General features: G+C 30.2%; 5 protein-coding genes across 12 annotated transcripts; 3 read left to right on the forward strand and 2 right to left on the reverse strand.

Moving 5' to 3' along the window:
* Positions 1-3,086: 3,086 nt before the first annotated feature.
* Positions 3,087-13,073, forward strand: LOC109808019 (Protein phosphatase 2C family protein). Of its 2 annotated transcripts, none has more exons than XM_020370828.3 (9): positions 3,087-3,233; positions 3,862-4,122; positions 5,228-5,355; positions 5,484-5,582; positions 5,828-5,986; positions 6,342-6,428; positions 10,569-10,660; positions 11,811-11,885; positions 12,605-13,073. In XM_020370828.3, the coding sequence occupies exons 2-9, from the start codon at positions 3,875-3,877 to the stop codon at positions 12,794-12,796; spliced, it is 1,080 nt and encodes a 359-aa protein (XP_020226417.1). In that variant the 5' UTR covers positions 3,087-3,233; positions 3,862-3,874; the 3' UTR covers positions 12,797-13,073. The 2 variants fall into 2 exon arrangements, with proteins under 2 accessions (XP_020226417.1, XP_020226408.1); XM_020370819.3 differs by lacking the exon at positions 3,087-3,233 and adding an exon at positions 3,240-3,575.
* A 10,511-nt stretch (positions 13,074-23,584) lies between these two features.
* On the forward strand, positions 23,585-33,400 carry LOC109791144 (DnaJ heat shock amino-terminal domain protein). 5 transcript variants are annotated; one of them, XM_083063298.1, is made up of 3 exons: positions 23,586-23,833; positions 30,325-30,396; positions 30,579-33,400. In XM_083063298.1, the coding sequence occupies exon 3, from the start codon at positions 30,624-30,626 to the stop codon at positions 33,093-33,095; it is 2,472 nt and encodes an 823-aa protein (XP_082919424.1). In that variant the 5' UTR covers positions 23,586-23,833; positions 30,325-30,396; positions 30,579-30,623; the 3' UTR covers positions 33,096-33,400. The 5 variants fall into 5 exon arrangements, with proteins under 5 accessions (XP_082919425.1, XP_082919424.1, XP_082919423.1 ...); XM_083063297.1 differs by lacking the exon at positions 23,586-23,833 and adding an exon at positions 27,674-28,569 and having other exon boundaries at positions 30,248-30,396; XM_020350417.3 differs by lacking the exon at positions 23,586-23,833 and adding an exon at positions 27,674-28,569.
* Positions 33,401-47,871: 14,471 nt separating this feature from the next.
* RCAR3 (regulatory components of ABA receptor 3) lies at positions 47,872-51,073 on the forward strand. Its single transcript, XM_020349950.3, has 3 exons — positions 47,872-48,225; positions 49,434-49,649; positions 50,421-51,073. The coding sequence occupies exons 1-3, from the start codon at positions 48,100-48,102 to the stop codon at positions 50,637-50,639; spliced, it is 561 nt and encodes a 186-aa protein (XP_020205539.1). The 5' UTR covers positions 47,872-48,099; the 3' UTR covers positions 50,640-51,073.
* Positions 51,074-58,190: 7,117 nt separating this feature from the next.
* Positions 58,191-73,194, reverse strand: FTSH11 (FTSH protease 11). Of its 3 annotated transcripts, none has more exons than XR_014429413.1 (18): positions 72,461-73,194; positions 71,678-71,831; positions 69,516-69,608; positions 69,287-69,372; positions 69,065-69,188; positions 68,505-68,624; positions 68,010-68,060; positions 67,639-67,700; positions 65,633-65,690; positions 65,384-65,509; positions 65,226-65,306; positions 62,521-62,650; positions 62,265-62,413; positions 61,012-61,293; positions 60,702-60,791; positions 60,511-60,564; positions 59,427-59,659; positions 58,191-58,906 (listed from the first exon to the last, which is right to left on the reverse strand). XR_014429413.1 is itself a non-coding variant. In XM_020380798.3 (17 exons), the coding sequence occupies exons 1-17, from the start codon at positions 73,018-73,020 to the stop codon at positions 59,504-59,506; spliced, it is 2,376 nt and encodes a 791-aa protein (XP_020236387.1). In that variant the 5' UTR covers positions 73,021-73,193; the 3' UTR covers positions 59,426-59,503. The 3 variants fall into 3 exon arrangements, 1 of the variants encoding a protein (XP_020236387.1); XR_003805262.2 differs by lacking the exon at positions 58,191-58,906 and adding an exon at positions 58,997-59,355; XM_020380798.3 differs by lacking the exon at positions 58,191-58,906 and having other exon boundaries at positions 59,426-59,659; positions 72,461-73,193.
* A 35,706-nt stretch (positions 73,195-108,900) lies between these two features.
* On the reverse strand, positions 108,901-111,190 carry SWEET3 (Nodulin MtN3 family protein). Its single transcript, XM_020350624.3, has 6 exons — positions 111,036-111,190; positions 110,900-110,936; positions 110,579-110,801; positions 110,061-110,222; positions 109,446-109,565; positions 108,901-109,328 (listed from the first exon to the last, which is right to left on the reverse strand). Exons 1-6 carry the CDS (start codon positions 111,070-111,072, stop codon positions 109,161-109,163), a joined length of 747 nt encoding a protein of 248 aa, XP_020206213.1. The 5' UTR covers positions 111,073-111,190; the 3' UTR covers positions 108,901-109,160.
* Positions 111,191-144,179: the final 32,989 nt, after the last annotated feature.

Consider the following 144,179-nt stretch of genomic DNA (forward strand, 5'->3'; position numbering starts at 1 on the left):
ATCTTTCTTCCTTGTGTATAAATGTGTTTGATGGAGTACTTAAATCAATTATTTAATGTATTTCACCAAATGGTCATATCTTATCTGATCAATGATGCTTAGGGTATAAAAGGTAAGGAATTGTAGTGTGTAATACCCCCCACACTAAAACTTTTGTACTTTAGGGAAAAACTCAATTATTAGCCCAATACTAAAAATCTAAGTATGAACAAAACTCTAACACTTTTCAATGATCTACAAATGTATAGAAATAGAAAGACTATAAACATTTCAAACACCAAATTTACAAACAATTTATGAACACATTTATGACATTTAAAACAAGTAAGATGTCAAGTTAAATTAGAATATGATCCAAAAATGATAGAACCCTCTCAAGATAATGTTTACACTTTTAACATTCATGTGTTCATGTTTGTATTTACATATAAGTACCTCATGCAAACTAGCACTACTAAACTTTGACTAGCCTTTTAATTTCAACTACTTAAAACACATGCAACTAAAGATTAGCAGGACTTATGAAGCTTGAAATGTGGCCAAGGTAAAAGTAAGATACGAGATAGGATTTTAGGTAATAAATCCAAAGAGAAAACGTGAGTAATGATGAATAAGCTAAATAAGCATAAAGGCAACCCTATTTTCTTCCCTTTTGTTTCCCATTTTATATATACCACAACTTTTTTTTTTACTTCATTGCATTTATTTGTAATTTTTTTTATTCATGTCTTTTTCTTTCTTGCTTTCTTTCTTTTGAAACTAATGTCAAATAACTCAACAAACATCAAAATACACCACAATATTTACAAAACTTTGGGATTACACCCCCACACTTATTTAGAACTCCAATATTTGCAATGGTGGGAGACACCTACAAAGACACTTCAATGCTCAAATTAGAGGAGAGTTCAAGTTAAGAATGAGATTATGGTAGAATAATGCATGGCGTCCCATATATAAGTTGATTGATCTTATCTCAAAGTTTAGAGATAATATTGTGTGATATCTTGAAGATATATTACGGTGATTGCATGGAGATACTGTTCTTGATAACTGAATATAATGTGTTTGATTATGATATTTTAGAAGATATTCATGCCAAGTTATCCTACTGGTCATTAGGAGTTAACTACCTAGGGTTTCAATTTATAATGATGGGTTGGAGGATTAGTGTGGGTGAGTAGGAGAAAGACAACTCAACTTAGTTGAGTTTGACGGTACAAGGATGATTACAAGAGAATAGAAATTAGGTTGATTTTTTTATTGAACAAACCAGATTGCATGAAGTTCGTTCCTAGTTATATAGACCAAAAAGGTAATTAAATTAAAAAGTTTTATTTGATTAATATTAGCCTAAATTACACTTTTGGTCACCTTATAATATCAAATATGCAATTTTAGTTCTTTTATTTTTAATTTTATAATATTCACTTTGTTCACTCGTTGAATCTTGTAGATACATAAAATTGTAATGTTGATTTACAATCAAAATTTAATAATATTTTGACTAAATTTTACTTTTAATTTTTATTTTCATCTCACAAAAATAATAAAATGAGATAAAAATAAAAATTAAAAGTGTAATTTAATCTAAATATTATAAAATATTAATAATTATATTATTTACTTAATATCATATCATTACCGATGTTACAATTTTTTGAATTAATAAATGAACATTTAATGAGAAGATCAAAGTTATAAATTTTACTAAAATTGAAGAACTAAAATTACAAAATAAAAAAAGTCAAAAATTGCAAATCATATTATAGGAGGATTAATTGAATACAAGATTTTGAATGAAAAATAGGAGTAATATTAGGTACATAAAAGTATATCTTTATGATATAAGAGTAAGGATGAGAATAAGTTAGGAGTCTATGACCAAACTTGTTTAAAATTTGGCCTACTCTAACCTATTTAACGAAAAAGTGAGGCTTGTATTTATAAAAAAAATTAGTTAAACCTAATAGGTCAATCTATTTATCTATGCTATAATAAAAATAATATATATATATATATATATATATATATATATATATATATATATATATATGAGGAGGGTTCAAATGACACCGGTGTAACTTTTACTAAGTGTTACACCGCTCAATAACTTTATATTAAATATGAATTTTGAAAATCCAACCGTTAGATTGGAAGTTCATATCTCTTAGATCATATATATTAAATTTTATATTAATCTAAGATGATTTGATACTTCATTCTCGTAAAACAAAATTGATGGAATATATATATTTCAATATATACTAAAATATTAACACTTTGATTACCTTGAAGTTGTTGTTCAAATTTAACAAAATTTGATATATATGATCTAAGAGATATGAACTTTCAATCTAACGGTTGAATTTTCAAAATTCATATTTAATATAAAGTTATTGAGCGGTGTAACACTTAGTAAAAGTTACACCGGTGTCATTTGAACCCTCCTCTATATATATATATATAACTATTAACAATATAATTAAAAGAAATAAATTTATGATACAAAAATTTAAATTATCAATATTTTTTACATTTATATTAGGCTTAAACGCTTTTATATTACTTATTTGTATGAAATCAAGTTATCGAAAATATAAAATCGAGTTGCTACATTTTCGCTTATTTTTTTCTTTCATCATCATAATTGATTATTTATAATACTTCAAATGTGGTATAAGAAATATTTAGAAGGTTTTCTTTTGTAATAAAATTATCTTCTTTATTATAGTCTATGCATAAGTATATACTAATATACATGAATATGTATGAATTGTCTCTTAAGTAATTTTTTATTTAAAACTCTAAATTTTAATAATAGAATAAATTAATTTTTATCATACAAATTAAATAAAGTCTTGTATATATATTTAAAAATAAATTATTAATTTATTTAAAATTAAATTTATTAACTTATTTAACATTATTAATCCAAAATAAGTTTTTAAATAAAATAATACATGATATTGACTTTAAAAAATAAAATAAAATAATTAATTTATTTTTAACGTTATTAATATAAAATAAAATTTTAAATACACGATATACATATCAAGTTAAAAAATTTGGCTTCACATGTTCTATTGTATTCTCACACATCTATATAAGAATAAGAGTAATGTATGAGTACAATAATCATGCAACAGTGGGTGTCAGTGAGTAATTTCATGGGAAAGAGAAGTATCGTATGAGTACTTGTTAGACTTCCACGTTGCTATCTACTTTTTCAGGTTTTTTCCCCTATTTCCCTGCTCACCTCTCCTTTTTCCTGTCGCTTTTGCCAAATCTCGCTATGCTTCTCCTTGAAGCTCCAATTTCTCTCTCCCTCTAGGGTTTACCTCTCATTCTAGATTCCAAATAGATACTATCTCTACATGATTTGATTCTTCTCCCAACCTTTACTTGATCCCGATTCCGATTCCTGGAACGTTTTTAATTGGATCCGCTTCATATCGGATCCGGATTCGACGAACATTCAACCCTTGATTCCGCAATTCTCTCCGAATTTTGCCTTGAATTTGCTTTTCGAATCGATGATTATTGTAGTTTAGAGAGTTCAATATTAAAAAAAGGTTTTGATCCTCGTGCTTTCGTTTTTATTTTTATTTTATATTTTTTAATTTCACGAGTATATGTTGATTGGATAGTTATATTGATTTATGATGTTGATGATTATGATTATGATTATTCAATGTGGTTTGTAAATTTGTGAACTTGCCATTTTCTTTTTCTTTCCCTTTTAGTATCTCTCTCTGTTTTTTTTTTTTTTTTTTTTTTTTTTTTGTAGTTTGTTTTACGTTGTTGGGTTCAATTATTGTTGGGATTTGAGAGTATTTGTGTTTTTGTGTAATTTGCTAGGTACATCGGATAGATGGTATGCAGCAGTTGTGTAAGGTCTTTGTTTGTTCAAGCTGGAATCTTCGCCAACAGAGTGAAAATCAACGGCATTGGGAGGAGTTTGCGAGCAGCTCGTGGTTTTTCTTATTGGCCAATTCGTGAATACAAGACAAGCATAGGGATGATGGTTGATACGGGTTCTATGTCTAGGGCCGGACCTCTGGTTGATATGATGCCAGAGAAAGATGATGATGGTCGGTTTGCCAGTGGAGGGTGGAAAAGGTAAATATGATTCTCGCAACTTGCTTTCAACTTGTGGTGACATGTTGATAATTGTATATCTGTTCTGATGACCATAGATGGAAACGTTACTTTGTTGCCTTGGTACTATGGTTTAACATCCCTATTGGCAGTTGGAGTTGAGCATTTATAAGGATAGGAGTTCCAACAGCCTCTAACTTGTGTTGTTGTTAGATTTTAGATTTTAGATTCGAGGAAAAATATGACTTGAAAGAATCAGTTTTATGTTTAGGGCTGTCATCTGGAAGCGCTTGTTGGAATTGTTTGGCCTTTTAAGGAAAATTATTCTTGACTATATCGACTTAATAAAAGATTTGATTGACGTATATTTTAGTTTATAAAAGATGATGGGGAAATTTTGAGAACAAAGAGAGGATGTTAAGGTGATATCACTGCCAAAATAACCTTTGGCTGTTGAAAGCATGATTTACAAAGGCCTAATGGAATTTTTGAAGACCCAATATATCAAAGAAAAGTAGTATTTTACTATTTTATTTCTAAGGAAGTAATTTTAGGGAGGTGTAGTGCTATCTAAAACAGTACGTCATGGGTGGTCATTTTTAAGGGTTCTTTAAATCAGTTGGTTCATGTGCTGGCTTATCTTTTGTTTATTGAACTGTGTTTCGTTTTGGTCAATAAAAGCAACAACAAAAGTCCTTTTTCCTACAAGGTGGATACTGGGGAACAAAACACATGACAACGATGAAAATAAAAAGAAAACATAATTAGAGCTAAACTACCCATTACTCAATATATCTGTTAGAGAAACCTCCCTAAAAAGGTCAAATTCTTCTTGCTGAAGGTAATACTATTATTGTGGTGGAAGCATGAATTTTTAATAACTTGTACTTGAAAGTGAAGTCAAGGAGTTAAATTCATGATATTTCTTTCTAATCCTTGTAATTTTTTTAGCTGAATTCATCTACACAGATCGATGTAAAATTTTATTTAGGGCTTGCATTGGAAAAATGGGATTAATGCATAATTTAATTTGCTTGATTAGCTGGATTTAGTGTTGTACTTTATACTTTTGTTGATCTATATATTGATCAAATGGTACTTATTTCATCGAATTTTTATTTGGCAGTGAAGATGGAGGACTTAGCTGTGGTTATTCAAGTTTTAGGGGGAAGAGAGTGACAATGGAGGATTTTTATGATATTAAGACATTGAAGATTGGTGGCCAATCAATATGCTTATTTGGAATATTTGATGGTAAGATTTTCTCCTATCATCACTTGCATGGGAGAAAATTAGTTCTTTAATCTCAGTGATTGCACACATGTTCATATGTTATGCAGTTGTGGTAATATGCCTTGATAAATTTTTTATATTCCATACAGGTCATGGTGGTTCTCGTGCTGCTGAGTATTTAAAGGAGCATCTCTTTGATAACCTCGTGAAGCATCCCAAATTTTTGACAGATGCCAAATTGGCAATAAGTGTGTTCACTGTTCACTTTCTCTCATTTAATTTCATGAATGTCTTGTCATATAATCTGCTGTTTATTATTTGTTGATTTTTTCTTGCTTGTTCCTACTTTGGATATTGTTGAAAGCATTTAATGTACATCCCTGAAATGTTTGTTGTATTTACTTATCGGGTCTGCGGTGGGATACCTGCATGGGACGCTTTTGATCTTCCATCAACAGATTTTGTAATTATAGTAACCTCAGGAAGCTTGCAGGTGAAACATATCAACAGACTGATGCGGATTTTCTGGATTCCGAAAAGGAAACCTTCAGGGATGATGGATCTACAGCTTCAACAGCGGTTTTGATTGATAACCATCTTTATGTAGCTAATGTCGGAGATTCCAGGACTATAATATCAAAAGCTGGTAAAGGTAATGTTTTTATGACCAACTATTTTATGATGTCTAAAATTTAGTCACTATTAATTAGCTCATAATATTGAGAGAGTTTAAGTTATCATATCCTTTATAAATTCTGGTGTAGTATTTGGTATTATATTAGTACAATTTATTTATTTTTTTAATGGTAAAAAGTTTTTATATCTTAATGATGTGATGTTGGGGGTAAAGCTGCCTGATAATTAAATACAAAGATCCTTTGGAAAATACAGCATTTCAGACAAGTTCTGTCTGATCATATGATAAATTTTCTTATAGTTCCATTGATATAAATTTTGGAAATAAGAGTGATATCAACATCTTGAACTAATTGTTTATCTTTTGGCAGCAATTGCTCTCTCTGAGGATCATAAGCCAAATAGAAGTGATGAGCGAAAGAGAATTGAGAATGCTGGTGGTGTTGTCATGTGGGCAGGTTAGATATGATATTTGAGTCATATAAATAGCTTCATTAAATAGTTCCACTGTTGATATTCTGCTTCTGGCACATTTAGTGCAACATACAATTGGGATTGGTTGGTTTTTGATGGGGATTTCCCATGCTATTTTTGGCCAGAGTTGAGATTCAAAGTAATTTAATGGTGACATAGGAAGCTTGAGATGACTCTATCATTGGATCATTTTGATCAGGTGTTATGTTGGCAACTTGGCATAATAATATGCATGCAATTATGTTCTGGTTCTGGATGATGGATATGCCAAGTATTTCCCCAATTTTTATCTGTAAATGTTAGGATGTAGATGATGATAACTATACAGATGAATATTATATGGATATATCTAACTATATCTATATCGCACATTGAATCCAAATCTGTCGAGTGCATGGATATTTATAGAAGGTCATTGATTCAGTCCTTTTATTAAATTTTCTTTTACAAATCTTGAACAAAATATAAGCCATTAATCACATCAGTACATGGTAGCCAAAAGATTTTACCTAGGATCAGATTGGAAAGGGAGAGGGAGCACTTAAGTTGTATAACATGGACTGTATATTCCTGCCTAAAGTACAAAATATATCCATACATATTTTTATGCATATAAAATAACATAAATAAGATAAACAGCTTTTAAATTGAAAAGGCCTAAGGTCACATATGACTTATAAGTCACAAATTCACAACATATGCTGAAGTTACAATTTTGCTCCAAATATAGAGGACATACACCAAACGAAACTCAAACCACCAAAAGATAACAGTTCAACCAGCACCAATGCAGAGAAGCAGGAAGGAGAGAAAACAAATGCAGTATCCAAATGGCCAAGAGTTAATTAAACCAAAAACCCTGCTGAACCTGAACCAGAGAGTACCAGATCAATGAGATCAGAGACTTTGCTGGGAACAAGCACTTAGGAAGCCTCCTAGCGGAACAAAATAAAAAAACAGCAGAAAAGACATCAAATTGCCATCACCAACTCTTGTTTGTAGCAGGTCATCACAAGAGAAGAGGCTGCAGGTTTGAGTGCAAAGGGGCAAGTCAAAATGAGAGGAAGAAATAGGACTTGAAGGGTCTTTAAAATTTGGTTGGTTCTTTTTGACTTTTCTCACAAATGGGCTTTCTAGTCAGCATAGTGGGATTATTTGGTAACACGTCAATCCCACATGATCTATCGAGTGAGTTTCTAGACATGATAGGATTGTTGCACCTTCAAAATTATGTGATCTCATGAATAAGATTGCATTTTTGACTATCATGCATAGTTGAAAGAGATATTAATTTTTGTCAGGCTAATTACATTCTTATCTTATCCAAATATAGAGATACATTTGTCTCTAAATAAGGTAACTATGAAAATAAACAAAAATAAAGGAAATAAGAAAGATTACAAAATCAAATCAAATCTCCTAAAATACTCTTTTTACAGCACCCCCCTTAAAGTTGGTAAATGAATATCAATCATTCCCAACTTTCCTATTAGCTCTTGAAATCTACTAGCAGGAAGTCCTTTAGTAAGTACATCTTCCATTTGTAGGAATGTGAGCTAAAATAATAAGACCACTGTCTAACTTCTCTATGATGAAATCTCTATCTATCTCAATATATTTGATTTTGTCATGTTGAACTAGATTGTGAGCAATGTTGATGGTTGACTTATAGTCACAAAACAACTTCATAGGTAGCTCTTTTAATTTTGAGGTCATCAAGAATAATCCTCATCCATAGCCCTTCACATATGCCCTATGCCAAGGCTCGAAGTTTAGCATCTACACTAGACTATGTTCTGTTTCTTACTCCTCAAAGCCATCAAGTTCCCCCCAACAAAAGAACATACAATATTCGAAAGTAGATTTCCTATCTGTGACTGACCTTGCATAATCTACATCAGTATAATCTCCATAGTCTTCTGAATAGTAGTCCTTTTCCCTAGACTTGACTTCAAGTACTAAAGCATCTTGTCAACTACCTGCATATGCCTTTCTTGGGGGCATGCATGAATTGAATAACTGCACTCACAACATAAGCAATGTTTGGTCTAGTTTGTGATAGGAAAATTAGCTTTCCTACCAATTTCTGATTTTGAGACTTTTCCACTTGAGGACTTTCTTCACTTCTAATTTTGTGACTTTGTTCAATTTGATCTCTTGAGTTCTTGCATCCCAACTTTCCTATTTATTTAAGAACATCAAGGACACACTTTCTTTGAGAGATAAATATTCCCGTCTTGGAATATGCAACTTTAGTTCCCGAAAAATACTTCAGCTTCCCCAACTCTTTCATCTCAAATTGTGTTGCCATCTTCATCAGGGTTAATTTTTCTTCTTCATTATCACCTGCAATGATCATGTCATCTACATATACTAAAAGTATTGTGATATTGCCATCAGGGGAGTATTAACACATATAAGTTCATGAACAATGCCATTATCAATGATACATTTAGATAAATCATGATTCACATATTCAATACCATTATCAAATATGATTCTTTTTATGGACTTACCAAATTGATTTTGAACAAGATGAAAGAAATTGACAAATATTTGACCAACCTCAGGTTTATTTTTCATAAGGTATGTCATGCTACTCGTGTATAGTCATTAATAAATGTCACTAACCCTTTAGCATCATAGATTCCACAACGGGTCCCCAAACATTAGATTGTATCAAGTCAAAAGGGAAAGAACTTTTATTACCACTGATTAGAAAAGAAGAATGATGGTGTTTAAACAATCGACAAACATCACAATTAAACGAACCAACAAAAACTTTTGTAAATAAATGTGAAAACAAATATTGAATAAGATTTAATGGAGGGTGTCTGAGTCTCTTATGTTGAAGCCATATTTTGAAAGATGGCCCAAGTATTAGTCTTTGCATGTTGGCTTGAGGTTGACTCCATGTTCTTGTCACTATTCCTTTTTTGCTTTGGCAAGTATAACTCACCCTGTTCTTTAGTAATTAAAATTGTCTTCCCTGTGGCCAGGTTCTAAAAGGAACAATGAGAGTGGAAAAATGTTACTAAACAATTCAAGTTTGTAGTGAGCTGTAGTATAGAAATAAGACAGTCAGTTTTGAGACGTGTAAGACACTATGTAAGAAAATAGAGGTCTCAAGTTGAATGTTTCTAGATCCAACAAAGGGCATATTATCTCCATTAGTAATTGTAATGAATTGTTTAACGTTTGTTTTGGAATATGATGCAAAGAGTGAAGGGTCATGTGAGTTGTTGCTCCAGAATCAAGAATTTAAACTCCTTGAGAAACATAGCCAAAAGTATTGAAATAACTCTTACCCTTCATGGACAGTGTACATAAGCCAAAGGGCTTACTCATAGATTCAATCATCATTCTCAGACAATCAATCTCTTCCTTACAAGCTTTAATATTTGTTTCGGTTGAGATTGGGTTGGTGGATTTGTCTCCTTGTGTTCTAAAGAAAAAGGGAGGTTTCCGACTACACAACTCACAATGTTGTGATTGTTGGTGAAGGGTGCTCCTTTCTAACTCAACCGACTTTAACAACGGTGGTGCCGGTAGCAATGGAGAGGGCGACAACAATTCTAATTTTAGGCCAAGGCAACACAAACAAAGCTCCAAAGATCAAGAGCTCTGATACCAAGTTGAGAGAGATGATTTCATTAATTTGTGTCACACTAATTACATGCTTATCTTACCTTATTATAGGGATACATTTGTCCCTAAATAAGTTAACTATGAAAATATACAAAAATAAAGGAAATAAGGAAAGATTACAGAATAATATCAAATCTCCTAAAATACTCCTTTTTACAACATGCATCAATATATTTGTTATGGGCTCATGGACAGTAATAAAGTGGATGAAACCTGCCGGGCTTCAAGATAAATAAATGTAAACATATGTATTGCATGTTCCATGTTTTAGGACACAAATTAATAGTTCAAGTAGGTATTGACTTATTTAGTATGGACATTAGATTGATTTGTGCAATTAGTATCTATGTTCTAAACTTATACTTAATTGGAATAAGATGCTTTATATCTTCACCTCAAAACCAGGCCAACCATCCAAAGTATGGAATGATTAGTTTGGGCAGGTGATGTTTACATTTGTTTATTTTTCTGGTCAGGTACATGGAGGGTAGGAGGGGTTCTTGCAATGTCTCGTGCCTTTGGTAACCGTATGTTGAAGCAGTTTGTTGTAGCAGAACCTGAGATCCAGGTGATCCTTTATTAGCATGTGCAATCTGAAAATTAATAGTCTTTAATAGCTAGGAATGATTCACTCTAATAATATTTTCACTGCAGATAATTAGTAACTTTCTAGTATTATTAGGGAATAATTTGGTACAATAAAGTTTAATAATAGTACAAATCTAGCTTTGAACATTTGTTAAGAGGATTGGTGGGTCTTGATCTAAATTATGAAGGGGCCAAATTAAGTACTCAATTTATATATTAGTTAGTATAATATAAGCATAACCATATTACAAAAATATGTATCGAAGTTTTAACACCTTTTATTAATGGAGAAGTTACTTATTAGGCAGTTACTTGTGATTATGAACTTTTGTGTTTTTTTTATCATGTTGATTATTGACAAAAGTAATGAAGTACACAAAATCATGGGAAATATAGTAACAATTAGGGAGGGAGAAATATTATTCAAAGTTTTTCTTTTCTCAAATTCTTCGTTGAATACCTAAAACCTTGCAAGGAAACAAATTTTGAAACATAATGAAATAAGGAAGAAATTCTTTAGGATTGTTTCCTCAATTGAATATCTAATGGATTCCACAATATCTTCTGGAGATTAACTGAGATATTCTAGCATAACACAAACATTAAAGTGCCTAAAGACCACCAATATGTAAAGTTAATAGTCTTCCCTTTCTGGTTAGTGGTCTGAAGTTAATAGGCTGTTGAAAAAATCACTAAAATCATACGTACAGGGTAATATCTTTAACCTAGTTGTCTTAATAGGTTTAGTCTGGGCTAGTAATGTTAGCTTGTGCACATATGTTGTTGGAACCATGTTTAGGCATATTTTGTTGGAGAAGAATAATAATATTTCATCTAAGTATCAAAAGTTTCATAAAATATTTTTAGGGGTCATGTCCCCTGAAGATTGTCATCTGCTGAAATCGCAGGATATGCTGTATATATCAACTTATGGCTGTTTCCTATAGTAGTAAGAAAGCGTTTAGACTATCTATTTTCTGCTCTTAAGTACCATATATACGTGCCTTAATAGGCCTTTTGGCTGAACCACGTCCGAATGTACATTATCTCACCCTTGATGCGAATGATCATGTTGAAGTGATGAGAGATATTGGTTTGACAACGTAATTTATCTTTTTATATGCTTTCAGGACCAGAAGATAGATGAACAAATTGAACTGCTTATTCTTGCTAGTGATGGACTCTGGGATGTAGTACAGAATGACGTAAGCTTTGTCTTCCCTTAGTCATGCATTTTATTTGTATGTGCATTTTCTATGCCTCCTATATTCATTTTTAGTAAGGCAGCAGTGGCTTATCCTGATAGTCAATGTTTTATCCAGTGGAATAATCCCACCCTTTCCCATGACTTATCATCAAATCGCGTCTTCAAAAGTAGTGTTCAGTGACCTTGAAAGGATTCACTATCATAAAATAGCATGAGTCTGGGAAGGGAATGAAAAAAGAAAGTGTCTGCTTGGGTTTGGGGGATCCGGTGAGGGATCGTCTATTTGTGAGTTGTGACTTCTTTCCTGGACATGCTATGCTCCATGGAAAGTAGCTCAATATGGACCGTAGGTATTTTAGTAGAGTTTATTTATTTATTTTTATTTCCATCCTTGTCTGTATTAGTATAACTGTTTTGGTGTCACCTAGGCTATTCTGATTTATGATCACAAATGAAATTAAATAATTTTATTCCCGGTCCTATGATTTTATTTTATGTTTGCAAGGCTTGTTATATGCACTAAAGAAAATGTAGTTATGTTCGCATAGAACTAGGAGTTGTAGTTGGAATGGAATGAACCTGTGACATTATGTAATATACTTTCTTATTTTCCAGGGTGCCTAATGATGTGTTTGATATGAAATATTTACTCGTCACCTGTTATACTTGTTTCAAGTGTTCTGTTTGATATTCGACATCTATTCTCTGTATGTTCAGGATGCTGTTTCTCTTGCCCGCGCAGAAGAGGAGCCTGAGGCAGCTGCTCGAAAGTTGACAGAAGCAGCATTTTCTCGTGGTAGTGCAGATAACATTACATGCATTGTGGTTCGCTTCCATCAAGACAAAACAGACCTAGCTAATCCTGACAAAGCAGAATCAGCTGGTGCTCAACACGAGCAGACCAAGTGAAAGCACAAATGCACGTGTTAAGTCTTTTCGCGTCAAACATGGATGAACTGTGAGGTCAGCACATGCATGATAGCTCAATATGCATGTCAACAGGTGATTTGTTTATTCATTAGTTTTCCTTCTGTAAGTCACTATTGAATTGGGATTTTTGAGTCGTGTTCTTCTTCCGATAACTGAATTCAGCAGCGTGTATGCGTATATATTTCAAGTTTTCCTGTTTGTAGAGGCAAATTGGTAATTTTGTTTTGATCCAATAAATGCAATGTGCATTTTATCATGTTGATTGGAGTCCCTTGAAATGAAATGCATGATTCAAATTTCCTAGGAAATTTCTCCCGTCCTGAAAGGAGAATTATTGTTTATTGTATGAGTATATCAAATGAGAATTACTTTCTCGTTACAGTATATAAGACTTAATTATTTAATTTATTAAGACTAAAAAAAGTTGTTATTTAGTTGATAACAATAATTTTTTTCTTATTTTATAATTTTACTTTTGAAATTACTCTTATATTATTTTCTGTTCTTAATTAATACTCATATTTTATTATAAATTAGAGTACATCTCATACTATTTCGTTCTCTCAATTAATATTAATTGTTTTCCTAACTGATCAGAATATATGTTCTTTATAGAGGTTGTAAGCAATGTACTTTATTAAATTAAGGCAATACACTTTAATTAAGAATATTTTATTCTGAAAATAATTAATATACGAAACAATATAAATTGAGTTTTATATAAAAAATAAATAATTATTCTAAATTGGGTCTTGTAAATAAAAATCAGGGTAATATTGTTTATTGTGAGAAATAATAATTATTTAGAAATCATATAATTATACACCAAGATTAATGGTTAATTAGCAATCACTTAATTACAATCCTATACATTTATCTTTTAATTTTTATCATTCGAATATGATCTAATGACTAATGGTTTAAATTTATACACCCTATGGTCATTATTATAAAGCATATTTAGTTGAATTAGACCGGTCAATATAAATAGTTATATTATTTAGTTTTATTGGATTAATATATCAAAGATCATGATGTACCAATTTTATTTTTTTTACTTAACATTGAATTTCTATGAAAGGTGAAAGACAAATACATGTCCCGCACCATAGTTGTTAACAATGAGGATGGGAATGTATATTAATGGAGACGGCTAGGAGACAAATATTTATTTGATAGAGTGGGTAAGGGGAAGTTATTACTCGTACATGTTTCATGCTCATTGACATCCCTATTTATCACTTTTTTTTCCGCAAAATGAGAGGAGTTGTTGCGTCATTGCGTGTGTTTTGCACACTTCAAAATGAAAAAATAATATTAGGGGGGTGTATTGGATTAGGATTTTAAAGGACTTTTTTAGTTAAAAAAAATCCTGCGGATTTTAAAAGACTTTGCAGGATTTTCATGACTTTTAAGATTTTGCAAGATTCTACAAGACTTAAAATCAAGATTTTAATGGATTCTGCAAGACTTTTAAATTAGGATTTTAATGGATTCTGTGGGATTTTGTGGAGTTTTGACATTTGATAAGATTTAAAAAAAATTATACATTCAAATTTAAAAAGAGTCAAAGATAAAAATAATAAATAAAAAAAATAATGTCTAGATAAATAATAATAATAATTCTCTATAATATTCTATCATCTTTTTATAGCATCCACTATCAATTGTAACAATTCATCGGAATCATCCTTAATCCAAGCTTCATAGTTTTCTTTCTCTTTTCATTTTTCTTTATTATTTCCTTGTGAATCTCCCATTTGAATTACTAAAACAATATATGTTAAAAAATAGTTATATAAATAATTACGGATAATAGACAAAATCAATAAAATTATATTATTATTTTTAGAAGCACACCATCATACAAGATCGAATATATTTTTGCTATCCAAATGGATCAAATACCTCAGTTATTATAAAAAAAAATGTAAAAACGAAAATATAGAAACATAAGATAATTTTTTATATAAAAAAATTAGTATATTCGATACTGAAAAAATATTTAGATATATAATTTTTTTTATATAAACAGAAGTATTTAGATATAGAGAATATATATATATATATATATATATATATATATGATAATTTTTAACGATATTTATAAATATAAATTATTCTAACAAATATTTTAACAATATTTTCTTTTTTAAAAAATAAGTTAATGAAGGCATAAATCCTAAACCCTAAAAAATTAGATATTGCAATGTCTTATGTTAATTTTCTTTTTTTAAAATATAAAAAATCTTAATTTCATAATATAAAAATAAAAAAGAAAAATTCATAGTAAAAAAAATAAAATAATTGTTGAGTCATAAAAAGAGGAGGGATAAGAGTAACAAATTCAAGGGAAAGAGAGAATTCGCAATTTTTATGCTAAGAGGGTTCTTCCCCTACTAAGATCCATTTTTATCTCATTCTACTCACAAAAACCCTAACAAATTCATCTTTTATATATATATATATATATTGTTGAGATTATGATATCAATTTCATCTTTCACCTTTTTCTTTTCTTAACGTGTGTCATAAAAAAAATTACCACTTAAAAGTTAAAATTTCAAGTATTTTTTTGTGTTATATAAAGGAACAAATTCAACTACATAGAATAAAATAAAGTAAGTCAATTAAAGAGAACGAACAGAAAAATAAAACAAGTCAATGACACTATCATTTACATATTAGAGTTTCACAAAATAGGAGAATGGTATGAGAATAGTATTATATATGAGCAATGAACAATAGTGTAGTATTATTAGTAGAGAAAAAATGGAGAAGACAGGAGCATAGAAAAAAAAGATGAAAAACTCACTTGAAAATTCTTAAAACACTTGAAAAATCATTTCAAACAATCCTTCAAAATCCGATGGGTTTGGATGGGATTGTTTTATGAATCTGGTATTTATAGATAACACTAGAAAGTCTTTCAAAATCCCTCTCACACAACAATCCTTTAAAATCCTTAAATTTTTGAATACCAATGGATTGTTTTTAAGTTGTAAAAAATCTCAAATGAATACCAGTGGATTTTAATGGACTCTTTAAAAAATCCTGAAAATCCAGATTGAATACCACTGGATTGTTTTTAAGTGACATAAAATCCTGATTGAATACCAATGGACTTTTTTACTCAAAAAAAGTCTTTTAAAATCCTACGAAATCCTAAACCAATACACCCCCCTTAATTTCTTTTTGAAGTTCAAATATTAAAGAAACTTTTATTTATTTGGTCTGTTAAGAAATAATATAAGAATAAATAATATGGTTATTAAACATAATAAGTGAAATGTTTAATTTATTTGTTTTAGAAAGATGAAGTGTTTCATTTAAGATTTGTCAAAAGAGTAATCAATTGTCTTTTGCTATCATCTTTATAGTATGATCTTAAAAACAATTCTTTATAAAAAAAAAATTTGAGTTTGTTAATGAGATCAAACTAAAGGACAAACATTGAACAATTTTTAAAATTTAGCTGACCAAATTAAATTATTTAAAAATTGTGGGACCAAATTGAATCTTAAAAATAAATAGTAGAATTAAATTGAATAATAATTTATGAAATAAATTTTTTTTTCTCATAAGTAATATTAAAATAAGTATTTTTTTTATTTATCTTAAATAATTTTAGATTAAATTCAAATCATAAGTAAATAAAAATATTTTTTAAAATTTCTTTTGTATTTTATGGTTTTAGATTGGTTTGACAAATTGTTCCCAATTTTATTATGAGCAATATTTTTTAAAAAACTATGGACTAATCGGTTCTTGAGGAATTAAAATGGGTGTTTTAAATTCAATTTTTAAAATAATGATTGAGTAAGATTCATGAAAATAAACTTAATTATTTCAATAAGATTATGAATGACAGTAAATTAAGTAATTTAAATAAAAAATAATCGCAAAATGAAGAAGAAATTATATAATAAAAGGAAATATGAAGTTGATAAAAGAAAATTTAAATTTATCTTGACAAAAACAATAACTTAGTCAAATAAATTATTATTTAATTTGTTTTCTCTGTTTTTGAAATGTTCAATTTGGTCGAAATTTTAAAATAATTTAATTTAATTCTCTAATTTTTTAGAAATATGTTTAATGTTGTCATTTTATTTGATTTCATTAACTCTATTGTTAAGTTAAAAGATGATCTTGAATTTTCCAAGTTTTAATGATAACAAACAAGAGATTTTTTTTTAAGCAAAGTCAAATATCTACAAAAATATATTATATCAAACGAAATGTGAAAAAAGTTAATTTCAAAAGGTTAATTTACTAAAAGAATATTTTGAATTTAAATTCAAAATTATTATTTTATTAATTATAATTAAAACCTAATTAATATTGATTGTAATTAATTTGATTGTTGTAGTTTTAATTAATCTTAATTATTACATATTTTAAAATTAATTGTTTTAATTTTTATAATTAATTATAACTACAATGATCGATATCTCTCTTCTATAAATATTAAAAATCAATAGAAGTTAAAATATGTTCTCTTTTTTAGATTAAGAACTTATTATTTTTACATCACCAATCTAGTGCTGAAAATCCTATTGTATCTTAAAGATTAGCATAAAAATCTGGAAACAGGACAATACTTTACACACCTAAAAAATTTAGATTAATTTGTGTTTTCAACACAACAAGAGTTGCATTCTCAAATACTACTGCGTTTTTGGATTAAAAAAATACCCATGTCCTTATGCCGAATTTCTCAAAACGAATTCGTTATTTATTAAAGAAAAAAATAAAAACACTTTATAAATCCTCGCATTTCATTTAATATTTATTTATGTAAAGTAGCTATAGGGGATTTTGTAATTCGAATCTTTTTTTCTTTCTTGCAAAATCTTGTTTTCGAAGAAAGAAATGTATTACATTTTTTTTAATCATTAATGTTATCATATCAATTTTATGTATCATTTTTATTTCTCGCTTTAACTATATTATGATAATAAAATTGAATAGAGACATGTAATGTTACACAGTAAAAATATCTTTCTTTGAAGTATTTAAAGTATATGAATATTTTTATTCTTAAAACAATACTAAGAAATATTAAGGTTATGCATTAAATCAAATTAATATGATGTAATGTAAACTAAATAACAATACTAAGAAATATTAAGGTTATGCATTAAATCAAATTAATATGAAGCAATCTAAACAAAATTAATTAAGTTAGTTTATATTAATTAAGTTGATTTATTCTTTTCACTTCAAAACGCACTAAACATATTATTTTTTCGATTGTCGAATTTGACTGTGATATCAAGTGTAACACCCTAATTTTTTAATTAAATTATATTTTTGGGTAAACCAATATATTTTCTAGTTGAAAGTTAAAAGATTGATTCTTTAAAGTTCTAAAATTTATTTAAGGGAGTTGGCCTTTCCCTACAATTAAAATGAAAATTTTTAATTAAATGAATATATTTAAGAAAATTATTGGTTGTCTTAAATGAGTTTTTATTTAAATAAAGAGATTTAGAAAATTAAGAAAAGACTTTTAGGAAATAAAACTTGACTTTTATTAAATACACCTCTATTGATTAATAATAGACATCTCATATCCTTTTTTTATTTCCTAAATACCCTTTTCTAAAAAATCATTTTTCGAAAAAAATATAATTTTGGAATGTATTTTCTGAAAGACAAAAAATACAATTATGGAAAATGTTTTCTAGAAGATAAATAAATAAATTTATTATTTCAAAAATAATTTTCAAAAGTATATTTCTTTGGGAAAGAACTTTTCAAAAATATGTTTTACCATCCTTCAAATTCTTAGAGTAAAGATATATACTTCCTTTAAGTACTTTCTTAGGAAAAAATATACTTCTAGAAAGTACTTTTTGAAAGGTAAAAAAATACACTTTCAAAAAGTTCTTTCTAAAATATAAATAAATTTACTCTTTCATAAGTATGTTTTAGCACCCCTAAACTCTCAAAGTAAAAATATCATAGTTTTAAAAACCGGATCGGTTATCGAACTGGTTAAGGTACTGGGTCAGTGGGTCAAAGGTTAAACCAGTGGATCACTAGTTGAATCGCATGACTCGATTTTTATTTATTTTTATTAAAAAATATTCATATTAAATATATTTGATACTTATAAATTTTAATAAATTCATAACTTATTTTAAATTTTAATTTTTCTATCTTATTTAAAATTATTTTTATTTTTATTTTGTAAAAAAATATATACAAAATTACATGTTAAACTGTATATTAATACAAATTAAAAATATAAATAATATGTACTTATATAATATGCTTGCAATTGATATCACAAAATAATATATGTAATAACTACATAGATATTATATTATTAAATATATAATTTAAAATTAATAATAACTATAAAAGTTATTTAAGTTGTATATATTATAAACAAATACATTAGAACAAGTAGTCATTGTTATATATAATAAGAATCTTTGTTCTTCCATTAAGAGATTCAATTTTCATTATTATTTTTGTGATTTATGGTCCCTTAAAAAAATTTAAAAAGAAAAAAGAAAAAAAAAGTGGTTGAACCGGTTTGACCCACCGGTTTACCGGTTGAACCGAAAAATTGACCGATTCGATCCGGTTTGAAACGGATCGACTGCATAACCGATCTAGCTTAAGATTTGGACCGACTGGACCACCGGTTCCCAGTTCAACCGGCCCAACCGGCCGGTTTGATCCGGGTTTTTAAAACACTGAAAAATATACTTTTGAAAAATACTTTTTGGAAGAGAAAAATATATACTTCTTGAAAGTACTTTTTGAAAGGCAAAAATATATTTTCGGAAAGATCTTTTTGGAAAAGAAAAATCTTTACTATTTTAAAAGTATATTTTAAGAAAAAAAATAATTTTAGAATAGTAATAATAAAAAATTATATTATTTATAATAAATAATTCATCATAAAATCAATAAGTCATACCATGAAGTTAATTTTTATAAAATTCACAATCTTGTATACAATGTATGTAATATTGAAGATAGAGTGAAAAATTAGGACTTAAAAAATGTTAAAACTAAGATTGAAAAAAATAGAGTTTAAAAATAATAAAGATAATTTGATGGGTGTGTTATTGTTGGAGAGAAAGAAAATTAAGAAATAAAAACTAATAAAGAATAAGAGAGTCATATGAGGAGTGATTAGAAAGGGATATAGTAACAGAAAAAAATGAATAGAGAAGAGGGGACAAATGAAGAAGATGATTTTAAGAAATAAAATTTATTTTAAAAAAGAAATAAATTAAAAAATTATTTAAGGAATTTTTTTTAAAAAAAATTGAGAAGGGAGTGTATTTATTAAAAATGGAGTTATATATAACATTTTCCTTAAAATTATTTTTAGCTTTTGGGCTTTGATCCTTACCAGTACAAAAAGTCTTTCAGTCAGTTAAAAGAGTCTGTTAGGTCTAAACTAATGTCCTTTTATCTTTTGGTTGCTTCTTAAAACCTGAGTGCCGTAAAAAGCGCAGCTTGTGAAGGAATAAAGATCTGAAGGAGAGGATCATCCTATTGCAACTTTACTTTTGCAAGAGTTTTTATCTAGGTAAGAGGAAAGTGAATTATCTCGTTCATGGGTGTTAATCAAATATTGGGTAATGAAGTTATCCTTCAACCTTTTAGATTTTATATCTCTTTTAGATGGATTATGGATGAATTGTTGAGTATTTTATGCTACCTGTGATTTTCTTAATGTTTAGGATTTTATTGACATACATCGTGTACATAAAACTTGAGTTTTTGAGGTGTTGCTATGGAATCCTATGCTAGGGAAGTCACATTAACGGTCTTTGGATATAGATCTTGGGGTTCAGTTGGGTTTAGGAAATCCAGTTACACTCTATGGCGAGGATGAATGAACCTGTGCAACCTTGTAACCTTAGTTAACCATCAATGGATTTTCCTCCTAGTGAAAGTGTTTAGTGTTAGACACTTAGCTTGGTGGCTCAGTCTACTTGCATATACTCTTATGGCATGTTTGGATGAGAGATTTTACAAATTTAAAGAATTTTAAATTCTTGATATTTGAATTACTTTCATTTCAATTTCTATCATTTTTAAAATATTTTGTTTGAATAAGTCAATTCAAATTTTTCAAATTTTAAATTGTTGGGTTGGATATGATAATTTGATTCTATCATGATAAAATTGATTTTAAAAATATATTTATATGTTAAAATTTTTAAATTAAATTTTATAAAAATAAATATTAGCTAATTTTTAAATATTTAATAATTTTAAAAATTAATATTAGATAATATTTAATAATTTTAAAATATTTTTGAATATTCAATAATTTAAAATATAAAGAGATAAGAGATAAGATAAAATATATAAGTAAAAATAAGAGAGAAAAAAATATGAGAAATTTCAAATTCTAACTTTTTTGGGAGAATTTGAAATTGTACTATTTCAAGAAATTTCACAAATGTTTGAATTTCAAATTTTTTATAAATTCTCCATTCAAACAAGGTATTACACTTTAAAGAATTTAAAATTCTTCAAATAAATGAATTAGTCCATTTAAATTCTCCATCCAAACACACTATTAGGCTATATACCATTTGAGATGTGATTTTGAACTTAATACCAAATGCATAATTGCACTGTAAGATGAGAACATTGCATAAACATAGACCTCATGAATGTGATTGAAATATATAATGTGTTGTATCATTGTCAAGCTGTGATTGTTTGTCCTTTATTTCACACTAAAAGCATGGGTGAGATGTATTTCACCCCTTTCTTGTTTGTTTTATTATTGTATTTGTGTTAAATGTCATTTGTATATAAAAGGGACCGTTAATTGTTTATGACTTTTAGATGACTTAAGATGAAATTGTTTTAGTTGTTTTTTTTTATTTTAATTATTTTGATTTTAAACTTACGTATACCTTTTGGAGTGCCAACTTCTTTATTAAGGTTTTTATTTACTGTTTACTTTTATACTGTTTACACAACTGCTTGTTAATGTAATTTTTATTTAACTTTACAAATTGTTTTGTAAAATTTAAGAAATTCCGCTTTTCCTTTTAATTATAAAATTTATTAATTATATTATATTAATTTAGAAAGATAGAAAGTGTCACATCAAAAATCTTAATTTAGTCATATTTGTCATGAAATTATTTTATACCATATTTTAGGCAAAGAATTTAATGAGATATGTAAATTGATAATTATATAAAATAAATATTACAGAAAATAATTAATTCTTATAGAATAAAAATTATTTTCACCTTATATTAATTAAAAATAAAATTTGAATTAGATAAAAAAAATAAAATATAAACTAAATGACACAATTAAATATAATCAATTTAAATATAACGTTGGCTTAAACTTGAAGTAATCCAACTCATAACCACAGTTGATACATATTTTTGAGTATATATTTCACACGAGAGAAATACAGTCCAATGTTAAGATAGTTTAAATAAGAAAAGTATAAAAAAAAAATGGATAGATTATATATGATTTGAAGTTTTGTTTGAATCTGATTTTTCTAAAGTAAATCAATTGTTTGAATTAAAAAAAAATAAGAATGTAAATAAATTTGATTTATAATAATTAATTACACATAGTATTTTCACTAAACTAGGATATGCAATTTATAAATTAGATTTGAATTTTTTTGTGTAAAGTAAAAAAAATAATTAAAATATGCATTTATGATTAATTTAAAGTGAATTAAGTCAACGCAAATAAATGGTAGATATAACATAACTTTCTTATTTTACATAAATTCTTACATAAAAATATTTAATTCTTAATTAATTGATAATCACTAGTTTTAAATATTTATTATAAAATAGAAATTAACTAAATGTTGTGTTTGTAAATTGAAGTTATTATTATTATTATTATTTAACTTTCTTAGTTTACAATTGTTAAAAAAAACCTTCTAATTTTACATAAATTTATTATATAAATTGAAGTTATTATAACTTTCTCATTTTACATAAATTCTTACTTTAAAAGATTTAACTCTTAATAATTGATAATCACATGTTTTATATATTTATTATAACATTTTCCTTAAAAATGAAGGTATATATAACATTTTCCTTAAAATTATTTTTAGCTTTTTGGGCTTTGGTCCTTACCCGTACAAAAAGTCTTTTAGTCAGTTAAAAGAGTCTGTTAGGTCTAAACTATGTCTTTTTATCTTTTGGTTGCTTCTTAAAACTTGAGTGTCGTAAAAAGTGTCTGTTAGGTTTAAACTATGTTCTTTTATCTTTTGGTTGCTTCTTAAAACCTGAGTGTCGTAAAAAGCGTTGCTTGTGAAGGAATAAGGATTTCAAGGAGAGGATCACTCTATTGCAACTTTACTTTTGCAAGAGTTTTTATCTAGGTAAGAGGAAAGTGAATTATCTCGTTTATGGGTGTTAATCAAATATTGGGTAACGAGGTTATCTTTCAACTTTTTAGATTTTATATCTCTTTTAGATGAATTATGTATGGATTGTTGAGTATTTTGTGCTAGGTGTGATTTTCTTATTGTTCACTTCAAAAGTTAAAAAAGATAGAATAGTTTAAGTATGTGTTTGAAATCAAATTCAAAACATAAATGATCACTTTCCCGATACATCCAATAGAAATAACAACAACAAAAAAAAAAATTCTCCATTAATTTAATGTAATTCTTGTTTAAATGTAAATCTTGAATGTGAATCAAAAGGTGTCCTAAAAAAAAATATACACAAAAAATATATTTCAGTTTCATTAATGACATGGATTAATAAAATAGATTCAAACTATGGTCTAATGATCATGAGTTAAAAATTAACCCTAATTAAGGTTTAGTTTCCTAGTTCATCATAAAAAAGGTGTGTTGGGTTAAGAACAAAAGAGGAAAATGAAAGAGTAGAAAACTTGTGATTTTAACAAGTATTATTTTGGGGGAAAATAGATTCTTGGCGGTGTTTTGACATGTAGGTTATTTTGTGCTGTGCATGGTGATGGTCTTCTCTGATTCAAATTCCACACACTCTCCAATTTGGTAATTTCACTTCTTCATTCCATTTCTTTACTTTACTTCACTCTACTTTCCCTCTCCGTTACTGCACAAAATCTACCTCTTAAATCCCCATGAGGATTCGCGTGGATTCGGTCTAGGGTTTCGGCTCAACGTGCATTCAATCCGATTGCAGAATTTCCAACTCTGAATTTCGACAGTTACCTTTTTTTGAAAAATGCACGTCCCTTTGGATCTATGGCGGGCTTCTTGACTCATTGAAATGGCCACTTCCCGCTTTTTTATTCTCTTATCATTTCTTCATGATAAGCTTCGTTTTCGCCGTGGACTGAACTGTGTTAATTTGAGCATTTGTGAACTTCATCGACACGTTCAATTCTGTGGTTTTATTTATTTTAAATATATTAGAGATAGTTCCTTTTTGCTGCTGAATGTTCAAAGCTGGTACCTTTGAGTCCGTGGTGTAGTTTTGATGTTATGATATTGTCCCCAAACGGAAAAGTAATGGTTCACTTTAGTGAGCTGAGTTTTAAAATGCTAATGGAAGGGGTGTTAGGCTTTACGTATTCTAGCAGTAGTGGGACTGGGAATGGTGCTCCTAATTGAATCTTTATTGGGTGAATGAATAATGCTTCATATGTTCATGTCATTTTGTAGTTCATTTTATTGTAGACTTGTCCTCTGTCTTTTAAAGTGTTGGGGGTTCCACATTGTCTAGTGATATGGATAAAATAGTGTTAAGTGTGGGACAATCCCCATCTGATTAGCTAAGCTCAAACCCAAATCTTAAAATGACACCAGAGTCCATCTTAATGGTTATTATTGAGTCTATTAAGTCACCTGTTACTGCCTTATTGGGCTGTTATTGGACAAGCTGTAAATGTTTATTCTTGCAAACTCTATGCTTGAGATGTTGAGTCCTTAGTAAGAGAGTGGGGGATGTTGGAAATTCCACATTGTCTAGTAATAAAACTAAAATAATGTGTCTAAGTGTAGAATAACAGTCACTCTGTGAGCTAGCTTTTAGTTAGGGTTGAATTAAACTTAAATGAAATATAATGCTATTAAGATATATATGAGGAATCCTACACTTTTCAACCCATTCTTTATTATTAATTAAAAAGTTTATGTAGGATCCACCCACTAAATAGGATGTGGGCCCCACCTCATTTTGTAAGTCCGGCATGAATTTCAATTGAAAGTAAATAAAGATTGTGCTGGAAAGAGTATGTTAGCATTTCTCATTTATAGATAACGCTAGCTTATGAGTTTGTTAAACTCAGTTTAACTTGGTGATGGTCAGCATCTAAAAAGTGTAATTGTAGTCATTTTTTTTTCCCATTGGATATGTGAATAGATTCCTTAAAAGTATGTCATTAATTTATGACTAGAATTTTCTTGAACAAGTGACTTGTGTAGTTGCTCAGCCTTGTAAAAATATATATTGACAGATGGCGGCACTTAAAAATGCTTCTAGCCGTTGCAATATTCAGTTTGCCTTTAATTTTATTGTACCGGAGAAAGAAAAGAGATGCTTAGGAATGGTATTTTCTTTAATCAGACAAAACTTTCAGAATAAGTCTCAATTTTTACTCCTTAGATTTGACATTTTTAAGTTTCATTTTGTCTAAATGTCAGAAATGGGATGTAGGATTTCTAACATAATGTGTTTCAATTTTGGTCACTTTCATTTTACTTGTGACAGCAAGTTCAATAAATTTTTGAAAACTTACCTTTTCTCTTTGGTTTTGATGACTATTGACTGGGGATTGGCTTGCCAAGATATTTAGACATATAAATTTTTAAGTTAAAAGAGTCTGTTAAGTCTAAACTAATATCCTTTTGTCTTTTGGTTGCTTCTTACTTGAGTACCGTAAAAAGTGCCGCTTGTGAAGGAATAAGGGTCTGAAGGAGAGGATCACCCTATTGCAACTTTACTTTTGCAAGAGTTTTTATCTAGGTAATAGGAAAGTGAATTATCTCGTTCATAGGTGTTAATCAAATATTGGGTAATGAAGTTATCATTCAACCTCTTAGATTTTATATCTCTTTTAGATGGATTATAGATGAATTGTTGAGTATTTTATGCTACCTGTGATTTTCTTAATGTTTAGAGTTTTATTGACATACATCGTGGACATAAAACTTGAGTTTTTGAGGTGCTGCTATGGAATCCTATGCTAGGGAAGTCACATTAACGGTCTTTGGATATAGATCTTAGGGTTCAGTTAGGTTTAGGAAATCCAGTTACACTCTATGACGAGGATGGATGAACTAGTGCAACCTTGTAACCTTAGTTAGCCATCAATGGATTTTCCTCCTAGTGAAAATGTTTAGTGTTAGTCACTTAGCTTAATGGCTCAGTCTACTTGCATGTACTTTTAGGCTATGCCCTTTGAGATGTGATTTTGAACTGGATACCAAATGCATAATTGCACTATAACATGAAAACATTGCATAAACATAATTAGATCTCATGAATGTGATTGAAATATATAATGTGTTGTATCATTGTCAAGTTGTGATTGTTTGTCCTTTATTTCACACCAAAAGCATGGATGAGATGTATTTTACCCATTTCTTGTTTGTTTTATTATTATATTTGTGTTAAATGTCATTTGTATATAAAAGGGACCGTTAATTGTTTATGACTTTTAGATGACTTAAGATGAAATTGTTTTAGTTGTTTTTTTTTTTTTCAATTGTTTTGATTTTAAACTTACGTATACCTTTTGGAATGCCAACTTTTTTATTAAGGTTTTTATTTACTGTTTACTTTTATACTGTTTACACAACTGGTTGTTAATGTAATTTTTATTTAACTTTACAAATTGTTTTGTAAAATTTAAGAAATTCCGCTTTTCCTTTTAATTATAAAATTTATTAATTATATTATATTAATTTAGGAAGATAGAAAGTGTCACATCAAAGATCTTAATTTAGTCATATTTATCATGAAATTCTTTTATACCATATTTTAAGTAAATAATTTAATGAGATATGTAAATCGATAATTATATAAAAATAAATACTACAGAAAATAATTAATTCTTATAGAATAAAAAATATTTTCACCTTATATTAATTAGAAATAAAATTTGAATTAGGTAAAAAAAATAAAATATAAACTAAACGACACAATTAAATATAATCAATTTAAATATGACGTTGGCTTAAACTTGAAGTAATCCAACTCATAACCACATTTGATACATACTTTTGAGTATATATTTCTCACGAGAGAAATACAGTCCATTGTTAAGATAGTTTAAATAAGAAAAGTATAAAAAAAAAATGGATAGATTATATATGATTTGAAGTTTTGTTTGAATCTGATTTTTCTAAAGTAAACCAATTGTTTGAATTAAAAAAAATAAGAATGTAAATAAATTTGATTTATAATAATTAATTGCACATAGTATTTTCATTAAAATAGGATATGCAATTTATAAATTAGATTTGACTTTTTTATGTGTAAAGTAAAAAAAAAAATTAAAATATGCATTTATGATTAATTTAAAGTGAATTAAGTGAACGCAAATAAATGGTAGATATAACATAACTTTCTCATTTTACATAAATTCTTTCTTTAAAATATTTAATTCTTAAATAATTGATAATCACTGGTTTTAAATATTTATTATAAAATAGAAATTAACTAAATGTTGTGTTTGTAAATTGAAGAAATTATTATTATTATTATTATTATTATTATTATTATTATTATTATTTAACCTTCTTAGTTTACAATTGTTAAAAAAAACCTTCTAATTTTACATAAATTTATCATATAAATTGAAGTTATTATAACTTTCTCATTTTACATAAATTCTTATTTTAAAAGATTTAACTCTGAAATAATTGATAATCATAGGTTTTATATATTTATTATAACATTTTTCATAAAAATGAAGGTATATACAATATTTTCCTCATCAGTACAAAAAGTCTTTTAGTTAGTTAAAAGAGTTTGTTAGGTCTAAACTAATATTTTTTTGTCTTTTGGTTGCTTCTTAAAACCTGAGTGTCATAAAAAATTCCGCTTGTGAATGAATAAGGATCTCAAGGAGAGGATTACTTTATTGCAACTTTACTTTTGCAAGAATTTTTATCTAGGTAAAAGGAAAATGAATTATCTCGTTTATGGGTGTTAATCAAATATTGGGTAGTAAGGTTATCTTTCAACTTTTTAGATTTTATATCTCTTTTAGATGGACTATGGATGGATTGTTGAGTATTTTGTGCTAGGTCTGATTTTCTTAATGTTCATTTCAAAAGTTAAAAAAGATAGAATAGTAAGTGTGTATTTGAAATCAAATTTAAAACATAAATGATCACTTTCTCCATACATTCAATAGAAACAACAAAAAGAAAAAATAATTTCTTCATTAATTTAATGTAATTCTTGTTTAAATGTAAATCTTGAATGTGAATCAAAAAGTGTCCTAAAAAAAATATATACAAAAAATATATTTCACCTTGATTAATGACATGGATTAATAAAATAGATTCAAACTATGGTCTAATGATCATGAGTTAAAAATTAACCCTAATTAAGGTTTAGTTTCCTAGTTCATCATAAAAAAGGTGTGTTGGGTTAAGAACAAAAGAGGAAAATGAAAGAGTAGAAAACTTGTGATTTTAACAAGTATTATTTTGGGGGAAAATAGATTCTTGGCGGTGTTTTGACATGTAGGTTATTTTGTGCTGTGCATGGTGATGGTCTTCTCTGATTCAAATTTCACACACTCTCCAATTTGGTAATTTCACTTCTTCATTCCATTTCTTTACTTTACTTCACTCTACTTTCCCTCTCCGTTACTGCACAAAATCTACCTCTTAAATTCCCATGAGGATTTGCGTGGATTTGGTCTAGGGTTTCGGCTCAACGTGCATTCAATCTGATTGCAGAATTTCCAACTCTGAATTTCGACCGTTACCTTTCTTTTGAAAAATGCACGTCCCTTTGGATCCATGGCGCGCTTCTTGACTCATTGAAATGGCCACTTCCCGCTTTTTTATTCTCTTATCATTTCTTCATGATAAGCTTCGTTTTCGCTGTGGACTGAACTGTGTTAATTTGAGCATTTGTGAACTTCATCGTTCAATTCTGTGGTTTTATTTATTTTAAATATATTAGAGATAGTTCCTTTTTGCCGCTGAATGTTCAAAGCTGGTACCTTTGAGTCCGTGGTGTAGTTTTGATGTTATGATATTGTCCCCAAACGGAAAAGTAATGGTTCACTTTAGTGAGTTGAGTTTAAAATGCTAATGGAAGGGGTGTTAGGCTTTACGTATTCTAGCAGTAATGGGACTGGGAATGGTGCTCCTAATTGAATCTTGATTGGGTGAATGAATAATGTTTCATATGTTCATGTCATTTTGTAGTTCATTTTATTGTAGACTTGTCCTCTGTCTTTTAAAGTGTTGGTGGTTCCACATTGTCTAGTGATATGGATAAAATGGTGTTAAGTGTGGGACAATCCCCATCTGATTAGCCAAGCTCAAACCCAAATCTTAAAGATGACACCAGAGTCCATCTTAGAGGTTATTATTGAGCCTATTAAGTCACCTGTTACTGCCTTATTGGGCTGTTATTGGACAACCTGTAAATGTTTATTCATGCAAACTCCATGCTTGAGATGTTGAGTCCTTAGTGGGAGAGTGGGGGGAGGTTGGAGATTTCACCTTGTCTAGTGATAAGACTAAAATAATGTATATAAGTGTGGATTAACCGTCACTCTATGAGCTGGCTTTTAGTTAGGGTTGAATTAGGCTCAAATGAAATATAACGCTATTAAGATATATGAGGAATGCTACACTTTTCAACACATTCTTTACTATTAATTGAAAAGTTTATGTAGGACTCACCCACTAAATAGGATGTGGGCCCCACCTCATTTTGTAACTCCTGCATGAATTTCAATTGAAAGTAAATAAAGATTGTGCTGGAAAGAGTATGTTAGCATTTCTCATTTATAGATAATGCAAGCTTATGAGTTTGTTAAGCTCAGTTTAACTTGGTGATGGTCAGCATCTAAAAAGTGTAATTGTAGTCATTTTGTTTTTCCCATTGGATATGTGAATAGATTCCTTAAAAGTATGTCATTAATGTATGACTAGAATTTTCTTGAACAAGTGACTTGTGTAGTTGTTCAGACTCGTAAAAATATACATTGATAGATGGCGGCACTTGAAAATGCTTCTAGCCGTTGCAATATTCAGTCTGCCTTTAATTTTATTGTACCGAAGAAAGAAAGAGATGCTTAGGAATGGTATTTTCTTTAAATCAAACAAAACTTGCAGAATAAGTCTCAATTTTTACTCCTTAGATTTGACATTTTTAAGTTTTATGTTGTCTAAATCTCAGAAATGTGATGTAGGATTTCTAACATAATGTATTTCAATTTTGGTCATTTTCTTTTTTACTTGTGACAGCAAGTTCAATAAATTTTTGAAAACTTACCTTTTCTCCTTGGTTTTGATGACCATTGACTGGGGATTGGCTTGCCAAGATATTTAGACGATATAAAATGGAATACTTATTGTCCAAGTAGGTCGTTTGAAGAATAAATGCACTTTCAGAGGTAAAAACTTTACATTGAAATTTTGGTTTACTTATTGTTGATCCACTACTTGATTGTTAAGAATGTTTTTAGTGCTTTTCATTTCTTTCATCTGTGGGTCTGGTGCATGATTAATGGCTTTGTTCATCAAACAAAGGTATTTCAGAATCCAACACTGATGGTTAAATTCTTTTGCCTTTAAGCTACGGGAAGAAGCGTCACGTTAAGAGCTGAGACAACTGGGAAATATGGAATGCAACAAAGATGAGGCGGCTAGGGCCAAAGAAATAGCAGAGAGGAAAGTTTCTGAAGGGGATTATGCTGGTGCAAAAAAATTTGCTCTCAAGGCTCTAAGTTTGTTTCCTGCACTGGAGGGTATTTCCCAGCTTTTAACAACTCTTGATGTTTATATCTCTTCCGAGAAAAAAATAAATGGAGAAGTGGATTGGTATGGTATACTTGGAGTGGTTCCATTTGCTAATGAAGAGATGGTTAGGAAGCAGTATAGAAAGCTAGCTCTCACTCTTCACCCTGACAAAAACAAGTCTCCAGGTGCAGAAGGTGCATTTAAGCTTGTTTCAGAGGCATGGAGTTTTCTATCGGATAAGGTTAAAAGACTAGCATATAACCAGAACAGGAAATCGAAAGGATTTCAGCATAATGCTCCCAACCATGTTGGGTCTCAATCAAAAGCACCCAGTTCAAATGGCTCTTATAATCTTAACAAGAATGCAACTTCAAGCGTGAGAGCTGGAAATAGTGATGCTCGGGCACATCCGACCTCCATTCCTACTGGAAATAGTGATGCTCGGTCACGTCCAACCTCCATTCCTCCTGGAAATAGTGATGCTCGGGCACAACCAACCTCCATTCCTCCTGGAAATAGTGATGCTCGAGCACATCCAACCTCCATTCCTCCTCCTCATACAAAGGCTGGTACCTTTTGGACTCTCTGCAATAGCTGCAGGACATATTATGAGTATCTCAGGACTTATTTGAATCAAACCCTTTTATGTCCAAATTGCAATGATGCTTTTGCGGCTGTGGAGACAGGCCCACCTCCCAATGTTTCTAAGTCATCTAATTTGTCTTCTAGGCAACATCCTCAGAAGTCTTCTCGGGAACATCCCAATGTTGGAAGGAAGCAGCCAGTGAATCCAGGAAAAACTGGTGCAGTTTCTCAAAATTTACAATCCAGCAGTTCTACAGGCACATCTTTTAATAACACAAACTTCCAGTGGGGCCCCTTCTCTAGAATGGCTGGTTTTGTTAGAAGAGATGGATCATCATCTGTTGCTGCGGCAAATGTTAAGCAGCAGTCAAGTGAGACAAGAAGAGGTGAGGGAGCCCCGTCAATTGCCGCCCAGGAGAGGAGTCATTTGCATAAGAGGCCTGATGGTCCTTTTAGCAATGTCGAAAATCCTAAGGAAAATCCCATGAAGAAAACAAGGACAGACGATATTTATGTGTCTAATGCAAATCATACGACCATGAGAAATGGATCAAACAGTTTTGGCCATTTTTATGAATCAGGAAAAGCTAACATGGGAACAGAAAGGACTCATGGTTTTTCAGGTATTGGTATCAAGCGATACAGCATGAAAGAGTTGTCGTCCTTTGAATTACGTAATATGTTGATTGGTAAGGCACATACTGAAATTCACAAGAAACTTCAAGAATGGAGAACGATGGCTGAAGCTAAGATTACAATCAAGGACAAAGGAAGCAGGACACAGAAAAGTGCATTCAATGGCAAAACAACTGGTTCAGAGAAGCATGGAGGTTCCACTATTAATGGCAACAGGCATGTGGACACTGATTCTATCCCAGTCGCGGGTGATGATACTGTAAAGGAGAAGTCGGCCTATGTAACAATGAACGTTCCAGATCCTGATTTTCACAATTTTGACTTGGATAGAACTGAAAATTCCTTTGCAGAGGACCAGGTCTGGGCTGCTTACGATAATGATGATGGAATGCCCCGCTATTATGCTAGAATTCACAAGGTGGTTTCAACAAAGCCATTTAGAATGCGGATCAGTTGGCTTAACTCTCGAAGCAACAGTGAATTGGGCCCAATAGATTGGGTAGGTTCTGGTTTTTACAAAACCTGTGGGGATTTCAGGACTGGCAGGCATGAAATAACTGAATCATTAAATTCCTTTTCACATAAGGTAAGGTGGACAAAAGGCGCCAGAGGAGTTGTTCACATCTTTCCTGGGAAGGGAGAAGTCTGGGCTCTCTATAGAAACTGGGCTCCTGATTGGGATGAAAATACTCCAGATGAAGTTATACACAAGTATGATATGGTGGAAGTGCTTGAAGATTTCAATGAAGAGGAAGGTGTATTGGTCACACCACTTGTTAAGGTTGATGGTTTTAAGACGGTGTTTCACAGACACAGTCATGATCAGGCAAGAAAGATTCCTAAGGTCGAGATGTTTCGATTCTCTCATCAGGTTCCTAATTACTTCCTTACGGGGCAAGAAGCTCATAATGCTCCAAAGGACTGTCGAGAGTTGGATCCAGCAGCTACTCCTTTAGACTTAATTCAGACAGCAGCTGAAGCTAACGAGGCGTCGGATAATGTTGGAAAAACAAAGGGAGACACTTTCCCAGGATCACCTGAAAAAGAAGCTGCAGGTAAGGGGGAGAATGCTTCAAAGCCTAGTAGAGCAGACATGTTAGACGAGGATGGTAAAACAGGTAAAACATCATAGATGACCCTGCACAGTATAGAAAGGTAAAGTGACGGATTATGCAAACAGGCTTAAGAAATTAAATTCAAGATTGGTGAAAATATACATTCATAGGTTATTTTTCATTTTGCAAGCCTGACCCCGACAATTTTATAGAGCTTTTTGGTGTCATGATTGGATGGTAGGGATTCACAGCATTTGGGTTTTGCTGTGTAATTTTGAGACCGGTTATTCATATAGTTATCGGTATACTCCACAAGTTTTCATATTCGACAGGCTATATGATTAGACTTGCAATTTTGAAATCTGGGTTTTACTCGTCTTTTGCTTTTGCTTTGCGTATCCGGTTGATGGGCATGCCTATTCTCTATTGTCATGTTTGAAGTTTTACTTAGACGCAGGCTAGCAATGAATTGAAGAGTAGACGTACAGAATTGAGAGTGAACACCAAATGTGAGCAGTATGTTACACTTGCCTCGATTTTGAAACAAGAAAACGAAAAATTCAAGTATAGATTTTCACATAGAATATATTTTTTTTCTTTTTCTCTTTTATTTGTTTTAAAGTAAATTACGTTACTTTTTACTAATATATAAGAGTATCATATTATATTTTTATGTTAAAATATAAAATATATTCTATTGAATTTAATGTGATTAACATAAATTACATTTTTTTTGAGAGATATAAGTATTAAATTATCCTCTCTTTGTATGTTAAAATTTAGGAAAATTACACTTTTATTTCTTAAAATTATATTAAAATATACTCATTATTGTCCTTATTGTTAGGCAGAATTTAGAAGAAAATGTAATTTTTTTATATAACACTTTACAATTTTTATAAAATAATAATTTTATTTTTTATTATATGTTTTTATTAAAGATTATGAGAATATATGTTTCTTATTGTTAGGTAATGAGACGAAAATTTCAGAAATAAATATTTTTTCTCAATTTAATCTGTAACCATTTAGAACTATATACAAATCATTTTCTTTAAAATATTTTATTTATTTATTTAATCTCATAATCACCAACTATATTATTTTTCTATTCATATTTTATTATTTTTAAACAGAGAAACACTATCTTTTTTCCTAGTCTATCTATATCTATATGATATATAAATTGGACATACCCTAAATCTTCCTTTCATCTCCCCTTTTCTAATTTTTTTTCTCTCAATTGTCTACGTATTTCACTCCGTGGTCAATTTGTCATGGTTGAAAAAAAGCTTTATTTTTACTCTCACTCTACCACAATACTATTATTCAATGTTGTTTACATTCAAATATATATATATATATATATATATATATATATATATATATATATATTTATTTATTTTTTCTTTTATTATCATCTTTTTCTCCCAAAACCCTAAAAAATATATAGAAGAATGTTTTCCTTACTAGTTTATACTATGCATAAAGGATACTCTTTTTAGTGATATTTTTTAATTTCCATTTCTATATATACCTTTTTACCTCTTATTTATATACTTTTTCATTTTACTCTAAAATTGAAAAGTAACTACCAACAAAATAATATATTATTTTAATGCAGGAAAAAAGAAATAAGATAATACAATAACAATCTATTTATTTTATTTTTCAATGACCTCTTTTCCTACTAGTTTATACTTTTTATTAAGGGGATATATTTCTTTAGTTTTCACATTTTTTAGATATTTATACTCCTTTATTATATACTAATTAGGAAAAAGGAACTGTGTCTATCTTTATATATTAAACATGAATTTCTATTTTGTGTCTAATTTTTTTTATGAACTTTTTCTTTAGTAAAATGGTTTATAAGGAGTTTTTTTAACTTCTTCTCTAATTTTTTTTTTCATCATAATTATTTATGAATTAAATATTAATAATTTTAAAATAAATTTTTGTTACAAGACAAATTATTTATCATAAATGTAAAATGTAATTTATATCTTCAAAATATTTATATATACTAATTTTAAATTTAATTTATATATTTAAACATAATACTTATACATGTATAATTTATTATAAATTTTAAAAAATTGCATGTGCATTGCACATGCTAAACTACTAGTATATTATATATTACACTATATATTTATCTTTTTTTCTTCTATACTATATATTGTATGTTATATTATAGTTATTGTGTAACTTCTTTTTAGACTCCACATTTTTTGGATCATTACATTCCCAATAATTATTTCACTCACTATTATTTAACTTTAATGTTAAAATTTTTTATTTTTAATTTATTATTTTAAATTCTATTTTTTATTTTAATTTATCCATATCTATATTAGATATAATCTATATGAAGACAATATGAGTTAGCCTAATACTAGGGGAAAAGAGGTTGGGGTAGAAGTGAGAGGACCTAGATTTGGTCCTCGTTGCGTTTTTGTAATCTTCCTATGGATAATATATATATATATATATATATATATATATATATATATATATATATTATAATCTATAATTTATAATAATATATAAATTTAATATTTGTTATATTTAATATTAATCTATTCGTGTATTAATTTTTGTATAGTAATTGTTGTACTACACATATTAAATTATCTTACCTTTTTTATATTTTATTTTTAATTAAAATAAATACATAAGGCACAAAGTGCCTTAATCCCATTAGTATAGATAAATGAGATATTGGATGTATAACTCATTTTTTATCTCTACTTTTTTTTAGACCATTATCTCTATATCTATTTTTAATTATTTAATATCCAAATACAAATATTTTAGCCTATACATTTCATAGACTAAATTTTTATTATACATAACTAAATTCTATAATAAATTATATATGAACATAAATATTATATTTGAATATATAAATTATATTAAAAATTTGAATAAATAAATGTCTTTAAACATGTAAAATATATTTTTGATTCAAGTTAAATAACTTATATTGTGGTAAGAAATTAATTTTCATAATTGATAATTTATTTTAAAAATATTAAACTTATTTCTTAAGTACATAAAATAAATAAAAAATGTAATTTGATAAGAAGTTAAAAAAAATCTTAAAAACATTCCTATCGAAGAATAATCTTTAAAAATATTCTAGCATGAGATAGTTATTCGAGTTTAATATATAAGAATTTTTTTGGTAGATAATATATGGGGGTTTGATTATGTAACTTATATATTTTATTTATTTATTAAATAAATATTTAAAGTGTAACGACTTGCTATAGTTCTTATGCTAGATGACATATTTACTAGCAGTGAGACAACTACTAACTTAGGATTATATCTATAGGTATGGGAATATGTACTATATATTATACATATAAAGGTAAAACAATTATACAAATATATACAATATAAGTACAATATCCCAATAAAAGTAAACTATACAACCTAAGATATCAATCAAGCAACTTCTACACACAGTACAACACACTAGTAGTAACAAAAAAACTATGCTCCACCATCTACTAGATGGTCTCCACTACACATCATCTCAACCTATCCATACTCTACTCCATATCAAGTATGACCATCATAATCTAAATCACATGTATACACATAAGAGTAAACTAGAGTTTAAAACATCAACATATATAACAAGATTATATAACACAACTTATTTTTTAGCATCAACATTTTAGCACATTCAATGCTATCAACTTTATAACTACATTTACTACAACATAAGGTCAACTTAAAAAAGACAACATTAACTACTCAGTTTTCAACATATCAGCATATTTCATCATGGGTCAACATTGCATATAAACAACACAATTAAATTAACACATTATATGCACAACACAACAACTATATGTGTAATCCTACATTTCAACTAGGAGATTTCCTACAACATAAGATGAACAATTTAAGTGACTTGATCCTACTAAATCAATAACACAGGGTAATCTTTTTGACTTGCTAGATCAACAACATATTGGATGTTAATCCACAACATAATAACTTGGTTTCTCAGATATCGTTACTTCAAGGAAGTCTAGTATCACTGTTAGGGTAAAACATCTGGGTATGGGTCCACAACAACATTAACTAGCTTAACTAAGCCTCCTATGAGATTAGTTCATTGATTACCCTTCAAATACTAGGTCCTTCCAATACTCGATCAGGAACTAAGTTCTCAACTTCATACTTTACTCGGTTGGTCACTTGTAATCAATATAACTCGACCTGACCCTTATACTATGATTGCTTTATACACGTGCGTCTCGACCTTGCACACACAGTGTACCAACTAAGGTTTTAGAGGAGAGTCAACACAACTATCCACTTTAAATGTCAACTTCCCAAGAAGTTTTTTTTTTTAACAAATTGGGTTCTTAGAGCACCACAACACTATATCCACACAGTGAGATATTCAACTTTTTAAAAGAGATTTCTCCTCTAGTTCTAGGTTAATCAAAATAGCTCAACAACATTATGGTTAAATTCTTGAAGAATTCTCAACATTTATCATCTCACCAACACAACAACTTGCATATTCAACACAACTACACGACTAACACACATCTCAAACCATATTCAACTTCTTAACCATCATTCATCTCAAAACATCTTCATATATGGAATAAACAATGCTTAAAAACTTTAGAGTATGTAACATAGACTTATTTTCATCTTATATTCAACAAATTTTCAGTCCAAAATAAGTTTCCATTTAGTAATTAGCACCCAACGCCAAACACCCAGGCCCAACGCAATAGAGACAAGGAACCCTTTACCTCGCCCACACCTAGCATCACATAACCTAAACCCAACATGGATAAGGTTGAGGCCCTTGAAGCCTCATGCTTGGCGTAGCAAAGTACCATGCTTGACCTCATTTCAGGTAGAGAATCCCTACCTAACTCACACTTGGCGTCACCATATCGATGCCTGATGTCATCCAGACAAAGAGCTGTAGTTTGACCATGTTGGGTGCTACTCAACCTTGGGTCCAGCATAACCAAGTTAGATGCCTTCCAATTCCCTCACATTCGACATTATTCCAACCTGAGATGACCATTTTTCCTCATGCTTGACACCATCGATCCTACACTCCATGTGATCAAGATAGAGAGCCTCATATTGGAACGATGCCCAGCGTCTTGAGGCGCACCTGGTGTGATATCAAAATTTTGCATGTGTAGATCCCAATTTTGACCCAAAACCTGAAATCCAACGAAGGACCCACACATGCAACATTAAACCATAGTTATCTACGTTACAATCAACACACATATACACTTATAATCAATATGCAATCATAATTCATTCAAAACAATCACATTCTTGCTATGAACCTCAAACCCCAACCTTCGCATAAACCTTCTCTATTTCAATCAACTCAACCATAATATTTCGAAGTCCAAACAATATTCAACACCTCAATCATCCAACAAATCCAAAATTCAACATAGAAACAACTAATCTAGCTTCTCTTACCTCATGATCAATCCAAAAAGTGAGAAAGAAAAGGAGAAGATCCCATGTGACTTTGAGAAGCCCCACATGGCTACACTAGCCTGATTCAAGGTTCTTACTAACCTAAATCAACAAACAACACTTTACTTAGAATCAAGAAAGTAAAAGGGAATAATTTAGAGTTGAAGAAAACTCACGAATCATAGTCCTTCTCTTTAGAACTTTCTCTCTCTAAAATTCCGAGAACTTGAGTTTATAAGGTTCTATTCTAAATAAAAACCTTATATACTCTTGCTCAAACTGATCCTTTGCCTATGGAAACCTTCACCATTATTAAAACTCATAAGGAATCCTCAGATTCTTGAGTTCCTCAACACATGGCACAACTCAACTTAACAACACTAACCTAAAATAATAATAATACATATGTTTAATAATAATAATAATAATAATAATAATAATAATAATAATAATTAAAAAAAATAGAAATCTAAAAAATATAGATGTTACATAATAGTGAGTGATCTAATAATTATAAGGAATATAATGGTCTCAAAAAGGAAAAAACAAAAAGAAATTATATAATCATTATAGAAGGGAAAAAGAGTCCCTATGTGCCTCTACATATTTATGAAAAACAATAACCATAAAAATATCAAAAGATACTAAAAAGATAGTGTTAGTACTTTATTTAGTGGGAGAAGATAATTATTTAACAATGATTTTTATTAAAGAAGATAATATGAAATCAATTAGCGAGAGAAAACAATTATCGACCAATGGTTGTTAATTAGAATGACAAATAGTGATAAAAATAAATTTTTTAAATGAATTAATATAGATAAACAAGTTAAGCCAAAAAGTAGTGTTCCTTTTATATATAGTATATATATATTATAACTATAAATTTCAAAATATATTTTTTAATTTTATACATACATAATTTATTTTATTTATTATTTTAGTAAATTACTTTAAATGTAGTTATATATTTTACAATTTTTTATAAAGTGGATGAATCTCAACGAACTAAAAATTGAAAATCTTATATAATATTCTTTAGTGATGTTAAATTAAATAATCTAAATTATATATTTTAATATAATTTTAAGAAATAAACATGTAATTTATTCTATATTTTAAAATATGATGGAAGAATAATTTAATACTTGCATCTATTAAGGAAGAAGGGTGTAATTTACGTTAATGTTTAATATAAATTAATTTTTGATTATCGATTTTGGAACACTGTATAAACTATTTTTATAAAAAGAAAAATACTCTCGTATCTTTATAGAGGGTAATATAAGTTATTACTCTAAAACAAACGAAGGAGAGAGTGAAAAAAATTCTACGTTAAATACTGAAATATATTTATACTTAGATTTTTACGTTTTTTTTTTCGTAATTTGAGCAGGTATAACATGCTACTCATACTAGCTGCTCTGCTCACAATTTTGCATATCTGATTTTGAATTCATGAATCCAACGGTAGTTATGAAACTTGCGCACCATGAATGACTTGATAGAATTGCGCATGCTAACCTTCGTCTTACTTGCACTAGATTCGGTGCATGTCTGGATTCACGTTTCCAATTCACGTTTTAACCGATTTGACCCAGAAATAAAAAATTATAGCATTTTATTTTTACGTCGTTTATGTGAGTCAAGCCCGGAAAACGTGAAACCAAATACACTGTCAATATTTGCTTGCAGTTTGATACAAAATCCAACGATACCTATCACCTATTTATAATTGTACTTCATTATTTTAATCTCAAGTCCGCCCCCACCTCTCCCCCATTTTTTTTTAAATCAATACATGTTTGTGTGGTGTTGGAGAGATTTTATTTTATTTTATTTTTTATTTCAGAAGTATGTGTAGATAAAATCGAGTTTTAGTTAATCACTAAGCGGATATTATTATTTAATTTGAAAATTTCTAATATATTATTGAGTTTTTGCCTTATGATTATAAGAAAAAAAATTTGTCATGAAGTACTTGGATTCCTTAAACCAAGATTTAGGATTCGACTTATCTTACACATGAAGTTACAATTGAAAATATTAATTTATCCTATAAGGATCAAGTGATGGACTCGATAAAAACGAGTTTGCCTCTAATAAAAAATTAAAAAGTTTAACACTTTCAACGATAAAATGAAGATATATAATGAACTTAATTAAGGATGAGAGAGTAGGGGCAACTACTACAATGGTTCAATGTGGAATAAACATTTCTCTACCCATTCTAAGGGGTTGTTGTTTGCTTCTTGTTGATAGTTTCTTTGGAAGTCTTGTAGTGCTCGCATCTTCGATGACAAAGAACGACCTTACTGAAATACTGGTATATTATTAATCAAGTGATATTCTAAGTTTGAATTATGTCATCATTATTGTAATTCCTATGGATGAAAAAAAGTGATGTTCATTCTTGATGTGATCTCCTAAGCAGCTAATTTCTATTTCGTGGAAGGCCCCACCTTTTCGATCAGTCAGTGACTCAAAGTGAATGTGGATGGTTGCTCATGTGGGAACTCGGTAGAGTCTAGGTTTGGAGGGCTTATACGAGATGATATGGGTCAATAAATCAAGGGTTTTAGTGGTTCATGCAGTTTTACTACCAACATTAATGCTGAGTTACATGCCATTCTTCAAGGCTTGAGTGTGGTCTAAGAAACAGGTAAGGTTTTAGTTTTTTGTGACGGTGACACAACCATTGCACTGCAATTGCTCAACCAATAAGATGATATTACCTTACATCCTTATGCAACCATTATTCAAAATATTAACTTTAAGAGTAAGAACTAGAACTTGACCTTCAAGCATGTTTTCTAGGAGGCCTATCAATGCACCAACTGGTTGGAACACCAAGGATCTGCATCAACATCCTTAGTGGTTTTGGATGCTTGCCTAGCTGAAATGAGGCATCTTGTATTTGCAGATGCTTCTAGTGCATCCTTTGTTATGATGTACTTTTATGCTTCTACTCATAAAAAAAATTCTTACTTGAGTTTTTAAATAAATGGACATTTGTATCAACATCACAACTAATAAACAATAATTACATAATGTTTTATGGGTTTAATTATCCTTTTAGTGTTTATAGTTTCATAAAATTTACCTTTTAATTCCTATAATTAACAATATTTCATTTTAGTTCTTATGTATCTATTTTTTTTTAGTTTCAATAGTTTCATTAATCTTACCTCTTGATCCTATAAAAATATATGACAAGGGCAAAAAGAAAATAAAATGATATGTATAAAGATTAAAATGAAACCTCTTAATTATAGAGATTAAATGATAAAATTATAAAACTATATGATCAAGAGAATAATTAAACTTATTTTATATTATTAAAGCATCATATTTATCTTCAAAAAAAAATTTAATAACCGTGCAATTTTATACAAAGTGACTATGCAAACACAAGAGATCCATTCTTGAGTGATTCCGGTGGAGATAAACCCAAATTCTATCTAGAGAGACCCGTTCAACAAGAAGTTATGATCCTGTCCAAAGTGATCTTAATTCAATAAATTAATTAATCCTTTTTAATTTGTAAATTTATTACATGTATTTTTTTTATTAATATTATTAAAAAATTTCCATGAAAACTCTTATTTATATTTAAATAAGTGCTTAAAATCATTATTTTATTACAAATAATTCAAAATATTAAAATTTATCATGCTATCTTTTTTAAATCATTTAAAATATTAAAAATACTATATTATTAAAAATAGTAAAAACATACATTTTAAACTAGAATATAGTTTTGATATTTAACTTTTTTACATAAATAATTTGAACATAAATCAAAAGTTAAACAAATTAAACCAATTTTTTTTTCCAGAAATTTTGAATAAAACAAAGGAAATTTCTCCATATTTTAAGTCAAATTCAAAAAATCAAATCGGCCATGCCTATGATATTAATTTATTACAAACATAGCTCTTTTGCAAGCTCTTAATCTAGATTTCAATTTTTTCATAGTAACCCATTTAATGTCATCTGGGATGATGTCCTAGATAAATTTGTAATAAAATTGATTGAGATGTCTCATTTCATTTTAGGATATCCAAAATTTGCAAATCACTTAAAGAATTGGGCATAAAACAAATCCAAAGTTTATACTTTTTCATAAAGCAAACTTAGAACGTATAACGACAAGAAATGGTGAATGTGATAATAAAGATAAGGAAGAAAAACTTTTGTTAACAATGATATACTAATTTACTTTTCAACAAGAGTCATATCTATTTCCTTCAATACAATATTTCCAATGTAACTACCCATTTACGATAGAGCGTTTATTATCTTTTCAGACTATAACAACTTGATATTATCCTAAATATCACTTAACCTAAGTATTATTCAAAACGTCTTCAGGCTCTACACTTCTTAATTTGTATCTCAGGTTACTTACACACAAGTGTAAAAGAAATACTGATTGAAGTGATCTTACAATTTAAGTGCAAATGCAACACTTGGTATGGATAAATAAATATGTTTACAGGTGTGTACAAATATTGTTTAATGAAGATTTTCAAAGATTCTTTTTTAGATGAAGAGAGTTCATTTAGTCTAGCTTCTAACTAGTACTTCTAACTTCTTCAAGTCTTCATTCTACAGAAAATAGTGAAAGATTCATTTAGAGAGAACATTCTTCTCGTTTGAAGTGCATTAAATGCATGACTAAATCTTCATGTAACTTTTGAGGAGAAAAAGTTTGACAAAAACAATGAGCGTGACAATTTATACCTAAAAAATGTGTTCTTTTTCTTCTAATAGGAAAAAATATGTTTATGTCTTCCTTTTATTTTTGGGTTGCTTCCCTATATAATGATAGAAAATTTTGATCCTTGTACTTCAAGGTTAGCAACCATCAACTTTAAACTTATTTTTTTAACAAAAGGTTGGAGTGCTAAGGCATCACAATGCGGAATGTGATCCTAGCAAGGCGAGCAACACAACGAAAAATTGTATAAGAAGAGAAATGAGATACAAAAGGTGAGGGAACCAAACTAAAACCCACACAAAAACTAAAAAAGCAAAAAAAGAAAAATCAAGAGAACTTAGAAGTCTTAACAAATCTAGACCGGGTTCTAAGCCCAAAAGAAACAACAAGATGTTTCTTCTTTTTCTAGCTTTTAGATACAACATGCTGGAATGGTTAAGCTTCCTCTTGAGCCATCCTATCATCCAAGTTGAAAATTTTTTCCATAAGGAGGTTTAAATCATGCAGAACATCAAATTCAAATTCATCCTTCAAGGAACGTGGGGCAAATTGAATATCAAAAGTAAGTTGTAGTGCAACATGATCCATAGGTGGGTTAGGTACTACGAATTTCACATATTCAAAATCAAACAAGTCCTTCAAGCTACGCATGACATCCAATGAGTTTCCTATTATAGATTTTGTTTAGTTTAATTCATGATCAATTGGTGCAATAAAATTTGAGAAAGAAATTGGAATCGAAACAACAAAAGGCATCTTGGATGGCAACACCAAAGTGTGTTGTAGTGAGACAATTTTTGCCTCAGACTCTGCAAAGAGTATCAAATCCTTATGCTTAGTAGCAAAACTAGGATTTGCACTAAGAGCAATCACAGGAATAACAAACCTACCCTTGCACATGAGCATAATCAACTATACCAACACTAGGAACAACATTAGAAAATGCAATATGATTAACCATGTTTTTGTTTCCACCTTTGTGTCAATCAACACACAATCATCATAAGTGTCTGCACTACATGAAGAAAAATTTGCTACAGATCCAACAACAACTTACATATTAATTGGAGCAAGTGGGACAACTAAATCAAGGTTAGAAACAAGTTCAAGATTAACTACAACACCTGCTATAGTAGAAACTGCATAATCATTGACTTGCTTTGCAACAATCACAACAATAGGAGCGTCAATCCCTCTAGGATGAACAACTGAAGCCAAGGAACCATGTAAGTAAATAATGGTATCAATATCATCAATTGCTACATCACTCGAGACTGTGTATCACCAACAACTCCATGAGCTACATATTGAATTCAAATCCTTTATGTTTTAATTATGGCAAACCTTATGAACAAAAGTCATAATACTTTTAAGTATTTATGCTACTGATGGGTTTGCTTAGTATATTCAAAGTATCAATTAAAGTAAACTCAAGATTGATTCAAAATTACTCTTAGAAGGTCAATGAGAAAGAACAAGCTTAAGCCAAATAAACTAGAATCAATATGGGCATAAATATTAGAATGAAACTTCAAAAGGTAAAACTCAGAAAAACTCAAAATGGATGTCTTAACTACGCATTATATAGTAAAAATCTTTAGGAGACTACAAAGTCCATTTGTGTAATATCTTGAGTTCTAGGAGTTCATTGGAGGAGATCTAGGTGGTTATGAAAATCCTGAAGAAGTATCTACATTCTTCATGAAGAAGTCAATAGCTTATATGGAGTAAATCATTTGCAAAATTGCAAAAGAAGTTGTAAATGATATTGATCTTAACTGCAAAACATAGCTATTGTATGTTGCACATATCTTGAGTTGTAGATATTCTCGAGACAAACTTTGTGTCTATGAAAACTAGAACAATTATCTACAAACTTTATGCAAAACTTGTACACTAGAAAAGTCTAGATCATGGACAAAAATGGCAATCAAGATGGAAACATCGTTTTGAGTTGCAACACTAACATAATGCAATATTTGGAGCATATATGGACTTGTAGGCATGCGTTGAAGCCAAAATTGGTGGCTATGGAAAGACAGAAACATTATCTACAACTTTGATGAACAAGTCGTGGGGTGATAAGGTTTCTATCATAGAGAAATTATGATTGCAATATGGAAATGCTAATTTATCTAAAATAACATGATGTTCCTACAATGTTTTGGGAATATGACAAAGAACGAGTATCTCTAGCATACATTCCAACGGTCTCTACTTTCTCCTCAAGGACTTCCACATTTGAGAGAAAAGAGAGATGAAAGAAACATAAAAGAATTTGTAACTCATTTTTAAAACCTTATCTTATTTTAATTAAAAAAAATATAAAACACATATTTCTCCAAATAATTTGCATAAAATCATATACTTTCACAAAAACCTTTCTTAATTAAATAAAAGTACACTTAATTATTTTAAAAGTCATCATATTATTTATAAAACACATTTTACTAATTAAAAAGACATTCATTATTACTTTTAAAAAACTTGGAGTGTTACATCTATTGAGATGATAAATGCGGAGGAGGGAGAAGAAAAGGGAAAAGGTAATAAATAAAAAAGAAAATTTTTCCCTTACTAATGGTACTATATAATCTAATAGAACAAATTAATTTAATAGTTTGTAATAATTATATACCATGAATTACCTAATTCATTTGTTCACATAGGATTTCATCTAGTATGTAAGTTTCAAACACATAACACATTTCTTTTTAAAAGAAGTGACTCAACGAGCCAACTCATCGCACTAAATTGGTGCATTGAGTGAGACAAGTTGACAAACTTGACATGCTATCATGTTTCATCTATTTTGCTGAGTTAGGGAGGCTAGATTATCGTACTCGTTTTATCATCCTTAGTTATTTATATTAAGTTCAATTGATTAATAATATTATATTGTTTAATTTTTTAAAAAAAAAAAAAAAAAAAAAACTCCCATCTTGGTTGCTAGAAAGGAGAATGGTAAGTGGCTATTTCTTTAGCAAATCCCACTGACCCAAAAGGCTTTGTAGCGTGAAACCATTTAATAGCAACAAGCATCGTGTGAGTGCCCATATAACATTTAATGGTACACTGACCAGACCTAAAACAGAAGGAAAAGGAAAAAAGAAACAAGAAAAAAGAAATGGTACTACATGCCTCCGATTCTGACGCCACTTTCTTTTCTTTTTTCTGCAGTTCTTCTTTTGTTTGGTACTTGCTGTTATGGAGTACCTTCGGCTTCATTGGAATAACGACAACTAAACCTTCTCTCTCTGCTTTTCACACTTAAATACTTCTTTCTTACTATTCATTATTCTTTTGCCCCCCATTCTTATCTTATTTCTTTTACACTTTCAACTAATTTTTAATAATATAAAATATTTTTTTTATATGACTCTTACACTAAAAAAGGATTTTATAATATTAGGACATGTATTATCATATACGTAAATTTGTTTTCATATCATTTTTTTTATGTGTATATGCATGACTTTTAAAATCCTTTTACTCATACCCACATATTTGTTCTTAATATAAGTTTTACGTTGGTAACTTACAATCTTACGTCTAGCAACAATAAAGTATTTTTTATCATATAATTAGTCGATTAGTTAAATAATATTAACTATTAATTAATAATTAACTCATCCTCTGACACTTGTAAGAGGCTGTTTTTTAATATTAAAACCACCCATGCAGAGAGAATTGGTTAATATATAATTCAGTTTGTCAGGTTAATTTTGTGAGTTTTAAGTTTAATTATATAATAAGTGAAAATAAATTTAAAATAAATTTTTAACTATCATAAGTTTACAATTAATTTTTTTTTATATTTATGTTTACATTTTGAAATAAACTTTGTTTTATCGTTTAATTAACTTTTAAAGTATTTCTAAACATTAGTTTCTTAAAATAATTGTTTCATTATTAATTCATAAAAAAGACAATTTTAATTAACTCTAAATCGCACCTAAGTCAGGTAAGATTTGATTAGTAAAATACATATGAAAAGAAGGTCGCAAATAGGTGATGAAGGGAAGGGCGTTTTGATCAGGAAAACGACACTAACGCAAATGGACAAGCAGATTGTTAGTTTGTAATAATAGCACTATGTGGGGCCATTTTGAAACAAAGAAAAAGACAAACAATTTTACCAAAGATATTTAATTTTTTTAATCAATTTAATGTTAAGTCACTACGCACATTAACCAACTAATTAGAGGTTGTTAAGAATTATTTACTATACATAATAATTCAAAGTAAAGATGTAAAAAAATTTCACATTATTGATAGATAAATTATTTTCTAAAATTAATGTAAAATTTAAATAAAAATAATTTTAAACCAAAAATAATAAATTATCACCAAATATGTAAGTACGGCATATTATTATAGCTTAATAAAAAATTCCAAAATTAAATCGTTAAATATTTAATTGTCTTAAAAATTAAACAAATAATTTTGAAACATCAATTATTTTTTAAGTCCCGAAGGGGATATTTATATTCGGGTGGGGTGGCAATGGCAATGAGATTATGAAAAGATGAATAATAAAAAATTGAAGAAAAAAAAATATTATTTATAAAATATATAATTAGTATTTAATGTTCACCAAAAAAAAAAAAAAGAATTGGGGATAATAATAAGAGGCTTGGTAGCAGAAGTTTCCTTTCCATGATCCGTGGCGGTGACTCTGACTCTCACGCGCATCTTCTTCTTCTTTTCCCAAAACCCACACGTTTCTCTTGCCTGAGACCCTCGCCGTCGGCGATCGGAGCTTGGTGGCGCCGATCGATTCGGCATCGCAGTTTCATGGTGGCGTCGGCGGTTGCGGAGGTTTGAAATTGAAACGGTGCGTTTTGCGTTGAAGAGAGAAAATGAATGGGAATGGGGGATTGAGCAACGTGGAGATGGAGTACATAAGAAGACACCACAGGCACCAGCCTGGTGAGAATCAGTGTGCCTCTGCGCTTGTTAAGCATATAAGAGCACCGGTTCCTCAGGTCTTTTTTTCTTTTTTTGAAGAAATAATTTACTATTCGTGTGTTACTGTGTGTGCGGATAGTTTTTGATTTTGCATGCATCATTGTGATCCGGTTGGGTTGGATATTCGTAGTATGTGTCTGTTTTTATTTATCGTGGTGCTGTGGAGTTTGATTTCGGAGGTTTTTTTTTTTTTTTTGCTGTTTTATGCGATGTGGGGTTTATGGATATGCTTCAATGCTTACCTGATTTGGTTGAGGGCGTTGGAGTTGGTTTTGTGGTTCCTCTGCTCCCCAGTACCGTTTGATCTGATCCTGTTCTTTAGGTTTCGGGAAAGAATGTTTGTGTTAGAAGCATAAGTGGGAGGTTATCTAAGGCATGTTTGGTTTAGTATATTTCCGAAAAATTAATCATATCCCCCCCCAATTAGAAAGCTTTCGAGGGGGGAGATGATTATTTTCCGAGGAAAAAATATTTCCCGAACGTACCATATTTGTTTGTTGTCAAATAATGGAAAAAAACAAGGTAGTGTGATTCTAGTGAAATGTTAATTCCAGATCTCGTTCTTTGTCATCGTAGCATGGAGCAGTTATAGTTCATCAATTGGGACTGATTAATGCATTTATCCTTTCAGCAAGAAGTTTCAATTCCCGAATCTTTTAGCTCTTGTTAAAATCTTGTGTTACAACTTATGTTTTTGTTTGATTTGACAGATCTATTTCTGTTATTACTGTTTTTTGAGAGGGATGGAAGGGGTATTTGCAATTGCAAGGTTGTTTACATTCTTTATTTTAGCGCATTGAAGGCTAAATTACCTATAATTTGTTGGGATCTGGGTCCATTCAGCTCAAATTCACGAGAGATATACGATTGGTAGCTTCAATCCAAATGAATATTGATATATAATTTGTAACCAAACATGCCGTAGTTTAGTTGCTGCAGAGGTGTATTACAGTAGTAAATAGTAATATTGAAACATTGCCTTTTTTATAGGAAGGTTAACTAAAAAAATGACCAAGTTCAAAGTGAACCTAATTTTGTTCCATTTTCTCTTCCTTGTGGCTTCTGTTTTGGAATATAGTTTCATGTGCTTCCTGACAATATTTTGCAATTTTGTATCATGCAGAAACACCTTTGATTGAGATTGCCTGAATGTTTATGCTCTGTTAGAACCTACCCTGTATGTGTGAAATTGTTTATTTATTTTGCATAGATTTTCTTTCTCTAGGTCTGGTCCTTGGTGAGGAGGTTTGATCAGCCACAGAAGTACAAGCCATTTGTAAGTAGATGTGTTGTTAGGGGAAACCTTGAGATTGGGAGCCTGAGAGAAGTTGATGTTAAGTCTGGGCTTCCTGCCACTACAAGTACTGAAAGATTGGAACTCCTTGATGACAATGAGCATATTCTCAGCATCAGAATTATTGGCGGTGATCATAGACTTAGGGTATGAGCTTATCCTTATAACAGCTGATTTTTTATTTATATTCTACTTTGCATAAAACCTTGTGCTGGTGCGAGTCTGGACTTATTCTTCTGAAAAAGCATTTATCTTCTTTATAGTAGTGAGCACTCTTCCCTGCATATCCATATATTATACCTTGTGTGCCAATTTAATTGCGTGAGACAAAGAGAGGTGTGTTCATCTTCACATCAATAAGAAGGAGGTATGCAATTTGCTTTTTTTTTTTTTTTTTTTTTTTTCTCGGCTGCTTAAAATATCTCTGATGTGTATAGAACTATGATCTTAGTTCTGTCAGTGATTCCTTTGTTAGATGATTTGTGTTTATGTTATTCTTATAATTGATTGAATGTAACCAATTTCTCAATTGAGGCAAGATGTTAGATAATGTCAGTACACAGTCTTGATTATTTCTTATGTTTATTACATTCTTCCAATATGCAGAACACTTTCAGTTCTATACAACATTGTAAATGTTGGCATTTTTTTGGCGGGTGAGGGTGAGAGGAACCTTGTTTGCTTGTAAATTTGTCTTTCTGTTTCTGACAAAGTTCATTTGATTATTTTGATGCATGTGGCCTTTTATAGTAAAGTTTTCATTATAGTAGTTTTCATTACTAGCATTGCTTCCAGCATGAGTATTATATTAATTTGCTTGGTTGGCCTTGAAGTTAGTCTAAATGATTAAACTTTCTTGTCCTTCTAATCCAATAGAAAATAAACTTTTAACGTAAGTTGTATATTTTTATTTTTCAGAACTACTCATCTATCATGTCCCTCCACCCAGAAATTATTGATGGAAGACCAGGTACACTGGTAATTGAATCTTTTGTGGTGGATGTACCTGAGGGCAACACCAAAGATGAGACCTGCTACTTCGTTGAGGCCTTAATTAAGTGCAATCTGAAGTCACTTGCTGATGTTTCAGAAGGGCTTGCTGTGCGGGATCGCACCGAACCAATAGATCGGGTATAGGAGGTTTCGTTCAGAAGTTGCTGAGCAATCGGCTGCCATGGATGAAGCTTCAGCGGCTTTCCTATCTCGGAGGCTTAGGAGACGGACTGGCAATTATGCTGCTTCCATTAGTATAGATTAGCAGTGTTCTTCATTCCATTTGCTCTATTGATTACCCTTGTGATATATGCTGTTTACTCTCTAGCAGTTAAAAGAACATTATTTGAGACAGGTGACTGAATCCAATGATGTAACAGGTGAAGGACCAGGTGCTTCTTGGAGATGTTCATGGTTTTTGTTTTGTGGTATGTTCTTTATTGTATATAGGTGGTGGTGAAACTCGGTCTGTAAAATTATTTTGATTGGTCAGTTGTAGTTTCTAATTGCAGTAGAAATTAAACATCTAGTGGGGATTACTTAATTCTTATCACGGAGTTCCCTTTGGACTCGGTACATACATTGGGTTTTCCCCTTTTCTCTCTTTTGATGGAATGACATATAACTGAGGCTGGTCCTGTACAAGCTCTCATACGGAACCCAAGTGGCTTGGCCGATAGGAAGAGAAAGGGAATAAAAGGGATAGAATAATTTTGAGGTTTAAACTATGCACTCTGATTGTATACGCCACTACTACTAGATTGCTTAAGAGATATAGTTTTGAAAATTAATAGTTAATATATATATATATGGATTATGCTGTATTTCAAAACTGATAAATAAAAATTAATTTACATTTTCAAAATGTGGTTCTTATTAATTGAGCATTATTTTAATACGTATTTGAACACGCTTATGATTTATTATGACTCTGGCAGTAATATCAATTGTAATTTTTTTTTCATCTATAACTAAGATTATTTATTTTTATCTTTCAAATTTAGAGATTTTAGAAGAGTTGGATCCTTAAGAGGTATTCTATTGAAAAATTCAGATTGATTCCGTTAGTTTAATCAGAAGCAGCTAAATCCGTAAGTTATAAATGGTGAACTCGTCTAAAATGGTGCAAGTATGTTAAGAACATGGACGTACTAGTTTATTTTATTTGATTTTTTAAAATAGTTATTTTGTATTAATTAAAAATTATACTTGTTTTCTTTTAATTATAGTTTTTTTATTTAGTATATTATATAATTTTAAAAATATTTATCACCAATTTAATCATGATTTAAACTAATGAGATTAAATAATGAGCTAATATTTATACGTAATTGGAAAAAAAAATTGAATATATTAGGTTTTATACAAAAGAATGCATCTTAAAAAAGAATAGAAAGTGTTAGATACACATCATTATTGATTGAATTGAATGAAGAAACGCAAAAGGAGGAAAGTGATCACATTTGAATCCAGAAACGGAAAGAAGAAAAATGACAGTAAAAAAATTATAATATTTTATTTTATCATTAAAAACTGTATAATATGTTGATATTTATCCAAACTTTTGGTAATAACTAAAGATAAACCATCTTCCCATCGATTGGAAATGCTGGATAAGCACTTAAGCAGCATTAATTGGACAGATTAACGGCAGATTTTTAGCTCAACTACAATGTGTGCCTCAAAAGTTTTACCTTTATGCAAATTTTATCACCAAGTTCTTTTTTTCCCTCATGAAGGGTGCTTCCAAATCTTTAAATTTTAGTGATTTGTCTTCTAGTTAATTGTTTGTCAAAATATTAATGGAGCATTGATATAATAAATATGATGTGGATAAACTTAATGACATGATATATTTGATAAAAATTTAATTGTAATTTGTCCTCAAATTTTTATTTTTTCGACAAATTTTATTACTAAATATTTTTTCTCAAAATTTTTACCCTCAAACTTATATGTTTCGGTAATTTGCGTCCTCTTGTCAATTATTCGTCAAAATATTAATGGAAGTATATTGATAGTACTAGTGGATTAGCATTTTCATTGTAAAGTCCAACCATAAAAATTAATTGCTATTGAATTATGGAACACATACAATCTAACACATTCTTTAAGTGTACAAATATATTCATGTTAAGCTAATACAAACAATACATGTTATCATAAATATGAGAACCCATGATTGAATACTTGAGTATATATTAAGAATGTTACTTTTACTATTGGGTTCATGTGAGATATATAAGATCTATATATTAAATAAATGGTAACTAATTATTACACTAGTTATTTAAAAGTCCGGGAATTGAATTGTCACAATTCATTCACAAAATAAAACCATATGATATGTATCCATCCATTTCAAATACAATTCCATAGTTGAAGATATCTTATTTTTATGATGGATTCAATGGGATCAATGATTTCAATAAATTTTAGTTTAATTAATCAAACAACACTCTGTCCATAAAAGAAAATTTTTGACGAATTTTTGAGGGACAAATATCTGTCAGAAATATGATCGTTAAAAAAAATAATCTATCAATAATTTTCGATGGAAATTTTTGTAGGAAATATTTGTCAATAATTTTACCTATAAATACTTTTGCCAGTAATTGTTGAAAAATAATCTGTCAAGAATAATGATTAATCATTATTAATAGGTAATTTGTCAACAAAATAGACTAAGTTTTCTGATAGATAAATCTATTAGAAATTACAGACAAAAACATTCATAAAAAAGTATCATAGATATATCTATTGAAAAACTTAGTCTACTTTACTGAGAGATTATCCATTGGCAATTACTACACTTCATAATCTATATTATTGAATTATCCATCAATAATTTTGTCATTAATCTTTTTTATTATTCATAAATTTATTAATTTGATTATTAGGCAATATTATAAACATGCAAATCAACAAATATTATATAAAGGAAACCTATACAAAATAAATTTAAAATATCATACAATTATTTATCATAATAATTAGAATGTAACATAAATTTATCAAAATTACTTACAAGCATGGTCATCATGACCAATAATTCCAATTAGTGATACTAGACAAAAAAAATAGTGATGCTAACACATCACCAAGACCAATAAACAACCAAACTTTAAACATTTGATAAATCCCATCTCATAATTACTTTACCACAATTCACTAAAGAACTAAGTACATGACAAGGACGATATATAATACTTTGCTCTTTTCCTTTAATTGTACTAAACAAAGGGATGAAACCCCCTCCTCTCCATTTCCTTTTCATTAGATGCTGGCGCGGAATCATTGACATAATTTGTAGAAGAGAATTATGATTCTAACTTGCTATGTTGTGACATTCTTAATAAGTAACGCCTCTTCCAAAACTCACCCTCGTCAACTCGAACTTCTTTGTTAGTATAAAAGAACATTTGAAAGAGAGATTGCATAATCAATATAACGTTTTAATACATGTTTAGGTTAAAGTCTATTTTATGGAAACAAGCTTCCAACATACATATATGGAAAAACTTGATAAGCTTCCTCATGTGATTAGGATAGTTTCTAAAGTTTATCTCGATGAACCAAAAAACATATTCAAAAATAAAATAAAATACATAATGTGTAGCACAAAAAAATTGTCATGACCTCCCCACCTTATACAAGACAAATTACATCAAGCTTCCTCTGTAGATAGTCAAATACATCATCGAAACAAACAAAATTTGGAGAGATGCATTTTAAAAGCACAATTCAAGAAAATTCCAAATATACATCCGAATTTCCTTAAATCTGATTCTTTTATGATAAAATATGAAAAGTTGGAAACCAACTAGTCTAATACAAACATAACTCTACTTGAGCTAGAGTTTAAAATATAAAGAAAGCAAAAAATTTCAATAAAGAATTAGCCAATCCTAACAAGGTTGGAGTGGTTATAACATCTTCATTGCTCGTGGACGTTTCCTCATTCAAGACAATATACCACAACTGCTGCATGACAACACGTAGTAAAGTTGGATCTTATCCTATGAGCATTAGAAACAAACCTTGAGTCATGCTAAAGCAGAGCACACAAATGCTTTTCAAGTAGGATGAACGCCAATTAGATGTTCCATAAGCCATTAGATTATTAATTCTATGATTCTGATTAACCTGACTATTTATAAAACACTTGGTCAAGCTCTAGCAACACCAATTACCTTGTTAGAAAATTTTCTATTATTTGCCATATGTCAATACTCATTTTTGTTAACCGTTTTAGCATAGTAAATGAATTTTTCTTACAACCATATTTTACAGTCTTAACCTTCAATATGTATAGTTTCTAGAAATATTTTTTTTCAAGTTTTAAAAATTCATCTAAAGTTTCAACTAGTGACATTTTCGTGGCTGGTCCCTGTCAGGAAGTTGACAGAACATCAGTTGGTCAAAAATTTTCCAAATATTCATCACTTGAAAATAAATTAAGAAATTTTTTTGTAACATTTCACACAGAGGCATACCTCTACTAAAAAAATCATGTAAGAGTTAGACACAAAAACTAGAGAATAATATTCTGCAGTAAAATTCAGTAAGTTTCAAGATAAGCTTGCAAGCATTTAATCAAACATCAAAGCATCAATTTAAAGCAAATTCATCAACAAGGACATTACAAGATCCAACTAAGCTTCGTATGGCCAATCATGAAACCACAACCCCATTATATGTTGAATCATACCTTAATATCTGTTTTAATAATGACAAACTCTTAGTTTCAAGTTTTAATATAAAAGAGTGTTCTCATGTGAAGTACTAACACGCTTGTTCAAGTGTTTCGGAATTGTTATGTTTAGTACTCAGAAGTTTAACAAAATATTGCAACTCAAAAGCTTCAATAGATAGCATTCAATCTACTTGAGTTGTTTTGTAGCACCAAGGTCTTGACTGTTTAATGAGCATACAATGTCTACTGATCAAAAAAGTTCAACATGAACATTTCCTCTCAAGGGGAATGCCTTGATGATTTGGCTCAAGAGACCAATTCTTTGAACCACCCATCAAAAGGTTTCCGTTAAAACTCAAATTTTTAGAAGATTGGTACTGAAGTCTTTGCTAAGAAAGATTGAAAAGAAGATTGCTTATAAGGTAACATCTTCTAAAGAAAAAGATGACAACAACAAAAAAGGAAATTACAGAATGTCAACACTACTTAAAAATTAAGCTAGGTTCAATAGATTTATTTCGAAAGCTATAAAAGGAAGACTAGGGCTACATTTTTGAAGCAAACAATATCAAAGAGAGTAATCAAAACACAAGCTATCAAAGTTGTAATCCTTGCTTTATACTTTGCTTTTGAGGGAAATCCACTTCTACACTTGTATCAATCTTGTAATAGATAAACGAAGTGTGAATCTTCATCAATGGGTATCTCAATAGATTGTTGAGTGTGAAATCTTAGTAGGTGACTAAGTGAGAACTACTAACAGAAGATGGCTATATAGTAGAGTAATTGTATTAATAGGTGGTTGAAGTTGTAACTATAACAACAATTGACTAGGACTGGATGTAACCCAGATTGAGTGAACTAGTATAAAAACTCTGTGTGAAAATTCTCTAACTTTATCCTCTTTCTTGATTTATTTGTTATTTTGCGTAATACACATATTGTTGTGCAATCTGTTGAGAAAATAACTTGCTTAAAAACTGGTTTCTCAAATTAACTTAAGTTTTGAATTCTCAAAAGGTTACTTTCTAAAGGACAATTTTTCATAAAGAAATATTTTTTAAAAAAACACGACAATTCAACCCCTTTTCTTGTTTTTTAACATTCACTTTAGTTTATTCAATACCCAACAATGTTTATTCCAGAAGGTGTTTCAACAAACAAACCTCCAAAATTTGATGGAAAGGAATACTACTGGAGAGACATAATGAAGTTATTCTTAGATTCATAAGGCATAGATCTATTGGAAATAGTAGAAGAAATGCCATACATACCAAAGAAAACTATGGATATAAGGGTCATTGTAGACAAAGCAAAAATGGAGTGTTGATGAAATGTGAATTTCAAGACAATGGCTTTCAATTTGTTAAGGTATAAAGCATCCATTTGAAAATTCAAACATGTCAATCACAATAAATAATAGACGTTAAGAACATGATGGACAATTGTATGCTTCATTTGATTTGCTTTATCTTACATAGTCTGAAACAACTTTTCAAAAATATTTTCTTGCTGAAAGACGTAGTGTTTGTTATCATTAAAACTTACAAAAAAAATGAGAGATCTAAGATCGTCTTTTGACTTAACAATAGTGTTTTGTAAAAATGAAGGAACTACATATAATTTCTCTTGTCCAAGAACACCTTAACAAAATGGTGTAGAGAGAAAAAATAAATCACTTCAAGAGATGGCTAGGACACTACTTTCTGAATTTGGAATTCAAAATTATTTTTGGGGTAAAGTAGTTAACACAACTTGTTACATTCTAAGCAGATTAACTCCGAGAAAGTTTTTGAATATAACTCCTTATGAATTATGAAAAAATAAGAACCCTAGTGTGTCATATTTTAGAAGAGGTTTAGAGTGAGTAAGAGGTATTTATCATTTATAAGGGTAAAATAGTCTAAAAATATATATACATGAAAATAGAAAATTACTTTTATATATAGGTATAGATAACATCAATCTTTGAAAGTAGATACTAGATAGTTAATCTCCATATCAAAAACTATATATATATATATATATATATATATATATATGTGTGTGTGTATTACAAAATACTTTCCACCTAATTTAAATCAATACTAGTATTTTAACATGTGCAATGTATAGGTAGGTTTATTATATATAATTAAAATTTGATAATAAATTATATATAAATAAATACTATATTTGAATATATAAATTATATTTTAAATTCATGAAAAATAATTTATATTGTCAAAAAAAATATTTAACTTATTGATAATTTATTTTAAAATATTATCATTTAATTCATAAATAACTATGATAAATAAAACCAAATTAGATAGAAATTTAAAAGGATTTCTATAAATTTTTGTTAAAGAAAAGTCTCTAAAAATACTCTTATATAAGATAAAAGTTCGTATTTAAGATATAAGGGTTGATATAAACGAGATTTATCCTTTAGAACTATTTTCTTGTCAATACTTTTAATCGGACCATTTCACCATTTAATTACTTAGAAAAATTAAAAAATTAAAATTTTTTAATATTTTTTTCGTACGATTAGTAATTTTCTCACTGACTTCATTTTTATTACTTCTAACTCTAATGAATTAGACACTTTCTCACACTCTTTCGATCAATACCAATTATCCGCATCATTATTTCTTTTTATTTTATTTTTAATTTTATACCAATATATAAAAGAGAACCTTTTTTGTCCACACTTTCAATTGGACCATTACACCTTTTAATTGCTTAGGAAATTTAGAAAATATTTAAAAATTAATATTTTTGCTCACACGATTTAGTAATTTCCTCACTCTTTCAATAACTACCCATTTTTATTACTTCTCTTATTTTAAAAACTCTTACGAATTAGAAACCTTTTCACACTCTTTTAATAACTACCAATCACCCACTACATTATTTCATTTTTATTTTATTTTTAATTTCTTAAAAATAATAGAGACTGAAAGTACCTCTTCCCTTAACTAGTATTTATCAAAGGTTGAGGGGGAAGTTGGAGGAATTAGAAGCATGGAAACTTGTATTTGATACCCATTTGGACTATCTTTTATTATTTTCTATCATTACCGAACGAATTTATAAAAGAATTCAGATTTTAAGCACTTTCTTAAACAAAATTTAAAAATGAAAGATGTTTAACTAAAGTCTTGCTTATTCCCATCGATAGGTATCCTAGGTTAAAATGATCAAAATTTTGGTTTTTTTTCCTTCTCATTTCTCTTTTAAATGAGGTCAAAACAACTGTAACTTGGGCTATTAAACGTCTGGTGATATGGCAGCTATAATGCTTAAATAATGGAAAGAGCAAACTAAAAATCCCAACAATCTTCATTTCAAAATGGTTTAAATTGATCCTTCCATTATTCTTTTGCTAGCTGCTGACCGCTGTATTAAGCATGTGGTATACTGAGTTTGAACACAAGCAACAAATGATAACACATTGTTATATTAAAAAGTTTGAAGACAGTTGCAGTACAAGCCACTGTAACACAATCAATTCAAGTGAATTTTATATTCACTGCAGATTCAACACACCAGCATATATACACGGGATATAGTTCAATCTAAATTGAGTTCAAGTAATGATGTACGCATCATTGCTATAATGTAAATTGTATTGGGATTTCAACCCACTATATCAAATTCCAAATAAACCTCGCTCATTTTAAGTATAAAGAGAACTTTTTTTCCTCGTACGTTTGGATGAAGCTCTACCCTGAATTATAGCAATTTAAGATCACGATATACTTTTATAGTAAATCATCGGGGGTTGCAAACCTGTGCATATAATATATTTCATGATCTATTTATTATTCGTAACACTTCCAACTATTATTTGATATTGCTGTTAATTAAACTCATGCAGTATATGCTACACAGCTTACGCAAAGTTGCAGTCATCAGTGGCCAGGCTTGTAGGGTCTTACAACGTATTCCACTAGACACAGGTCACTGGATTCTTGAAGAAATTCTTAAAAAAAATATGAATGCATAGGCTATCAAACACAATTGTCAAAATGTCCAATTCCTACATAATACATAGTTCTCACCAAAAAATATTGCCCTCGGGCCTCAGCAAGGGCGATTGTACTCTAATAGCTGACCTTTGCCATTGTAAGCAGGAAAAGTTGCTTCGCAGATATCCATCGTTGTATATCTTTTTTCCTATATGCATCTTACGACATGAATGCATGCACAAAGGAGGGGAACTGCAGAATCTAGACTAAGAAAAATACCTGTAGCGCTTCTAGGTGTACTGTACAGAGCTTCCCCTAAAATTAGTACAGTAATGGACAAGAAGTGGAGAGAAAAATTACACCAATACAAGATCCCCTTCTGCTGCTTCTTGTTCCTGTTGTTCTGGCACCCTTCCTTCCCGATATGGGAGAAGTATTCTCCTGATTTCTTCTGCACTAAGCGTCTCATACTCTAAAAGTGCATTTGCTAGCACATGTAATGCCTTCTCATGCTGAAGAAATGTCAAGTTATTAGGGCTATGAATTTCCATATGAAAGACAATAGCAGATGATCTCAAACATTGCATAATTCAAGGTTGACAACTTTTATTAATCAAGTAATTCACACCAAAAAATTGCTCTTGGTTCTAATTTCCTGTTTTAATGATCCCGCCAGCCTAAAGAAAACCCTAAACTCGTTCTGTAAATAGCACCATTCAATCCTTTTTCTCAGGGATAAAATAATCAAGGATCCATTTGACACTAATTCATTTTGATTCACAGAACAACCACACTTTCACATCAAGAACATGTCCTTGTCCACTAGTCGCTTGACTCGCTGGAGACAAGTACAAGACTCGAGTCAGACCTAACAGTGATCTAAATAACTTGTTTTAATCTTATACACTAATATGCTCTTCTAAGTATAACTTATAAGACTTAACCACTAATCATTACATTCTTGATTTTTTGGGAAAAGCATAGATATAGAAAGGAATAGCTTATATTACTTCTAATATGTCTATTATGAACCATTAACATTAAATAATGATAAATAAATGAATTTAGGCAACCTAAAAAATGCAAGTAACAGAATCTAACTTAAGAGAACTTAAACGCTTGAAGAGTTAATAGTGACCCGCTCACAAATCCACACAGATTGGCAGCTTTCCTCTACTGGTGGTTTCTGTTTTATCCCCAGCCTTGTATTTTGCCCATGTGTATTGTTATTTGTTATCCTCCAAACATTTTGAAATTTCTTCTAATGAAATTATTCGTTTAAAAAACATAACCACTCCAAAATAGAGAAAAAGATTTCCCCTTTAAAGAAAACATTTATACACAATAATTTAATTAGACAAACCTTCTTCAAAAGGGCCTTCACACGATCATATGCCTCTCGAAGGAGTTTCACAACCTGCAGAATAGGTATAGATCTCTAAGTCTTATCATGACTTTTATTTTTTATATAAAAACATTTTTAAATGAGGAAAGCAAATGATCCAAACATGATTTCTCAGCAGTTATAAAGGAGTATAAATTCATAACACTTGCCTCTGCATCAATACGTGACTGCATTTCAGAACTTGGTCGCTCTTTTATATGAACTGGCCCAATTGCATCACTCATCCCACAATTTGATACCTTTTGCAGAGAGGGGGGAGGGGGAGAATAAAACTCATTATGAAATTAAAGATATGTCCAGAATTTCAGCAGAAATTTCAAAATGACCTCTGAAAGGAATATACAAGCATAAAGTTCTAAATAATTTTTGTAGTCAAGAGAAAGGGAATAAATAAAAGTGATCTCTTGTTTAGCAAATGCAAGACTGCACTTGACACAATACAGGGAAGCAGAAAATTACCATGTATTGGGCAAGCTCAGTAGCAGTGTGGAGATCACTACTTGCTCCAGTTGTGACATAATCACGACCAAAGATAAGCTCTTCTGCAACCCTTCCTCCCATACAAACATCAAGGCGAGCTAACAACTGTTTCTTACTTATTGATGTCTCATCACTTGAGGGAAGCTGAGTGACCATTCCTAAAGCAGATCCACGTGGCATGATTGTTGCCTTGTGTATTGGATGTGCACCTTCAGTGTTAAGGGCAACAATTGCATGGCCGCTCTCATGATAAGCAGTAAGCTGAAATTTTCAAAAGCACAACATATTTGAGCACACACCAAGAAATTTATTAACCCTATGGGAAAGGTCATTAGTTGCCAGTTAATATAGTATTGATTGCAGATCAATACAGAATTCAGAACATTTCATTATACCAGCAGAATCTGATTATGGCAAATAAAACTGATGAGATGATAAAATAATTGATGTAACTGAGCCATCAAATGGTTAGGAAGGCATTGCTAACAACACTCTTCAACGTGTTCATGTCAACACACTACTATTAATGGGTCCAATAAATAAGAGTGCATCAAAGAATTTATTAAGGCATATTGTTGGATAATATTTAATTAAAAGAAATATATATCATTTTTTGTGTGTAAGTACAATGGTGAAGAGTTGTTGAAGCTAGCCAGAGAATGAGTTTTTATTTTCTCTTTTATTTATTTTACTTTGATGTGAGACATAATGTTTCTGATTCAATGGTTTAATGAGAATACAACTGTTAAGGGTTAGCTTTGTTAAGTTCCATAATAGAGGTAACAGCAGGGAATCAGGGATAAATGATCTATAAACATGATCAAAAAGGTTTAATGTTTAAAGAATTATAACCTTAAAGTAAAATCTGATATCGTAATTCAAAGTCTACTTTAGCTTTCTGGTTTAATCGATTACTTAGTTCAAAAATTCTTTCTAAAAAAATTATGACTTTATGCTTATATCAATTACCCTATTTTCATAATCGATCAGAGGCTTCAATTTTTGAATTCCAGAACTTTTGAACTTTCTATTTTAATTTAATCAATTACAATTAATTTCCAATATCTATTTTATGTGGTTTAAGTGAGATATGTTTCTCATTGGTTGTAGAAGGGACTTCTACTTGTAGTGGGTAAGAAAGGCTATTCCAAGTGGATATTAGAAAGTTTTCTTGATTACATCAGATATTGATCAAAAAGGTGTTGTAAAAACTTCCCAGCGTATACCCATACCTTCTTTGAATCTTCAGATATAAACATTGTTTTCCGCTCAGTACCCATAATTATTCTGTCTTTTGCAAACTCCAACTGTGTAGCTGTTACTTTTTCCGCACCTTCTACTGCAGCTTTAATGGCAGCAACGTTTACCAAGTTTGCAAGATCTAGTTTAAGGGAATATACAATAACAGAAAAAGTCATTCAGAAACTTGAAATAAAATTTGCAATGATAAAAGAAATTCATCTCAAATATAAATAAATAATAATTCACCTGCCCCATTGAACCCTGGGGTACCGCGAGCTATTGCTTTAATATCTACATCATCAGCTATAGGTTTATCTTGCAGATAGAGCTCCAATATTTCTTGCCGGCCACGTACATCTGGATTTGGTACAACAATCTGGAATGGGAATTTGTTAGTCCCTGTATTCTATACTATGCGGCCATTACACCAGTGCACTTTTCCATGGTTTGTTATAAGATTATAAGGTTATCATAGCAACTCCCACATTATATAGGAAATTAACTTGCACATTCAGGTTAGTAGTTAGATATTCTGTAAAAATTGCTTATTGTAAGATTCCTCACGGATGTATTTTAATTGTTTACATATAACATAAAAGAGCAAACTATTGAGAGCAGAGAAAGAAAGAAAAGCAGAGGCATATAACATCCTACAAAGCAGACCTGAACCTGGATTTCCTTTATTACTAGAGACATGGCTATTTACATCAGATACTACAGATAGAAAATATGATAATTGGAAGTGACAACAGAAGATACTATGGCAACTAGAGAAGATACTATGGCAATAGAGGGTGAAGATACTTCAACTACAGATACTTAGCCCAACCTAATACACTTATCATTAACATGTACAAGCCGCAAAGAATAAGACCAAGAACCAACCCTAATATCTTAGCAGTTTCCAAAGCTTCAATTGCAGACTACATCACGCAATGCAACCACAACATGTAGGTTGAAATGTCTGCTGCAACTGCATTATGTCATGACTGCAGTTGGCATCAGCTGCAAGTGGCTCACATCAATCTGCAACAGTTGCAACATAATGGCAACAATTTTATACCGCAGCAATTTCCTTAATCCTTATTTAACTAGGATTGGGATTATTATTGCATTGTGAGCTTGGACTTGTGCTGATAATACAACACTAGTATTTATCCCTAATTATTAATATAGCAAAATTACTAGAGTCCACACAAAAAACACTATGTATCATGTGCCTAATTCCCAATAGCACATATCAGATTTCCTGAGGAGGTCTTGTAATATAATAATAGACCAAGAATCACATGCCCATAAGAACTGTGTACCCATGCTTGTACCAATTTTTTTTTTCTACTTATGGTTTACTATTTTATTAGTATTTTTGTATAACATCAACAATACACACAATATCAATCTAACAGAATATCAGTGAGAGTCCCCTTCCACCTTTCTCTCTTTCCCACCTTCCGTAGCTATGCTTCATAATTCCAAGATGCCATTAGAACAATATCATCCTTTCCCACCACATCCTACCAATAATATCCAGTTGCTGAGTTCCCTAAAATTCTTAGCTCCACTTGACAATATCTTTCTGTGATTTTTCTTTTATACTTGTTGGCCATGCACCAATTATGACAATCAGAAGTTTAGTTTTTCCTTCTATCCATCATTGTTTAAACATATTTTTATTTAATGATCCTTTTCCTTCTTTTCTTCTATGCATATATTCAGCAATGTCTTCCATTCTGCATCTTTCTAGCAACGTTTCTTCCTCAGCAATGCAACTTCCTAACTAGCCCCTCTGGTTGTGCATCATTCCAACCATCATTACTGAGTTATTTACCAGTAACTCATCTAACATAAAGCCTCTCCTAAGAATCTCCAGCATCATTATCATCAACAAGAGAAACATCAATAGGAATATCATTTATCCATCCTCTTAATGGCTTTCCTCTCCAACCTGAATTCTACAGCCCTAAGCCAAATTTTGTATGTTCTCTTTGATTTCTAGTCCTTCCATATTAAATGTCGAACCTTGTCACCTTGTCCATACTTATAAAATAATCCTCCCATCTCTCTTTGATATCTTGATATATAACCAAAAAAAAATTATTTCACCCTTAATGCATCTTACTTGATTCAAATCTGTTGTTTTCCCCTATTTTTGGCAAGCTTATATATCTTACCTTTTCCATTCTTTGTCCCAAGACCAAGATCTTTGTAAAACTCTTCAAAAATATTGGCATTCTCAACTTATTTGTTTACATATGCTTTCTGGACCCACTATATCTTTTGTTACTTTATTTGTAACAGCTTTATGTTCAGCAAGATTTAGGCATTTAGCCTATGGTGGAGTATTCGAGTATCAACAAAAAGTCTTAAAAAAAATATACAGAATATATTGTGGAATCAACTAGTTATCTAATAGAGAAAGCAATCACGCAAACTGATTCCTTATTTCATCATATTCCCTCATTTGTTTCCCTATTTAATTTAATTACAGTTAGTAGTCTTAGAGTGTGCCTGTGAAAGATTATTTTGAGAGATTTCAGCTGTTTTTTTTTTTTACTAAAAAAGTTGCTTGCAAAATAAATTGTGTTTGAAACAATAACTTAAATTTGTAAAAAAAATAAAATTCTGAAAAATAAGATTCTCTGGTAGTATCCACATTTTGCATATTGTAATATGAACAAAATACCTAAGTTTTAAAATCATACAATTCTTTTCCCAAGTGAGTTGTCACTTCAGATTTCATGTGAGTTTCAGCTCATGGTTCTTTTAAAGGTTTTCTTCACCAGATTGACAGAAAAAGTGGAAAGCATTTTTTATCATGTTTTTTTTATTTTCATTTGTCTATTGTTTACTTTGTTTCTCTCTTGCTGTAGGAAGAATTACCATCATCACTCTTTCTATTTATAATAATTCTCTTAATAGATTCATCCATTGGGGGAAGAAATAGGACTTACATGCCGATCAAATCTGCCAGGCCTTGTTAAAGCTGGATCAAGAATATCAGGCAAGTTTGTTGCAGCCATTAATATTATTCCCTACAAGAAAAAAAAATAATTAATCAAATTTTAAAACAAGAGAGGAACAAATCTCATTGCAAACTGTTCAAAGATACCTCATTCTGCTCAAACCCATCCATTTCAACAAGTAGCTGATGTAATGTCTTCTTTGTATGGCCCTCCCATTGTTTTCTTGTTGATCCAACAGCATCAATTTCATCAATGAAAATGATACAAGGAGCCTACAAAAAGATAAAAGGGAAATAAATATTACATAATCAGAAATAAATAAAGGGGCCATGTGATATAGTGCAAAAACAGAACAACAGACAATTTTGGGAGACCATTTGCAAAAATAAACAAACCTTCTTTTTGGCTGCTTGAAATAAGGATCTTACACGTCGAGCACCAACTCCCACAAACCTGAACATGAAAAGTGATATGAAAATGAACATCCCTAACAGCCAACATACCACAACATTCCTTAATGTGATAACAGGATGCTACAGTATAAATGTCTGCATTTAAATTAGGCCCTCTAAGAGATGACATGAAAACATTTTAGCATTTACTCTACACTAGAACTTGAGATTAGGAGTTTTGAGAAAAAAGATTGAATGTTAACTCACTCAGCTCCAAAGCATATGTATATATATATATATTAAAATAGAAGTACAATAAGATAAAAAGAGGGATTACAGTCTAACCCTATGACTATGACAGTCTGCTACTTAAGTGGAAAAGATAAAACCAGACTTTTATGAAATATATATTAATCTAAAACTCCCCCTCAAGCTGGAGCATATAAATTGCTCCAAGCTTCAGAACATATGAACTGAATCTGAGGCCTTCTCAAAGAATTCAGTACTAAATTAATCTCCTTGGACAGCAGCTTCTCCCTAACAAGTGACAATCAGTCTCTATATGTTTAGTTCTTTCATGGAACACTGGATTATAAGCAATGTGAAGAGCTGCCTGGTTGTCACAATACAGCTTCATTGTCAGGATGTCAACAAGTTGATCATTTGACTAGATGAATTCAGTACTAATCTCCTTGAACAGCAGCTTCTCCAAAAGAAACTGACAGTCAATATCGATATGCTTAGTTCTTTCATGGAACACTAGATCAGAGGCAATGTGAAGAGCATCCTTGTTGTCACAATACAGCTTCATTTGCTGAATTTCACAAAACTTTAACTCTTGAAGAAGTTGCTTAACCTATATCAACTCACAAGTGGTTGTCGCCATAGCTCTATGTCATGCTTCTGCAGTAGACCAAACAACAACATTATGTTTCTTGTTCTTTCAAGAGATAATGTTTCCTCCAATGGATATACAACATCTGGTAGAAGATCACATAACTATGGGTCATCCTGCCCAATCAGTATCAATATACCCAGAGATTTCAGTTTCTCCCTTATGCTCATAAAGTAAACCCTGTCCTTGAGTCCTTTTAACACCTAAGAGTGCAAATCACCGCATTCTAGTGATCAATATAAAGAGCCTACATGAATTGACTAAACAAGAGATATCACGCCTTTGTCGTCTCATAATTGTGAGATAAATGAATTTTCCAACCAGCCTTGTATGTCTTTCTAGATCTAAGAATGGTTCACCTCACTCTGACATTAATTTTTTATTTGGGTCCATAGGAGTATCAATGGGCCTACAATCATTCATGTTTGTCTCCTCCAAAATATCTAGAGCATACTTCTTTTGTGAAATAACAATGCCTTCAATGGATTGAGCAACTTTCTAAAAAAACTTATTATCTTTTGTAATAACAATCCATTTTTTACAAAGATAACAAGTTCTTTTTTTCCTAAAAATTAATCGGATTTTTTTAAATAGGATCTGTTTGTTGCAGTTCGGTTATGTACATAATACTCATATGGTTCGGTTTTTCAAAATACTAAACCGACCCAAACCAAACCAATCCACTTATTTAAAACTTAACAAAACCGTTTTTATAACCTGGATCAGTTGGTTTTGAATCAGTTCAATTCAGTTTTAATTTTGCACACCCTATTCAGTTCTTAAATAAATGTTTATACTCCCTCTATTACATTCTCAAGCCGTCACCACATGCTATCATGACATTCTCTCTTACAGTTTTCTCTTTCTTTTTTCTTTTTTCTTTTTTCGTTTACGGTCACTATGCTACCTAGCTTTTTCTCTCTCTTTTCCTTGCTTTTTCATTTACCGTTTGAAAAATGGGCATCTCAGTAGCTTTATAAATAACATATAATGTGCATTACAGCATATAGCATGCAATATCCTGTTCCTGACATCAATTCAAGACTATACATAACATGTGCTCAACACTCAAAATTTAAGTTATTGAAAACATAAAAAGCAAAAGAAGACTTACATCTCCTCAAATTCAGAGCCTGCTCGATAGAAAAACGGAACACCAGCTTCTCCAGCGATAGCCTTCAAGGTCCCAGATAAAGCAAACACTATTAGATCATAACAATTATAAATTTCAATAGATTAGCTCAAAAGGTTGATGTCAATAAAGTAGGATTTTAGTTATAGTCACAGATAAGAAGAATTATGCAGTGTCCTTCCTTGAATTTCCTAGTAGAATATAGCATATAACAGTGCAGTCTGGCATATGGAGAATGATAACAATTCCCAAAAGCATATAGAATAAGACCGATAGATTCTAATTGTATAACAAAATAACTTGTAATAAACTATTTAACAAAAATGTCTAAAAAAATACCAAAATTAACTAACCTTAGCTAGCAGAGTTTTTCCAGTTCCAGGTGCTCCTGTCAAAAGAATCCCCTGAAAAGAGGAACATATTAGCCACAAATAATGAAAAAAATATATTGGGGAAAACCTATGTCCCATAACAACTAGAGATAAGGCAAACAAAGACTATAAGTAGGGGATAACCCTCACCTTACAAACTGGTTTTATAGGGTTGAGTTAGGCCTAAACTCACTATCTAAGAAAATATAACCAATACACACTAAAAATCATGATATTTTATTAAAAGACAAGCAAGATCATCAACATAGCATGCATTTTGTTATGATGACCAAAACATAACATGTTCGTTGCTGTGATCAACACAATTTGCATATGGAGAAGGATTAAAGAGAATCAGGTCATAAACAGCAAATAAAAATTAGTTCTTCCAAGTATGAAATAAGAAGCCTATACATGAAAAGTAGAAATATAAATAAAAGCTATCAGGAAAAAAATGACAAATTAACCTCTTCAGACCTTTGGCAACTTTCCTCCAAGGCGTGTAAACTTTGATGGATTTTTTAGGTACTCCACAACTTCCTCAAGTTCTTGCTTTGCATCGTCACAACCTTTGACATCCTTAAAAGTTTTTACATTCTGCAGTGAGAGAGGAAGTGTGATAGAGAAAGATTAAGAAAATAGAGTATATGAGGTTGTAGCAGAACTTTTTGCTTGCTGTATATTCTATGCACAAAACTAATACAACAAATAAGGAAACTCGAAATGACTGACTTGGGGTGGTAAAAAATTTCATCTTTGTTGTAGCTTGTCCACAAAATAGCAAGTAAAGGCACAAATAGCAAGGATTATTTTTAGATATAGAAAGGATTATGCAGGTATAATACATATAATGTCATTGTTCATTAACTTATTGAACCTACAATCTTCTCATCCAAAATATTTACTAAAAGTCAAATTTTTCAGCTTTTCCAAATTTAAGCTGTTGAATAATATAACTCAAGAAATATAGAATAATATACTTTCCGGACTGTTATAGAAATCTGAGTACATCAGTAAGAACAGATTAATGAGTTGACCTTTTCTGGCATCACTTCCTTATTTAACTCCTTTGGGGCATAGGAAGAACTTGACCCAACTCCTGAAGGTCCAATGCCACCCAAGCTTCCTATGTATTTTTGAAGTGCAGCAGCACCCATAAACCTGACAGGGTGTGTAATAGCAATAAAAGTATATAAAAATCAAAGAGTGGATGCTTATACATGGCAATGAGAGGGAGAAGAGAAACTAAAGACTCATACCAGACCAACCCCACAGCTACAGTAAACAAAATAGTTGAGATAAGTTCTTGTGCAAAACGTGATTTATTTGATACTTTTGGATCAACCTAAAGGAGGAAACAGCTTCATGAGACTCCAAGAACCAAATAAAAAAGAATCTGGGTTACAACAGGAAAACTAAACAATTTTATTTCAGAACTTTAAATAAAAAATATAGAGCATAGAGAAAGCCTTTTTCCATAGTTTTTACCATAACCACGTGTAATGGCTGCTTCTCAGATATCCCAGGGCTAAGAAAAGTCTCATCTGAGTTACCCAATGCACGCTGCTTCAACTCTTGCAACTGAAAAATACCATAAGTTGCCCATGAAATAACACAAGTAAATTATGAACTAAAAAGTCAAAAGGCTGTTATTATGACCAAAAGAAAGTTTATGCGTACACAAGGAAAAATTGCAAGCATAGGACAACAAGAACAATGGGTTAGAGTCCATTATAAATCTATCATCAGTTTAAAGACAAAAAGGAAGTGCCAAATAACTCAGATCCAGAAATATGCGAGAGAAATGCTGTCTAAAAATGTATATATATAAGCACTTAAAATAGTATCCAAATCATTTATGACAAGAAAAAACAACCACCACTGAAGTCTTTTCCCCACCACTAGGTGGGTCTATTATATGGATCAAACAATGGCATTGTGTTTTATGTCATGAACCAAATCCTCAATTAGTAATTATATAATTTTGTTTTGAATGGTTCATCTAGAATCTTTCTTAGTTTCACCTTATCATCAACTATAGGACTATCCTGCATCTAGATTCTAGTCCATTCTTCTTACTGAGGCTTCTATTTGTCATCTTCTCACATGGGCAAACCACCTTCAGTCTCTGAGATTCTACAATCTTCTCCCCAATAGATGTTACTGCTACTTTCTCATTAACGCATTCATTCCTCATCCTATCATGCCTTGTATGTTTATTTATCCACCACAACATCATTATCTCTACAAAACTAAGCTTTTCTCTTGTTGGCTCTTTACTTCCCTACATTTAGTACCATACACAGACTCTGGTTGTGTGGCAAAATTTTCCTTTAAGCTCAGAAAGCAACTTTTGGTCACAAATAACACTTGACACATTTCTCCATTTCATCGACCCAATTTGAATCCTATGGTTTACATCACATCTCTCTCTTTGTTTATCATATTGATTGATAGTGTCATCAACCAATTATACCAAAAGCTTCAGGGTCCATTTGATTAGTAAAAATTATGGTCCTGGACATTACAAATGTTATTGTTCTAAGATTGATTTTAAAAAAAAAAAATCATGGGATAGGACAAATAAGATGAAGGACAAGACAAAAATCCTATTTTTTCTACTTAATAAATCATGGGACAACTTTTTGTGTCAAGTATAAAAAACACTCACTATTGTCTTGTTTTTGTACCAACACTTACCACTGCCACCACTGTCATTGCCCACCACCACCTTTCCCCTACTACTGTCGCCGTTGTCATCATAACTACCATTGTTATTGTTGTCATAACCATCATTACAGCCATCATCACCCATCATTAAGATGATAAGAATTCTTCGTGATGACTAATATTAAAAAAAAAAGTACTATAATAATTTTGACTTTATTTTGTTTGTGTTGTCAATTATTCACCAAACAATATACAGAATAAAAAGTTGTCCAATAACTAAAGTATTTGTCCTATGCAATGGTATGATCTCCAATATTCATGTCCAATATATCTGCATATATTTTATTTCACATCTACATAATCTGAAACCATGTGCTTACAAAGCTTTTCTTTACATTTCTAGTTTACCATTAACCCCCCCCCCCTCTCCTTCAATGACTCACCCAGTAGGAATACATCATTCTCCAAAAGCATGCATCAGCACTACCTACGGGATATGCTCAGTGGCACATCAAAAACTGAAGTTTAAAAAAGAATTAAAAAAATAACTAGAATCATAATAGTCAATAAATCAGGAAAATACAACAGTGATCAGCAATAAAATTAATTTTCTAACACAGGAATTGATTCAAATGTCAAAAATTAGATAGTGCTGCATGAAACTTGCAACTTTATTATGAAAAGACAGCCTTTCGAAAAATAAAATAATAATAACATAGTTCACCAGGACAATAAACAGACTGAATTACCTATTACCTATTGCAAAACAAATCCAAATGTCTTAGATTATGCTTGTTGAAATAAAACAGAATAAATTTTTGGACAAACTAATATGAACAAATAAATGCCAAACAAGATGCACACGGCACCCCTCTACCTCTACTAATGAAAATGCAGTATTAAATTTTTGGTTACACAGACTAAAAATTGAAAGGCAGAATACCAAGAAGACAAGAACATGAATGATTCAAAGTGATTACCAGGGTAGGAAGGCTGGAAGCTTTTCCAGACTCCTCATCTGGAAGATATTCACTAATAGCATTAGTGACCACAAGAGCTCGAAGATATTCAGCAACGCCTTTACTGTCCACAGCTCGATCCCTTTGTTCAAACCGCTTGATGACAGATTCAGGACTAGAAAAAATACATATAATCAAATAAAACAATATATGCTAACAAACTCCATCACAAAAACTTCCAGGTAAGAAAACTACGTAGTGTCATTGATACCTAGCCAAATTTCCCCTACCGCCACACTTTTTTTTTTTTCTTTTTCTGTAAAGTATTGCATGAGCTACATTCTCCAGTAACACTCAAACCCATACATCTAAATACAACACGCAATTTTTCATCTACCCCACATCATCATTTATCATCCAAGAGCATCCAAGAAAAACGAAAATCACAGAGTGCATAATCTTAAAACCAACGAACCAAGAACAATGCTGGCACGAGCACATGCACGACCAATCAAAGCTCAGAATAACATTATTTTAAATAATGCATCTTGAATTCAATCAATTATAGTCTTACTTCAAGAGTCTTTTTGGATACAAAATCAAAACCACTTTTGCGAGCTTCTCAACTGAAAATAAAACTCATTTCCAGTAAAGAAGCTCTCAAAAGCACTTTTAAAACTGAATCCAAACAGCCTCATAAACACCGCTCTCAAGCAAGAATTGCTCAGGAACCAACTCAGTTTCAGTCAGCTTCTATTATCAAGAATTAATCAAACAACAACATTTCCAATTCCGAAAGCAGACCTGTGCTTATTGAGCTCAACAAACAGAGCACTCTGTTTGGCAGCATCTTGCGGATTCGCGTCGGCGTCGACGATCAACCGCTCAAGGCGCTTCTCCTGACGCCAAAACGGCCACCAATCAAGAAACTCCGCGAAAGCCTTCTTCACACGCTCCCTAGCCTTCACCCACAGTCCCACAAAGAACACCACTAACGAAAACCTTCCACTCGCAATCTTCCCTTCGCTCTCCAAATCCGCTTCACTCCGCAGCGCAGTCTCCACCCTTTCCAAACTCGCCTCGCTCGGAGAATCCAAAACCGCGACTGCACCTTCTTCCGTCGAATTTACACCCGCGCTGGGGTCCGGTTCGGTACTTGGTTCGGGCTCAGGCTCGGGCTCGGAGGGGTTGTGATTGGGTTCGGAGGCGACGCTGTCGGGGCGAAAGGTGCAGCAGAGGAGCGTGGAGGGGACGCGGCGCGTGGGGGGGAAGGCGAGGGAGAATGGAGAGTGGTTGGGAGAGAGGAATGGGAATGGGAATGGGAGGGAAGGTTTGGAGAGGAGGGAAGCTTGGAGTGTGGCCATTATTAGGGTTTTATTTCAGAGTTTGTTGGGAGAGGAGGATTTGGGGAAGAAGGAAGGAAAAGTAAAACCTTATCCGGGGATTCATTCAAATTGGCGCCGGCTTGGGAAATTTTGTGTGTCTGTGAACTGTGAACTGTGAACTGTGAACTGTGAACTGTGAACTGTGATGTGGATTTTATTTATCACAATTTTCCAAATGCTGCCTGCCTTCCATCGTAAATGTTCGTTTCTTGCCCCTTCACGTCGTGGACACTTCCTAATCACACTCTTCCATTCTTTGGTTTAAGGGGGATATCACCAAAATATTTCAAATATCAATGTGTGTATGTGTAAATAATTGGATTTATTTTTCTCTTTTTTTTAAAAAAACTGAAAGTTTAGATTATTTTAACTTTTTATCAATTTTATTTTGTGTTTATCTTATATATTTTTAAGTTAAATTTATTAATTTTAAAATAAATTATCAATAATTAAAATAATTATGTCATAATATAAACATTTTTATAAATATAAAATATGATTTATATATTGAAATATATATAATAAATATTTGGCTTGTGTAATAACTAAGAAGGTGTGTTAGATTAAGATTTTAAGGGATTTTAAAAACTTTTTTATTATAAAAAATTCTTGTGATATTTAATAAGGATTTTTTTAATATAAAAAAGTTATGTAGTATTTAATCAAGACTTTTTTAAGAGTTTGTCAATATTTAGTGATATTTAACTAAGACAATCAGGAATTTTTTGTTGAAAAATATAGAAATTTCAATGGATTATTGTGAATAATGAATTTTATGAGACTTTTTTAGTATAATTTACATGTAATTCACTTATCAAATAATTTCACCAAAACTTTTAAAATTTCATATGACTTTTTCCCTTTCTATTTTTATTCTTTCTGTCCTTTTTCTCTCTCTTAATGTTTTTCTCTTACCTTTCTTGCTTATATCTTTTTCTCTCTCGCCATTATTGCTTCTCTCTTTTTCTCTCTCTCTCTCTCGTCATTATTGCTTCTCTTTTTCTCTCTCTGTCTCTTGTCAATATTGCTTCTTTTTTTCTTCTCTATGTATTTTATTTTTTTTTATTTATCTCTCTCATTTATCTCTTATTCTTTTTTATCTATCAATTGATGTGTAATTTATCAATATTTGTTTTTTTAATTATTAAATATTTAAAATATTTTTTGTATTATTAAATATTATCTATTGATAATTTTTTAGATTATTAAAATTTAACTATGTATTTTTAATAAAATTTAATATTGAAATATAAAATTTTGAAACATATATTTAAAAGACTTTGTAGGTCATGATAATGACCCTCAAAATGAAATTGAAATTTTCAATTTATGTCATACATCCTTAATAAATGTGATTGAAAAGATATTTAATATTTTTAAATTATGCTTCACAATTTTTAAGTCAAGGCCTCTATAACTAAACTTTTATTAGTATATAGCACTAAATAACTTCTTTTTTTTTTGCAAAGAATGTCTTTTCAATTGAAGTAATGGATTTTAAATGCTACCAATTAATGAAGACCATAATTTTGAACATATTATTCAATATCAAATGCATGAAAGAAAATATATATATTAATGCATGAAGGACTAGTATAAATTTAGATATGTTAAAACATGTTAGTTAGGAGAACATCAAAATCAATTATTTGTCAAAAGATAACGATAATTATTTATCCAAAGATAGAGACAATTATTTGTAAAAAAAAAAATATGTTGGTTTAACTTTTTTATAAACATTCTTATAAAGTCTTTTAAAATCTACTAAAATCCACAAGACTTTTTCATTCTAAAATTATCTTTCAAAATCTCAATCCAATATACTCTTCTTAATTAAAACTTTGTTTAAGAGGATCAAGTCTAATTCACTCGGACCAATAGGACATCTAGTTTAAACAATGGCCTCATGTTTGAGTCCTAAATATTTTGATGTGTCAAATATCTAAAGAAAAAATTTTGTAACCCATAAACATAGTAATTATAATACCCTACATTTTTGCAATTAGATAAATAATATATATTTTATTATAAAATTTAAAAGGTTGATATTAGAGAGTATTTTAAGGTTGAAATTATATTTTATATATTTGTTTAGATTTAAATTATATGAGGATTATATTTTAAGATGATGTTTATTATTATTTTATTATTATTATTAAGTGAAGGAAAGTGATTGTAACTAGAATTAAGGTTGAGTAACCATGAATGGATTAGAAGGGGGGTTAAGTTAGGTTTGATATTAAAAAGAAGCACACATCAGTTTTTTGCTCATACTCTCACCTTTCTTTTACGCTCTAAAGAACCATAAGAAGAGGAGATAGGAGTAGATCATCTTGGAAACTCATGTTCTTCAGTATTTTTTGATAGAGGTAAGAAAGGAATGAATATTTTTGCTCCACGGCATGGGGTAATTAATGGGTAGTGAGGTTAGCCCCCAACCTCTATGTGTTGTATGAAGTGGAAAATCCCAATTATTTTATGTTCTCGTTTATTGTCTTTCATGTGATTTTATTACCCCTAAATTGTTATAAATTATGATTATATATGACTGTCCTTTTGTTTTCTATTCTCGATTTTTGGGTCCTATATTACGATTATATATGATTGCCTTTTTTGGAATGTATTGAGTTGTACTTGGGTTCCTATGGGAACCTTAAGAGTATGCATGAGAATGGTTATTGTGTGAGTAATTGATGGGAACGTGTAATGGTATGAAATTTATGTCTTATAGATACATTGTATGAGTAATTTATATTGTTTTTACCAATTGAAATGATGAATGCATGTTTTGGATTCCCTATTCACAAATCATGATTTAGTAGGTTTTGTGTTTCTGATATGGCGTTGAGTGCCATTTGTGTCTCACCAGGCATTGTGGTGCCTGAGAACTCAGTTCACTCCCCATTCTGTCTGCATTGGCACCTCATCAAGTGTTATCGAGGTAGCAGATCTCTGTTACTCACGTTGAGCGTGGGGTTGAGTCTCATCGACGTGGGGGCTCCAAGGGAGTTCCTACTGCTATCTTGTCGAGAATGACATGGGTCACATAGGGCATGAGTCATCTTAAGAGTTGTGAGTGCTCTCTGGACGAGCTGTGATGAGCATGGATAGACTTTTGTTGAGCACTACCTATGTATGAAAATGGTTCCTTTACTAGAGATGAAGAGGCTTTTTTTGAGTAAAATGAATGTTAATGAGTGTGAATTAAACATGTATGTTTGATAAACCACTTGAATGAGATACTTGACTCTTATATGGCAAACCGTGTATATGGTAAATGTATGTTTGATAAATAAAAATTGAGAGCATGACAAATTGGATGTGTGGAAAATTTGTTTGAGTGACAAATCGTTGAATATGTGTATATATAGTTATTTCATGATGTGAAAGAGTTTGTGTGACATGCATTATATGCACGCAAATTGGCAAATCGATAAATCATTTAATATGTACTGCACATATCTTGATATTGGTACCACATGCATGCAAATTGAGAGTTTGTGTCCATTACATCCCATATTCGCATGTGACTAAATTACTTATGATTGATGTGTTGTTAACAAATGATTGTGTTGGTAGTGATAATTGAATGATTGTGATAGTTATTTGTTATTATTATGTTATTGAATAAGTAATGTATGAAGTGTGTTTGGCTATCTATTTTTTATTACATGCCATGAGCTACAATGAGAAGTTTTCTCACTCCCCTCTATTTTCATGTCTTGCCTATATGTATGTTGTTGTAGGAAATGCTTATAAGGATATTGATGATGCTGGTGACGAGACATAATCCTTATTTTGGGACTATTCTGATAGGACATGTGACATCGAGACTTAGATTATGACTAATTAGGATTTGGTTTAATCTTATTTAAATTGAGTAATTGGTTTTATTTCCCTTATAATTTGTTATTTCCACTAAGTCCAATTTATATTAAAATGTGATTCTCTCTACATGTATGACTTTGAGTTTATTTATTACATCGAGATTATTCAATTTTTATATTATATTGTGTGTTATATATGCGGGGTAGAGGGTGCCATAGTAATCCTACCCAACTCAAAATATTATAATTCAATTAAATGAAATTGTTTAACAATCTTTTATAAGATAATAAATTGTGTCTTGTATGTATGAGCATTGAATTTACATCATATAATTTTTCATACTTATAATTTTTAAAATATTTTTACTTTTACAAAATATATAACAATATATAAAGTTGATACTAGGTTTAGATGTCCATATTTGATTAACCCTTTTCCCCCTTCATTTATCAAAGGAAGAGCACATTATTTTTTTTAAAATATTAAAGGTCAAAATAATAACTTTATTATTGTTACCGTGTAACTGCCACAAAATTTTACTAATTTCCATGAAACCATTACCACTATATTTTATTAACTCCCATGAAATCACTTTTTTTTATAGAAAGAAGACAAACTATTTGTCAATTTGGTTGTCACTCACCAAATAATATTATTCTTCTTATTTCTAGGTGTTACACTATTGGACAATTTAGTAAATTAATATTATGCATAACACATTTGGCAATTGTTCATCTCCATAACTATTCAATTGCTCACAAATTCATCATAGTCCATGACATATTCACGTTCCACAAACAATGGATTTACAAGCATTTTATTACAGGTTTTCCTTCAAAAAATATTCAACACTTTAGCTTTAATTACACTAGAAGTAGATATAGACAACACCTTTTAGAAAACCTTTAATTCAAAAGCGCTATGTGTAAAGACCCGAAACAATAAGAGAACATTTAGTTAGATTAGCACTATAATAATAATATGTATAGAAAGCGCTTATTTAAATAAGCGTTGCCAATTGTTATTTTAATTTTTTTAAAAATATACATATATTATATTATAACGTTTGATCAAAGTTTCGCTCACTAAATTAATAAATAAAAAACACGTATTTACACAAGCATAATCTGGTGTTTTATATGGATTGCACATACTCATAAAATCTCTTTGTTCTTGTACTAAAAATAACCCCCTTCCCTTCATGTCCACTTTCCCAACTCACAACTCCCACTCCTTGTTCATGTTCACATTCAGTCTTACTAGCTAGGCCCTCATCATTCTTATACCTTTGTAAGATGAAAATGTTGACTTTCACCAGGCGCTCTGTTCAACTCACTGTCATTCATGATGTTCATGTGCTCCCTTCGCTACCGTTTGCAATGTTGTGATTCCAGGTTTCTAATTCTTTTCTAAGCACTACCTTTAAGGTCTAAAAAATTAATAATATTTATAGTTAGGATTTAGGGTTTATGTTGTGTGGATGTAAATGAGCATCCATTGATGTTGAAAGTTTGAACCCTCTACAATCTACATTTGCTTTCTAACCACACAACCATCATTGTCACCACTCATAGTCTAATTGTCATATCTAGTTTGGTTCGATAATATAAAGTGTGCATTTTTTTTAAAAACTTACACAAAAGTATTGGAAGAGTCAAAGTAGTGGCTTCATTTATATAAAGTTTTTTGTCGGTGTTGGTTAATAAGTAAGATATATCGATAAGAATCAGACAAAGTTTCCCTCAGGATAAGGTGTGGGAGTCTCTTTGATTATAACTTGCCAATAAATCACGAAGAAATAAGACATTTGACATCTCTCCTGATTGAATTATTTCTGAACTTCACAGAACTATCACCAATGTTATTATCAGTTAATCAAGGTGTTTTTGATTTCACATGCTTCAAAAAGTTTAAAAAAGAAAAAGAAAACTACAATTGATGGAGGAGCATGGACCAAGGGTCCAACCACCAGAGCCATGACTAGGAGGATACATGAAGATTTGGTTAGTTTAAAGCTTAATGGGCATGGTGGGCCCAAGTTACTCTTTAAATGGACCACTCATTGAGATATTGATTTTCATATTATAGTAGAAGATGTACTAGTATAGATAGTGTTTTTCTTAGCCTTGTATTTTAGACTTTAGGATTAGGGTTTTTTGGGTCTTAGGCTTATTGGACCTATTTTGGGCTTAATGGGCCTTAGGTATTTTGGTACCCAATATTGGACTTGTTTTGTTTCTTTAATTATTTCCTAATATTTAGGATATTTGAGCCATTGTATTTAGGCCATTAGATTAGGTTTTGAGAGGAAAAGCTTAATTAGGAAAAAAATAGTTAAATTAGGTCACATTTAGGTTTAATTTGAGGTGCATTTGGTGCACATGTGTTAGCCAAAGGTGGGTTGCACTTGATTCGCACCAAATGACACCCAAATCAAGCTTAAATGCAACCTAAGTGGAATTAAAGATGCACATGAGTCTGCATTTGGAAGCTAAAAATTTTTAAATTCAAATTCCATTTGAATTTCAAATTTTTTAGTATTAATGTATTTAGACACATTGGTGGCGCCAATTCCATCCTTCCTTTGCCTACAAATTGAGTTCTCCTCCATTTTTTGTATTCACTTTGAGTTCATTATACAAAGCATTTATCCTTTTAGGAAGATTCTCTCCTACTTGAAGTCATCTTTGTCTAGTTTCTAAGGGTTCCTAGAATCCTTTTAGGCTAGGCAACTTTGTGAGCAATCATTTGCTTCCTTAGTAAGGTTGCTTCCAACTTCAAAGACACCAATGTCTCTCCCTCTTTGTTTTCCTTCAACTTGAATGGAGAAATCAATTCAAGGAAGGTTCATGAAGCTTAGAGCAACCTCTTAAAGGAATTCATCAATCATTCTTCAAGCTTTTGCCATCAAAAACTCTTATTTCACCTTTCATTCATCCTTAAAGCTAACTGATTCCTGATTATTAGTTCAAATGATAATCTCAACAGAAGTTCTCAATTTTACATGAAGGTGTTAATCTAACTCAATTATGAATTACATGGACATAAGTAGGGACCATATTAATCCTTAACCATGTAATAATTTAGAGGGAAGAGTTCTAAAGTGAAAACTATGGACAATGATTAAACATGTTAAGGACATTTACAAATAGATTGCATGATTTCTTGAATTTTTTTCTCTCAAAATCTTCTATATTTACCTATCATACTTTCACTCTGTTGTGCACATGTAAAGTTAGATCCCACTACTACAAAATTAATATTCTACATTACCATTTCTACATCTGTTGACACAAAAACAATGTAAAAATTATATGCAATGACATTTTTGTAAATAAATGTAAAACATTAACATATTTATATCAATTTCAAGAGAAAACTATGTAAATATACTATGTTATACATCAATTTTTTTTGGATCAATGTAATGTCCTTCGCAATCACGCGTAGCTAAACCATTTACCATTCTCCCAAATCCTTGCTCTCGTTCTACTCGTGCCTGACCATTCTACTTTATGCGTGGCCTACTCCCCTTCTCCTCGTGCCCGATCATTCTACTCCACACATGGTCGAACCCAAACTCAACATTGAAAGAGATGCAGTGGGACAAAGAAAGTAGGTAGTGACCTTCTACATGGTGCCAACCTACGACACTACAAGGAAGCCAATCTGAATCTCTTACAAGCACCTCCTACAACACCCTTCACCACTGGGAGAATCTCATCAACTTCTAGCACTAGAGCAACACCACCATCTAAACCCCTTCCTTGCTCTTCTTTGAGTGGGGCCCATTGTTCATCTCCATTTCTAAGGTTTCCTCCCTCAAATTGCTCTCCTATAACATCAACAAAATGTTATTCCTCATCATGACGCTCTCCGAGGAAGGACATGTGCATGTTATTCCAATCCCGATGGAAAGCGAGGTGTTCAAAATGAGAATGAGAATGAGTTGGTTGATGATGGAAATCTAATTCCCAAGGATCCTTTGGAAGAGGTAAGACCAAGAAGGGTGAAGGTTGGTCCATAGGAGAGCTCACACTTGAAGATCATTGGGTCTTTAATTAGGTTCGTGGTTAGGAAGCTAAATGAGGCTTCTACAGAGGAGGTGCTTCTCAGACCTATTCTCAATATGAGCATTGAGTATGATTCCTCTTTTTAGTCTCATAGTCTCTATTGTACACACCTTGTATAGTTTGAGTTCATGTACGTTGTATATAGTAGAAACTTGTATAGGTATATTTTACCTTTGTATTTGTTAGACACCTTTTTCCTTTTCTTATAGGTCATCCCTTTAGGATTTTAGGGTATGTTGTTTGGAGACTTTTGCTCCATTTGACCTTGTATTAAGGGTAATTGATTTTCATATTTTTAGTAGTAGAAGTGAGGTGACAAATAGTAAAGTGTGTAGGTGAAGCTAGAAATTGAGCCTGTAGTGGGCCTAGGCTAATTTTAACATATTGGGCTTCTTTTGCTCCATTTAATCTAAGGAATTGATTTAACTAGGTCTCACCCTCAACAGGTGAACCTAACTAAACCAATTCCAACATTTTTGAATTAGATTAAGTGAAGAAAAACAAGATGAGCCGCCTATCTCTTCTAGCTTCTCCCACACTCTTGGATAGCTTGTGCTACAAGCTTCTAGATTTGCTTGCTCCCCAAGCTTCTAAGTTAGAAGCTTGTTCCACAAGCTTCCAAGTTACTAGACCAGTTAACTTGAAGTCTTTTCCTTCACTTTGTAGACACTTTTGATGCATTATATGAGAGAATTCCAAAATTTCCTCTGAATTTTCTCTCTTCCAAAAGTCTTAAACTTCTTTGATTTCAATCTAATTCTCTTATCCTCTTCATATACAAGAGTGTGGTGAGTTTTGAAGTGGCTAATCTTCCTCCAAGGAGTGGCGCCACTTGAGAGTTTCACCTTCTAAGGTGAACCTTGGAGCTTCTACCTCCATTAGAAGCTTCAAAAAAGCTTAAGGAGAATCAAGGAGCCAAAGGTCTAGGGAGAAACTTGAAGAGGAATCAACCACAATCCGATTTCTACTCAAGTTTCCATCAGTTGAAGTGGATGTTAGTTTTGTGGGGAAGATGCACTTTGTTGATATAACTGTAAGATGTAGTTGTATTTGCCTATACTTTTGGTAACTATCATAATTTAAAACATGCACACAATAATGTTACTATCATGAGTTGTTTTTGGACTCACTCCATTATGTTTTTGCTTCTTTTTTGTGTGCATGGATTGTGGGAACAAGGTCTATTTGGGTGAGTGGATGTTTAAGTTGGTTAGTATTATTTTGATTCAATAATTGTTTGCACAAGCAATTGAGTGCTATTTATTGAGACTGTAACTACCCAAACCTTTTTGATATTGATTATAATTTTATATATGGGCATGGGTAAAGCATAATGGATGGTGTTATTGCTATTTGTTGCTTACAATTGGAATTATCCTTTGGTTTTTAATGATCAAGAATTTACAAGTGAGTAAGTTAATTATTTTGAAAAATCGTGCAAAAGGAACTCTACTTAAGAATGCACCAAATATGATTGACATTCACTCTACTTAAGATTTTTTTATTGCTTTGAGTCAAGTTGAGGATAAACTAGTTATTATTGAATTTTATGGAACTTGGTGTGCTTCTTGTCGAGCATTATATCCCAAGCTCCTCTTTCTTCTTGAATTTCACCATTTCATTCTTATACTTTTGGAGGATTTTTATTTGCTGAAAAAGAATATGCTTTCAATTGTGTTTTCTTAATTATGTGTTCAAAATTAAAAGTGTCATAAAATTATCATTGATCTAATATTCATGGTCATGTAAAAAAAAGTATTAAGTATTGGCTGTTGTTTTAATTAGCGGGTAGCGAGTAGCAACGTTGGTATCAATTTTTATGAATGCATTGATTTGGATGCTTGTGTTTCCATTCTATATCATGTTGATCCTTGTACTCTAAGTTATAATAGGATATGAAGGTCATGCTAATTTGAATATGGCTATGTTTGACATATTGCTAGTGGCCACATATTTAGAATAATTTCCTTTTTAAGAAAAATCCTTTCTAAAAATGGATTAATAATAGTCATGTAAGAAAATTGGTTGGGTTATATGTCAATTTTGGTTAACATGGGTAACATGTTATATCTTGGTTTGAGTAGTAATACTAATATGCAAGTCTACATTATGTTTTCTTTTTTATTTGTTCCTGGAAAAATGAAACCTTTGAATTGCATTGTACAATTACTGAATAAATGTTTTCATTGTCCTTGATTGACTTGCTTTAGAAGTCATTGACCTCTCCCACTTTCATTTCCCAATTCTTATTCTTGATTTAAGACTACTACGAGGATCTTGGTTGTCTTATTTGTGTTGAAGGTTCCATGATTAGTGATCTTCTTTGGTGCTTACTGCAAAACATGAAAATAAATGGGGAGAGGGAGAACTTAATTATACCCAAATCAAAAATTATCTTCTAAAGAAATTATGGAAATGGGCCATTGTTAAATCTAATGAGTCATGTGCTTAATGTTTGGAGAATATATTCTAGGAAGAAAGAAGGGACGTGTATGAAGATGAAGAGAGTTAGTTACCAATTTGGAAAAGAGTGACAAAGTGTAGAGTTGACAAGAAATTAATTATAGAGTGAGAGATGAGGGTGGTGAGACATTTCAGAAAAATATCAGTCATGTTGCTTGAGTTTATTTCTAGGAATTGAAAGCCTACCTCCATGCCCATAACTAAAGAAGCATTCCAGTTGCACACATGTATTTTTTTTTTACCAATTTGGTTTTGTTTTATCATCTTTAAGCTGGAAAGAACTTAAGTTAGGATGAATTTTGTAAATATATTTTGTACATTTTTTTTACCTGTTGCTGAAATTATATCATAGCTATCTTGAATCTTGATACGGATTTGGCAGCTATGAAGAATAGTTGAAGAACATCTTGAAATTCTTTTCCTCAACTTAAACTTTGACTAGAATAAGCCAATGTGTAAAGGGTTGAATATTAAAGTACTTCTTTATTTTCATTTTTATCGAGGGGTTGAGGGTTAGGTTTATTTCTAGCAGTTAAATGTTAAAGTACTTTGATGTGGATTTTCTTTTGTTTTTTTTCCTTCACCAAAAATTTTTTAGTTTATAAAAGTGATGGGAATGTATATAATTTATCTGTTATATACAAGAAAATAATGGAATTACATTTGCTTTTATATCCATTATTATAAGGAGACCTAGCAATAAACATATTGTTGCTCTTGCCATTGCTTTAAAACAAGTTGCAACTCTAGAGTACAAAGCATACATTTAGCAAGTGAAGAGAAATGCTCAAGTATTAGCATCTGCCTTGTCAAGAAAAAATTGTCGATTAGTGCCTGGTGGGATCAACAATCATCTGTTGCTATGGGATCTAATAGCATATGGCTTAATTGGTAATTTTTTCAATAAGCCAATATTATTATTTTGCAAATATGTTAAACATTAACTAAATTTGAAATGAAAATGCCATTTTTCTACTATTAATAATAATGGTTTCTTTAGTAAATCACACCCTACTTTTGAGTAAGATAGGCAATATTTTGTTGAGTTAGACATCAAGCTTCACTTGGATTTTGAATAATTGGATCAGAATTTGGATAATTAGTTTCTTTTTATGAATTTCTTAAATTATTATTTTTAATTGATTTCAAACAACAACTAAGATTTAAGAGAATAGGATATGATTTAATACTTAAGGAACTTGGTTCTAAGAGAAGCAAATTTGGGTGTCATTTCTAAGTGTAGGTAGATGAGAGTTTTTGAGAAAGATTAGAGTTTTTGAGAATGTGAGAGATAGTTGAGTTAAGAGTGCAATAGAAGGTATCTAAAATGGTTAAGTGTTTTGAAATGAGAGGAAAAACATGTTTTCATGTATGTGGTTGATAAGGTGAAAGGACTTGGAAAGAGAAAAAAATTGATCATTATTGCTTATTTGATAATATCTCTGGCTATCCCACTATTTTACCGGCGTTTATTCAAAACCACTTTAGTAATCATCAAAATCATTAAATGTATAAGATACCTTGTAAGAGGAAGATGATACATTAGTGTGAATATAATAATATAATATTTGTGACAAGTTAATGAAATGATAGACATTACATACAAAGATGATGCATATACTATCCTTAGTCTATTTTACGGTTCAAGTTAAGATACTCCCTGATGGATCTAAAATATTCTTTAGCTAAAGTTTTTTTGTAAAGATATCAATCCATTGATAATTAGTATCAATAAACCTTATATCAAAAACTCATTTTTGTACATAATCTTGAAAGAAATTATATCTTATCTGAATGTGCTTTACTTTAAAATGTTATATGGGATTTTTAGAAAGATTAATAATACTAATGTTATCATAAAATACAGGTGTATGGTGTTTAAGACTAGAATAGTCTTCTAATTGATGATACTTCACCTATATTAGTTGTGAACAACAACTAACAGTAGAGCTGCATTCTACTTATGTAGTGAAAGGGGTTATCGAATTTTACTTTTATCATCAACAGAGTTTCCATCACATAATCTTGCATACTATTGATGAAAATTATTATATTTAATGTTGTATATAATGATATCTTATATATGCTACACACACAAAACAAAACCCAAATTGATAAAAATTTAATTGGTAACTCAGAATATGATTTTTTTTATAAACATAATAATGGTAAGAAGTATCTACCACCATAAGCAATAACTAATCTCCATTGGGGATCGTGTGTGCACACAAGGTGATTATTACCCTCCTAATATAGTGTATTCTATACCTAAGGTCAGGATTCAAACTCTGTACAAATCAGTTAAGGGAAACAAGTCATTATCACTTGTGTCAACCAATGTTGATAACTCAAAATATGATAGCAAACTAGTTTTGTTCATTTTCTTTAGCACGTTTATATTAATAGTATTAAAAAAATGTCAACATTGTAAATTTGATGTAAACATATTAAATAAAAAAAATTACAAGCATCTTCATTACTAATAGTTGTTTAAACACAATTCTTACACAAGATATTTCATATCGTCATGGAAATCCTATTTTGAAGATTGGTTAGGAATCATCCGCAAAGTAAAATAATAGTTCATCCACGAGATTTTTATTCAATTATTCCTTTATTTAATGGCATAAGTCTCAAAATATTCAATAAAAATTAATAAGGAGAAACTTTGTCTTATTCATGATTTCTATTTGTTTGAAGTATGAACCATGAATGTTCACACTATTGTCTAAAATATATTATGAAAGATTGGAAATGCAATCCTTGTTTGTAAGACATTGACTTGAATCTACCACTCTTGTCTCTGGTATTGGTATGTTTGAGGAAGAAACACCTACAAAATTAAGTGTATAATTATAATATAAAAAATAAATATTAGTAAAATGTCATATATCGTGAAAAAGATAAGTAAAAAACAAATATCATGAGAAACTTCTCTGATAATAATGAATAAGAAAAATGATAATTTGTATAAACTTTTCACTATATATATATATATATACTAAAAAAATTGATGTTAGTTTTTTTTTGAATTATTATATCAAGAGAATGATGAAATCTAAACTTGTTTTTGAAGAGATTGTTAAAGACTTGTGTCAAGGTGGAGATTGTTAATTGTGACACGTGTTCCTTACTCTGATTGTTAGTTATGTTATGTTCTATTAGTTAGTCAATTAGGTCCTTCTATTTATGTGATAATGTTAGAATGAACTAGCAGATGTAGAGTGTGAGAGATTAGTTGATCATCTAATCATCGTCTGTTGTAATTCCCATATACTCTAAAATCAATATAGATAATCTTCATTCTTTTAAGTGTATGTTCTTTCTTGTTTTTGTGTCATCTGTTTATTATGATCTTGCACAATAAACTTGTTCATTTAGTTCTTGATTTAGAAGCCTTTAAGATTATAGGAATAGTTTCACTTGATTCTAATCTACTCAACCAATACTTCCTAATCTAATACAATGATGACTCCTTGAGCATTTTTCTCTTGTTATTCTTCATGTGAAAAGCCAAAATCACATGCATGTGCCATTCCAATATCTTCATCTTCTTTTAATATAACACCAATTAATTATAGTTTTAGCTAACTTTTACATAATTGATTGTTATAATCACCCCTAGTGATAACATTGTTTTATCAAAGGTAAAAGTGAGATTAATTGGGTAAATACATTTTTTTCCTATATTTATTCGAGTAATAAGGGAATTTTAATGGAATCTAATGGAAGAAAATATTTGGTAAAATACACCATTTTTAAAATTTTAATTTTTTTATAGATATTGGGATGAATTTGAAGGATTTGTGAAGATATCGATACATTTTTTTTAAGTATTTAATGGTATTTAGCATACTAAAAGTATGTTGATAATAAAAAAAAATTCTTATGATTTTAGGTGTTTTGAAAGAATTATTTGAAGAAGAAAAATGGATGTTTTTACAACAATTTAAATTTGTAAAAAGATTTTATTTCTAAAAATTTGAAACTTAAGATTATTTTCCAACAACTTTTTTTTTTCTACAATCGATTTACTATATAAAAGTTTTTTTTTGTTGTACTTAAATAAAATTAAATATCTCAAAATCGTTTTTCAGAAAATGTATCCAAACAACAATTAATTTCAATTATAACTTTTTATACACATGATCGATAATTAAAATAATTTAATTTTACAACCTTTTCAACACACTCTAAAAGATGAGAATTAGATTTACCAAAATTTTCACATATAGTGTTTTGAATTGTATGGATGATGATGTTTGATTCCATCAAGACTAAGATGCCGAATACTAGAGATGAGTACCTACAAAAATATATTTTGACGTTAAATAAGTAATAGCTTAAACACAATAAAAATTTATAATAAATATTTATCGAACCTTGTGAAGTTGAATGTATTTATAAGAGTTTTAGAAGTAATATTATCGTAACGATAGCATAATTTAGCCTATATGTGCTTTCCTTTTTCACAAACATATTGTAGGAATTCTACACTTGAATGAAAGTATTTACCTCACAGTTAACACAAAAACTTGGAATAATTCATTACTTTAGGCCACATCTAACACTTGAAAAAAAAGGAATAATTCACTACTTTGGGCCGAAGTATCCAATTACAACATTGGGCTTTGAAATCGGTCCAGAACAATTCTTGTTGGACATGTTTATTTTGAAATTGCTATAGGCAGTGTTGGACATGAAGCATGCATGGAGCAAAATAAAATGATGTGGAATGTTGAAGCATGACCACTTTGGAAATTAAAACACTGCAAGTATCAGTGATAACGTGGAAAGAGTAACATGGTTAATTCATGGGCTCTCAATCAAGCCACACGAGTTTTGCCACAATCATATTTAATTTATAGAAAGACTAACATGAACTTTAATATTATCTTTCATCTTGAACATAAGCATAATTTGAAACCCTAAATCCTAAACCCCCTATTACCTATGGGCATGTATGTGTCTTGGGAAGGCAGCATTTCCATGCTTGGAAAAAGACAATTGTATGATTGAGAATGCACATGCACATGGGGTTTTCGACATCTCTTGTTCAATTGGTGCCACGTTGAAACTCAAGCTGTTAAGGCTTCCTAAAGTTCTGAGAACTTTCCTCCAATGTGTCTGAAAAATAAGACACAAACTGTCATCTGCAACTTTTCATATCATGCGCTCTATCGATATTCGAGCATAGTTTCTGATTAGTAGAAATATTATTATATTAATATGTTTCAATCAAATGTATTCTTTTTTAATTGATTAGTAGTTTTTGATAGTTTTCAGATTGATGATATGTGTTTAAAAAATTAAATAAATTAGTTGTGACAATTTTTAACCACCAAAATTAAAAAATAAATTTAATTAATGTACAATTTATGACAATTTAAAAGCCTTCAATAAATGCAACAACTCTTCCACACCATTTCTATACATATTAGCGTGAAAATAAAAAAAAATATATGGAATCCATATCTTCTTATTTCTCACCTAAGACATCTCCCCTTAATCAAATTACTCTCACTTTTTATTTCTCATGCTTTTAACTTTTATTATTATTATTTTTTTTTTACCTTATTTCTTCACTATCTCTCAAGTAGTAGATAGGGAGTAAATATATTTGAATTAAAGTATAAAAACTTAACCTCATTTGACAAAATTATAAAATTAAAATTAAAAAATGTTCTTGAGTCTCTTCTCTTTTTCATATTTCTACATTTTTCCCCCTAATTTAATTGTTGATGGGTATTGATTTTCAAACTTTTACTCTATATTGGTTTTCTCATTATTGGTCGAGTTAGATGAACACATAACAAATGCTAGTAAACAAGTGGATATATTTTGTGATGTGGCATGGAGGATTTGGACACATAGATATAAATTTTTAAGCACTAAATACATTTTTAATTCCTAATTTTACTAGATATTTTTTGGTTTTAGCCCGTAAACTAAATTTTAATTTTTTACTCCCTTATTGCTTTTAGTCACTATTATTTTCGTGGTCTGTTATCTGATGTATTGGACGCTTACGTGGCTAGTGTATGATTTTAAACTGAATTAAGTGTGACATGGCCTACAAGTCAAGTGGACATACACATCAACCAATGTTTTTTATTATATTAAATATTATTCAATTACAGGCTATTAGACTTAAATTATATATATATATATATATATATATTTTATAATGTAGCAGCAGAGAAATTAATCTTATTGTTGGAAAATCTTTCATGCCACGTCACCAATTTTATTCACTTGTCTACCAGTGTTTGCCACAAGTGTATCCAATTTATTAGATAGTAAAGGAAAATAACGACAAGAAGAAAGTAAAAGTTCAAGGAGCACGACCGGTCAATGTTTAAGATTAAGAACTAAAAGTGGAAATGTAGAAAAATAATAATTAAAAACTAAAAGCTTAATTAATTTTAAAAGTTAAATACACGTTTCTCTTTTAATTTTTTTTTCTCAAATAAAGAGTTAGACACCAATTTTTGAGTATTTCGCATGTCTTTCCTTGTGAGTCAAAATTTAATATTTTTAGATACAATCTGTCAATTGAATCTTTTACTATATATTCAAACGATATGATTATTTGTCAACCACGCGTATAGATATTATTCTCCTTGTAACTTCGTTGTTTAATTTTTTTTCTTCCATAATTTGTATTTGAATAAGAAAAAGGTTTTTATCAGTGTCATGTTATAGACTTGTTTTCTAAAAATATAATTTTTTTACGGCATAAAAATATTACTTTTAAATTATAAACTAAAAAAAACTACCATTTCGAATTTAAAAAAAATAAAAATATAGTATATTAAACATCCCTTAAATGCTACAATTTTTTGTGTTTGTGATATTCGTGAATAAAAACTATATGTATTAACTACTAATCATAGTAGTGAGAGATTGAAGTAGAATGCACACGTTTTAGATTCACTTTTCAAAATTGTTATTATAATTTTAATAGATTAAAAAAATTAAATGTATTATTTCTTGAATGTAACTTCTTTTTATGAGGAAAGATTCTTATATATTCTAAGAATATTGTATTAATATTTGATCTCCTAAGCATGAGCTGATGGGACAATCGTCCAGTAAAGGTGTTAAATAAGTTGGGTTGGCTTGACTCAATTTGACTTACGTAGGCTAAATGCTATTTTAAGTTAAACTAGTCTAACCTATTTTTTTAGGTTGTCATTTTATGGTGCAATCTAATTTATGTCAGATTATCAGGTCAAATTGGCTTAATTAAAAAAATTAAATTTATTTTTTTACAATGAAAAAATAAAAACTATAATATAATTAATTGATACTATATATTGTCATGACACCTCTAACAACTTTACATATATGCAATTTCTAATAGCCATTGCATTTATCCACCTCATCGATTAGATCACCATTTTCATTATAATTTCATGTCGTAGAAGTATTAGATTTAGTTTTTTTTCCTGTATCTTGATATTTGTCATTAATACCCATACTATTACTTTTATCATGACTTCGTGAACACAAACACGAACGTGACTGCATCTTCATCTTATTTGACAAACGAAACAGAGATGATAGGTCATATGGTCAAGTCATCAATGACACAACGAGAGTGGAAAACTCTCATGACGTCTAATCCTAATTCTAAGCTTGTAATCGCAATTTTGTAAGCAAACACAAAATAGGGAAAAAATATTACTATTATTATATTTGATCATTTTCTATTATTTTATAATACATTACAGATTGATGGTAATTGAAATTACTCCACTTATTAGTTTAATGATCAACCTATAAGTCTACGGGCCAACTAATTGATTAGACCATTTAGCCTATAAAGCTTAGAGGACTAGGTCAAAATGACCTAGTTCTATTTATGTTATCCTTTTTAAGTCTCAACTTAACCTTAATTGTAGGGTGGTTGGGATGACCCATTAGGTCGGGTCCAAATTGATAGTTCTATCACCTAAGGCCCTATTGTCAGAAAGGTACCAAAAAAACAATATTGTTTTAGTCTATATAATATAAAAAATTACATAATTAAATTATTAAAAAACTATTAGAGGAAATGAAGTAATTACAAATAATTAATCAATAATCAATTTTTTCACTAGTCAACAAAAATCTATCATAATTTGAAGAAAATAAATCAGGAATATGTGATATAAAGTGAGGAAAATGTGATATATTATTGATTTTATTTTCCTTTTTTTTATTTCTTTCTTAGTGTAAACTTCTATAAGTGTTAACATAAAATCATAAATTAGAGTTGCTTTTAATTTTCTCTTTTTTTCCTTTATATCTAAATCGTGACCTATCTTACTTTCCTAAAGTCTCAAAATCAAATTATAAATCTCTACTTCTCCATCACAAGCTTCTTCGTGATGTGTCATCATTATTAATATGTTTTTCTATTTCATAATGATTTCTAACGATCTTATAGTCTCGTACGAATGTACAATACATTTAGTCATTTTTTTATGCAATTGTGTATTTAATTATTTGTATAACGTCTAAGTGAAATGAAACATCTCTATAATTCTTTATAACCATTGTTGTAAGATTGAGCCTAGAAAGGTTTGTTTATAAAAGAATACTTATTGTTTGAGCTTGAAGAAGCTTGATTATAAAAGAATACTTAGTGTTGAAACTTAAAGAGACTTTATGTAAAAGAATACTTGGATAGTTACTTAAAGAGGCAAGTCAAATAATACTTAAGATTGAGTCATAAGTGGCTTGTTGAAAGAATATTTGGATTTTTTTTAAAGATAGTGCAACTCAATCTAGTTGAATTGAGAACTGGACGTAGTCTTTGTGGTTCAAATGAACCAATATAAAAATACCTAGTATTCTATTTGACTTCTCTTTGCCTCCATCTAACTAGAATTATTGCTTCACTACAAAAAAGTGAGAGTTTTTATTACACATTATTCAACCCCTTCTAGTATTTATTTTTTATCCATAATAATTGTTATTTAGCAAATCTATATTAAAAACATACTTATTGTACATTATTAAAAACAAATAAATTATAAATTATTTCATTGTAGATTACTTTTTATTATGTATAAATAAAATTAATATTATTAATTTCATTTCTTTCTTAAAATTATCTATTTAGAAGATAATTTTCATTTATAGTTCATCAAGGACTAATATTTTTATGTTTCTATATCAAATATGTTTATATATCTTATTTAGTTGTAAGAGAATTTTGAATTTTTTTTTGATAATTTAGATATTTTATCATTACGTATCATTACCTTTGTTTTCCATCAGTTTGAGGATGAAACGTAGGGAAGAAAATAAGCTTTGTGCCTAGCTGAACAAAATTATAAGGACTTACATTAAAAAAAACATCTAAAATATCAAAATTATAAATTATATCTTATAAAATGTAACATCTTATCAGCTAACCGTTCCGCGTTTTACTTTCACAGCATTGATCGATAATAATAGTGTACCTTTCTTAACAAAAGTAGGCATGTGACTCTGAACTTGATAATGTCAGATAATTTTTGCTGAATCATTAGCTAAAGACCCTTTCAAATGTGCATGACCATGACACACCATGTGAGGTTTACTGTCCATGGTTTTAAATTGGAATGCCTCTTCTGCTTCACGCATGCACATGCTTTGGAATTGGGTTTATGTAGCATACCACTACTCTATTTACTCTATAAACCTAATAAAAGACTTAGCAATTAGTAGTTAGAAAGCTCTCTAGGACACGTACAAATTAATTTTGGAAGCATCATTCTTCCACACTTAAGAATATTGACCCATGCAAATGCTTGGAAGTATTATATTAATGGGTTATGCATATTAATGAATCTCCAATTTTTTTTTTTTATATTCTGCATCATGTAAGTAATTTAATAATATTAACGAGTAACACCATATAAGTCTAATAACGATTAATAATTGATAAATTTTAATATTATCTTAAGAAATAAAATATAAAATTTAATTTAATATTATAAAATCAATTTATAAATGATAATTATTTTATATTTTTATATATTATCATGATCTTATTTATAAAAGTTAATTGTTTTATATTTTTATATTATATATATGACCTTATTTATAAACATAAATATAATGATTATCTGCATTATAATCTAATTATTTATTATTTTGTTATCAGAAACAGTTTTATTTTGATAATAATTATATAAGAAGAGTTTTACCTCTTCATTCATTCATAATGTGATAGCATATAATTGTATTAATTTATCAAATAAATAATAACACACGACAAAAAAAGTTTATTTTGTCCGTGGGGCAAAAGATAGAACTATGCTTAATATTCTGCATTGAAATTCGTTGAGATAATAAATCAATTTTTAATATAAAATATTATCTAAAATTAATATTATATTTATTTTAAATATTTTTATTTTTATTTTTTAATACTAAGATGCAAGATGAATAATGAGAAAAAATTATTGAAATGAAAAGAATCACTTGTTTTGTATTCTTTTAATGTTAATTCTATAAAAAAAAATTACCTTATGAAACACTTTTAACTTGGTCTGTTACCACTTACCGAGTTCAGATACTCCAAACTTCCCCAATCCCCGAAGAGGAGAAAAGACGAAATAAAAGTGTCTTAAAACGATGCTCATGCAGAGTACAGAGAAAAATTGTTGGTGACCCTCGAATCACTAGTAATAGCTTTACCAACTGTGGATCTGTTGCATGGCTTTCTTTTCTCTGCTTCCGCATATGAACTTCTGAAAACATCATGCCACTATTGAACATGTGTTCAACCATTTTTTTTCATTCAAAATTGTAACTATGGCTCTAAAATCCATTCCACATATAGCATTCACATTATAGTTTCTTCACTTTTTGTGTACCTTAGCTCAATCATATTTGCACCAATTTTACCACATTTATGGAATTAATACCTTGTCATATAAAAATAAAACAATCCATGTAGTTGTGTATACGACGTACGCACACCAATATTTGGTATCCTCAGTTTTTTTAACTTTGAACATATACAAGCTGATAACCTAATTAACCTTTCTCTTCTTTTGTTTAGACTATATATAGGTGTTGTTCATACTACCCTTTGAAGAAAACAAAGGAATATTTAAGTAAAACATTTTTTTAATAGATACGGTATGGCTCTGTTAAATCGAAGTATATGGTATTAAATTCATAACATAACTAAGTGGCACAAAGCAATTCCCATGAAAAGAAAGCATGTAACGAGCCACGACCTAGCTAGGAGTCTATCACCTAAATTTATGTGGTGAATACACCCACCTTCACACTAGATAATACTAAGTACCAATAACGTAATTCACCCCAAAGAAAACCAATAACATTGTATTCTTGATCCGTTTTGTAAATGAAAAGAACATAGGTTGAAATCCGAGAATAACAAGTTGAAATTGTTCAACCTAGGTTGTCATGAATCACGAATTGCATTTACTAAAAACTGACATTCTTTTCCATTTCCCATTAATTCCAAGTCCACCTTGTTTGGTTCTTCCGTCACTCTCCTCTTCCAGTATTTGCAGTGGAGAAAGAGCTGGAGTATTCCCAATGGAGTTCCAACCAGATTTGGTCCCTGTCACAGGTTCACCATTAATACTATTATTAACATTTAATGATCATGAAAACACACTATTTAACACTCACTTTTAAAGATACTCTTAGTTATTTATTAAAGTTGATTGGAACAATTTGTGTCGTCACGTACACTCTTTCTTTAATAAGCTCAATTTTAGTCCCTAGAATTAACCGAGTAGTAGTGAGTTATATTCTAAATTAGATTAGTATACAGTAGAAAAAAATTGAACACAATTCATCATTTTATCATTTTTAATAATAATAAAATAGAGAAATGTTAATAATTTACTCTCTAACATACTTCTCTCGTTATAATTACTACTAGATTTTAATTTTTTAGCAACATTTTCTTTCTTACATTTGTTAAAATGTTACTATATATTAAAAAATATATTATTTTGTAACATTTTTTTGAAAAATGTCATTATAGATAGAGTAACATTTTTTTATTTCAATATTATTATTTTTAATTGTTTTCAAAATTAAAGTTCCATATCGAATAAAAAAGTGTCACATAAGTTATATTGCAACATTTTTTAAAAAAATGTTACTATAATTGCTTCTAAAATTAAAGTCCCACATTAAGTAAAAAAATATTTTTTTTCTCATTTATGATTGTTACTCATAATTAAAGTCTCACATTGAATAGATGAATGACTCATAAAGAATATATATAATATATAGTTATACTTAAGGTAAATAATTTTTGCTATTTTATATATAATTAGTGGTGACTAACAAAGAATGCCTTCCCCTAAAACAAATTAAGAATGTTTTTAAATCTTCTCTTAAAGAAATCCTAAGAGTTTAAGAGACATAAAAATATAATAATTGATAATAATATCTAAACTAGAATTAATTATTATTTTATAGAATTAACTAAATTTTAGCAACATCATTAAAATGTTACAAAAATACTACTTTGATAACATTTGAAAAATACTGCCTAATTATGTAAAAATGTTATTAAATTTTTTTAGCAACATAGACTATATACAATATTTGATAATATATTGCTAAAGTAAATTAGTAACATTTATACATAATTAAGTAACATTTTTTAAATGTTGCTAAAAACTATTTGTATTGTGGTGAATTTCTGTTATCTATTAAAATTTATTGAAAGTCACAAAATCAGGAGAGAGAATTATTCAATAAGATGTAAAATTTACCAACTTTTGTATTTTGTATAATAAATTTTAAACAATTAGAGAAAGTGTTTAAAAGAGTCTGTCAGTATGCTTTTAGTATTTCTCCAATAAAAAAGAGAAGTGCTAACAAATTATTTTTTTAACACACTCATCTTGATACATTCCTTTTTATTAATTAAAATTTATTGAAAGTCACAAAATTATCACGGATGATTATTAAATAAGGTATGAGATTCACAAACTTTTATATTTTTTTAATATATTTTAAGTAAATAAAAAGTTTTTAAAAGAGTGTGTAGAAATAGAAAGAATTTTATTTTTTATTCAACAAGCACCATAGTGTCAGTAGCTATCATAGGTAACTAAATACTAGATACAATACTAATCACCACAAAAATATCATGAATAAGGAGTCCATAAGTTATCCACATTACACTAGCTAACAAGGTGCTCAAAGACAAAGGTAATGGCAGGAATTCCACACTCTTGGTTTGTATCACTTTCTTCTGCAATATGGAGAAAAAAAATTATGTAAGGAGATGACAAAAATTAAAAAATACTAGTGGAGAAACATGGCAAGTTTCTTTTCTTTTGTTGTTTTTAATATGGATTATTTATGATGTAACTACTCTGTTTCTCTGCTTCGTTTTAACTGAAAGGAACATACAACAATGAAAAGATGCAGTGGGAGATAAAGATGGCTCACCATTGCAACCAAAGGGGATCCATAGAGTGCTATTGAGACCCCAAAGCTTATGCTACCCACAAGAAGCTTTCGATGACGATGGTCGGGGAAGGCAAAAACTGATACAATAGCAACGACACTGAACACTATAACAACTATAACTGTTGTCATGGCCACCTTCACCTGCAAAGAAATTGTCTTTCAAAAACCAAATGATTATGTGAAGCATGAATGGTGGTAATTGGTGAAGAGAGGAATGGATTACTTTTTACATGTGATACAGAACATGAATATTGTTAACGCGCAAATCCAAATATCTGTGCGTTTCTTGTGTCACATATTTCCATTTCTTGTATTGTTGATGACACAACTTATAAGATTTGGTTTAGAACAAGGTGACAAAGAAATTAAGCTTGTAACGAGTAAATATTTGACATTCCCCTTTTCTTTTTGGGAGAAATTTAATATAATGAAAGCATACTCGCATTTGTTATTGATGTTGCTTGGGTTTTGAATCTCCTATTTTAGTTCGAATCCCTAAGGTTAAGGTGTATCATGATTTTTCACTTTATGATTTGTAATGAACATCAAATCAAAGAAAAGGTTATATAGGCTCAAGGGGGCTAGCAAAGGGAAAAATGTAAGGTAAGTCATTTTGGATAGTAGCTTATAAGAAATAATGACTAAATTATATCAATCATGCATGTGAACAAGAGGTATCAAAGAAAGTTAAGGCAAAATCTAGAGTAACTTAGTATCAATCAGATTGGAACTTAGTATCAGGTCAACTTGTGGTGAGGTAGAGTAAAGACCCTATCATGCCTCTATAGATCGTCTAATCCATAGGTTTACCGGATCTGTCTTTTGACAAGGTTTTAGACAAATGCATGGAAGTGGGCATAGGCTTGCAATCATTCATTATGAACTTGTGCAGAAATTCCTTGGTATATTTTTGTTGATGAATGTATCTCCCTTCGTCTGCTTACTTGATTTGAAGTCCTAGAAAGAACTTCAATTCCTCCATCATACTCATTTCAAACTCAGTCTGCATAAACTTTGAAAATTCCTCACAAAGAGATTCATTAATAGCCCTAAAAATGATTTCATCAACATATATTTGAACTACTATGAAATATGTACCAAACTATTTTCTAAACAGAGTTGTATCAACCTAGTCTCTCATAAAACCATTGCTAAGTAAGAAGTTACTTAGTTTGTCATACCAAGCTCTAGGAACTTGTTTTAGACCATAAAGAGATTTTTGTAGTTTGAAAACATGTCTCTTAAGCTTTGGATGTTCAAATCTAGGAGGTTGTTTAACATAAACTTTCTCTTCAATAAAGCCATTTAAAAAGCACTCTTTACATCCATTTGAAAAAGCTTTATGTTTTTATCAACTATAAAAGCTAACATAATTTGTTTAGCTTCAAGTCTGGCAACAAGAGCAAAAGTTTCAGTGAAGTCAATACCTTCTTATTAATTATAGCCTTGAGCTACTAATCTAACTTTGTTTCTTACCACTTTATTTTCTTCATCAAGCTTATTGCTAAAGACCCATCGAATTCCCATGACATTCTGATGTTCTGGCTTTGGGATGAGAGTCCAGACATTATTCCAATCAAACAAGTGGAGTTCTTTCTCCATGGCAATGATCCAATCATTGTCTACTAGTCCTTCATCTATGCTCTTTGGCTCAATCTTAGATTTCAATGCATATGAGGCTAGATCCCTAAGAGTAGCACGAGTTTTTACACCTTCAGTCTTATCACCTAATATTTGATTTTGTGGATGATGATGTACAAACATCCAATCCTTTTGAGGTCTTAGACTTTTTTCTAACTGAATCGTCAGGCTTTTTGGGGGTTCCAATGTTTGAGTCACAACAATTATCTCCTTCATTTAATGATCATTAATTTGCAAATATGCAAAATCATCTTCTAGATCTGATAGTTTTTTTTATTAGTCTTTTGATCATTGTTAAGCTTCACATGAATGGATTCATCTACGAAATAGGTTCTAGAGTTGAAGGCTCTACATGCCTTTGAGATTTTGGAGTATCTAAGGAAGATGCCCCCGTTAACTTTCGAATCAAACTTGATAAGTTAATCCTTGGTGTTTAGGATAAAGCACTCACATATGATGAAAATATGAAATGTTGGATTTTCTTTCTTTCCACAATTTATAGGGAGCTTGATTTAACATAAATCTTATCAATATGTTATTAATGTAAGAAGCAATGTTCATAGCCTCTATCCAAAAGATTTTAGGTAAACTGTTTTCACAAAACAAAGTTCTTGCCATTTTTTTGCAAGGTTTGGTTCTTCCTTTCAACTACCTCATTTTGTTGAGGTGTTCTTAGTGAGGAAAACTTGTGAAAGATACCATATTTTACTTTAGAATTCATTTGCGGCAATTGGCAAAACTTAAAAATAGGAGGATTGGTCATCCAATATTATTGTTATTTTTTTTAAAAATTTCTTTGGTGTATTTAAAAAATTTGTGAAAATTAAATTATTTTAATAATTGATATATAAATAATCGATTATTTCTATAATCGATTATAATGAAAATAAAAATTTATTTAGATAAATTTTCTTAAAAAATGCTTTTCGTATGTTTAATTTTGTTTGATATAATAAAAGAATGTTTGTATGCAACAAAAATTAGCTTAAAATGAAAAAAAAAATCTGTTAAAGAAATAATAATAAATTTTAATTTTTTTTATTTTAATAAAATAACTTAATTTTAATAAAAAAAAATTACCAGTCAATGCATTTGTCCCTGATATACAACTAATTTTACAAATGCATTTTTTTTCTATAAAAAATAAAACAGTTTAACTTGAGAAAATTATTTGTTTTCCTAATTAAACATCCTCTTTAGTAAAAAAAAGAAGGAATGAACCACTAGGTTAGTCTAGTGGTTGGGTGGGGAAGGATTGAGGTAGTTAGAAACATGAAGATCTAGGTTCAATCTTCATTATGACTACTTTTGTAATCTTTCCTATCTTTATCAAAAATAAAAAAAACAAAGAAGGAACGATGAATTGATGATGCGGTTAAACTATTATTTTGGTCTGTCACCGAGCTCAAATAATCCAAACCTACCTGATCCCCGTTGTTTTCACAAATTGTTGGTCATGGAAGAGTACTGAAAAATTGTTGGTGACCATCGAGTAACTAGTAGTAATAGCTTTACCAAGTCTGAGCCATGTCCATTGCCCTATTTCTTTTCTCTGTTTCGGTTTATATGAACTCGTGAAAATATGATGGCACTCTTGTTTGGTATATGTACATGGAAATGTGTATGGACATTTCATTATTTGCTTTAAGTAAATAAGTTTTGAACACTGCCTCAATCTTATAAGATTATATTAACTTAAGAATGTGGATTTGAATCTCACTTAAAGTTATAAAACCTTATAAAATGAGGATTGATTGCTTTCTATTTTTATATACTATTATGATGGGTCACTAATTAAGGTAATTTCTCCCATTCCACATCCAATTTTCTCTCATTTATTGAATTAATACATTGATACATAAGAAAGTGTGTGGTTGAGAATCAGATGTCAAACATATTTTAGAGAATCCCCCAGATAAGCAAATGTGTAGAACATGTCAAATAGTGCATAATTCAAAACCAAGGATGGAGGGACTCAGAAGAAAAAGCACAAATAAAACTTGCATTATGGTTCCTCAAAACTCCACCCCAACCAGTTTTATTACCAATAAGATAGAACGCACCATCCATATTAACTTTGATAGTCTTCAAGAGATGATTAATTCTATACTTGATATGAGCAAGGGACAAGGTGAAAATGTAGAAAATAAGAGAGACGAGTAATACTAAAATTGTGGGTGAACGTAGCAACTCACTGTACTTTTCATTGAATAAGTGATGGCCTTTAAATAGCCATTGTACAACGTACCGAATTAACAAAAAGATAATAAAATATCTTATCAAAACAAATCTTATCAAAAACTATCTTATCTAAACAAAACTTATTAAAAACTATCTTATCTGAACTGAAACAAATAACTCAAAAGATAAAACAAACTAAACAAATAATTCCGAATAACTAACTCGAATATCTCTAAAATTTAAGATTATCTAACAAAACTGCCCCATAAGCTTAATTTTTTTTTTCATTTCGATGCCTCTTCCAGAGCGCGATACTCCTCCGCCTACCATGGCCTCGCGAGCCATGCGACGTCCAGCACCCCCGGCGTCGCGGTGGCCGATGCCTCTTTTGGGACACAAAAATACCTGTTGTTCTTTGGTCCACCTCTAAACCCAGAAAATACTTCATGATGCCCAAATCGGTCATCTCAAACTCCCTCTTCATCACTTCTTTAAACTCCTCAACTAGCTCAGCTTTGCTTCTTTCGTGATTGATTGGATTCTTGGCTAGCTCGATTGCCGACCTGTTGTCTACTCGGATCAACACTTTCTCAGCTTTCATAATTTCCAGTTTGCTTAGCAAGTTTCTAAGCCAAACTGCATGTTGGACACTCCAAGATGCTGCTAAGGACAGTAATAATCGAATCGTTTCCATCCTTGTCACGGGTGCAAAGACTTCATCATAATCAATGCCTTTCTGCTGTTTATAACCCCTCGCCACAAGACGAGATTTGTAGCGCTCCACTTCGCCATTTGCATTTGTCTTCCTTTTGTATACCCACTTCAAACCAATTGGCCGAGCTCCTGTGGGTAAATCTGTCAGCTTCCACGTCTCACTCTTCTCAATTGATCTGATCTCCTCATCCATTGCTTTCTTCCATCTCTCATCAAGTACCGCCTCTTCAAACTTTATATCTTTTGTTCCTGTCAATAGACATACTACATGTAACTCGTCAGTGGAGTTGTAGATGTCTTGCAAGCTCCGAGTTCTAAGCTGCTCATGTTCATCATCTTCTTCGGAATGCTCATTGGTCCTATCCGAGCTTCTTCCTATCATCTCCGAGCTCTTCCTCTTAGAGTTCGAACTTCCCGAAGTCTTTTCAGAGTTTCTCTGCTCACTTTCCTTGTCTACCTGGACATCTCGACTTACCAGAATTTTGCCTGTAACAGGGTTGTACAGTTTGCAGGCCAAACCTCCAACGTTTAAATGCCCAAAACGAAAATGCCACATCATGGCTTCATCCTTCACATCTAGCTTTAAGCACTTATTTTGAATGATGTTCAGCTCCAGTTTATACATCCGATTCTTTTTCATCTCCACTCGGGCTATTAAGCGATCATGCTTGTCCTTCAAATAAAGCACTCCATCCTTCATCAGAACCGAGTTGCCTTTCTCCATCATCTGCCCCATGCTTAAGATGTTGCTCTTAAGTTCGGGAACGTAGTAGACATTTCTTATTTCTCCAACTCGTCCATCCTTCTGCATAAACTTGATGGTTCCACGCCCTTTTACCGCCACCTTGGAATCATCCCCAAATGACACGAATCCAGCCTTCACCTTGATGAGTTCGTTGAAGAAACTCTCTTCTCCACACATATGATTGCTCGCCCCAGTGTCCAAATACCAGATCGAGTTGTTTAAGCAACTCGAATCAAGCTCGACTTCTGACTTCTCATCTGAGCTTGGAAGCTCAACTGCTGATCTCTCCACGCAACTCAAGTTTAGCTGAACCTCGGAGGCACAACTTGGATGTAGCTTGGTCTCCGAGCTCTGCGTCATTATCAAAATTCCTGCTTCCTCGTCCTCTTCTTCTGTGAGAAGATTCTTCTCTTTCTCTTCACTTCGGCTTTTAGCTAGGCAATACTTTGCTATGTGACCGTATTTGCCAGAGTTGTAGCAATTTGCCGATCTGCATTCCTTTGCGTAGTGGCCGTGTTTGCCACACTTATAACATTCCACCTCCGACCTTGGCTGACTTCCTTGACTACGATCACCTCGTCCTTGTCCACATTCCTTTGCGTAGTGGCCGTGTTTGCCACACTTGTAACATTCCACCTCTGACCTTGGCTGACTTCCTTGGCTACGATCACCTCGTCCTTGTCCACCTTCATGATCACCTCGTCCTCTACCTCGTCCTTGACCACTTGATCTTCGGCCCTGAGTGTTTCGAGTTCCATTCAAATCAAGTTGCGCCTGTAACGCTTGATCAAGAGTATCCTTCATCTTCCTCCTCCTTTGTTCGTGGGCTTCGAGTGACCCAGCGAGCTCTTCCACTGAGAGAAGTGACAAGTCCTTTGACTCCTCAATTACGCATGCAATGCTCTCGAAATCATCTGTTAATGATCTCAAGATTTTCTCCACAATTCTACTTGCTGGCATTGGCTCCCCATTGCTTCCGAGTTGGTTAGCCAACTTCTCCACGCGAGTTATGTACTCAGATACTTGTTCCTTATCCTCCATCTTCAAACACTCAAACTCTCCTCGGAGAGTTTGAAGTCGGATCTGTCTGACACGGTGGTTACCTCTGTGCGCAACCTCCAAGATCTTCCATGCTTCCTTTGAAGATGTAGCGTTTGCAATCTTCTCGAAACCTGACTCATCCACGGCATTGTACAAAAAATACAAAGCCGATTTGTCCTTCACTCGTGTCTTTTCCAATGCGGCAATCTGAGCCACAGATTGGTCTTCGTCCTCCTCGAGTTCTTGGAACCCCTTCTCCACTATGTCTCATAGACTTTGGGAACCCAACAGGGTCTTCATCTGTATACACCAATTATCATAATTGGTTTTCTTTGACAGTTGTGGTACGGTCATTCCATTAACAACCTTTGCCATTACTCTCTCTTTCTTCTTTCTTCAAACACACACAGGCGCACACTGTTTTCTTCTCACACTCGGCACTCAGAGCATAAAGCTCTGATACCAATTTGTAGAAAATAAGAGAGACGAGTAATACTAAAATTGTGGGTGAACGTAGCAACTCACTGTACTTTTTATTGAATAAGGGATGACCTTTAAATAGCCATTGTACAACGTACCGAATTAACAAAAAGATAATAAAATATCTTATCAAAACAAATCTTATCAAAAACTATCTTATCTAAACAAAACTTATCAAAAACTATCTTATCTAAACTGAAACAAATAACTCAAAAGATAAAACAAACTAAACAAATAATTCCGAATAACTAACTCGAATATCTCTAAAATTTAAGATTATCTAATAGAAAATCCTTAAGCAATTTGTTGATTCTGCCAACACCTCCTGAAAGCTTGCTAAGGAACTATTAAAAACTATATCATTAATTTTTTCTTTTCCAAATGCAGTCTAAGGTGCAGAAAAACATCAAACTCCACTTAGCAGATGTAGCAGAGTTGTAGATGATATCATCCAGAATCGAAGGAATGATGTGAGAACCAAAGAAAGGAGGAGGGAACTAATTCTCAGTAACCATATTCCAAATTCTTCTAGCACCGGAAGAGTCATTCTTATAAAGATTGCGTAGTGACTCTCTAGTGGATGAGAGGGACTCTAAGGTACTTCTCCTAAAATGATAATTTCATAAGGTTCATCATTTAAAGAAAAATACTACAAATCTTAGATAATATATTTTGTATTATTCTTAAATTTTGTAATTTTTATGAAAAATTTAGAAGAAATATCCAGATTCATAATGCAATTTAGAAATTAATAACATCTTCTCTTTTTTCTTATTTCCTTTATTTAGTCTTGATGAGGTGAAAACCTCTTTTGTTTGATTCTTGGCAATTCTCTAATTTCTCACAAATTCCTAGTCTCCCAATGAATGTTCTTAGAGAAAAATATCTTTTCTTATCTTAGTTCACGTTTTAGCCAGAGCTTGCACAGAAACGGTGTTAAGGCAAGATAAAATAAAATCACCTATACTAAGCATAGCCTTGTTAATCTCAACATGCGTGACATGTCTTTGGATATTAGCCAAATCCCCTCCTTTTATGTCACTACAACATAAAGAACTTTTAGCAACATTTGAAAAATGTTACCTAATTGTGTATAAATGTTTTTAATTTATTTTTGTAACATATTATCAAATATTGTATACAGACCATGTTGTTAAAAACTTTTAATAATATTTTTTACACAATTAGACAATATTTTTTAAATGTTATCAAAGTGATATTTTTGTAATATTTTAATGATGTTTCTAAGTTCTTGTTAACTTTATAAAATGATTATTAGTTTTAATTTAGATATTGATTTCAATTGTTATATTTTTATTCCTCCTAAACTCCTAGAGTGCTTTAAGAGAATGTTAAAGACATTCTTAATTAGTTACTACTAATTATATATCAAATATCAAAATTCATTTATCTTAAGTATAACTATATAATTATATATACTCTTTATAAGTCATTCATTTATTCGATATAGGACTTTAATTATGGGTAACAATTAGAGATGAAAGAAATATAATTTTTTTACTCAATGTGACACTTTGATTTTAGAAGCAATTAGAAAAAATAATGTTGAGATAAAAAAAAAATGTTACTTATCTATGGAAACATTTTTCAAAAAAATGTTACAAAATAACTTATGTGACATTTTTTTTACTTGATATGTGACTTTGATTTTGAAAATAATTAGAAAGAATAATATTGAAATAAAAAATGTTACTCTATCTATAGTAACATTTTCTCAAAAAATTATTATAAAATAACCTATTTATTCAATATATAGTAATATTTTAACAAATATAAGAAAGAAAATGTTACTAAAGAATTAAAATGTACTAGTGTTAGGTCAAAAGACATCTCAAACCCTTCAAGCTTTAAGTTTTAATTATAATAAACATAGATGTTTTCTGAGAGAAAAATTTTTCAGATCTAGCATTAAGATGAATAAATATACGACAATTAGTTATCTTGACATTAAGTCTCATAGACGAAGCTCTTCATCTGTAAGACAAATGCTTTGTATTTAGTCATTTATGATGTTTGATAATACAGTCATCTTTGTCTACATGATTCTATAACAAATCAAATGGAAAAAGCTTCTTTGATACTCACAATTCACTAAAGGAACAAAAGTCATGCTTTGTAGAAAAAAGGATTAGCATGTCCCTTGAAGCACAAAAAACTTTAGAAAAATCTACTTCAACTGACACATGTGTGGTTCCTCTCTTTTGGTACCTAAAAGGTGATACATAACTTTATCGATCAGATAAGAAGTGACAATTTGGTAAAATGTATTTATTACAAACATTTAATACACCAACGAATACTTCTCTCTTTATTGAATGAAGATGAAGTTAGATGAAGCAAACTTGTGAAAAATGCTTAAGGATTTGCAATGATCATCTTCATAAAGCACCTATACAAAGAAGTTTGAAGATTCAGAAAAAAAAGAATATACAAACTTACACAGACATCATTGTACATTGAATTCATTCTTTTTGTAAAATGTCTTTTACTTAATTGGTTGTATCACGTCTTAATAGTAAAACGAAAAAACTTTGTTATCTTACCCAACTTTAAGTTTGTATTATTGCTTTGAGCTTAGAAAGATTTGTCTGTAAAATAATACTTGGTTGTTTGAAGCATGGAAAAACTTTGTGTTAAAAGAATAATTGGTTGTTTGAAGCCTAAAGAGACCTTTTTTAAAGAATACTTGGTTGTTTGAAGCCTAGAAAGATTGTGTGTTAAAAGAATACTTGGTTGTTTGAAGCCTATAAAGACTTTGTATAGAAAAAAATATTTGGGTAGTTACTTGAAGAGACAAGTCAAAAAATACTTAGGTTGAACCAGAAGTGACTTGTGAAAGAATACTTATATCATTGTAAAAGATATTTGAACTTGATCGAGTTGATCAAAAATTGAACGTAATCTTAGTGGTTGAAATAAACCAATATAAAACACTGAGTGTTCTTCTTATCTCACTCTTTATGTGCTCTCTTAAGGTCTTGTTACTTCTTCATTATTTTGAGAAGTATTGAATTTTTTATTGACGTTATTCACCTCCTCCCTTTTTATTGTCTTTTTTTTCTCCCTAATCTCTACCTTCTCTTTTAGGCCTAGGCAAAAATTCCCAGCCGATTTGAAACTGACCAGACCGACAGTCAGATTGGGTGAAGCGGATTGATTCTCAGGTATTTCAGATTTTTTCGAAAGCAACTTTCGGGTTCAAATGGGTTTGAACGGTCGGATTCGGTGTTGGAATTTTCTCATCCGATGTACCCGAATCTGACCGTTTATCTTCTTTGTCTTCACTGTTTATCTTCTCCGTCTTTACCGTTTTTACTTCGTCTTTTTTCTTCTTCTTCTTCACTGCGTCTTCTTTCTTCTTCTTTCTTCTTCTTCTTCACTCCGTCTTCTTTCTTCTGCTTCTTTCTTCTTCTTCTTCACTCCGTAAATATCATCTTCTCTTCAACCTTTCCCTGCCATGGCCACCGCCGTTGAGAAGCTTTTTGTTCCCTGCTCTGGTTGACGAAGGTGGTGATGCGGAGATCTAAAACTCCGCGATTTCCCCCAAATGAAGTAGTGACGGAGACCGGCGAAGGGTGGCGATGAATGGCGGCACGAGACGCTAGAGGAAGCTTCTCAAACTGATTAACCTATCCGATGAACCCGTAACCCACATGGATTGAACCCGCCAAAACCCAAGTTTTTCGTCGGTCGGAGATGGCCCCTAATTTTTCTTATTCGATTTCGGACGATTTTAAGAATTTTGGTCCGAAACCGACCGATGATCAGGCCTATTCTCTTTTATTTTAAGTTACTTTATTGCCCTCCACTTATCCTTCCCCCTGACCCTCTAAATAAACAATCTTTATATGGTGTTATTCACCACCTCTCCTACCTTTACATAATTTTGTCTTTTGTAGACCCACTTGATCTTTTTCTTCCAACTCTTGAAAGTTTTGTGCTACAATACAGCTACCTCCACACTTCCCCTAAGATTAATACCAATATCAACCAACGTTATAGCTTCCTTTTTTTGTTTTTTAACCAAGACTGCTTCACATTCTCAAAATATGGATGCCTTTTGGAAAATGTCATCATCCTGAACTATTTCCTTTTCCCTTTGCTTTTCTCTACAACTTTATGTGTTGGTTTCTTGTCATCTTTTGCTATTTCCCCCAACCATGAACTCAAAATTCTCAAATAGCTTGGTGCGAGCCTTATCTGCCTCAATAGAACACCTTTCTTGGGCTTTCTTATTTTTACTTATCTGTTCTCCAATTTTCTCTTCTCCCCTTCCCCCACATAGTCACATATAAAAAAATATTAGAATATTTTTACTTAGTATTATATAATTTATATTTCATCATTTTAATTTTTTCTTTTTTCTTCCTTCTTACTTTTCAAAATTTTAAAATATTATACTACCTTTGTTCCTATATATAAGACCTAACTACCCAATTTACCAAGATTAAAAAAGTAGATAATTTAATTGATAACAATAAATTTGTTTTATATATATATATATATATATATATATATATATATATATATATATACTCTAAAACTAGTACTTTTCTTTTATAATTAATACTTATAAAGAGTTTATAATTAATAAATCGACCCATTTAACTAATCGAGTCCAATTCTGTTATATATCATTTGTTTGGGTAAAAAAATTCCACCGAATCCGACTTATTTACACGTGATATTTCCAAATAATTTATAAGTACATCTATAATAAGAGTTGTTTATAAACAACTCCTAACCACTTTAAATGAGTTCTATTATGTCACGTCACTCATAAGCAACTCATATTATATTTTTACAATTTTTGTTCTAATGGAAATTGCTTATAAACACTCTTACTTTTTTATAACTCATACTACACTTTTTGACACCTCACATTACACTTTTTTCAAATTCTTTGTCCATATTTCACCTTGGAACAAATCAACCAATCATACATCTCCATTTCAATTTTCAGATTGCTAAACACTGTTGCTTGGAAGCAACAGAGCTAAAAAATTTAGAACTTAACTTGCCACGTAAGATGACTCCAATGAGAATTTCTTATAAGTACTATTGCTTATTTTTAAGATACACAACAAGTACCTCCCATTAGAGGTGCTCTAACACTCCTCAGTCGTGCTTAGTAAAGTAAAGCCTCTACTAACATAAATCACGTTCCATTAATCATAAATCGCCTCATTAAAATTTTATATAGAGATGGCTCTGTGAAATCGAAGTCTACGCTATTAAATTCTCAAACATAACTAGGTGGCACAAACCAGTTCACACGAAAAAGAAAGCATGTAACGGGACATGCGCTAGGCAACTATGACTTAAATTTATGCGGTGAATACATTAGCTGAGATGACCAACTAAATAACCTTATATTTTTTTGTTTTTGTTTTTCTAAACATAAAAACCGGAATCCGAAAAGAACCGGTTGAAATCATTGAACCGAGGTTGTCATGGATCACGAGTTGCAGTTACTAAGAACTGACACATTCTTTTCCATGTCCCATTTCCAAGTCCACCTTCTCTATGTTACCCTTGTGCGGGTCCACCTTGTTGTTCTCTTCAGTTTCTCTCCTCGTCCTGTATTTGCAGTGGAGAACGAGTTGGAGTATGCCTAATGGAGTTCCAATAACACTTGGTCCCTATCACAAATGGAGAATTAATTAGCACAACATTGCTCTAGTGAACCACATTTTTCTAAGATTTGTGAAATTTAGCATATGATTGAGGATTAATCAAAGATTAGTTATGGTACAAACCGCAACGAATATATCCCGAATGAGGAGTCCATAAGTTAGCCACAGTGAACTGGCCAAGAATGAGCACAAAGATAAAGGTAGTGGCATGAATTCCACACTCTTGGTTTGTATCACTTTCTTCTGCAATATGGTCAAAATTAAATCATGTAAATGACAAAAATAAAACACCAGTGAAGAAACATGTGGAGGGTTTTTTTTTTTTTTTTTTCAAGGCTACTAAAATGTTTTTCGGATCTCTTTCACTTTAATTTCTACAAGTGTCGTTTTAGAATGGATTGGTTCTTCTATCATGTTCTTTTTTGAGTTAAATGTGGTTCACCTAAAATTTGTTTGCATATCAACAAGTTAATTAAGTTTGTATTATGTTTAAGTGTGGAAAAGTTGATGGTGATAAAATTGAATTAATCAAGTTAATGTGACATACACAAGAAACCAATTTATTCCAAGTGAAACCACAAAAATATGACAGTGGAAAAGTGTTTTTTTTTTTTTTTTTTTTTTTAACTTGGATTATTTGATGGAACTACTCTGTTCCCCTGTTTTGGTTTTGCGTTTGTAAGTGAAAGGAATATATTATTAAAAGGAAAAGATGCGTGGAAGACGAAGATGGCTCACCATTGCAACCAAAGGAGATGAATACATTGCTATTGAGACCCCCAAGCCTACACCCCCTACGAGAAGCTTTCGGTGACGATGATCGTGGAAGGCAAAAGATGATAATATAGCAATGACACAGAACACTATAAGAACTGGTATTGCTGTCATGGCCACCTTCACCTGCAAAATTTCATGTCTTTCAGAAACCATATAGTTATGAGAAACATGCTTGGTGTTTTTTTTTTATTTGTTCTTACATGTGATACAAAACACATAAATATTGTTCCTCCACAAAATCAAACATGTGTTTCCCTTCACCTAATTTCCAATTCTCTTGTATTTTGATGGTACAAGATTTTTGGTTTAGAGTGAGGTGACAGAAATACAATAATATGAAATCTTCCATGCACGTATTTGGGTTCTGAAATCTTTTGATTTTAATTTAAAACATGGTGAAAAATTTATAGTAAGATTTTTATGCATGAGGAGAAGAAGATGGTGTTAAAAGAGGGTGTTAGACTATGTATACAACTTACCTTTCCTTTGGGTGAAGAAAACCAGAAATAAATGAGAACATAAGATAGTTCAAAAAGAATGCCAGCTCCATTAACTGTGACCAGAGGGAAATTTTCCCACTTGTTGCTTACAACTGGCAATCCATACCAAGTGAAAAGGAGACAGTTCATGAGTGCTACGATGTAAGGAATGCATGAAAACTCCTCTGTGCTTTTCTTCCTTATGACCCTTTTGAAGGTAACCCTGCAAATAGTAAATCATGGGAAAAAGGCCAATGCTTCATGATCACTAAAAAGGAGAAGATGAAAGCAACTATGGAGTGGTGGAATATTGTAACATACGTTGGTGCAGCATAAAGAGACACTGCAGCAACATTCCCTGCAAGAAACATTCAAAAGGGTCAGTTTTTTCTTCAAGACTCACTAATGCTCAATAATGCTAAGAAGCCAAGGAATGAATGAATCAACAAATGAGTACCAAGAACAGCTATAGTCATACGGAGAGACTCTGCCATGTTTAGTTTTTTTTTTCCTTTTTTTCTTTTTTCTTTTCACTCTTAAGAAATGAGATGGAGTTATGTGTTCCACTGAAGAGACCCTTGAGGGTGCTCTTTATATAAGGCTTTGAGGTACTATTCAACGCCAAGTGGCAGTTAAAATATTACGGTAAAATAAGAATATGAAAACAGAATATGGAGAAAAAATGAAAAACAAAAAGAGAAAGAGAGAGAGCAAGTGCTGTCTGCGTCTATAATAAACTTGTGGATGCAAAATTTTGTAAATTCATAAGCTTTTCTCTCAACTTGCTCAATACTAGGTCTAATATAAATTCCCTTTTGTTTTCTTAAGAGCTAATATTACGGTATAGTAAGGAAGCACATATTTTTGGTATTAACTCATATGGCAGTGGTAGATGGCACTTAGATTTGCACCATCCGTTTTTGACAATTTTTCTGCGTGTCATTTAAAATTTGAAGTCATCTAGAATATGTTGGCTATGTTCCTTATTTGTTTTTATGGACATGATTTGATAAGTGCCTTCTGCTTTTCTGCTAGTAAAGCATTAATAATACCAATAATGTGTTAAAAAAACATTACTTAATGAAGTGCTATGCTCTAGATGACGTGGCTTCCATTTTCTAGAGAGATATGGGAATTTATTTGACATGCCACAGATTAAGCTCTTTGTGGATTACTGCTTCAGAATTTACTTTGTTTAGAAAATAAACAATTTTTTTCATTTTCCTCTCTGAAATATTAGGAAAGTAGTTTTTTTTTTTTTTTTTTCATTTTCCATGTCAATGGGGTGTGGCATCCTATTATGTTACCATTATTATGTGTATGAGATGCACCCAAGTGTAGCTATTAGCTAAACCAAGCCAATGGGAACGTCCAATAGAAAAGGAAATAAAAATCAGATTGTATAATAACATAATAATGAAGATTTTATTATTCTCATTCACGCATCACCAAGAATTCTTTGAACCTCACAAGGAACAATTTCTAGTATATGGAATATAAAACTCATCTGACCGAAAGGATTTGAATGATTCGCAGTTAACCAACTCAGTTGCTGAACACTATTCCAGTTCACTGCTCAGAAAAGTGGGGTTATCTTGGATGGTGATGGTGATGCCTCAAGATTATGAAAGAAAAAAATATTGTAACCACAAATTAAGGTGGAGATCATTCTGGTTCAACATATACCCTCTTAATATTCAACGCAAGCCAGTTAGAAGAAAATAATATTAAGGATATGTGTGATCCTAGATCCCTTTTTTGTTAGTCTTATCAATGTACCCTCTCATTTGCTATGTCTTAACAGACTGGAAATTAAATAGACCACAGCAAAGGGTTTCTGATGCTTCGTGCGTGTTTGGTTCTGCATTTGTGATGATGCTGTTATAGGCAAGAAGAATATTATTCTAATGACTTAGATAGCCCATGTCGTAGCTGGCACCACAGTCCACACAAAATATCATCACCAATTGGTTGTTTCTGCTGCAGATAGCTACAGTGTTAAATTTACAACACTTTTTTTTTTTATTGGATTAGGTTTTTACTCCTCAAGTTTTTATCAATTTGATTTTTAAGTTTGTATTAAATATTTTTTCAGTTTTTAATTTTTCATTAATTTTATGTCAAATAAATTAGTTTTTGGAATTAAATTTCTTTTATTAAGTGATGTTGTATGTTAATAAGTCATGACTAACATGTTTAATCATATAACATGTTTAGTTTTTTTATTAAGTAAATAATAGACAATATTAAAACAACTTACTCTTAAAATAATATAAAAATAATTTATTCTTAAGATGATAAATAAATAAATAAAAATTATACATATTATATAATTTGATATTCATTAAAAAGTTATGTACATATTAAAAGTTAAGTTAGTCTTCACTTATTAACTACATCATCTTTTAACAAATAAGACTTAATTTTAGTAGTTTAAAGTTTTTTTTAAAGAAAATTAAAAATCAAATTCTTAAAAACTTGAAAAAAAATATTAGTTAAATTTTTTATTTTCTTACAGCGTTGAAAAAGAATTTTTAATCCAAAATTTGGTATAAACACCTAAACCCTTTATTGCTAAGTACACACTATGGTTCAACTTTTGTTTAGAATGATAGCACAGTAACACACGGTGCTACTTTTATGCTGTACAGAGCAGGTGGGGCCCATTACTAGGGGAATTAATGGATGGATAAATCTTAACTACCTAGCATAGGCATTAATTTTACATTGTTTCCATAATCAAAACAAATTTTGTCTAGAAGATTAGGTTAAGCTTAAAAGTTATAATTTTAATTAATTTATACTTAAATCATCTCTCCTCATTTTTTTTATCTTCTATTCCTCACCCTGATTAAAAACTAATTTATTCCGTTAGTGTGTAAACATTTGATATTATTATTTAATTAAAATGTTTATAATGTTTAAATAATTCCATTTTTACTTAAAACATAATATAGTTTAATTGGGTATTTGATACAATGACTTTTTTTTATTATCAAATCCTAAGCCATAATATCTCTCTCTAAAGTAAATAAATAAGTGATTTCAATCGTAACACGCTGTGTAATTTAATTATAAATATATGATATGACATATTTTGAAAAGAAAATGATATTTAAGGGAAACTATTAATGTGATTGAATTTGGCATTTGATACAATATGGAGTTTTTGATCTACACCATTGATTGTGTATTAATCTGGAGCATGGGGAATGCATCACTTAATTATGCATATTCGTTGAGCTCCATCGATCGGCAACAGCACACACAGTTTTTTCCCCCACAAAGTGTGATATCTATTGAGAACATAGAATATGTTCCAAACCCAAATAAATGAAACATTGTTAACGCGTATTGTTTGTGTTATTTGTGAAGCACAAAATCCACAGTGACGTTGATATGTACTAGCATGCTTATTTGTCACATGGCTATACAAGGAAAATAATACAAACTGAGATTTTTATGCAAAGAATCACTAGAAATAATGGATGAAAATTCACCAGAAAATAACAACTTCTATATGAATTCATATAAAGATCTTATGACATAGTTGATTTGTCTCGATCAAGAAGGAAGCCAAAGTCTGGAGGCTATTCCTATCTTATCATTTGTTTAATAAATCATTCTCCTTTTGATATATTATATATGGCTAACTTTTTTTCCTCAAGATTCACCTAATTAAATTTTAGTTTAACATGTGATAGGGATCAAAAAGAGATAAAAGATGAAACTCTAGTTGCTAGAGGAATAAAATAGCTTCATTTTAACAGGGTGATAGGAAAATATTATTTTTTTATTCATAAACTATCGAGTAAAAAATAATGATATGTTGAAAATCTTTAATCAAATATAATTATTAAAATTTTATTTTAATAGTTAGTTAAAGTCTAATAATACTCAATTTGATTCAAGTCTTTATTTGTTTATTAGAAAATTTTCGTTTCTAAAGTTAATTGAGTAATATCTATTAAAATAAAATTTTAATAATTACAAAAAAGTGTAATATTTAAAAAAATAAAAATTCACGTACATCATGCAAACCCAAGATGGCCAACGGTAAAATATCTGTGTCCTTTCTTCCATTATTTGTAATGTTATGTTTACGTCTTTTTAATTTCCTATACTTGTGAATTTACCAATCAAGTTCCTTCCAATTCCTTTTTAGTCCACAAGTGCCAACCTTTTGCCAACTTCTAGTAATTTCTCTCTATACAAACAGGGTGTGCACCTAAAATATCAAAATCTTATTTTGGGCCCATGGTGAAGTTGACTTTACATAGAAACCCCAAATTTTTTTTAATAATACTATTAAGATGAATCATAAGCCACTAGCTTAACTAACAAATAATTAATTATACACACACACATGATTTGGAGGCATATCAAAACTATAGTTCATACATACTGATACAGTGACATGCATCGCCATGTCCACGCAGCAGCACTCACAACTGTGCTACAGCCACGTAGATGGCAATATGATATCCACAATAATAATAATAATATATATTATACGATTATTATTATTATTACTATTATTATTATTATTATTATAATTATTATAATTATCAAATACACATGGCGTGCATCTATCATTCATCACTTTGCTCTTTTTCTTTTATACTTCAGAGTTTTGGTTAAATTTCAGAGCAAATCAAGCATATCCTCGTGATTTAATTAATAAAATGCATAGTGATACGTTTATCCAACTTTTTAGCTCCTACTCCTACTTTCTGGATGTTGTTGTCTTGTGGCTCGTTCATTCGGTGACCATCCTTACGTGCACTTTTCTTTAATTTGGACTTTTACTTGCTTTGGGTTATGATAAAATATTATATAAAATCACATATAAAAAAGTCTCATTATAAATATATATATATATATATATATATATATATATATATATATATATATATATATATATATATATACTAGAACTTATCTTATTACATGAATTTTGTATAAAAATTTGCAAGAAACGTTGTTCCTATAAATTTTTCTGTAAAATTTTATCTTTAGGTAATACTTTTGTGGATAATATGTTTTTGCAAATTTTAAAATTTGCAAGAAATTTTCCTGCGAAAAAAATTCGCAAGAAAGTTTCCTGTGAAATTTCTTCCGAATTTTTTTACAAGAATTTCTAAAGGAAAATTTCTTACGAAAAAAAATCAAAGAAATTATTATTCAAAGGTAATTTGTGTATAATTTCTATTAATAATTCTTCAACTTTCAAATGTTTACAATGAATTCTGTTTTCTATTAATAATTTCTATGAGAAACAAACAAAATTTGAATGTTTTCTATTTTGCCTTATGAGTTTTTTGTTGTGTTCCTTGATGATTACTGAGCATGAATATATGTTTAATTTTGAGTTTTGATATGTTTTGATATGAATTAGAGTGCTCTGTGGAGATTATGTGAATATGATGAGACAATGTGAAAAATGAATATGAGATATGAAATATGATGATATGTGTCAATGAGACATGATATATGAGTAACTATGACAAGTGAAATGATGAGTCCACGAGTTTGTGAATGTGTGGGGTACGGTATGGAGTACATCGTTAGGGAAGACCCTCCAAGTGTGAAACATCTTGGAGGAGTCCTAGGATAGTGCGATTTGGAAGGCCCAGTTCTGCCTGTTTGTGTGCATGGGACGTATCTTACGCGGCTTCACTATCTCGACGAGACCCTAGCAGTACATCATAGTTGAGAGTGCACGGTTGAGCTGACATGTACTCCTAGACTACTCTAGGTATGTTGCTTTGGCAGCATACCACGTGATATTGTGATTATGAGACACGTGACTGGCGCCACATGCATGCATTTATGAGTCAAGTCAATGACATCATTGCATGATAAATGAGTGTGTATGTGATACCAATTGTGTATGTGTTGTCTATATGTTATTGGTGCTTATGACTTATATATTTATTGTGTGTATGCTGTCTAACTATTATTTTTACACCTGAAACTGAGTGAGATGTTTCTCACTCCCCTGTTTGCTCCATGTGTATTTTTATTGTGTTGCAGGTGATCATCAGCATGAGGATGTTGGTGATGAGGCTTAGACTTCAATTGGGAGTGCTCTGATAGGATGTGACATCGGGGCATATTTAGGACTAGTTTAGGACTTTAGTTTCTTTCTTGTTTGGAAAACCTTTAACTTTATTTCTTTTGTAATTTCCGCAAGTAAACTATGATTATGTATGTGAATGTGAATCCTTTACCTATTTGCTAATTGAGAAATTTTTTATTCAAATTTTATCTTACAATTATTGTGTATTATGTCGGGGTAGAGGTTGTCACATATCACATGTAATATATTTTCCTTCATTTATCTTGGAGAAGTGTCTAGACTTTTCATTATTTCTAGAATTTTCATTTTTTTATTTCCACCATTTTCTTTATTCTGAGACTATAATTCATTTTTGATTGAAAGGCATATTTGACATAGTACTGTTAGAAAAGTGACTATTACTTTGTTAAGTTTTTAAAATTGATAGACAATAATATGTAGAAATAGAAGTTATAGTTGATTGGAAGAGTTTAGATTAATTTATAATTAGTGGCATATGGCCTATTTATAGGTTCTTAAAGTTGGTGAATTGTTTCACCCATGGTTCTAGAGTTTCTAAGGCATTAGCTTCTAGAACTATCTATTTTATTACATTTTGAATCAACATTCTAACTTTTACTAACAAAAATTAAGAATATTCTAAAATATATTTATAAATATTGTAGAAATTCACATCAATGTTTAATATTCTTTCTTGATATAAATTTTGGAAGCTCCTAGTTTGTAGTTGCTCAAACTTCATTCGTGGTATTATCTTCATAAATATGTATGTTATTTGGTATTTTGTCTTGCACTATTGTAGCAAGTTTTGCATTGTCTCTGCTTCTCCGATGATTCTTTATAAGTCTATTTGGCTTAAGGATAATTGTATTTTAAGTTTCATATATGTTGGGATCTCGTCATTTCTTGAAGCTTTTAAGATGTTCTACTTCCCAAGTCAAAGCAACATTTTCATCAACCTCAACATCTCGACTAATGATGAGCTTCTTTGTTTGTAAATTGTAAACTTTATAGCCTTTTGACTGCATGTTATACCCAAAGAAAATTTCTCGTATTGTCTTGTCTTGTAGTGTGTTCCTCTTTTCATTAGGAACATGTATGTAGAAAATAGATCCAAATACATGCATATGTTTAGATGATGACTTTCTTCAACTCTAACCTTCAATAGGAGTTTTATCATGGATTGCCTTGGTTGGTCATCTGTTTAGCATTTAGACAGTAGTGTAAATTGTTTCAACCCAAAATGTGTTAGGTTAACCTTTTCTCTTATAGCATTGATTTAACCATCTCTAAGATTGTGTTACTCATTCTCTAAGAGATGGCATTTTCTTATGGGGAATATGCAATTGTAGATCATTAGTGAATGTCTTCATCTTCATAGAACTTGTCGAACTTGTGTGAGTTGTATTCTTTGCTTTGATCACTTCTAAGTAATTTTATATATTTTCAACTTTGATTATAAATTTCTTGAATATTCTAAATATTTTTTATTTTTCTTTAATGAAGTAAACCCATGTCATTCTAGAAATGTCTTTAATGAAAAGGATAAAATACTTGTTGTTGTGAAGTGATGGTGTTTTCATTGATTTGCAAATGTCACTATTGATAAACTCTAATAGGTTTTTAGCTCTCCATGTTTTTCCAATGGAAAGTAGTAGTTTGTGTTGCATCTTGATAAGACATCATTCACAAGCTTCATTATTTTCTTTCAGTGCTGGAAGATCGCTTATCATATTCTTTTGATATTGCAACTTCAAGGCTTGGGTGTTGAAGTGCAAAAATGTTCAATGCCATATACATGAATCATTTACTAGCACTTCCATTTTCATGGCAACACATGTACCACATTTAAGATTTACTGTAAAACACCAGTTTCCTTACTCCATTTTAACTTTTGTTGTTCATAGATAGTACATGCATCTCTTTCCAAAAAGAACATCATTTGGCCAATCCTCAAGACATTTTTTTTAAGATTGGGAAAAATAGGACATCGTTGATGAGCCTCAACTTTTGTAGTCTCCATCATGATAGTTCCATTGCCTTTTGACTCCACCATGGCACCATTTCCCAAACATACTTGAACTTTGACATAGTCACCAATTTCTTTGAAAATGCTTTGATCATTAGTCATGTGATTACTACACTTGCTATCCAGGTACCATTTGTCTTTTATTTCATTGTTGGAATATTAGGTAACAAAAAAGATGATGTTCATTGTCTTGCTCTTCAACGAAATTTGCTTATTGTTTATTTTTATTGCGATAGTTTTTCTCCACATGACTAAATTTCTTATAGTGTTGAGACTAAGGCTCATGATGCCAACAATCTTTTTCCAAGTGATTTGTCATTTTATAGATGCCACAAGAAGTATATTTTTCTTCATTTATCCTAAAGAAACGTCTAGAATTTTATTTATTTCTAGAATTTTATTATTATTTATTTTTCTTTATGAAAGTATATTTTAAAACATAAAATGTATAAATAGACTATCATATTCAAGAAATACATGATATTATGTTGAACAAGCTTAAGGAGGACTAACATTGTCCAAGTAATTTGTAGTGTTGGAGTTAGCCATAGTAGCCAATCCTTTATATTTATTATGACTTCGATGTATTGCCATTTGATTATATGTATAAAGAGATATTTCAATTATTATGTTATTTGTTGTGTAGCATAGTAAAGTCTTAAGAATAATTTGTTTGTTTAAAAATATATCAAGTGTGATTTAATTGTGAGATAGTGTTGATCAAAGAAAGTTATTCTTTAAATATCCATAGTCAATTATTATTGTTAACTAGGACAAGAATAATACCTTGAGACTATTGTGTGAGTTGACTAATGACCACATCTCACAAGTCATGAATATGAGATATCAAGTTGGTACATAGGTATAAATATTAGGAGTAATAATTTCATTGGATAAACCTATAATGAGAAGAGTTCATAACAATTATGCAAGTGTCATAAGTATTTTTCATAGTAATGTTAGTAAAATAATCATTTGACTTGAAGTTGCTACAATTCCTACATAAGGAGTTGTAAAGGTCACAAATTAAATAGGTAATTACTATCATATGAGAGTTATGTCATAATAGGATAATTATAAATGTGGTTATTTGTCCTACGATGAATCATGTTGAGTATGTGATTAACTTACACTAGATATGTCTTTCCTATATAATGGGAGTTATGCCTTAGGTCTCTTGATAGAATGAGATGGGAAACATGTGTAGTCATGTGATAGTTGTTCAATATATGATATTAAATGTATTTATATTTGAACATCTACTTGGATATTAAGAAATAAATGATTTGAAATACAAGTAACACACCAAAAGAGAGGCATAATTATGTATTTAAAAACTTTTTCTCAAAATATTTTCAGCCACCTTAGTTGAGTGCATTATATAAACAAAAAGAACAAATTAATTAAAAAACAAGAACTACAACAAAGAGTATCATAGGAGACTAAATTGAGAGATCGAAAGTTTTTGTGGCTAACAGTGCCAGATTTCGTGACCGATCTAATTTTTTAAACATGGTTGCATGAAATCATTTAGCAATTGAGTTAATAGCTAAGTTAGCCATGAAATTGTTATTAGTTGCAAACGTTCCATTGCTAAATGAGTTGATAAAACTAGTATTCATAAATTTTCTACACTTTACGTTACGACCGCTTTTACTTTAGTAAAAAAAGTTTGTTATAATTTCAATAGACAAATAGGGTTATTGTGTTAGTAATTTAGCGACTGAATATAACAATCGTTGTATAAGTATCAAATATTTTTATTTAGTTACTTGTTGCCAACAACCCCATTGATCAATTGCTACTTAGTAAACTAAAATTAAATTATATGAATTGGCTACCAAAATACATTGGTCATCATACATCAAACATAAAAATTATTTAATTTAATTTTTATATTCATCAATTTATTAAAATTAATTATTAAATTTTTTATAATTTTTTTTAAAATGAAAAGTGAAAAAATTTCCATTTGTGTGATAAGTTATTAAACGTAATTATAAAGAGAAATAAAATAGTTATGAGACAAGAATCGGTAAATCATCAAAATAAATACATTGAAAAATGTAATGTTAATCAAAAAATTTAGTTACTATTTAATTTCAAATATATTTTCTTATTTTTCAATTTCAACGTACGCAATTTTTTTTGTGAATATAAACAAAAACATATTTTCACTCTAAAAGTGTTTTAACATTTTATTTTATAATGTCCAAAACAAAAATGTCTTTAAATAACTATTATTAAAAATAAATTTTTTTAAAAATATTTATAAGAATGAAAAATGCACACACACTTTTCTGGAATATATATATATATATATATATATATATATATATGTAGTATTTTAAGACTAATTAAATGTTTATTATATATAACTATAAGTTATAATAAATTAGTATTTTAGTTTGTGTAATACATATATATACTAAATTGTTATTATATATAACTAAACTTTATAATATATTATATATACAAATTCATACTATTTTTAAATTTATAAATTATAGTTAAAATTTGTATAAATAAATGACTTTAAACATATAAATTATATTTTAAATTAATTTATAACACATAATTTTCATTTTGAAACAAAATTATTTTTAATCATTGATAATTTATATAAAAATATTAGTAAATTTATAAATAAATATAATAAATAAATTTTATAAAAATAGATCAAAATAAATAGAATAAATAAAAATTGAAATAGATAAGAAGTTTAGAAAAATCTTTGAAATTCCTCTCATCGAAGAAAAATACTAATTAAAAAAATCTCAAAAATGCTCTTGGACAATATTGATATAGTTTTATATGTTTAAAAACTTTTATTTATACAAAATTGTAAATTTAAATTTATATTTGATTAAATGTAATATTTATTTATACGATAGCGTTTTTTTTATGACTTTTCTTTAATTAGAGTATTTTTGTCCAATGGGATAGTTCGTAAACTCCTTATCCAATTTACATTTTTACTTATTATATTTATTTATAAATTAAATTTTGGTATATTGTAACGATAACATTTATAGTTTTTTTTTTTTTTCTAATGATAACATTTTAAAGAAATTTTGATAACTTCTTAGGAATTTGATAAAAAAGGATTTAAATGAAGATGTATAGGTGACAGCAGTGGGCAAAAAAGTTCATTGATGCCAAGGGCCACACTCTACGTGAAAATGAGTTTGTTTAATTTGTGTCAACCTTAATAAGGGTGCACGTGTACGCTTTAGATGTAAATAACAACAATAATAATACTATATGAACAATATGTGATGTGTTAGCCCCACTAACATTAACTCTGTATTTTATGCAGTGTTATACAAATTAGGGTCTAGATTTGGCTGAAATTAAGATGAAACATTTAAACAATTGAATTTAGTTGAAAACTTTAAATGCGAAAACCTTTCAATTTTCATACACTAAATTTGGTTAACCACTTTAATCTCAACGTCAAATGAATAAAATATGGGTGAAAGCATTAAAAACACTAATAAATTACACAAATTAAGAAAAAGGCTTTACCAAATTTTGTTGAAACTCGAGGGCATTACGATGAAGAAAACTGCATTTATGAAAAGTACAAAAAATTTCTAAGAAGTTTGAGTAGAAGCATATTTAATGCATATGATGTTATTATATGTGGCACCATGATATTGATCGAGAGTTTGTTTGGCAGCCGAAGGCAACCTATATATACAATATAGTAGGTATAGGTGGACAGACAGAAAAAACGCATGTTCACTTTTATTTCATTTTTTATTGTATTTTTTTTATTTTCTGCTTTGTATATTTTTGTATGCTTCTCTATACAAATTTCTCAATGTAAATCACTTCTATATTTTCTTTTCTATATGCATATGTCTCTCTGTCATCATTGTTTGAAGATTTGATCCTTTAATAGTAGCTTTAGAGAAGATGACCATTATGGCAACTTTGAGTTAAACTCAAAATTTGCTTCTTAGGTTGCTTCGTCTATCTTCTTTGTTAATCCTAGAGATTTCTATTGATGTATTAAATGCCTTTCAACAAAACGTGTATCTCTTATATGATCTAGTAGGCTAATTATCATCATTTCTTTCTAAAATGAGCATGGCAGAAGCTATGTTAACGTAAAGTAGTTGAAGTCAACGTAGAACAGTCTTTTGTAAGGCCTTTTTCGTGATATCCATGATTTTTCTTTTTTTCTTTTGACAGATATTTTATCTTTTCCTTTTTTAACATATTTCAAGAGTTCTAAAGCTTCTTTCTTATTTAATCTATTAAGGAATAAAATATTTAATGAAATTTAATGTCAATGTCATATGGAAGTATACTCTAATGCACAAAGACAGACTATATGCTTCATCTAATTTTCTTCATCTTACAGATGATATATAATTTCCACATTTCTTCTGATATAGTATATCTTTGTAGATATTTACTTTTTCTTAAAAAGAAAATCTTTCGTTTGTTATCATTAAAACTTGGGGGATCCAAGATCGTCTTTTGACTTAACAATCTCTCTCTTTTTGATGATAATAAACATTCTTTAAAAAATTAATCTTGTTTTATTTTTGAAAGAGATTTTCTTTTGATAGTAAGAGAAGAGTTTTCATTTTTTGAAAAGGCTTAGATATACTTTGTAAAAACAAAATTATCATACTGATGTGAATTATATATCTAAGATTTAGAAGAGAAACCATATGAGCAATTTTGATTGAATTCTGATATTTTTCTTATGACATATGATTCGTCATATTTTCTTGGTGTTATCAGTCAAAAGTTATGGCATTTGTGATAGACTAAGACATCGGAGCATTTAAAGCATACAATTTTTAAACAGATTTAAGCATACATGTATATTAGAGCATATTTGTTTATGTCCAAACATTTTTGTAAGAAAAAATGAAAAAGTTCAGATTTATTAGAGCTTAACAGATTCATTCAAACTTGTTTGATTTCTCAAAATTTGGTTTTATCTTGATTTTAATCAAGGCATTCAAACGATTAGAGCATTAAAAAATGTCTTAGATTATATGCAATGCATAGGGAACTCTCCTGAAAATATGCATGATAAAAATTTCAGAGAATTCACAAAACAAGTATCAGAGCTTGAAAAATTTCATTATCAAGCAATCAAAACATAATGTCAAAGCTAAAAAAAAAAATTCATCCACAGAATATCAGAGCTAAGGAAATGGTTTGCACTAAACAATGTATTTAAACAAAATTAAATAAAGGAACTAAATGAAGAAAATAAAAATTTAAAAGAAATTTTTTAAACTTTTCTACTCCCCCTTTTGTCACCATCAAAAGTTAGGCCAACAGTAAGACTAGGCCAAAATGGGCGCCGCCTTCATCTTCGTCTTCCTTTTGGTAGAGATTAAGTAGAGGAGGTGGAGTGGATGGTGTAGTGGAAGAAGATGGACCAGAGAGGTGAAAATAGTAATGACTTATCAACAAACTCATTAGACTAGGTTGTTCAGAGACGAAAGTTGTCATCGTAACAATGATTGTTAGAGTGATGTAGATGAAGACTAAAATGCCTGATTAACCTAGTCAAATGAAGCGATTGGAAAGACATGAAGAGAGTAAAGATTCAAAGAAGATGAGAACTTTTTGTTCAAAGAAATTTAGAGAATTTGTAAAAGAGATTTGGTCAGAAGTGGAAATGAGATGAGATAGTCTTATAAGCACAAGAATATAATAAAAAAAAAATGGGTACAATCGGTCATGATGGGTCACAGGTTGGCATGATGATAGGATGTATGAGGGAAAAGTTGGCATTAAGATGACAAGTCTTTAGATTTCTGAGTGTTCCAAGCAATGTGTTTTCAAATATCAATACTTCTTTTCATTTCATGAAGACACCTAACACACTTAGACAAGAAGTTAATGCATATTAGCTATATTGAAATTGCCACTTCAAAATGCATAGATGGTGCATGTCAAATGTAACGATAATTAGATGAATTATGCAATATGAAAAGATGAAACATAGTAAGATGATGCATGGGAACAACTATGAACTATATTCTAACACGTATTTTAATCCTATGTGCTTTTTAATGAACATGAATCGTTCCTCAACTAAAGCCTTTGTAAGGATATCAACCCAATGGTTATCAATGTCAATAAATTTTATGTCAAAAACTCCTTATTGGACATAAGCACGGATGAAATGATATCTTATTTCAATATGTTTCGCTTTGGAATGTTGTCTGAGATTTTTTGATAGATTGATAGCACTTGTGTTGTCATAGAAAATAGATATTTTTGATTCAAGACTAGAATAGTCTTCTAATTGATATTTTATCTATAATAGTTGTGAGTAACACCCTACAATTGAAATGTATTATGCTTTTACTATTGAAAGAGTTGTGGAGTTTTGCTTTTCGCTCACCCAGGAAGTAAGACAACTTCTCAGAAAGTGACATCCTCCACTTGTTCTCTTTCTTTCAATTAAGTCCCCAACATAGTCTGTATCACAAAATCTTGCTAACCTGAAATTGTTATTTCTTTCATAGAACAAACTTAGGTTAGTAGAACCTGTAATATATTTGATTATTCATTTTACAGCTTTCAAATGAGACTCTTTGGGGTCAGATTGAAATCTAGCACAAAGACAAACATTAAACATAATGTCAAGTCTATTGGTAGTTAGATAAAGCAGGGATCCAATCATACCTTTGGAGATCATCTAATCTACTGGCATGGGCTTACAATCATCCATTATGAACTTCTTAAGAAGTTCTTTGGTATATTTTTGTTGATGGATGTAGATGCCTTCATCTACCTGCTTGATCTATAGCCTGAGGAAGAATTTTTATTCTCCAATCATGCTCATTTTGAATTCAGTTTGCATTAGCTTTGGAAATCATCACATAATGATTCATTAGTAGCACCAAAGATAATATCATCTACATAAATCTGTATTACAATGAAATTAGTTCCAAACATTTTTCTAAATAGGGTTATGTCATCCTTTCCTCTCACAAACCCATTATTGAGAAAGAAATTACTTAGTCTGTCATACCAAGCCTTAGGAGTTTATTTTAGACTATAAAGAGATTTTTTTTAGTTAAAAAAAAATATTCTTTGAATTCAGGGTTTTCAAAATTTGGAGGTTGTTTAACATAAACTTCTTTTTCAATAACTCCATTAAAAAAAACACTCTTAACATTTATTTGAAAAAAAATTATGTTTTTGTGAGCAACAAAAACTAACATAATCTTGATAGCTTCGAGTCTAGTAACTGGTGCAAAAGTCTCAATGAAATCTATACCTTTTTGTTAACTATAGCCTTAAGCTACTAATCTGGCTTTACTCCTTACCGTTTTACCTTGTTTGTCAAGCTTATTCCTGAACACCCATCTTGTTCCAATGACGCTTTGATGTTCTGGCTTTGGAACTAGAGTCCAAACGTCATTTCTTTTAAATTGATTTAGCTCCTCCTCCATGGAAATGATCCAATCGTTATACTTTAATGCTTCATCTATGTTATTTGGTTCTATTTTAGATATCAAAGAAAATGATGCATTGTCCTTGAGTGCAAACCATGTTCTAACTCCATCAGTCTTATCACCTAAAATTTGATGCTGAAGATGATGATTGATGAACTTTCATTCCTTGTGAGATTTGGTGACTTTGTTTAACTGATTCGTCTGGCTTTTAGGAGGCTCATTCGTTTGACTATCAACATCTAATTCTTTCGTCTGATCCCCAATATGTAAATCTACAAAATTTTATTCTAGATCTGTTAGTTTTCTACCAGTCTTTAGAGCATCATTAAATTTCACAGGGATAGATTCTTCTTCCATAGAGATTCTAAAGTTATAGACTCTATATGCCTTAGAGGTGTCTGAGTATCCAAGGAAGATACCTTTATCCACTTTAGAATCAAACTTACCAAGTTGATCTTTAGTGTTTAGGATATAACACTCACATCCAAGAGGATAGAAGTATAATATTTTGGGTCTCCTTCCTTTCCAAATATCATATGGAGTTTTGTTTAGTAATGGTCTTATCAGTATTCTATTTTGAATATAAGATGTTGTGTTCACTACTTCAGCCCATAAATGTTTTGGTAAATCCTTTTCACAAAGAAGTGTTCTAACCATTTCTTGGAAAGTTTTGTCCTTTGAAGGTGAATCATGAGTTCTTTTCCTTTATTGGAGAACTCTTTGAAGCTTAAGAAGTGTCAAGAAGTCAAAGATCTAGGAAGAAGCTTGAAGGAGAAGCTTGATCAATCAAGTCTCTTTTTAACAGGAAGAGGATAAGAAAATTGGAAGAAAATCAAAGAGAGAATTCAAGATTTTGAGAGAGAGAACCCAATAGAGAAAACTCGGTAATCTCTATTAAAATGCTCAAAAGTGAGTTTTACATGTTGAGAAACAAATATATAGTGGTGGAGAAGCTTGTAGTGCAAGCTAGACAAGGTGGAGACACTTAGATCTAGAAGAGCCAATCATAGAATACCAAGTGTCACCTTGTCCCCTTGGTAATCCAAATGGTAACCAAGTGAAAAAGTGTGTTGGAGAAGCTAACCAATTTTTAGCCAAAGGAAGGAGCTAGGGGGCCTAGCATGCATTTCTCCACTTAATCCAATTCAAAAATGTAGGAATTGGTTTAGTTAGGTCCACCAAGTGATGGTGAGATCTAGCTAAATCAATTCCTTATATTAAATGGAGAAAAATAAGCCAAATATAATATGTAAAATTTGGCTTAGACCCACTAAAGGCCCAATTACTTAGCTTCACCCACACAACTACTACTTGCACCCCCACTACTAAAACCAAAAATATGAAAATCTATAACCCTTAGTACAAGGTCAAATGGAATAAAAGTTTCCAAGCAACATACCATAAAATCTTAAGGGTATGACCTATAAAGAAAGATAAAAGTGCCTTATAAATACAAAGGAAAAATAAACTTATACATGTATCTACTATGTACAAAGGAATGGAAAACAAACTATACAAAATATATACAATAGAAGACTAGACAACTAGGAAGGAAACACATACTTTATGCTCATGATAAGCATAAGTCTAAGAAGCACATCTCCTCTAGTAGTTTTTTCTAGCCTCTTAACCATAGACCTTGTCAAAGGTCCTATGGTCTTTAAGGATGCTCCTTTATCAGAATGAGTTAAATATGATGATGTGTAACTGTATATGTTATATCTTATTATCTATGTTATTTGTGTTTGGCTAGTCGATTTGCATTTCTACACAAAGCCAAAGTGAGATATTTCTCACTCATTTTCCTTTTATGTTGTTTCCTTGTAATTTATGCAGGTGATTATTAGCATGGTGCTAAGGATGTTGGTAATGAGGCCTAGACTTCAATATTGAGTTTTGCTCTGATAAGATACGTGATACTATGGATTTGTTAGGACTAGCTAGTATTTAATTCATGTTATTTAATTTGAGTAATTCGATTTTAATTCCTTTATAATTTTATTATTTTTGTCATGTTTAGTTTGCACTAATGATGTGATGTTTTCTACCTATATAGATTTTGAGTTCATTTATTATATTGAGGTTATTCAATTTTATATTATTTATATGTTATGTCATGTGGGGTAAAGGGTGTCACAATATTAATCCTTATATATTAAATATGAATGACTATCTTTTGTTGGAGCTTTGTTAATTAGGAGTTTCTCTTTAATGAAAGTGCTTTTAGACTTTTTTTTATGGTAGGATTTTTAGGAATTTTTTAATTTTTATCTTATTCAATTTCAATTTATCAAATTTATTTATAAATTAAATTTTAATATTTTTTAAAATAAATTACTAAATATCACTTTTGATCCCTTTATTTTTTTTTATATGAAATTTTGATTCTTTTATTTTTAGATAAAGACATTTAGACCCCATATTTTTGAAAATATAAAATTTTGGTCTTACCGTAAATTTAATATTTATTAATTGTTAAACTTTAACGTTATTCACTGACTTGTTAGCACTTAAATGATGTGATATTTAGCAACGTAAACATGTATAGATAAAAATTACAATATAACATACAAAAATTATTGTTTGTATATATTTCAATGAGTGATTGATATTTATTTTATTTATAAACCTTATTTGCATGATTTTTTTAGCTTTCTTCAATCTCTAAATGTCATTTTACAAAATTGCACAAGTATAAATTAACATTAAAACTTAAATATTAATATATGTTGATTTGATAAGAGTACCAAAATTTTGTATTCTTAAAGTTAGAAAGATTGAATGTCTCTATTTTAAAATAGAGAAACCAAAATTGCATATTGAAATTTTTTTAAAAAAAACCCATAAGTATAATTTCGCCTAAATAAATTACCAATAGTTAAAATACTAATTAACTCGGATTTAATAGTTAAAAAACTTAAATAAAATAATAGATCCTAATGAATTTTCTAATAAGATAACGTGGCAAAATATATATTTAAAATTAAGAAAAGTTATTTTCAGTTATAAAAAAATATTTAATTTTTTTATGGATTCAACATTTGAATAAAAAAGATTAACATAATATTAAAAGAAAATATTAATAGGTTCTAAACATATCAATCCCTATATATTAAACATAAATTATTATCTATTTCTTAAATAAGAAAAATTTTAAAAAAAAATTTAACTTCTTATTTAACTTGGTTTATATTAATCATAATTATTCATTAATTAAATTTTAATATTTTAAAATAAATTATTAATAAATAAAAATAATCTTATTTTTTAATATATATTATTTTTATAAATATAAAAATATAATTTATGTGTTTATATATATATATATATAAACACATAAATTAAAGTATTAGTCTACAATATTCACAAATAAATAATGTAACATATAAATATACGTGTCTTTATATAATAAGTTTAATAGTGATTACTGATAATATAAAACGGTTCTACATTATCAATCAATCATAAATTATATTATTAATATGAATTTTTACTATTAATTATAAAAATTAACAACTTACCATAAATAATAATCAATCATAATATAAAATTATTTTACATTTAGTATAACATCACCTATTTCCTCTCATATTATTATACAATAGTAAAAGCAAGCATTAAAACAAATTATATATAACATAAATGAAAGGAATACCCTTTTGAAAATGGTAGTTTAAAATCTAAATTGTAATTATGCATGTGGATCCAACAGTTGAAGGAAAGCCTACATAAGTCCCTACTCAGTGGAGCACATTATAAAATCTTATCCATGCACAACTTTGGACCAAGCTTACTACATGTTTACGTCAACTTGGTGTGGCATGGCAACATGTATATTATCAAGGCCAGTTGTAGGAATCTTGATTTATAACACAGACCTAGCTAGCAATAGTAGCATGGAAAAAGGTTTGATTGGAACGCAAAAGTGACCAAGATTAAAGATGGTGAAGAATTTGTCACTACCAAGCTGTATTTTAATGCCTTTTTTTCATATTTCACATGGACAGCTTATAACATTAAAATATGCATTCCTGAAACTGAGAAAAGCTTCATGGCAACAATCACTTTAAAATCTTCCTATCACGTATTATTTTATTTTTAATGAGGAGATATACTCGGTTCCTATATATTACATTCTTAATTATTCGATGTTTATAAAAATATATAAAGCAGTATTTTTAATCGTAATTTAATGTTTAAATCAAAACTTAAACACTAATTCTTAATTAATTAAATAATTTAAATATGGAATTACTTTTGTAATATATTTTTTTTAATGCATGACGTATTGATTTTGCTGTTTGTTTTGGACGTGGTATTCATGATTAGGCACTTACGTAGTAGTCACATTTTAGGTGGACATGTACGGTTTAAATTTGAACCAATGGCTGAGATGGATGTTAATGGTAAAGAGTTTTGACCTTGTTATTAACCAATTAGAGAATGCATTGATAACGTTGTTCTGTAGTAACCAAGTTGGATCTGTGTCATTGCCAAGTAATTCTCGAGTAGGATATGCAGGATTATTATAGTGGCCAGTTACGCAGCATCAACCAAAGTGGGAAGACACCAAACTTGTCTTTTTGAGTCCATGTATCTATACATCATTGAGTCACCAAATCTTTACCAACCCATTTCTCAAAACCTAACTACTACTCATTTAAGGTTTTAATTAATTAATTTGTCCCTATCAATTTCCCTATTTCGATCAATTGGATCCTCCAATCTTTAATTATTGCCAAACATGCTATGCTAAGCAGATTGTCATCTATGTCATAATAATAACAGTTTTATCTATTGACACGACATACTCGTATTACTCTTAGCAACATATATATATCGTTTTGAAATTGACGTATTGTAAACTGCTTTCAAGTAATTTCTCTTTTCTATTCTTGCCCCCTAAAGTAATGACAAACTTGTATACCACCATAATTTTTTGTATTTTTCACATGCATAAATTAACCTTAAATTTACATATATGGAATTAGGGTGCAATTGACATAGAAATACATGAGTCGCACAATTAGCAAACATAATTTATATTGTAACATGCAAAAAAACCACACTATAAGAAAATTCTAATTAAACTAAAAATTAATTCAGTTAGTTCACGATAACTTATTGCAAAAGTACTTGTGAATTGATAGAGAAAAAAAATATATTGTAAATGACACTTTTTTTTTCATCAGAATGTGAACTTTTTCCATTAGCTAGAGTTGCTTTCCGTATTTAGTGAAATATAAAATTCTCTCTCTTTCAAATAACCACCATGATTAGGGTTTTTGATTTTCCAGTAGACCTAAAGTATCCCAAACTTCGTTCATTTAAAGACTCATTCTCCATTATATATGTTTAGTTATTACCATCTCCAATAATGTTGTATTTTTGGAGAATAAAACCTAGTTTCACTCCCTATAAGTTTAATGTGTTGCCAATTGAGTTGCACAATGCATTGAATTCTCAAATAAATTTTATGAGTACATAATTTTTTTCTTATCTTTGTCATAATATTTTTAACTTTAATATCCTTTTTTAGTAAATATTCTTTCTCAACATTTATTTAAAATAAGTCAAATTAGTTAATTAAAAAAATGATGAACTATAATACTTTTAAAATTTAATAATTTTTTTTATAAATAAAAAATAATTACAGTAACAACAATAAAAAAAACAAAGTTAATAACTTATATATATATATTATCCGAATAACTATTTTTGTGACGCTCATAATTTGAAAAGAATAATAAAAAAAGGTCAAAACCCCCTTTTTTACTTCTTTCTGGTAAACTTTTTTCTTCTAAAACTCTTTCATCATTCAAATAAAGCATAAATAATTTTTTTATAGTAATTTACTCTAAAAGAGTAAATGCAATATATCGTAAATTTAAAGGAATTAAATTTATTAATAGGATAAAATATGTCTTTATTTTTTATAATTTGACTTACTTTATTTTTTAATTCTTATTGTTTAAAATAAATTTTGTAGTCTTTATATTTATAATTTTGAATCTTCTTTATATTTATAATTTCACATGAATATTTTAATTCTCACTTGCAATTTTTTAATTATTTTAATATTTATTGTTATTTTTTATAATATTATCTTTTTTATATCAATATGATAAATGTGTTAATTTAATTTTGTGTGCTTAATATCATATTTATTTTGCTATAATTACTCTAAATAAGGTATCTATACACTTTGTATTTGTTTTATATTTTTATTTAAAATACTTTCCTTTATTCTTACAAAATTAAAAACATGTATCACATCAGTGTAAAATAGGTAATATTACGAGAAAAAAAAATTAATAATAAAGATTAAAGTAATTTAAAAAATTATAAGTACAAAAAAAATTATCTTAAATTATAAAAATTAAAAATAAATATAAAAGTAAAAAAAAAACCTATTTTAAACTATATAAACTAAAAATAAAATTAATAAAATTATAAGAATTAAAAAATTATTTGAACTTATTAAATATAATAGTATTTTATTAAAACTAAAATGCACACTTATCTTGTTTTACATTGATGAATGTACGGCCAATACTCATTCGAATATAATATATTTTTTGGAGTTAAAGCATATAGCCACTGATCTGTAAAATCAATGTCAGTTCACCCGAAAAATTCTATTTTGATTATCAATTGTTCTCTCTTCACCAACTCACGCGGAGCAACAGTGAGAGCGTACTCAGTTTTTCAAAAGGTGATTGATGGATCATGTCGAACAACTAAAGACTGCAAGAAGGAGAAGGCCTTTGAAATTTATATCACAAACAAATCAGAAATTTGACTGAAAGTACCCTCAGATATTTTTTAAGGAAAATGTCTGGTGGATATTTACCAGTCTCTAGGAACATGTCTAGAAGGAGTGAATGAAAGGTATAATAAAAATATACACGATTTTACATTATTATTTAATCATATTTTATAATATATAATATCTTTGTTAACTTTTATAATATTTATTTTATATACGCATTATATGATAATAATTTTTATTGATTGATATCATAAAAAATTTTACATTAATAAAAAATGATTGTTAAACCTAAATAAATATAGTGATAACAAACATAAATAAAAAATATCAATTAGATATTTTTAATAAAATATTAAGTGATTATTTATACTATTAAAATATGACAACAAAGGATAGTAAAATCTTAAGAAGTTTGAGATTAACTTAGAACTAAAAAAAAATTCAGTAAAGTAAGGGCCCTCTCTTATTTATATACAGGGATGGCAATGGGCCCCATGAGGACGGGTAATAGTAAATCTGTCTCTGTCTTGCGAGATAAAAATTGGCTCCATACTCACCTCACATCCGTGCAGGTATCCATTAAGTGAGTATCTATGAATTTCTTGAATACTCACGAATATTCATGGATATCTATAGATATTTATAAATTTTTAAGAAATTAAAAAAATTGTATTAGAAATAATTTTAAGTTTATATTTAATGTCATTAAAATATTAAAAATAAAAATTCAATGTTAATTTTAAACTTATATTCAACGTTAATTTTTTTGAAATAATAATAAAAATGTAAGATAATCAATAACTTAAAATACATCAATCTCACGAGTAAAAGTCTCATATCAGAAAGCTACAATAATTCAATTTCATAATTTCAAACGAAAATAAAAAACTTAAAATACATAAATCTTATTGTGATGATTAATGTGTGGGCTGTGCGACTATGGAAAGAAAATAAGATGAGAGAATGTAGTTTTAGGGTTATGTGGTACAATGATAATTAGAATATTTAAGAAATATTATTAAACGGGTACCCGTGAATATGTATATCATCATACTCGCCCCTGCCCTGTTTATAAACGAGTAAAAAATTATTCATCCCCATTATTCGGGAATACCCAATTAACATATCTATTTATTATCCGTAACGAATTTTACCCATAAATACTTGTAAGTGCGAGTATTTTTGTCATCTTTATTTATATATTATTCAGTCATACAACTAGTTTGATGTTGGATATCTCTAATATAATATATCTATGATACATGAATGAACATTTACGGTATGATAAATACAACAAAAGTTACCGGAATAAAATGTGATATCCTCTTAAAAATATTAATTTAAAATTAACACAATTTTATAAAATTAATTTCTATATATTAAATATAAATTTTTTTATACAAAAATATTTTTAGAGTTTTTTTTTCAAATTTTTTTAGTTTTTTATCTAATTCAACTTTTTATTTATTATAATTATTTATGAATTAAATTTTATTATTTTTAAAATAAATTATAAATAAATAAAAATATGTGTTATAGTATAAATTATTTAACATAAATCTAAAATATAATTTATTTATTTAAAAACATTTATGTATATAAATTTTAAATATAATTTATATATTGAAATATAATATTTATTTATTATAACTTTTAGTTATATATAATAAATATTTTATTTCTACATAGAAGTTAATTTATAAAGTATAGATTATTGGTATATATATATTATTTTAATTATAACACGAGAATCCCGTAAAATAACACAAATGGAAGAGGACGTCCACATATGAAATGAATTATGTTCACCCATAACAACCCCAAATATCATATGAATATGCATCCACTAGATTCCCTGAATTTGTAGTGACCCACGTCAATCAGGTGTATTACGATGTACGCATTTAAAATGAAGATCGTGCCTATTCAAAATTCAAAGCTTAGTTCAAATAATTTCCCAATTTTTTCTTTTTTTTCTTCTCTAGCTAGTTTTGTGGGATTACAACCAATATGCAATGTATGAAATTAAGAAATATAGGACATTAAACAAGCTAAAATTTCAACAAATATCAATAAACTTTGAAACCTAACTCACCAAATCTTTTAAGTACGAAAATAGGGAGAGACCAAAACCATAGTTTTAAAAATTGGACCGGTCATCGAATCAGTTAGGATACTATGTCAGTGAGTCAAAAGTTGAACCGGTGGATCACTAATTGAACTACATGACTCGATTTTTATTAATTTTTTTAAAAAAATATTCATATTAAATATATTTTATACTTATAAATTTTAATAAATTCATATCCTATTTTAAATTTTAATTTTATTCTTATTTAAAATTATATTTATTTTTATTTTGTATAAAGAAATACATAAAAAATTACATGTTAAACTATACATTAATACAAATTAAAAATATAAATAATATGTACATATATAATATGCTTGCAATTGATATCACAAAATAAAATAAGTAATATCTACATAGATATTATATTATTAAACATATAATTTAAAATTAATAATATACTATAAAAGTTATTTAAGTTGCATATATTACAAATAAATACATTAGAACAAGTAATCATTGTTATGTTTAATAAGACTCTTTATTCTACCATTAAAAGATTCAATTCTCATTGTTATTTTTTTGGTTTGTGGTCCCTTAAAAAAAAAATAAAAAATTTGTTTTTGAATCGATTTGACCTACCAGTTCACTGGTCGGACAAAAAAATTGACCGATTCAACTCGCGAGTCAAATGCATAACCGATCCAACTTAATATTTGGACCGACTAAATCACCGATTCCCAATTCAACCGGTCCGACCGGATAGTTGGATCCAATTTTTACAACACTGACCAAAACATAGGGAATAAGAATCGCCGCAAAATGCCATGTTAAGGCAACACAACAGAAGCTAGATAGGGCCTACAACAAACATATTTTATTTTTAGCCGATCGAACCCAAAAATTCCTAAACAAGTTGCTAAAGGTTAAAAGATTAACTCCATTCATTATATGATCAATTTTACGAAAGTTTTATCTCATATCCATCGATTCTCTTTAGAATTTAAGTTGCACATAGGAAATGCTACCTCGTGATTATCTGAATTTATATTGGAGTATAATATTAAGTATGTTTTGATATATATTTAAACGTGTTTTTGAGAATTTTGTTACTGAAAATAAAATTTTTTTAGTATAAAAATTAAAAAAAATAAATTAAAATACTCTTTATAAACAAAAATGGGGTGTCCAGTTATTTTTCTTTTTATGGATATCTTGACAAGTTATAACCTTGATTTTTTTAAAAAAAAATACATCTAAGATCTAATTTGTTAGTGTACTCCTTATTTTCATCTTCACATTGAAAATCCTACGCTCAATATTTAGAAACAAAAGTCATGTGACTCTTTTGAAAAGCCATTTGACTATTTTATGTGATCTTGTCATTCTAAGTAACTTTCAATATTAACCATTCGTATATAATTGAATATGTGAAATCAACTCATAAAATTGAATCACACTTATATGCAAATATGTGTTTTTTTTTTCAAATACATAATGTATAAAAATTTTAAGCTACTTATGAGTATAATAGTAGTGTTTTATATAGTATTTTTAGTTAGTTGTATTTTTTTCTATATTTTTTTTATATATATTACATAATTATTCCACTAAAAGAGTTTAAAGGTCTATACATGTAGCAGTTAAGATTGTCTATTGTATCTCTTATTGATTATTAATTCATGACAAAATATTATGACTATTTATATCTTGTCATGCCAATATGGTATCAGAGTTCTATCATAGAGCTCTAGTTTCCTTCTTTGTTCTCTTGATTTACTCCTAGGGTTTGATTGTTTATTTTCTCACTTTACTTTAAGATTTGATACCAATTTTTTCATTTGTGCAAAATTGTGATTTCACAACTAATTCTCTAAGAGCGTGTTTGATTTACTTAATTCCTGAATTCCAAAGCCACGTTCAACGTAACTTTACTCTCTTGTAGCTTTGAGTTCAACGAAATTAAACGAGAATACAAACATGCTATAAATTTGTTCTTCCTTCCACTACAAGAAAAATCAGCATTATCTACGGAAGAAATCCGTAGATAAGCATGAAAATCCGTAGGTAACTGTTAATTATCTACGGAAAAAAATTCGTAGGTAATAAGGTCGTAGATAATGTTACCGACGGAAATTTGCCTTAGGTAACATTACCTATAATTTTTTTTAATTTTAATATATTTATTAATGTAATAACCCTCATACATTTGGCCTCTCAAGAATGTTATTTCATTACACTTCACTTTGCAACATGTTTTGTCCTTATTACACATTTTCTGGGAAACTTCCCAGAATGTCACCCATTCCTATACTACTCCAGGTCAAGCACGCTTAACTATGGAGTTCTGATGAGATAGGCTATAGAAAAGCTAATGCATGTTATCAGTATAAGTAGTACAAATTAATTCATTTAAGTCATCATCAACTATACAATCTCATACTTATACTATTTTTGGATCCCTCTCATTTTGGTATGTCCAGACCGCTATAAAAATATAAAAATATATATAATAATTATATTATATTTAATTAATCTTTATATATATATATATATACACTTACTTGTATAATTAACAATCTACTTATTTCTATTTAAAATTAATATTATGATACAATTTAAATTATTTATTATAAATTTAAAAGTTTAAATAATAATTTATATATTTTAAAATGATAAGGGCTATAATAACACCGGTATAACTTTTACTAAGTATTACACTGCTCAATAACTTTATATTAAATGTGAATTTTGTAAATTCAACCGTTAGATCGAAAGTTCATATCATTTTATATGTTTATATCAATTTTTTTTAAAATTAAACAACAACTTGAAGGTAATCAAAATGTTCATATTTTAGTATATTTTGAAATGTATATATTACGTCAATTTTCGTTTACAAGAATGAAGTATCAAATAATCTTGAATTAATATAAAATTATATATATATGAGCTAAGAGTATAAAACTTTCAATCTAATAGTTGAATAAAATTCACATTATTATTTTTATAAATTAAATTTTAACATTGTAAATAACCCTTATTATTATTACACTGGTGTTATTATAACCCTTCTCTTTTAAAATATTATTTTTATATTAAAATTTAACATTTTAAATAAATTATTAATTAATTAACTTAATATGTTTATTCATCTTAAATCTAAGATATAAAATTAAAAAAATATATTTGTTCTTGTTTTATTTTTTAATTATCAACCATTAATAAAATACTAATTTAAAATCTTATCTAATTATATTATAATATTTTCATATCAAATTTAAAACCAAATATTAGTATGTTATTTTTTTTATCATTATTAATTTATAAAAATAAAAAATTTAAAATGACAATTTTTAATAATATTTATTTTTTTTACCAAATATTTATTTTTTTACTATAATTTATTTAGTTTAAAAGCATAGGTTACAAGTTATTTTAGAAAAAAATTATATTACACTTAAAAGATTGATCTATTTGAATAAAAATGAATAACAATAACAATAATAATAATAATAATTATTATTATTATATTAAATTTAATATAATATATTGAAATTATATATACTTTTATTTATCTTTTTAAATATTAAACTTGTTGATTTATATAATAAAGTGAAATTTATAAGTTTGTTGAAAGATAAATTCATATTCTATTTACATACTTTATTACAATTTTAAAAAAAAAAATTATTACTAATATAAAACTTTAAAATATTAAAAGAAAAAAAAATGTACACATTTCATTTCTACATTGTATTAAAAGAAAAAAAATATAATAAAAAATGTGAGAAAAAAGAAAATCTTAAATATTACCTATGGAAAAAATTTCGTAGGTAACTAAAAATTATCTACGGAAAAAATTTCGTAGATAATATTTCGTAGATAACTAATTTCGTAGGTAATATTCCGTAGATAACTAAACATTACCTACGGAAAAAATTCCGTAGATAATATTCCATAAATAACGAAAAATTACCTACGGAAAAAATTTTGTAGGTAATATTCTGTAAATATAACTAAACATTACCTATGAAAAAAATTCCGTAGGTAATATTTCGTAGATAATAATAGTTTTTCTTGTAGTGCTCATATCAAAATGAGAATTTGTATGATGGTGAAAGTAGGAGGAGTGAATGTTGTTCTTCTCCTATTGTTCACCTAGCTTGGATCTTCTTCAAAGGAGACTTGGAACCGAAGCTTCAAACACTTGAGAAGGAAGGATTCTCGGATTAGGATAGGCCTAAGCCTTGGATGGAAGCATCCAAGCTTAAGGAACAAAGGATTCCTCACTTCAAAGAGAAGGAAAGAGAAGAACTCTCCTAAGGTTTTTGAGGTGAGAAATTTCGGAGACTTTGAAAAGGAAATTCGGCTCAATGGCTCTCAAATTTCTATATGCATCAAAGTGTCTACAAAATGGGAAGGAGGGAAAATATAAAGCATCCGAAATTGGCTCACACTTGGCGCCAATGTGAAAGCCTCACATGTGGCGCCAAGTTTTGAATTCAAATTTGAATTTGAATTCAAAACTTAACTCACATGTTAAGGTCCGGTCACATTAGAGCTAGATGTGAATTTAGGTTGGATTTAAGTGGCATTTAGGGTTGAATTTGTGTCACACATGTTCAGCCAAGGTGGCGCAAACAATGTGACTCCAAATTCAACTTAAATGCAAGTTAAATTTAACCTAATGTTGCCTAATCCTTTGATTTGATATTTCCTCCTTAAATCCTAAACTAATGACCTAAATACAATGGTCAATGAAATACAATGAAAAGGAAAAATTACAAGAAGGAGAATGAGCCCAATATTGGGTATCAAAAGCCCAAAGCCCATGAAACCCAAATACAAGCCCAAAAGTAAAAAACCCTAGTCTATGGTCAAAATACAAGACCAAAATCAAAGTAACTTCCTATGCTAAGAAAATGTAATAAAACATGGTATTCAATCAATTAAAGTCCAAGTGAGAAGCACCCTAGGCCCACCAAGCCCAATGGGCCCACTAAGCTCTAAAGTAGACAAGTCTTCAAGTAATCTCCTGGCCATAGCTCTAGTGGTTGGGCCTTTAGCCCATGCTCTTCCATCATTCCCTCCCTCTTGAGAAGGATTCGTCCTCGAATCTGAAGACTTTTCCTCATCATCACTAGCACCTACAAAAGGTTTGAGATCACTAACATTAAAAGTAGGGCTTACTCCATAATCAGAGGGTAAATCAAGTCTATAAGCGTTATCATTAATACGCTGTAAGACCTGAAAGGGAGCATCTCCTCTAGGACTGAGTTTGGACTTCCTCTGTTTTGGAAAACGTTCTTTTCTTAAATGAAGCCAAACCCAATCACCTTCCTCGAAGATCATAGGTTTCTTGCCTTTACTTCCTTGTTGAGCATATTTCTCATTTTGGAGTTGGATATGAGCTTTAATCCTTTCATGAATTTTTTTAACAAACTCAGCTCTTGAAGCCCCTTCCTTATGAATGAAATGTTCAACATTAGGAAGAGGTATCAAGTCTAAAGGAGTCAAAGGATTGAACCCATACACAGCTTCAAAAGGAGAAATATTGGTAGTTTTGTGAACTACCCTATTGTAGGCAAATTCAATGTGAGGCAAATACTCATCCCAAGATTTGTGATTGCCCTTTAGGACTGCCCTAAGCATAGTAGACAGAGACCTATTCACTACCTCAGTTTGGCCATCTGTTTGAGGATGACAAGTAGTTGAAAAGAGGAGTTTGGTTCCTAGTCTTGACCATAAGACATGCCAAAAGTGGCTTAGGAACTTAGTATCTCTATCTGAAACTATTGTCCTAGGAAGTCCATGGAGTTTAACCACATCTCTAAAGAAGAGTTTTGCAATGTTGCTTGCATCATCTACTTTGTGGCATGGAATGAAATGAGTCATTTTACTGAAACGGTCCACAACCACAAAGATAGAATCCATTCCCCTTTGGGTTCTAGGTAAACCTAGCACAAAATCCATGCTAATATCTACCCAAGGGGAAGAAGCAACAGGTAAAGGTGTGTATGTACCATGAGGCATCACTTTAGACTTGGCTTGTAAACAAGCCAAACATCTAAAACAATGCCTTTGGACATCCTTTCGCATATGGGGCCAATAAAATTTTTCTTTTAGCAAACTAAGGGTTTTATCAACACCAAAGTGCCCCATAAGCCCACCTTCATGACTCTCTTTAATTAATAGTTTCCTAATGGATCCTTGGGGTATACATAACCTTCCTTCTTTGTACAAATACCCCTCAGCCATATAGAAACCATCAAAAGCTTTTTGTTGGAATTTTTTATAATTATCACCAAAATCAAGATCTTCCTCGTACAACTCCCTAATATTATCAAATCCAAGAATCTGAGTACCTAGAGACATAAGCAAAGTATGCCTTCTAGATAAAGCATCAGCTACAATATTTGATTTTCCTTTCTTGAATTTAATAATATATGGAAATTGTTCAAGGAATTCTAACCATTTGGCATGCCTCTTATTTAACTTACCTTGTCCTCTTAAATACTTAAGTGACTCATGGTCACTATGGATGACAAACTCTTTGGACACAAGGTAGTGTTCCCAAGTTTGTAAAGCCCTAACCAAGGCATATAACTCCTTGTCATAGGTGGGGTAATTGAGGGAGACACCTTTTAGTTTTTCACTAAAATATGCAATGGGGTGTCCTCCTTGCAATAACACAGCCCCTATGCCAACTCCTGATGCATCACATTCTAACTCAAAAGTCTTTTCAAAATTTGGTAGAGCTAGTAGGGGTGCATTAGTCAGTTGATCCTTAAGAAGTTGAAATGCTTGGTCATGCTTTGAAGTCTATTCAAATAAAATATCTTTTTTAACAAGCTCATTCAAGGGTGAAGCAATGATAGAGAAGTTAGGCACAAATCTTCTATAAAAACTTGCTAGTCCATGAAAACTCCTAACTTCACTAACATTTTTAGGCCTTGGCCACTCTTGAATGACTTTGATTTTCTCGGGGTCCACACGAACCCCATCTTTTCTTACAATGAACCCTAGGAAAACCACATGATCCACACAAAAAGTACATTTTTCAAGATTTGCAAATAAGTGGTTTTTCCTAAGGATCATCAAAACTTCTCTAAGATGTCCTAAGTGATCATCTTGAGACCTACTATAGATTAATATGTCATCAAAATAAACAACAACAAATTTACCTATACACTCTCTCAAGACATGATTCATAAGCCTCATGAATGTACTTGGTGCATTAGTTAAACCAAAAGGCATAACTAGCCACTCATACAATCCAAATTTGGTCTTAAAAGCAGTTTTCCACTCATCACCCTCTTTGATTCTTATTTGGTGATAACCACTCTTAAGATCAATTTTAGAAAATATAGTAGCACCATGTAATTCATCAAGCATATTGTGAGGACCCTATTTTTTTCATTTCCCATTTTCACCCATACTCATTTTTCAGCCTCACTCACTCTTCCTTACACAACTCATTTTCTCTCCAAACTCTCACTTCTCCTTTTCTCTCTTTTGCTTGTGGCGATTCTTGGCAGATGAAGATGCATAAGGGGTGTGAACTGATTCCTCAAACTGATTTCTTCTCTGTTCACTTCCAAGCTTCTCTTCTCCTTCATTCTTTTCTTCCCGAAGCTCGGAATCTTCACCCGAGGTAAGGTAAGCTAGTAAATTTGGTTGTTTTCGACTCAGAATGGGTCGTAGGTACTTCTATATTGCTTGTTGTTGGATAATTTCTGGCAGAGAAGGGTTCAAATGAAATTTTGGGGTTTTCGAAACTTTGAGGAAAATTTGGGGTTTTTGAAGATTTGTGGTTGCATGTTGAAAATGAACTGTTTTTATTGATGTTTGATGAAAATGGGAGATATTGAATGGTTTTCATGTTGGATTTCTGTTGAGTTATGCAGATTTTGGTTAAATTTTTCGAAAATGAAGTGTTGCTGCTGAGCTTCGCGCTGAGTGCTGTTCATCGTGCTGGGCGCGTGGCCACCAGGGGACCCCATTTGGCCAAGCTCGCTGGGCGCAATGATGAGTGCGCTGGGCACGCTTGAGAATGTGGGTCTCTGGTTGGCCCGCATTGAGCGTGACTTGGACCGCGCTGGGCGCGATACTCGTTGTAACTTGCTTTTGGTTTCTTGAGGCTGCGCTGAGCACGGCCCTTGTCGCGCTGGGTATGGGACCCCTTGGGAGTCTCTGCCTTGTGGGCGCTGGGCGCAATTTCGAATTGCGCTGGGCGCGAGACCAAGGGATGGTCCCTGCCTTCCCCGCGCTGAGCGCTGGGTTAGGTACGCCGGGCGTGTGAGACTCCTTTGAGTCTCTGCCTGGTCAACGCTGGGCGCAATGGCCATTGCGCCAAGCGCGAGAGAGCCTTGGGTTCTCTGGCTGAGTCTCGCCGGGCGTGGGCACACCTGCGCTGGGCGCGCTGACCCCCCTGGTGCTCTCTGGTTGCGCTGCGCTGGGCGCAACCACGTGTGCGCCGGGCGCGGAGATGAGATTGTTGTGTATGATGTTTTATGTTGAGTTGAATTGAAATGGAAGGTTATGAAATGATGTCTAGTAGATAATGTTGTTGTTAATATTGAATTGTATCTGGTGAATGTGTTGAGAAGTGGTGTTGTGTTGTAGATGATATGTTGAACTGTGAAGCTGATGTATTGAGTTGTATAGTTGTGCAGTGTTATGTGATGACTGAATTGTTGTAGGCCCAAAGGGCTGAGTTGTTGTAGGCCCAAAGGGCTGAGTTGTTGTAGGCCTAAACGGCTGAGTTGTTGTAGGAGATCTCCGAGTTGATATGCGTGACGACGCATTGCATGCTTATTGATGATCATGTTGAGAACCGATGGGATGTATGTTGATGAAGTGTTGATAGTTGTAGTTTTTTTATTTCCTAAATCTTTCTATATGTTGTTCCTTTTTATGCTAGCTTACCCTTTGTGTTTTCATGTGATTGGACTGCTATGATCGTACTATGTACGAGAGCAGAGCAGGGATAGGTGGTGGATAGTGGTGAGTCGGTAGCTGATAGATGGAGCTGACTTCTAAGGATGTTTTGTTTGTTTTGGTCGCTTGGCATAATGACTTTTGATGTAATTCTTGTATTGCATGCCCTAACTCTAGTCGGACTCGGGACATATGTATATATTTATATTCTAGACTCTATATTTATATACTTGTTCTACTCTGTCTAGTGTTTCCG

Source organism: Cajanus cajan, chromosome 9, assembly GCF_000230855.2.
Source record: "Cajanus cajan strain Asha chromosome 9, NIPB_CcT2T_4, whole genome shotgun sequence".
Taxonomy (NCBI): domain Eukaryota; kingdom Viridiplantae; phylum Streptophyta; class Magnoliopsida; order Fabales; family Fabaceae; genus Cajanus; species Cajanus cajan.

Bases quoted from the DNA above. Each gene is read 5' to 3' on its own strand.
- LOC109791144 (XM_083063299.1), top strand. From the start codon at position 30,624: ATGGAATGCAACAAAGATGAGGCGGCTAGGGCCAAAGAAATAGCAGAG.
- RCAR3 (XM_020349950.3), top strand. From the start codon at position 48,100: ATGAATGGGAATGGGGGATTGAGCAACGTGGAGATGGAGTACATAAGA. The intron at 48,226-49,433 runs GTCTTTTTTTCT...TTCTTTCTCTAG, and splicing joins TAAGAGCACCGGTTCCTCAG to GTCTGGTCCTTGGTGAGGAG. The intron at 49,650-50,420 runs GTATGAGCTTAT...TTTATTTTTCAG, and splicing joins GCGGTGATCATAGACTTAGG to AACTACTCATCTATCATGTC.
- LOC109808019 (XM_020370828.3), top strand. From the start codon at position 3,875: ATGGTATGCAGCAGTTGTGTAAGGTCTTTGTTTGTTCAAGCTGGAATC. The intron at 4,123-5,227 runs GTAAATATGATT...TTTATTTGGCAG, and splicing joins GCCAGTGGAGGGTGGAAAAG to TGAAGATGGAGGACTTAGCT. The intron at 5,356-5,483 runs GTAAGATTTTCT...TATTCCATACAG, and splicing joins CTTATTTGGAATATTTGATG to GTCATGGTGGTTCTCGTGCT.
- SWEET3 (XM_020350624.3), bottom strand. From the start codon at position 111,072: ATGGCAGAGTCTCTCCGTATGACTATAGCTGTTCTTG. The intron at 110,223-110,578 runs GTAAGTTGTATA...GAAATTTTGCAG, and splicing joins TTTCTTCACCCAAAGGAAAG to GTGAAGGTGGCCATGACAGC. The intron at 109,566-110,060 runs GTGAGCCATCTT...ACCATATTGCAG, and splicing joins CATCTCCTTTGGTTGCAATG to AAGAAAGTGATACAAACCAA.
- FTSH11 (XM_020380798.3), bottom strand. From the start codon at position 73,020: ATGGCCACACTCCAAGCTTCCCTCCTCTCCAAACCTTCCCTCCCATTC. The intron at 65,307-65,383 runs GTATCTTTGAAC...TTTTTCTTGTAG, and splicing joins ATGGGTTTGAGCAGAATGAG to GGAATAATATTAATGGCTGC. The intron at 62,651-65,225 runs GTAAGTCCTATT...TTCCCATTCCAG, and splicing joins CTGGCAGATTTGATCGGCAT to ATTGTTGTACCAAATCCAGA.